Genomic DNA, 118,300 nt, shown 5'->3' with positions numbered 1-118,300 from the left:
ATCTAAAGGTCTAACAGTGCAGACACAAGCTTAGAAGCTTTAAGTTGCTCTAAGAGCAGCTGATCCAGGTGTAGGCTGCAGGCACTCATTCTGAACGCACAACCATCACCGGCGTCGATCGGAAAAAGCTGTGGTAGTTATCACGGTTAGTTTGTAATTGATAATCATTGTAGGCCAAAACTGACTTCTGAGAGAGTTCAATCTCATTTCCATTAGCTTCAATGCTAACAACGAGGGAAACGTTTATTAAAACATGTGGAATGCCGCAGAAATCACTTGATGTGATAAACAACAGTTGGTTTTTTTCCGTTTATTTTTACAACATCTGAAGAGGAATACTGTAACAGGTTAAGATCAGATTTCAGTTTTTTCAGAAAATATCTCAACATTAATTTTGTAAAAAGTGTAGGTTCAAAGAGTAATCATCTACATATTTTCTTTTCACAAAAACAAAAGAAAAGGTTTGGAATTGTTGGTTTTCATCAGGTATTGCTTGCAATCCTAAAAAATATACATTGAAATATTTTATTACGTCAGTGAATTGTCTGAATTTTTTGGATTAGGTGGGCCACCAGTGGTGCAGAGGGTTTTTTTTGGGGGGGGGGAGGGAACTTCCCTTTTGTTTAACTCTCAAAAGGAAAACATTGAGTAGGACATTGAAGCAATAGAAATCTGTCATTATGACAAATTCGATTTAAGTTGACAAACTCGAAGAGACTTCTCAAAGTATTTTTTTTGTAGTGTGTCAAGTTAATTATTGAGGTGACAAACATTTGACCCTTCCGTCCACAACCATCCTGTGAGAGGGCCAATCCAGCCCGTGGGATGATCTTTCAAAATTTAGGATTTGTAAGGCAGCATTATCTTTGAATAAAAGTAGTTGTTGTTCCTGATTTGTCCACAGTGGAATTCATGTTGTTTTTCAGCAGCAAATCGAAGCATTTTAGTATCATACTTGTATGTAGTTATTCTAAAAAAAAAAGAGAGAGAATATTTGGAATTACCCTTATTCATAGGTGTATTAGTTTAGCCCAAACTGTGGTCAAAGGGAGCTTGATGTGGCACTTGAACAAGAATGGCTTTGACATTATGATTTCAGCATCTAAATGCAGAGTTCAACCTTTTTTTTCTACAAAGATATCTTGATAAATAAAATTGAATTTATGGGGGTAGGTTTATTTCTTTGCACAATGGAATCATCGGGAGAAATAAAAAGTGGCTGTGGGAAAAGGGGAACATGGTTTTTGGTGTTCTATTCCTCACAAAAAGGAAGACTGACATCAATCACAGGCATAGAGATAACCAGACAGCAACATTTTAATTGATTTCAGTAATATTTACAAAGAAGCGAGGAGCATGGCCTCTAGGTGGCAGAGTCGGGTTTCTTTTGTTGTTAATAACTATGTTGCCGACACATGGTTATCAAGTCTTGAGTGTTACACAATTTCATAACCATTGAAAGTCAGAGTTGGAAAAGCCAACATATTAATATAAGTCAGGTGCTTTATGAATCAACAAATTTCAAAGCAATAAACTGTCCTCAAAAACAACATAGCATGAGACCATGTTGGCCTCTCTACTCCGAGTCATTTTTGTTTCCCCTACATTATCACATTGTATGATTGATATTCCTGAGATGTCAGGATGTAGTGGAAATGCAGGAAACAATGGCACAAAAACTGTTTCAATGTCTCAAAGAGAAGTATCTTTGGTACTTTTGAGAAATCCGTCAAACAACCGCACATGCTCACAATTCCACCGACAGGCTGTTTGGGGTCACATGCATGGAGAACACCCACATATGCACACGGAGAACATGCAAACTCCAAACAGAAAGGTAGATGAGCCCATGATGTTCGCGGTATGCGGTTAGAGTTAGCCACTGTGCTACATCATGACACGAAGACACAAATTTAATGAGGTTTTTTTTTTAATTAGCTTATTCAAAGATATTTAAAATGGAAATACATTACATTCTTTATATTTTAAGATTTTATAATTTGCCTTGTTCCTGTCACTTTATGTTGAGACACATCTCTGGTTTCTGATTGCCTAGGAAAGATGTTTTTTGTTTTTTAGAAATATTATTTATGACCAATGTTTCTGTAGAATACTGCAGTGGTGTGTTTGTTAGATGATAAGTTGTCAGAGTTTAATCACATGTTTTACCTGAAATAATACATTTGCCTGTGGGCGCTGCTGAAGTTATTGATGCCCTTCGACACAAAGGCCAATAGAAGATTTTTCTTTTCTCTACAAATTAACCCCCGCATCTACATTTGCAAATTAAAACTGTGTTCACTGTTTAAAAGACTTTGAAGTCACAAGCTGTATCACATCCTACTCCAAGGGGCAACTTACTGTATAATAAAACAAGCTTGTTACTTTGAGCTACAAAGTAACAAAGAACCTCCAGTCCTGTCTGAAGAAGTAACCTTTCTGATCATGTTTTGATAATCATTGATAATTGCCACTACACTTTGGTCAAGTTTACACCACAAGTGCTTGGTTTGGTTGAGGAAAACTGAATTTAGGTAAATAAAAACACATCATGTGCATTTGAATAAGGGTAGTATGATACCGCAGTCTCCTGGGTGAAAGGTCGACGTGTCAGACCTCAAAACACCACTACCTAACTTGATCACCATGCTTTTAACTAAAGTTAATAGGGACATTTAGACACTGTACCACAACCAGCCACCACTGTCACTTTTGGTATTAGAACTGGCTGGTATATATGAGAGAGTCAGCGTCTCCCGCAGTCAGTGTGACATTTAGTATCAGCAAGGCTGCTCAGCTGCAGTCTATGTTTTGTAACAGGAGAGGTCCACCACATAGCTTTCTCAGCTCTCCCATCGCGGAGTGGCCTGTGACGAGGCGGCGTATCCAGTGACAAACACAGGCCAGGTGGAAATACTCTGACCTCACATGGATCAAAGTTTGAGGGAGTGCTTCTGCGAGCAATTCACAGCCGTGGGCGAGTTTGTCACAAATAATGACACTGTTTTTATTTTTGTATTTTTTCTTCAGATTTGTCCTTGCAGTCTTCTTTGGTTTTGAACTAGTTGCATTAACATGAAATTCCTTATTATGAGCAATATTTTGCCTGAACTATGCGACACTTGTTACTTATTGATAATAGATCATTTAAAAAGTGACTTTCACATAATCAATTAACTGTCGTTCCAACGTGCCCATTTGAGCCTTTTATTGTATTATTTGAGTGTTTTGGTTTCAATATATACAGCTTTGTATACAGCTTTATGTTTGTCGTTTACTAAAAATAGTATGATAAACCCATGTACACCCAATCTCTTCCAATTATTTGGCAAGGCATCTAAAGGAGGGTCACTTTGCTATAGCGAGACACCTCAGGGCTTGGGACAAGCTGTGACTTACACACAGTTATACAAGGCGCTGTGCAATTTACAGTGTGGCTTCAACAAACCCTCTCTCATGAACATACTTCTTTCAGTTGAGGAAAACAATCAGGTCCCCGACATCTTGTCACTGGAAACAATGCGAAGCACTTAGCTGCATCGATCTACCGTCTGTTTTTCCATTAGTTGATGAGTTAGTGAAACAACCAGAGAAAAACGAGTGCAAGTTACCAATCTCCTGTTCCTGTTTACATTTTTATAACAAACTATTCTTGCCTTGATTGAAACAGTTTGCACAGTTTATTCAAAGACTTCTGACATGTTGGTGCTCCGGGTGTTTTGTCTGGGTGAGGAAAGTCTGTGATATTGTCTGACTGAAAAGCCTTCACAGCTGCAGGTCACTGAAAAGCCTGCATCAGGGCGTTGGCCACTCATCCTCTTCCTGAACTTCTAAAATAACCTCTACATGTTCACAGGTTGGGTCAGAGGGTTATCGCTCGCCTCCCATTCACGTCCTTACTGTAAGACCACCGGATGAGACGCGACAAAGCGCCTGAATACCAATGTAATCATCACGTCAGTTTTGGTTCTTTTTGTTCTATGAACGATAAGGCAGGAAGCTATATTTATTATCATGCCCCTCACTCTTCATGTCTATCTTTGTCTGCTTCCTACCTCCCAGTGACTCAACATTAATCTGATGGCTGAGGTTTTTTTTTGGTTTTTTCTTTTCTTCCTGTGAGCAATGGTTGTCTGGATGCATCATACTGGCCTCAATCAACTGCAGAAGTCAAACACAGTGGACAAGTGTAAAATAAAGTGTCCTTATAGAGATTTGTTTGTCAAGACTGGTTTATTTCTGGTGACCAGATTATGAAGATTGTCCACATGGTGGTCGAAGTCTAATGAAGCCAGGTCAGTGGATGAGACTTGACAGGCTGACAAGGACACATGAACAGAATGGGACTGGGATACCACAGAATGAAGGAGATTTGATGAGAGACATGTGGGAATAATCTATAGTTATAGAAGTCAAACGAAAGACATCAGTCACATGAGAGACTAAACCCAATAAGACAAGGCTTGACATGGACCAACATGAACTAAAAGTGTGTCAGAGCATCAGCTCACAACAAATCACAAATACACAAAACATGCTGAAATGCAGAATATATCTAACTTACCAAAAATGGTAATCTTTTAAAATAGTTTTTAAGGTATCAAATTCTGAACAAAAGGTGTAAATTGATTTGGCTCTGTTAACTGAATATGGTGGTTACATCAAAATAATACCCAATGTGGATTCTATTATTATGTTTATCTGCAAAAAACACATTTGTCATTTATTTCAAATTAGTCTCTTGTTGTGTTTGTAATGATGTTTCCTCCAACCAATCCAACCAGACATCATTAAAAAAACAACAACAACAACAAAAAACTACGTAAGGGTATCTGTTCCGCTTTTTCAAACAGAGAAGTGGAAACAGACCAAGGAATTGAATATGCTGAGTTAAAAAAAAAAAAAAAAAAGGACTACAAATCTAGTAACTCTAGCAAAGTGAGCAGCTCTGTCAGACGACTGCGTGATACTGATCAAGTGTTTTTGGGAGTGAAATTAACAAAAGCATAATGAAACCCGACTTAGGGATCCCATCCCAGCAAACTGTGGCTAAAGACAGGGTTCACCCTGGATACACCAGTCCAACACAGAGAGACAGACAACCACTCACTCATCACCACTTAACCTCACACGCCTTTAAAACTCAGATTTGAACCCCTTGCTGTGAGGTGAGAGTGGAGCCAATGTTTATACAGCACTTTTCATTAATCTTCTTGGCTCTTCACAAGGAAGAAAGGGAGAAGAGGAAATTAAAATCAATAAAGCCATCAGAGACAGGAAGAAAACACAATTATGAGAAAATATATGAAGAAACACTTTTTTTTAAAGATGGCATAAAGTGAAAGGACAAGTGGATATGAAGATGAATGTTTATACAAAGCTGATTTTCATAAATACAAACTATTAACTGGAGAAAAGAAATCCCTATTTTCAGTGCATTAAAACAGAAAGCTCCTATTACAGGAAAATCCAACAAGGCAACATTTGATTATTTTAATGGCAGCTTGGGGCATATTCAGTCAGTCAGTCAGTCAGACATGTACCAAGGTGCTAATCCATGCGGTGATTCATAGATAATATGAATCACCGCATGAATCATATGATAGACAAATTTATACATTTATAAATTTCAAAGATCGATTCTCAGTAAATCAGGCAGCCAATGCAAACATAATAACAAAAGGTATTAATTGCTCTAACGATTGCATTTTGAACAAGCTGTTATCAAATAGTGATGCACCGATTGGGTTCTCAAACATGCAATTTTTCTTAGGTGAAAAAAAGGCTGTTTTGTAAATGTCACCATTAAAACTAAAATTGAGATAAAAGTGTAAAGCCGTGGTTCCACCGCACTTTCTGTGCCGGGATGTCACCGGGTGAGGCGGGTTTTTGGGTGGCCCCATTGAAAAGTTGTGGATGGTACGGAAAGAACCCGCGACCACCGGGTACGATTTTCCACTACCCCTCCTCTGAGGTACCGAGCACCCAGGAACGGGTCTGTGAGGAGGAGTGACGGCGCCGCCATCTGCTGATTGGTTAACTGGGTTTATTGAAATGCCGGTGTGTGACACAACACCAAGGCCTTTTAACAAGGTGTTGTGTCACTCCTCTCAGGAACAGGAGGAGGAGATTCAACAGGAGCTGGACGCTGCTGTTCACAATGAGAAAGTTTAACCTGAGTGTCAAGAGAACGACTTGGACGGCCGCCCGCCGCTCCATGTTCTTCGCTGGACACGTCCCAGAATCAGTCACAACCCCGCCTACATTTTTACCGTACTTTCTGTTGTGGGACCGCGCAACAGAGTTGGTCTGGGGTGCGCTTAGCCGTACCGTAACCTCCTGCTCTGCCCCGCAGCGCCACATACTGCGCGGTGGAATAGCGGCTTTATATTAGAAGCAGGGTTTCCTTTGTTTGCTTAGCTAGATTACACAATGGACTTTGGACCTTTCCTTTATTTTTTCATATTTTACCATCCAACAAGCAGAAAATGTGCAAGAATTTAGACTCTGCTTCTTAAATTACCATAATTTCCATGTTAATTTTGAACTTGTTGAAAATGTAATAAATGTTGACAAGTTAAGGGGCTGACAGTTTTTTATTTGTTGGTCTGGATTTGATGTTCGAAGGATTGGTGGTAGTACAGCATGGCGCACCACATGCGGCACACCAAATGGCACAGTGTGCACCATGTGGTCTACCAGGTGATTACAGAGCCTTGTGGCATCAGCCACTGCTGTGAGAATACATTAGAATTATATTCATTCTTTATGTAAAATAATTTTTTGATGTATTTATGAACAGGTTTAGGTGGATGTATAAAAATTCATTCCAAAATTATTTTAGTGCAGAAATGGGGCGTCAAGCGGGGTCAAGGGTTTTACAAATACTTCTTGGGATTCTCTTGCTGACCAGAAATAGGTCATACATGTGAATGTATGTGATTTTACTGGAGTGCAGACTGGACATTGTCACGAAGAGCGGAGAACCCAGAGGAAGACTCATGTCCAAGAGAAGTTTATAAAGAGTTTTCTCACAAAACAGGCGAAGGCAGAAGAATGGAATCCTAAAACTAGAACATAGTCCCAAACCAGGAAACGAAGATCTAAAGAACAAGGATAACCCTAACAATAAACCCTAAACCCAAAATCCTAACCCTAACCCACTGGGGGGGTCGGGAACGAAACAAGACAAACTGACACAGGTAACAGAGGGAGAAGGGTTTAAATACACTGGGAAAGAGGGGAGGCAAAACTCATATGAGAGTAAGTGACACAAGGAGGGGACGACAACTGGATAATTGGAAACACGTGGGGAGACAAGCAGCAGACGCCGACACTTTACACAGACACAGAAGGGGACCTGACAGACAGATTTAATCCAATGTCAGACAAATATGAGATATAACAACCATGGCTAATATAAAACTCTTTTTCAGGTGAGCCGTTTCATTTGTAAAAACCAACGCGCACAAAAATCTATTATTGTCTATGTTACGTTACATTTGCAGGAGTTTATATTAACAATTCATGAAGCTGTGTTTTAGTTTGGTCCCACTGTCAAGCAGAAAGCGGGAAAAAAGATAAATCTCATGGTCTCAATATTGCCTTTAAATGATCAAATTCTATCTTTTTCCAGCAATTTCATATGCAAGCGTTACCGTGCTGCTCTTTTTGTTTCATCCACAAATTGCAAGCAGAGAGGAGATTAATGAGAGCTCAGTCCAGACTCATAATCCTCTAGCTTAAACATTCTTTACAAAAGGTGCATTTCCTATTATTCCCTTCACTCTAAAACAAAGCAAACTCTTAGAAATGGCATTCCTGTAAAAATGTGATCATGTATTTTTGGGGGGGTGGGGTGACTGTCTTTAATTCTGGTCATTGGCATAAAGGTCTTCTAACCACCTGTTTTATACTCATTCTTATGCTTTCTTTGATGAATAACTGGATATAAGAGTAACACCAGAAGTTATATTTAACTCATATTGGTGTGTACATTCTCACCGTCTCCCTGGTGTACTATTTTGTAATATGCTGCTTTCTCTTTTTGGTCAAGTGAAAAAAAAGGCAACTTAGCAGTTAAAGTTTTTCGAGAGGAGGAGGGTGGGTGTTCATCAGTTTCAGTCAGGGGGAGGGGGATCTGGCCATAACACTTGTGACAGAGCTCCTTGTTACTCTAACAACAGAAAACTCAGACCTCTGGCCAAGACCTGTTGCACAACCGGTGGTGTGATAGTGCACACATAAGAAAGTGAAATAGAGTAAGGGGCAGCACAGATGACCGGATAAGAAGAGAAAATGCAACATGAAGCTGACATTATATTCTCTACATGACGATAATGTATACTCTCCTGTCCTTGCACTGATTCATTTTCAAATGAATCCACTGCTTTTCTCAGGTCAATCATCACAAAGTGGAACTTTTACACCAGTACAACATGAAGCACATGAAAAGGATATTAGTTGCATGTGGAGTCGGTGGAGTCTGCATTGTGTGTTTACAGAGCCATCCATTTCTGTCTTATAAGACAAGATAAATCAAAAACTAAATATTTCTGAACTATCTTCAGAATAAAAAGTGAGCTTATTTTTAAAGGCTCTTGATGCTCAAACAAGGTCAATATTTCTGTATTCTAATGTGGAAGCTAAAGCATATATATATATATATATATATATATATATATATACACACATATATATGCTTTAGCTTTATATATATATCTTTTTTTTTTCTTTCAAAAAACATTCCACATTTATGGACCTGTAAATGTTATGGAGCATAATTTGGCCAGAGTTTCATGCTACATATGCTGAGATGGCATAATAAGCAAGATGTGTATCTACTCCTGTAAATGTATATCCCACTTATGTAATTCAAGGCGCTCACTTTGCAAAGTGTTCTGTACTCTGTAGCCGAGTCCCTCAATCTTTATTCTGAATGTACTTTTAATCCCAGAGAAGACCTTGGAGTCTGACCACAGCAAGTGACACAATAACAATAAACCTGCCACCAATGGCTGCACTCTGATTGGTCCTTTGCGCCCTCCTTAGTGCCTTGCAGTAGAGTTGGAGGTAATGAGTCACCCTGCAGCATTCATGCAGGTTGCTTGTTGCTGGGAAATGGCTCAAGACTAAAAGGCAGTTGTAGCCAACTGACTGACTCCCCTCTTCTCTGAGTTCCTGTGCGTGCTGAAACTGACCCATCAATGAAAAGCCACTTTCTTCCTCTTCTCTGGTGCGTGGCTATGCAGGAGAGTGAAAGGGAGGTGGGACAACGATGGACAATACAGTAACCCAAAGCTGGCCAGACACACAATGTGAGGTCTCTGTGCCCTGGCGGACCAACAAACAGAGGGGCCTTTCTCATGATCCAACTGCTCCACCAATCCCACACCAGCATTTCTCCGCACTTTAATTACACAGCAAACACATGTACATTCACGTGCTAATCATGTCACCTCCGTAATTAAGATAGCAACGGAACACGTGATCAAAACAGATGAGGTAAAGGTCATGAATTGACCGGTGGTTACATAATCTTGTCAATAAAATGGCTGGGGGGTGGTTTAATCTGTGTTGATGTATCTTGCAGGAGCCCACAGGGTCTCCTGCTGTGTCTTTACAATTATGGGCTCAATCTGTTCAGCATGTGTCCATTTCATGTCAAAACAATTATTCTGATGATGCACATGTGCCACTACTGCAGCTTTTTGTAGCCGTTTTATTCATGTATGTAAGGAGAGAAAATATGTACATATACATTATTGCAAGACACTTACAATTTGCTGTTCATTATATTTGATGAAAGGTAGAAATATTGGTTATGGTTGTACTTAGTGTGGTATTTTTCCAAACTGTTAGGGGAACACCAAACACCAACAGTTTCCAAACTAAAATTACACATTGAGCAATAGTAAAAGTTGCTGCAAACACTAATAGTTTAGCTAATAGTTTGTGTATTGACAGTATTGGTTTGTCATGTTGCATATTCTTACAATGTTTGGTTTCAGTGAGTGACTTCAAGAGAATTAAATCAAGCAAAAATGTCAATATCCCAGTAAAATGCAGGATGTGTATTACACCTATGGTATATGATTACATGGTTATGCAAGCTCATCATCATCCAAGCTGGCCTAGCACCTTTGCTATCAGACCTGAGCACAACCAACCATAACTGCTTGCGGGGTGGTTTAACTGCTTTAAAAAAAAAATCACCTGCTTACATATACTACATTTCTGGCAGTTAAGAGAATGTCAGTCTTTACATTTCTGGCTCCTTTCCTCCCATCATCCACATGTTGTATATTACTGAATATTGTGTGTAAAAAGGGGGAAAAAACAACAACCCTGTTGTCTCCGGCTGTTTGTTACACAACCACATGTGTCACTGTTCACATGTTCTCTCAAAGCCGAGTGTGATTTCCTGGGTGGGATGTTGGAGCAGTGTCAGGTACCAAGCAGTTAGGCAACAAGGCAAAGAGGTTTTTCCTGTAAAAGCGTTTTATTTACGCAAAGAAAATATTAAGTTTTCTTTGACAAAAAATTAGGTCAACAAAACAAACTCAAAATATCTAACAAACTGAGATGTTAACACAAGAAAACTGACCTCCCAAAATGAGCCACTCGGGAGTATATATAGTGACCGGCTAAAACCAACTAAGACACAAGGGGGAAACAAATGACAATACACAAACTAATGATGGGAAAACTACCGAACCTAAAAGAAACTCCCCTCTGCTATGGCAAGAGATGGCAGGGCCATACGAGTCTGTGGCCTGTTGCCCCGCCTTTGTCACTGCAAGATGACTCCTCTCATCAGCAGAGTAACTCAAAATAGAAAAACATAATACAACAGAAATGTGGCAAACGATAGTCTTTCAGTGTAAACTCTCTTACCCAGAAGGTAATATCGGAAAGAGTCAAGAGCCCACTTGACAGCCAGTGCCTCCTTTTCCACCGTTGAATACCGGACCTCTCGGGGGAACGGTTTCCGGCTAATGTAGGCAACTGGGCGATGGTTATCCGGTGATCCCTGGAGAAGAACAGCTCCAAGACCCCTGTCAGATGCATCAGTTTGCATCTGTTGGTTTGTTTTGCAGTTGTCTCTTGTTCTCCATGAGTTGTAGCTCCATGGTTGTCCTTTTCTCCTGGCAGCCACAAAGATATCAGCCAGCTGAGCAGCCTCCAATGCCGACTCTCGGTCATGCTCTCTGATCCAGATCTGAAGCTCAGGGGACAACATTCTCAAGTATTGTTCGAATACAATTACCTCACCAACTTCCTGGATGGATATACCTTTTGACTGAATCCACTTCCCATATAGTTCCTTGAGCCTTACGTACAATTCCTTCAGGCTCTCATCAGGGTTGACCTCTAGGGAATGGAATCTTTGCCTGTAGGTCTCAGGATTAATATCATACTTTGACAAAATTAATGATTTTACCAGGTGATAGTCAAGAGAGTCATCAATGTCCATATGAACATACGCACTTCTAGCTCTGCCAGTTAGCAGTGGGATTAAATGAAAAACCCAGTCTGATCTAATCTGCCAACGACAGGCTATGGCAATGCGTTCAAATATTGTAAGAAAATGTTCAACGTCATCATCCTCTGTTAATTTTTCCAATCTGGGCTCATGGCGTGAGTGAGACTGACCAGCTGGGATTACGTTAAAGTTTGTGGTCTGACTTTCCGAACCTTGGAGCTCACAGCAATCTATATCCGGAGGACCTCGCACTGGAGATTTTCTGGTTTCAACTTCTGACTGCAGGAGCTGAAACTGATGCTGAGGCGCTTTCAACTGATGTTCTTGTTTTACAGTTACCTCCTTTATTTGGGCTTCTTGGGTCTTCTGCTACTCTATGCGAGTCCAAAGGATGGTCACCACCTCTGACAGTCGGCTCCCGACCTTCACCTTCAGTGCTTTCCACCACTCCAGAAGCTCCATTTCCCTCCTCTTCTCTTGTCTGCCTCTCCTGGTCACTTATCAGGCTTGCAGGCCCTCCTGGTTTTCTTCCACCCTTTCCTCCGCCATGATTCATCACTTTTTCCAGGGGGACAGAGCAAAAAAGGGGAAAAACCAAAATGAGTAGGAAAAAAATAAACAAAACACCCATTTCCTCCACTGAATGATCCAACCACTGTCACCAATTGTCAGGTACCAAGCAGTTAGGCAACAAGGCAAACAGGTTTTTCTGTAGAAGGGTTTTATTTACACTAAAAAACACAAAGTACAAATTAAGCTTTCTTTGACAAAAAATTGAGGTCAACAAAACAAACTCAAAATATCTAACATACTGAGATGTTAACCCAACAAAACTGACCTCCCAAAATGAGCCACTTGGGGAGTATATATAGTGACCGGGTAAAACCAACTAAGACACAAGGGGGAAACAAATGACAATACACAAACTAATGATGGGAAAACTACCGAACCTAAAATAAACCCCCCTCTGCTATGGCAAGAGATGGCAGGGCCAACTGCTTGGTCAAGTCTCTGGTCTGTTGCCCCGCCTTTGTCACTGCAAGATGACTCCTCCCATCAGCAGAGTAACTCAAAATAGAAAAACATAATTAATACAACAGAAATTTGGCAAACGATAGTCTTTCAGTGTGAAAATGTGTGCACTTCATTTAAACTGTGTAAGACTAGAAAAATCAATTATAAATAAAGGGAATAAATCAAGTGTGGTGTGAATATGAAATGTTTGGGGTGTGGCTGTCTGCAAACAAGGAAGTGAGGTGAGGTGAGTGAATGCATCACCTTCAGCCTTTACTGTGTGGACTTGTCCGTCACAAGCGGTGATCCCGTCGTCTACCGAATTATTTTAAACTCAGTGGGAGATAATACATTTATCTTCCCTGTTTCTCTATTCTGTGAGTGAAACGGCTGTGAGTGTAGTTCTATGTGTTTTCACGCATGTCAGTATATGGAATTTTGTTTGTACGCAGGACATCTCAGTGTAACGGGATATTGTAGCATGTATACCCCATGATAATTTCTCCTCACACATTCATCAGGGAAAATAAGCTAAAGCCAGAAAGACTCAGGTTGATGACATTTATTGTTGTATGTTTTTTTTTCTTTGAGTGAAGATAGAAACAGTCCATTTGACCTGAACAAAACAAAAGCGCTCTGACAGAAATAGAAACAGAGTTCAGAGGATGAAAACTGAGACTTCTATGAAAGGAAATTGACAATAGATTGCCAAAAATCTATTTATTTTCCCAGTGATAATTATGCATCCTCCTTGACATTTTGACTTGGCATATGCGGACGTGACTTTGAGTGACTGTAGCAACATTTGACTTCTTCAAACAAAGATATGCACAGTAAGTCACCCTAAAGAATGGGTGACATATTGCAAATCCTATAGCGTCTCACTTTTTAATGAGCCCTTTTCAACAATTCTCAGGTTGACTTTTGCTGATTGTATCATTTTCTTTGGATTAGTCAAGCGACTGGAGGGCCCAGGTTCCCTCTTACAACAAAGCATAGACAAAGGACTGAACAGGAAGGGAGGAGACCCGCAAGATGAACTTCAGGGATTACTTGTATGCAGACAAACGCTGATGATGACATTCGAGAGGTGCACCATGCGACTGAATCATCCACACAGCTTCCTGTTGATTTATGGGCTTGGACCTAGGGACAAACTAGCTGGGGGGGGGGGGGGGGGGCTTGTGGAATAGTTAGGGTCATCCCACCAAAACAAACAGCTCCCACTTCCTGCAGGATTTCCTGCCCGACAACATGAAACAACTCTGCCACTGTTACCATTGTCAATTTTATAACACTGTCACCAAGAAGACACCATGCATCCTTTCTATGAATGCAAATAACCATAAATACACTTACTTGATTGAGTATATTTAGTTTAGATTCATTTTTTAAAAATTATTATTTGTATCTCTCTAACAAGGATTAATGTGTTTTACTGTCATGAACTTGGAATTTATAATGCATTACAGTGCACTCTCTTTCAATCAATAAACATTGTTTCCGTGTCTGTGAACAATGGGAGTGTGTAAGTAAATAAGTTATTTTTGTTTTTCCCATAAAGGTTTGATTTTATGTTTGAATGATGTCACATGCAATCAAAATAAAATAGATAAACATATTTTCTTGTGCAAACTTGTCTGCACTCCCCAGTAGTAGTCAATGTACTCAAGAAAATGTATTCAAATTCCAGGTACTTAAAGGACACCTGTCATTAATAACAACTGTATTTCCACAGCACTTTATTGGTGACCTACATGTTTTCATGAAACTCGCCTTCCTACAAGTGCACCACAGCAGAGAGGAGAAAGAGCTGCAGCAGATTGTTGAGACACATCATCAAGATCAACTCTGATGTGAGAGTGCGAGCCGCTTACAGTTATTGTGTCATTATGCTGCGTTGATTTGCCGCGGCCCATTTTGAGGTTAAAGTCAGATTATTAGTCAGATATCATGGTTAGGATTTCAGTTGATCTTCAAGGAATTAACTGTACGTCAGTAAAATGCACCCGAGAGGCACTAAAGTGTGTGTGTGTGTGTGTGTGTGCGTGTGTCAGGGTTTGGGTTAGGGGTCAGGGGTCATGTAGTGGCCATGATGAAATTTCATCAGTGTGCCAGGAAATGATGGCGGAGAGCGAGAGCGAGAGCGAGAGAGAGAGCGAGAGCGGGAGAGAGAGAGAGAGAGATTACTGAGTGGAGGGCAGGCCCTTGTCGTCACTCGGCTCATGTATAATTAATGAGGAGGCAGCGGCCAGGGCGAAACTGGCTGCTTCTGGTTTCCACGCATAAATACAAAGCGGAGCCGGTCTGAGGGAAAGAAACGGCACAAAGGAAAGCGGAGCTTTTTAAAAACTGAAGACCAAGAGAGTCAGGTAAACAGCTCCTCTGTTAGAAACAGGCAGCGGAGGAATGGCATTGATCGCTCCGCGGCCGCTCGGGGATGTTGTGATTAGAACCAAAACAAACGGCAGCTTATTTATTATCGCAAATCGCAGGGATACTCTGACAGCGCGTAATATTTACTAGAGTTGTTGTGTGGCGACACGTATTATCAAATGTCACATAGTTGTTTGTGTTGATACAAACGATGAGCCGAAAGCAGCCCGTGTATACGCGTGCGCGCGCGCGCGTGTGTTTGATTTGCTGATGACCACAATATTATGATTATTATTATTATGGTTATTATTTTTTTTATTTATTATTGCTTTAATACGGTCAAGGCTTTGTTTTGTTGCCTCCACGTGATTTTGTTTAATTTAATTAAATTAATTTTTTTTAACCCAAAGACAATTACTGAGAGTTAAGTTTGCTTTGTTTGAAAGCCGCTTTGACATCACGGTTTCTACGTGGCAGTGAGCGACTACACAGCTGTTCACGTCAAACTGTAAACTGCTTTGTTTCCACTGCTCCTGCCTCTGTCATCTGATGCTCAAACTTTCACTTGTTTCCTCTGTTGTTTTGCTTTTTTTTTTTTTTCAAATACAGGGGGACATTTTTTTATTTTTTTTTTATTTTTAAATCACATGGATTTTAATACTAAAAGCTCAGCAAAGATCATGATTGTTCAAAACAAAAGCTCTTTTCTGTTTCTTTGGTTTCTGCTCTGGAATACTCGTGTACTGATAAAGTCAATGAAGGATAGATTGTTACTTCTTCATCTCTCAACAAAGTGGTGGAATGCTCCAGATCCTAACAGCTAAAAAAAAAAAACATTTTAAAGGCATAATGCATGATATTATTTCAACTTTAATGATGTCCTTTCTGCTGTGATAAGGGTTTTAACCTGGGGTACCTTCCACTCAACTTTCCTTTCGAGCAAGTCAGAGCAACTTGCCCTATAGCCTGCAATAAGTGTTTGTACCACAAAACTATGGGTGGAATTAAGCCACGAAGAAGCTGCTGGCAGGTGAGGCCATTATGAAAGAAAAAAGAAAAAACGTACAGAAAATAAATATTAATATTTTCCACTGATTTGCGATCTGTGATCCAATGCAAACTGGCAGGCAGGTACCCAGCCTCAACTCAAGGGCGCATAGGTGAACTGGATTTTGGTCATAACCTCCATTGAGACTGAGTTTTTTTGTTGTTGTTTTTTTTAAATAAAATAGTAAGTAGAAAAAAAAAATCAAGTATTTGATAACTAAACTTTTGGCCTAAAATAATTTCTTTCTTATTTTGATAGAAAACCTTTATTCAAGTTTGATTAAAGCACCAGAATTTAAAGTTAGACTGTGCTGCACACATCTCTATACTTTAATCAGTTTACAGTAAATAGGAATTGCTTGGACACATGCTCTATCCATTTCTATAAAAGAAAATTTCTTCGTAGGACAAATATGTTCCTGTGTTTATGTTTGTGTTGGTGCAAGAGTAATTGAAAGAGGAATGCTGATGGGATATGAAGCATTAACAGTTGCATGCCGTTGGATGAATAGTGAAATAAGATGCTCTTTTCAGTTCTTACAATTGTAAATCTGACTCCAGAGGAGTCAGTGCCTCACCAGCCATGAACCTCACCACACGTCACTGCCACCCACTGGATTTGACTTGGACCCCCTAATTTGGATTGTTTATAGTGCCTCTTTAAACACAACAATGTCAAACCCAAAGGTTCACCTCAATATATATATATATATATATATATATATATATATATTTTTTTTTTTTTTTTTTTTTTTTTTTTTTTTTTAAAGATCCAGCTTTTCTTTCATTAGCACAGTGAAGTCACCCAACTTGGATTAGTCTATAGTCATTCCCGTTAAGATAGTACCCAAGCCATGAACCCATAGAGACACAATGAAATCTCATGCTGTATACTGGAAATAAATTAGTTTTTGTTTCACTGCACAACAAATACCATAAAAGTGATTAGTAAAAATATCCCGCTTGCAGTGCATGTTCATGGATGCAACTTCCTTTCATATCAATCTATTCTGTAAAGGTTGCTTGTATCCTGGGTTGTGCAAAATGTAGATGAAGTAAATGAAATAAAAGAGGCGAAGCTAAATATGACGGAGGTGGACGAATTGAGAAGAGGCTGCTATATCGCCACTGTATGCCGGCCTCAGTCACCCAGCAAATCAGTCAGACGAAAAGCTGAAAGAAGGTGAGAAAAATACAGACTACTACAAAGTGTTGTTCTGACTACTCAATGTAGTCCGTTATACCAATGTTGATTAAGAATTGTTGTATATTGTGGGTATCCTTGCATGTCACCCAAGGAGACCCCCCCCCCTCCCCGAACAAAACAAAAACAAAAAACACAAGTATCTCAGAACACTCTTGTACTTTTTATCAGCTTCAGTTGAACAACCTGTACAAGAGCACAGCAGTACGTCTGTCTGACTGGTACTTCCACTACATCATCCCAGCTTGGGAAAATTGGAGCTCAGAGAGAAGTGGGGAATGTTTAATTGTTGGCACGAAGCCCTGAAGCTGCACTGCAAGTGTTTTCATGTGGGACTATAGAAGTGTTTTTCTATGCTCGTACTCAAACGGGGCTGGACAGAGGAAATGCAGAAGGGAGTGTGGACACAGCTGGAAGGAGACGTGTCCTCAATCAAAGGAGGGAAGGAAAGGGGAGCGGGGAAGGATGAGAGAACTAGGAGCTCAGTTACAGTTGTGTCAAACATTCCTTCTCAAGCCGACTGGCTCTTCTCTTGTGAGGTCCTCCAGCAGACACTCTGTACTGTAGATTGTAGATTTCTAGGTCAATGGCCGCCCCCCCATCTCTCTCTTCTTCCCTTCACCCCACCCAATGGCTGCCTCTCCATCCCACACAATGATCTGCAGTGGTGGCATAAAGTGTGGAGTGGTGACATGTGATGAGTGAATTAACCAACTATGGAATTACAAGCAAGGAAGGAGGGATGCACAATCTGTCAGAGAGTCCCGTGTGTCACAGGGATCAAACGCTTTAATGTACAATCTGTACATCTGAGAAAGTCAACCACATATTTGAGGCCATTCATATCGTAGAAAAGTAAGGCTCCTTGCTGTGGCGGCGCTGTTTATATTTTCACCAAATAAGTTGCGTTTGGTGATGAAATGGGCTTTATTTTTTTTTAGGTCAGGTCGGCATTAAAAGCGTAATTCTGTGTGAATGGACATGTGAAGCTTTGATCCGGAGTTTTCCACATGATGGGACAAGAAGGCATTACAGTTGAAATGGTTTAGAGCCAGCATTATTTCCCAGAGAAAAACGCAAGATGATTTTCTGTATGACCTTACACAGTCTGTACATCGTGTAACCCCAGGAGGGTTTTGTGTTGCGGCCATGATGAGGACTGTCTGAATTTGATTTGATTCGAAGTTTGTTTATATATATATATATATATATATATATATATATATATATATATATATATTTATTATGTGTTATGTGCTCTGTCTTCTTCTGCATTTTTGGATGTGTTTGGTGAGTCACAGCACCCCGAAAGGCCTGGCATGTGTACTACATATCCTGAAGCCTGTCCTTGAGCCTATGTGGCCTATGACATCAGCTTACACACACACACACACACACACACACACACACACACACACACACACACACACACACACAGACACACACACACACACACACACACACACACACACACACACACACACACACACAAAGAGTCATTTGTGAAAATATCTTTCTAACACTACAGACCTGGATGACTTGTGGTGGCCTGGAAGATAAGATTAGATAAGATAAGATAATCCTTTATTTGTCTCACAAATGGAGAAATTTACAGTGTGACAGCAGCAAGCAGGACAGCAGAAGAAAAACCACAAATCACACGGAGAGCAGAAGAAAACCTAGAAATCATACCATGGAAAACCAAAACATTTGATAAAAATAGAATTAAAGAAAGTAGCATAAAAAAATTGTTAGAAAGAACGATCCACATGTCCATCAAAGTGATTGATAAAGTATGATGAGTTTAACAAACTTTAACAAAATGGATAAAAGCTGTAAAAGAAACAAACTTGCTTGTTACTTAACCAACATGTGCCAACAGACAAGTACAGAAAGACCCTTTTTACATCTTTAACCATCTGTTACGTTTTGAGCTTATTAGTTTATCAATATAAGATTGTTCCAGAAATAAATACAGAAGAGCAGCACCACCCTTCACTGTTCTTTGAAGTCCAATAATGAGTCCATTCATGTTGATGTTGCATTTTAACTTCAGACTTTGGGAATACAACTGATTACTGTTTGATTAGTGCAGAGATTTTAAATGCATAAATCCTTCATGGCTACCATTAACTTCAGCTAAAAAGACGGAAGTGGAACTGAGGCTGGGTTTCATTTGGTACCACAAGGATGCAATGTAGAAGGTCGCATTGTGTTTATATCTGCAGAATTAAACTCCATGTGAGTCAGGACATTCGTTTCTCAAGACTGAATATATATGAATGAGCGACGTTGGTTATACTTTGTCATACTCATTAGAATTATAGTGCTTTATTTTAAAAAGAGCAAGTAAAGTGTTAAACAGTCAGGAAATGGGCTTGTGGTTTAGTCGTCGTCTGACAAGTTGAAGAAACAATATTAACACTGATCAAGTGAAAATCTGGTATTGCTGCTAAACAGTCTTACTCATTGATGAACAAGATCACACTCCACAGCTGAACACTGCCCTCAAACTTATAGACAACATCTCTGTGGTGGAATATTATAGCCTCATGTTATGACGGTTTACAACATTTCAAATGATGGTCTCCTCGGCAAATTGTGTCCGACCCACATGCAGGATAAAGGTTGTGCAGTCGGGTCAGATGTCACGTGTCGACCAGTGCAGATTAGTATGTTCATCTCTCCTCTTGAGCTGGAGGTCACTGGTCATTTCCCACTCTGGCAGAGTTTAAACATTAGGTTATTCAGATTTACAGAAAGCTTTGTGTGCGACATCCATGTTGACGTCACAGTTTCTTACGTGCTGGTTTTCTGTTGAAGTGCTGGCTTGTGGTTTCCTCCCTGAATAGTTTTCTGAATGCCAAAGTTTAAATAAAGTTCAAATCATCAGTTATGGTAACTTTGTCGTGTGGCAGTAAGCTGGATTTGTAGAATATATACATTTTATTTTTGTCAGTACAACCACATAGGTTTTCATTTACAGAGCGCTGCTCATGTTTGAGACAAACACAATTGAATGTTCATTAAATCAAGTCTGCAACATGACCTCAAGCCGAGGCAAACTTCATGTGTATTTTCTGCATAGTATAACGGGTACTGCCATCTCTTTGGCGTTGCTGTGGTAACAAAGCCGCGAGTACGTGCATATGTGTGCATGAATTGTGTAACAGCAGTATCTGGGTTACCTCAAAACAGTTGATACAGTTGCTCATGCACGTTGGTATATAGGGGAAAACATGTTAAAAAGGCAATAGGATCACAGTGACCATGATGTTTTCTATCAATATACTACAAATACAACTACCACATGATATTGGTGCTCAATACATGTCTCTATTGGGTTAACAGAAATGTGCTCTGTACAAACTCCCACATTGTTATTGTCTCACACACAGCTGTCCATACATTCACTGCAAGCAGTTTTGTCAGTAACAAGATCTCTCGTGTTTTCAAATGCTGGTGTCGCCAAGCAGTTTCAGTATAATTAAAGGGATTGTGGTAGGGGTGGGTTTTGTATGTGTGTGTGTGTGTGTGTATAGTCTGTTCTCTGTTGGAAATAACAGTGCTGTCTCTGGTCCTCTAATTTGGTCCTATGCTCAATAAACAGTGATACACGGCAAGCAGAGAGAACAATGTAAACATGCCATGGAAAAAAGAGAGACTATATTAAGTTAATCACGGTTATAAACACGACAGTAACTATAGGTCATTTGAGCGTTGATACCAATGAGCTGTACTTATCAGCTATAAAAGAGGTTTTTGTGGACGGCACTTAATTAGCAATACAAAAGACAGGAGGACTCCAGAGAGCTTCACTTGTACTGCAGGTGCACTGGTAAAGGGAGAACCTTTTTTTTTTTTTTTAACTGAGTTTTATTTTGTGGGTCAGAGTAACAGTGGTCTGTTTTGTGTCTCCATCAGAAGTTATATATGCACAAGAGTGTTCTTATCTTGTGTGGTATACACTGTATGCACAGAGGATTAACTTGACAAACATTTATGGAATAAATGTTTTCAGATAATTTTTACATTGACATTTGAACAGTGCTCCCAGAGGTAAGGTTAATAATGAGATGAAAACGTCCACCTGGATTATAATAAAAGGTTTTATGCGTGGGGTAACATGCTCCTGTTTGGTGTGCAGCACAGTGCGACGCTCTAAACCAGCCGAGGTTTAATTCAAAGCTTATATCTATAAAGGTATACTCTCCATCAAATTTGAGAGGGGTAGTTTAACTATCAAACCATTTAATTTCTTTCGGTCAGTTTGTTGCAGCTTGCTCTAACTGAGGTCTTTTCTCGACTTCTTCCTCAGACTTCATCGAAGAGGAGCTTGGACGGCATGCAAAGTTGTGAAGTTTCATCAGACAGCACTGATGATCCTCTTAGTAGCGGCCTTCGTATTCATCGGCAGCCTCGAATAGTAGTGATCGGTGCCGGCTTGGCTGGCCTTTCTGCAACTAAGGTCCTACTGGAAAACGGCTTCAGCGATGTCACTGTCCTAGAGGCGTCGGACCACGTCGGAGGGAGAGTTCAGAGTGTTCAGCACGGTGAGGCCATCTTCCCCTCCCTTTGCCTTGAACTTCTCTCTTCCCATATAGAGGAGTAATTGTGTCGACAAGACATGCTTTCGCTCATGCTTGCAGATTTTCTTATCTAAATCAAATGAGCAACAGACTGATTTACAGAGAAGTGCATCTCCCTCAGACTTCCATCCTGATAAATGCTTTTTACCAGCAAGACCAATCAAGTGGCGAAAGAGCGTGTGTTGGTTTCTTTGTGCACATTAAAAACGTGCTCATTTGGCTCGGTCAAATGTAAACCTATCTTCCTGGAATAACTGTTTGTTATATAAATGTGTGTTTTCATGCTTGTTATATAATTGGACAACGTAAGGAAGCAGTCGGTTTTCATTATATAAATCACATATGATACAGTGTATATGTATGTATTCTAAAATGTCGTAAGTTAATGCTATTTCTGTTGACTTCTTACATTGCTGTATTTCAACCTGCTTTTTAAACTGTATTTATTTATTTATACATACCCCAATCTCACATGGACGTCTGCCACTTCTTCCTGTTTTGTAGGAAGAACTACTTTGGAACTCGGAGCCACCTGGATCCATGGCGCCAGTGGGAACCCAGTGTACCACCTGGCTGAGGACAACGGGCTGCTCGAGCACACCACAGGCGGCGAGCAGAATGTGGAGCGCATCAGCCTCTACACCACGAACGGTGTGGCTCACTACCAGACCAACAATGGGAAGAGGATCCCCAAGGACCTGGTGGAGGAGTTCGGTGACCTGTATAACGAGGTGAGGGGACACGTGTGCACAAACCCGCAAAGTGATGCACACATTAGTTCTGTGTTTTCTGCTCAAAAGCACACCGGCGAACACCAGAGCATGCAAATTGAATTATGTCACATAATGTGGACGTCGGGGACATTGCTCTCTCACTGTGAAGTCAAATGTTGTTAAGACTGTTAGCGTTGCAGAGTTAAACTTGCAATGAAGGTACAAAGGTCTCCATGGAAGCTGAATGTCTCCGAGAAATGTGAATAAAGCAATTCACACCAGTGTAGTACACTCTCCCCTCATAGTGAGGATATCTGAGGTCCGAGTCCAAGGTGGAGCCTGAGGGTGTGTCTGTATGGAGTTTTAATGTTCTCCCTGTACATGCATCCAAAAACATTCATTTGAGGCCAATTGGTGGTCTTAAATGTGTGAATGTTTGTCTGGGGACCTGCCTAGGGTGTACCATGACTCCGACCGTAGTCAGCTGGGACTGACTCCAGTCCACACAACCCTGAATTACACTAGCTGGTAGGGAAGATACACACGTTGTGCAGCCATTAATAAATGCAAGACCATTTATTATACTGTCTAGTACTGAGTAATATGAGTTTTCCAATTATTTGTCTGCATAAGGGATCATAAAAATAAAGTGGGTCCAGATATGATGCTCCCACAGTCATTGTGGCTGGAATCTTAAATACATAGACAAACATCTGCTGAAGTTTTCTCTGACATAACTGGTGTAGATTTTAGTCTTTAACCTTTTGTTGAAGCATGAATGCACACAATACTCTGTGTTTGTAGTAGTTGTTTGTGATTCTGTAGGCTCAGAGAACAACTACCATCGTAACTTGTGCTCCACGTTATAAAACACACATCATTGAACCCTTACTGATTCTTGTGCAACTTATTCTGAGAGCAGGAATCAGTTCAACCAAGATTAACCTCTCTTTGGTTTAATGGTTTCACTTGTCATGTCGATGCATAACTGACTCTTGGTGATTAATTGTTGGAACACAAAGTAAATTATCAACTTTATAAGGATATAGTCCGAAATGTTGTTGAACCTTGGCCGTGACGCAATATATGGACCTTGAGTTCTGTTAGGTTGTGTGAATGCTTTACTAGATGATGAGTCTGAAAGCCTCTGTACAGGTCAGTCTCAGAACTACAAAATTAACCAAATAAAGAATGTGACAGGTGCTTCTATTTAGCAGATCTTTGTCGTCTTATATAATAGATGAATCAATAAGATATCTTCTTACATTTAACAAAGCTCCTTGTGTGTTTTTATCTGGTGAAAATACCATTGTATCAATTCCGAAAATAAATTTACCTCAACAAGATATCGATTGTATAATGAATAAAAGTCTGGCATTATCCAACACAACTGTTGTTTGTCCAAATGATGAATATGAAGAGTCATTTAACTGAATGAGTAAAGTATGATCTGCCCTAAAGTAATCCACCATGAACCGAACTAAACTGGTTTTCTTCTTCTTCCTGTTTTCACCAGCCTCTGCTTTTTTCCCCCCCTTCCTCCTCCTTCTTCTCCCCACCGATGACCCTTTCCCCTGTTGCTTTTCTTTAGGTGTACGAGCTGACTCAGGAGTTCTTCCAGAATGGGAAGCCAGTTTGTGCTGAGAGCCAGAACAGTGTTGGCGTTTTCACTCGAGACGTGGTGTGCAAGAGGATCATGTTGGATCCCGATGATTGTGAGAGCACCAGGAAGCTCAAACTGTCCATGCTTCAACAGTACCTCAAGGTGTGTCTCTGTGTGTGTGTGTGTGCTGATTGCAAAAACCGCTCACTTCACAGCGATGGACACGCATCTCTGTGAAGTGAGCGGTTTTTGCAATCAGACGTCTGAAAACCATTACACCCCCCCACTTATAAATATTAAATAATAATCAAGCCTAAATTTTAGACAAGGTGACTTTACAAACATTGATCTAATCTGATCAGTTGTCCTACTTTAATTACAACCGTCCAGCAGCAATTTGGTGCACGGTATTACTTACTACTATGATCAGTGTAAAACTATGACGAAATCCAGTTTTCGGCTTTTGGATATTTCAAGATGGAAGCCATTTTTTTTGTGTTGGCTCTGATTGGAACAGGAGCCTTTACCTGTAAAAACACAAGTCGTCACCGTAGCTCATAAGTTTTGGGCATGGCGCACTTCTCCAAATACTAATACAGAAAATACATTTCTCAAGTCACTCATCCACACCTGTTATCCTAAAGTGTCCATCTTCACCAACACTATTTTGTGTTCTAATTTTTCAGGTGGAAAGTTGTGAAAGCAGTTCTCCCAGTATGGACGAAGTGTCTCTGAGTGAGTTCGGAGAGTGGACAGAAATCCCCGGTGCACATTATGTCATTCCGAAAGGCTTCATGAAGATTGTGGAGCTCCTGGCCCGGGACATCCCCACTAAAACCATCTGCCTGAGCAAACCAGTCCGCTGCGTCCACTGGAACTACTCGGCCCAGCATCAGGAGGTGAACGCCAGGAGCAGCGAAACGCAACAGGACAACAACCACAACAAAAACAACCACGGCTGCCAAGCTCACGAACACCCTCTGATCCTGGGTCACCCCATCTGCTTGGAGTGCGAGGACGAGGAGTGGATCACGGCTGACCACGTGATCGTCACGACCTCTCTGGGCGTGCTGAAGGAGAATCATGAGGCCTTGTTCTCCCCCTCACTGCCCAGGGACAAGGTGTTAGCCATTGAGAAGCTGGGCATCAGCACCACTGATAAAATATTCTTGGAGTACGAAGAGCCCTTTTGGAGCCCGGAGTGCAACAGCATCCACTTCGTGTGGGAGGATGAGGCTCAGCTGGAACCCCTGGCCTACCCCGAGGAGCTGTGGTACAAGAAGATCTGCAGCTTTGACGTCCTCCATCCACCAGAGCGCTACGGTTACATGCTGAGCGGCTGGATCTGCGGGCGGGAAGCGCTGCACATGGAGCGCTGCGATGATGAAACGATCGCCGAAATCTGCACTGAGCTGCTGAGGCGCTTTACGGGTCAGAGCATGTAAACGGAAGCAAAGATGCTTTGTTGTTTTGTCAGGGAAAGCAGTTAAAACCTAGACAGCATACACAATCTACATCAACACAACTCTGTTGATATACTGCTAATGTCTAATCTGGTAATGGAAACTGAACATACTATTATCTATTATTACTATTTTGAAGATTCTATTGTGTATATAGTCTTGATTTCCATATCATTTTACAGAAAAGAACCGACAAATGAACTTCCTTCTTTCAACGAAGAGTCAGTCAGAGAAAACTAGTACTAACAATAACCTTGGAGTGTGTCAGCTTAGTGACTCATACAGACCGTGACACGGGTCGGGTCTTTGTGTTTTATTGAAAGGATGTGACATAAGCTCTTCAGCTGTGACGTAGTCTGCATTTTCAGGGGGGGGAAAGGTTGTGAGATAAAACAGCCGAATAACTCAGGTCTGTTTTTATTTGGTCCCATCCACAAATCCAAGATACACACACTTGCATAGCATCAGAGCTGGTTGTGTTCTAACTTATTGATGGAAGAACTTATGAGAATATATCACCAACTCCTCCCAATATATTTACACCTGATAATCAATATTCATGAAGGTAAAACCTCTAAAATAGATTGTGTTTGATCATTTGCACAGTAGATCAGGCCAAAAATGAGTGTTTGATCAATTGTTTGACGTTTGGCTCGAGATTAGCGTGACAGAATAGTCTCTGATTATCATTTGGCCGCTTCAGAAGTAGGTCACAGTAACAGCACAGCGACTTTCCCTTTATCATCAGGTCAGTGGACTTCGTATAGCCGCAGAATGTAAATTACACCGAGAAACTAAACATGCACGGACATGCATGTCTCATTGAGGTCAGTGTGGTTAAATCCCTTCAGCTGTTGCTGAATTACATATAGACTCACTGGTGTCTCTCCACTCTTTAGTGGGACACGTGTTGAATAATGGCGGCAGATCGGACGCCCCAGAAAACTGCTTTAATTGACAGCTGTCACAATCTCCAGTTGAACTGGTTTCTCTAATGATTCAGCTGCCGCAGTACTGATCTGGAGAGGCCATCTTGCTCCAGAAACAACGGGCCCTGATGACTTGGATGTACAAAACTAACTAAAGACGTTTTTTGGTTTCAGTGAAACTTCAGCCTGGTAAATATTTAAATTCTTCTCTTCAGAAAATAAACTGTAATGATAACGTTGATCCACCACCATTAACAGGAAGTTTAAGTTTTGTCACTGCTTGCCCCCTTGTCAAAATCCTTATGCCATTAGATGGGTTCCACCGTTTAAAATGCTGACACTCTGGAAAAAGAGCTGCCACCATGGCTGTAAATAGCTTTTTTGTTTATACACCACACTCTCCTTTGAGTGTCATTGTTTTCAAGCAACATGTATGTACTGACACTTTTCCCGGTCCATACATCCACAGGTAAACCTGACATTCCTAAGCCTCGTCGCATCCTACGTTCTTCATGGGGCAGTAACCCGTACATCCGAGGCTCCTACTCCTTCACCAGGGTGGGATCCAGCGGTGCAGACTGTGAGAGGCTGGCCATGCCGCTGCCTTATGCCAAGTGCACCAAGGCTCCAGTAAGTACACAGCAACACATTTTTTTTTTTTTTAATTCATTAATTTTTTGCAAACCCAGAGTCTAAAAATATTGACAAAGTTCACCTTTGTTTGGTTAAATGCAATAATTTGGGGCTTTTTCACTTCTTTAGACACATGATGTGCACTGCAAAGTGCTGCTTACAAGTTTTATATATGAAAATGCTGTGGAGCTATCAAACCTGAGTTTGTTTTGATATACGTATCGGACTATATCCTAGCCAAAATATATAAATAGAGTAGAAGTCTCATGCGACAGGTTTTTATTTGCTTAAAATATTTAGACAAGAATTCAATGAAAATAATGTTTCTAAGACAAATGTTTTTCTCATTTTATATTGAGTTTCAGTATGTTTGTACTGCAAAATAAAAATAATGTAAAAGCTGGTGTATATTTTCCCAATTGATGTTTAAAACCATTTGACCAAACATAGCTAGTTTCATCTTTAGGTGCTTCGGAAAAATAACAGTCGAATCATTATTCTGGGAAATAAAGTGGGATTTAACCACAGCACGTCTCTGGCTGTACTCTCGCTGTCTGTACATGTTTGTTTGCCTCCACTGGGAGTGATTGAGGTCAGAGCAGCAGTGTCATCTACGCTGGGTATCAGGAGGGTTAAGAATGTGGATTCTTGGCCAGAAGTCTAGACCTCGAAACCTGATGCATTGTGGGTGACGGAGAGAAAGGGTGTGGGGGTGGGAGGCAGTGAGCACTCACTTGACACTGCCGAAGGAACAGTGTGACCTCTCCACTGACATCCTTCAACCCCCGTCAAAACTGAAACGAGAGGCCCCCCGGGAAAGCTGCTGCAGCTCGTACCCGCAGAGCGCTAACACGGCAATCAGAAATAGAAAACGGGAGGCTGCGGGAAGAGTCCATATATATATGCCACAATGACACTGAAGGGTCTTGTTTTGAATCTGCTTTTGCTCACTCCGATCTCTCCTCCTTCCCCCTTCTGCCTCAGCCCCTACAGGTCCTGTTTGCTGGAGAGGCGACCCACAGAAAATACTATTCCACTGCCCATGGTGCGTTGTTGTCAGGACAGAGAGAGGCCACTCGCCTGACGGAGATGTACCAGGACTTGCACAGGGCACAAACCATAAAGCCTAATATATAAGAATATAACAAACCTCTGACTAGTGAAAAACATGTATAAAACTGGGGTTTTTTTTCTTCTTTTTTTTTTTCCTTTTGGTGATTAAGTTATACTTTAAGTTCCTAGCTTGGGCATTATGACACTGTTAACAAATAAATATTGTTCATATTGTACTGTAGCTTTGAATTAATTCTTTTTGGGGATGTACTGTTCAAGGATTGCCAATGGTGCTGTCATTACTTGTCTTTATCATTCAGTTTTTTTTAATCAGTAATTTAATGTTTTTAATAACGGAATCTGTAATTTCACTTGTTTTTGTAAGTGCCTTCTGTACGTAATGCCATGTGGTTTCAGAGATACTAAACACAAATCAAGGGGGTTTAACAAAATAAAAAATATCATCTAATCAAACCATTTTCTTTTTTGTAATTCATTAATATCTTGGTACATTTGGTAGATGTCAAATACGCCCTATTTCTTCTTTTGGTCTCGGAAAGTACAACCACAGGCAAAAGCTTTTTCTGTACGATTATCATTTTGGGGACGATAGTAACATTAATGAGAGGAAACCGAAAACGAGAGCACGTGGAAAGAAAAGACTGCAGAGCCGCTGCATAATACTGCACCAGATGGAGTCAGAACAGACCTCAACCCAGCCGTCATGTCTGTTGAACAACATTATCAACCCTCATCAGTGAGAGACAAGGAAGTGTTAATCTTTGATAGAAATCAAAGAAAACAAGTTATAAATCTGGATGTTTTCCCCCCAATTGTGTTAGTCTATGCAATGCTAAACTACTTCAAAGTTATTGATTCACATGTGTAAGTTTTGAGGACTTGCAGGGACATTGGACCTGGCTGAAGATTATATGAACTGACATGTTGGAAAACTCCAAAATGTTCAGTTATAAAGGCGGCCGAACCTCACCAGGAAAAATGGCTTCAAATTATAATGAAACAGATGCAATGACTAAAAGCTGTCTGATTCTTGGTTTATTCTTTGGTGATTTGTTGATAATGGTTAAAATACAGTTTGACATTAACGATGTCTCTTATAACCATCTGACTTTGCTTTGAGATGATGATTCCAGACCCAATCTGGGCAAATGAAAAAATATATAGACACCAACCTAGTTTATTTTTACTGGGAGTTATTTAGTAGAGTGTTGGATGTGGGTAGCTATATTGTGGTTTTATGTAAAGTAACTTGACATGGAAAAACAAATGCTTCACTAATATTAATATCTCTTGTAAAAACCAAATTTGAACTAATTATACAAAAGTCAATACATGCATGTTTGCCATGATGTACTTACAATGGGCGATAGATAGATAGATAGTCTTCGCCAAGGTTCTCCAGAAGAAGGAGGGGAAAAAGATAAGAGTCTTGATCTTTAGGGAACAGCAATAATTAAAGTAGGAGTTTAAAAGGTCTGCAAGACATTAGCATGCACATATGTGATTATATTGTCAAGTATTGGGATGATACTTAGGATAAATAAACAACAGAGGATCTGAAGGTTTTGTCAATAGGTTTTACGGTTTGTATTTCTAAATCACAGTGCTATTTCTCTTATTGAACCCAATTTGAACGAGATGCAACTTTACCTTGTTTGTCACATGTGTGCAGTTCCCAGAAGCAACTTCTTGAAAGCAGAGCAGTTGTTTCTCTGTGGTATTTAATGTTTTCTTTTTTTTTTTTTTTTTAACCTTTATGACTTGTTCTTAACTGACTACTGGCCCTTTGCCACCAGATATGATGTAATGGACAAAATTCTATCAACATTTTCTCGAGCAATAGGAATCCATCTGATGTGGTAATTATGTAGCGGTGTTCGAAAACATGGAGTTAATCAATCTTGTGTGATTATAAATATTGCCAACAATACATTTGCAATATATTGCATAGCTCCAGCTAGTACCAGCGGAAGGTCAGTCAGAACTACACAAACACAGTCTCTCATTAAATCAAGTAAAAAAAAACAACATGATCCTGACACCCAAATAACCTTAATTTAACTGCATACAGATATGATGTCAATAGGCCAAAGATACAAGGAAGAAATATCACACACACACACAGATTATTCAAACACCAAGGCTTCAGCCAGAGTTCAATCACTGATCCCTCTACAATGAAACGGCCAGTATAAACACAATATGAAAAGATTTTTGCATGTGAAATCTCACATTGAACCATCAGACTATAATTCACAGATATTTTCAAGATATTTTAAAGGCAACATATTTTGATTTGAGGATTGTGAACGTGCACCATACGGGCAGTTAGAACCCTGACGGGAAACAGCTGAAGAGCCGCCTAATGACAAAATGATAAATACCCAGCAAAGACACAGAACCAGGAGATCTTCTGTACATCGGTTTGTTGCCAGATTTAAAAATGAAGGCGCACCAGATGGTGGATGAGAGTGAACACAAGACCCGAGATCCAAACTTCCAAGAAGGCAACGTGCCAATACTGAAACATCGAGAGCCAACAAAGTTCTTATCTTTCAGACACTCGTACACTAGTTCCTTTTAAGAAACAGATTCCTCAACGTTACTATTAAACTGTTTAGAAAGATAAAGCCTCCGCACACATTCGTGCTCATGTTCCACCCACATGGGTGCTCTCAATTTTTTCTGTCTGATTGGACTTTTTCCTCAGACTGCGTGGGCTCATAAAGACTGATTGATTGAAGTATCCGCCAGTCTCCTGTTACTCCTGTTACTGTTAATTGCTCTTTTTAAGGTGGAAGTCGCACGAAAAGAGGCCTTCACTAAGGGCTCTGAAAACGTCAGTACAATGTGCAGAAGTGTAGAAATCGGGCAGACACTTTTACTGGGAACAGTGAGAAAAAAAATCCCCAAATATTTTAGGGAATAACAGATTTTACAAAACCATTATGTTTAACAGGGGAGAGGTATTATCTAAAGCTGTGGTATTATACAGTTTACTGACCTGGAGAGTATATCAACCAGTGAAGCAGCCCTCAGGAATTGTGCCATAAAAAAGTAAATAAACTGAATAGTTGAATGTAAGAGATCTGATTCCCTGCAGTCCATACATTTCAAAATAAGGTCAATTCAACTTGATGCAGTGTTGAGACATGATTTTGTATATGAAGTCCAACACTGAGATCCTACCCATTTTAAATGTTTTGTCAAGGCGTGCACAATCTGACATCTGGTGTCGAGCCTGTGTGACAAACTCATGTTCAACATAACACGAGCTTTCACAGGTTATCCTTTGCTTTTTGTGCTTAAAGTTAAAAAACATAAAAAAAACAGAAAGAGAAATAACCTTGGATTTCACATCTGAGGACTGTGCGTAACAGTCACTATCTTCAGTGTCGTCTCTGGGTGCCACAGCTGTGGTTAAAACTGCATCTTAACAATTTTTGCACTGGTTGGCTGATCATGTTCTGAAATCTTACAATTAATCCAAAGTGACAAAAAAATAAGTATTTGTACTTAGCTACTGTAGTTTTATCTCAGGATATAAATGACTGAATTGAGCATAATCTTCACAGTTGTCGCTTTGTCCCCCTACATTTGAAAACAAATATCTGTATTTCCTGCTCATAACATTCTCAAAAGTGGCTTTATTTAAACATGTATTTAAAAGCTATGGATTATAACTCAGAGTTAAAGTGAAATAAACAAATCAACTGAGTTATTGACACTGAAGCGGCAAAAGTTCACAATCTTACATTTATCATGGTTGGATGCTGAGTCTTCCCGTTTGTGTTTAATAAGTTTTAAATCTAACTGATAGCAATGACCTGGCTTTGCAAGTACAGTATTGCAATTGTGAAAGTTAAGAGTGTGCACATGTAAACTGCAGTAGCAACAGAAAAAAAAGTGCAAAAGGCATCAAGAGTACCATTACTTAATAGTAAAAGTAAAAAAAAAACAAAAAACAATGTTCACTTATTATCTTTCTATTTTAATACATTTCAGAACCTGTACATGTTCTTTTGTAACGGTAAACGGTAGTGGAATCATTGGAATCTGGCCCTGGCCTTGCATGATCTCCCTGTGTACACGTTTCTTCCTGTCAGGGACACCGATTTCATACCACATTCGAAAAACCTGCATTGCGATGGAAGGATGGACTCTCATCTAACTTGTAATAAAAAGGGTCAAGAAGGTTGAAATATCCTCTGTGGGATTTGTTTAACTGCTTTGGATTTGTGATGCTCAAACTGTTCGAACATACAAAGCTGTGAAATCAGCTGGACTGAGAGGATTGCTGTGTGCTGAGAAAGTGTGTGCAAGGCTGTAAGACTAAAACCTTGTTTTCTGTGGGCAGCGTACTCACCCTCCTCCTCCTCCTCCTCCTCCTCCTCCTCCATTCAGACAGTAAGAAAGCACAGAGGGAAACGTAGGGGACAAAGTTCTGGCAGGGATCCCGTTCCAGCAGGGAAACACGTGAGGCTGGAGAGGACTAAGCACTTTAGCTGCAGCAGCGTTTCCTGGCGCTCGTGTCCTGCATAGTTTAAACATCTCTCCGCTCTAAAACACCACACTCTGCGTGTCTAATACAAACTCGAACAGGTTTTGCTCAGATTACACTGTATTTGGCTCCATCCATCAACTCCGACCAGCCTCACAGCATGATGCTGCCACCACCATGTTTCACAGCGGAGATGATGTGTGCAGTGCCAATTTTCCACCACACATAGCATTTTGCACTTTGTCCAAAAAGTTCAATCTTGGTTTTATCTGACCAGAGCAGCTTCCTTCACGTTTGTTTTTTTCCGCCAGCATGGCGTGTGAAAATCTTCAAACAAGACTTTTTTCTTTCCCCAACAATGGCTTTCCTATTGCTACTCTTGGGATATATATATATATATATATATATGTTTTTTTCTTATCCCTGCTTTAAACTCCACAGCTTTATCCCTGACCTGTCTGGTGTTTTCCTTGGTCTTCATGATGCCGTTTGTTCACAAATGTCCTCAAATGACCGGCCTTCGTAGAACCTCTGCATTTATACACTGATTAGATTGCACACAGGTGGACACTGTTTGCTAAATTAGTGACTTCTGAAGACACTTGGGTTAAATGTTTTTTTTTTTTTTAATTTAGGGGGTAACAGAGTAAAGGGGGCAGAATGCTTTTGCGTGTCACTCGACAAAAGTGTATCATTAAAAATATTTGAAAAACATGTATTATTTTCCTGCCACTTCACAATTATATGGCACCATGTGTTGGTCTTTCACATAGAATCCATTTAAGATACGTTCACATTTGTACCCCCCCCCCAAAAAAAACAAAAAACAACAAACAACCCAAGCACGTACAATTTAAAGCAATTTTATTGATGACAACAAATGAGTGAAAATGAGTAGTAAAACATTTCCATCTATTGCAGTCATCGTAGAACGCTGATCATCTCTTGGGAAGGTGTTCGTCAGCAACAGATTTCATTTTGTCACAGGAGCAAAACGGATGAAGTTCATGGATTTAACCGTTGATGGCAGTCAAAAACAGAGAGTACAAAGACAAACTGTACACTTAATTGCCCAGTTAAGTGCTGAGGTAATGTATAAAATACTGTTCGGATGAATGGGCAAAGTACAATCATTCAGACATAAAATATGTACATATAGGTACATAAACACTCAGGCAATCTTTTTCTATTGCACACTATGACTCATTGTAACTGCAACAGAGGACACTTGATCTGTAAAGAAATGGTATAACGGAATAAACGAGAATGAGGAAGCACCTTGATTCACAGGTGATGCTTCAGACTTTAAATGTCAAGATGAAATACTCGGAGGCGCACACAGTGAAGATACGAATCAAAAGAATAGATGCTTGGCACCTCTAATCTGCAGCTTCAGAGCTTCAGTTGCCCTGTCACCCCCTCAGCAGGTCAATGTGCTTTAGAAAGCAAAAATACTGTCGGTACAAGTGCGACATTTACAGAATAATGTAGAAGCAACAGGACAAATGCAAAATGCTGGGTCTAAGGTCATTCTTGGCAACCTAAAAAGCACTTGAAAGCAGTTGAATCAGTTTTAACTTCCCAACTGATGATATGAGACATGGCGGAAGAGGGAGGAGGCAAACTGTACGCCTGTTCATTTGCAGAAGTTCGTAAGTTATCACCGAAATCCTCTTCCCATCAAACCCAACATAAAAGTGACGAGTTTCTTTTTCTTTTAATTGTCAGAAGACGTCAGCAGGCCTCTTACAGATAAAAACCAGCGTCGTTTCCGACTGAACCGACGACCTTGTCAAAGTGTTGAGGAACAAAAGTGCATCATATTTTGTGAAATACTTAGAAATAGCTCAACATTAAAAACAACACTCTTAATATGATAAACATCTGAAATATCTTTTTTTTTTTCTCTCTTTTTTTTTTTTTTTTATATCTCACTAGTGCAACAACGGACTTGTTCAAATAAAGAGAAACGTTATTAACCTGCAGGCAATCAAAGCTTTTTAAACATCTAATAATTTTCTTGCCACAGTAGCAGAACAGTTAAGAAGGCAACTTAATGATTGATGCGTGAACACAAACATGCCAACATTATACACATCGCTCTTTTTGTTTTAAAGAAATAAATAATTGAAGTATCATCTTTATCCTCTTCTTAAATAATTTCCATCTCTATATGACTCTGATGCACATTTAATATAAAGTATCTAATACACGACTGCAATTTCAACACTACTGTTATACATAATATAGTTCTCTATGTTTATCTTTCATTCAACTTTGGAGATAAAATGCTTACAGAATGAAGACCTGTAAACGTCACCTTTTCCACTCGTAACTATATGACCTTAATATTGTAGAACATCAAATGTTGGTCATTATATTTCTTGCTTTTCCTTACTTTTTTTTTTTTTTTTTTAAACAAACGCTATATACAGAGTAGCTGATAACGAAGGCAGGATTGTCTAAAACTGAAAATCAACAAGTGCTTGGTGTGTTTTTTTTTTCTTCTCTATTGTGTCAGAAAAGTTTGTACACGTTTCCCTCAAACATTTCCTCTGATCAGAACCGAGCGAACAAACAGTACCAGTGTAGAATAATATCAATAATAATACGCGATACTGGAAGAACATGAGGATATGGACATCCACGACCGGCCGTTCTCACGCATTTACCTGACACATCATCACTATACGATGCCGTTTACACGCCCACCCCGTAAAGCAGAGACCAAAACGGCAGCTCTTGTTCATCAGCCCACGTGGCAAACACCTCGCCCTGCTGCACGTTTCGCCCACCGACGAGAAGATGTGTGGCGCAGGCTTCTGGTCTGGCGACACGTTGTGCAAGGTAAGCGACCTCCAGCAGTGTCTGTCCCAAAAAGCGTTGAATGATTGCATTCTGCCTGTCGTACGTTTGATTTTCAAAACTGTTTCGATGCTTTGTGCCTATTTGTGAGTGGATGATGAGAGCTCTGTTATCAAGGGGCGCTTCAGCAATTCAGTATTGCACTTTCGTAAAGCTGTGAAATTCACTGGAGAGACAACTCAAAGTCAACGCAGCGGAGAAAATCCTGACTTTTGGTCCATAGTGAGGGTAAAGGTTCTAACAATGCCGCTCCATGAATATGTTTGGCCCTGTATACCTGAAACCACCCCCCATAAACACACATTTTTTTCCACTCACACCCATGGCTTCTCCCTTTTAATCACAAATGTGATTGAAGGCCGAGACAGCTAACGGATCCCAAAGGGCATTTTCTCAGACTTGACAAAGTTCCTCCGGGGGACACACAATAGGTCGAGTCCCCATCTGGAGAAGCTGAGAGGTGCTGTGTGTGAGTTACAAACTGATCTGTGTCAAATCAATTTGATTCGGTGCAGAAGCGTGCACAGCAAGTGACACTACTGTACATATTGCTACTCATACAGTCAAATAAACTGTAGCCAAATCAGTTACCTAATTTGAAGGTGATACTGAGGACCTGATCCCTTGGTATTGAGCTCTGCAAAACAGTTACGGTGATACTTGTTCCGTGCAGCAAAAGGGTACAAGTGTCACGTCTCAGCAGCTGGCCGTCAGCCACGTAGCTGCGTGGAAACACCAGCAGAGGGAGGCAGAGGATGTCAGCGAAGGAATATAAATTAAGATCGTATGAGAGCTTAACCGTGGCCAGTTCTCGAAATAGAATTGGCACTGTTCAGTAGGTGTGAAACTCAGATGATATACAAACACTACAACACCTTTACACAGCTGGAGACTTTGTTCTATATGGAGCACAACACCTTATGGTCAGTAAGAGTTAATCGCACACAAGTCCCGCCTCAATGATGTGAGTAACTTTTGACTGAAGAGAATGAATGTCTGCCTCGCGTGGTCCCTCCATCCTCCTTAATGGCACATCGGAGAAAATGTTCACTGCAACGAGGATAGACGCAGTCACAAATGGCACCCGTGACATCCGGTCCAACCGTGTGAGACACATTAAAAAGGTCTGCTGATACGACAGTACGATGATTCCCCCAAAACACTGAAACCAGATTATTGTTGGAGTAATTGTCCTTATGAATAAGCAGAAAGTGGTAGAAGAGACGTGAATGCATCGCAGCCATGCAGAAGACTGTCACGGTTTGTGTGTTGCAGGGGGTTGATGTGGGCGGGGGGGGGGGGGGGGGGGGTCCTTGCTCTTTCCTCAGTGTCGGGAGAAGATGCAGCACATTATGTGTCCAAAGTGGAAGCAGTAAGAGTTCAAACCTGTTCAATGTTCGGCCTTGAGGTACAACACGGCAGGATGGATGAAGTACAGCGAGTCAATCTTACATCCGTCTATTTAGGGATTCGCTCAACTGCACGCACACCAACACAAAGCTCCTGCTAACCGTCGGTTAAAACACACATTTTCCGAGTCGCCTGTTTACGCACTTCTGTGGAAAGGTTTGTGTTCTCGCACAATAAGCTGTCTGTGTTGAAGGTAGTCCCAGGTCTGCATGTCGATGCAGAAGGTTGAATTACACGCTGTCACTTGGTTCCAGGCAGTTCGAGAAATGCATCTGACTCTCCGCGGCAACACAATTCAGTTTAAAGGTGCAACCAAAATAGAACCAACTGAAGAAAAAAAAAGAAAAGAGAACGAGTTTGTTACCTTTAAACACCTTTCGCCTGTATCATATTATCACTGACAGTCCAAAGGTCTGACCATTAATATGGAGATATATATTTCAAATTTCAAAGGAGTTGCACACCAGGCCTCGATCCCAGTCCGTTATTGTCATCTTCTTGGTGCGGCTGATGCAGTCAATCCCATGAAGTGGGCTCAGACCAGCAGGGTCTTTTTTTTTTTTTTTTTTTTTGATCAACTGGAGCCCTGATGACGCCTCTCTAACTCCTCTTGCACAAAAGATGTTAGCAGAGACTGTCTGCTTTCACATGGAGGATTTTGGAGAAGCCGGGTCGCTTCTTCAGAGCCTGAAAGGTGAAAAACAAGGAGTGAAATCAGGATCGCACTCCGGTATCAACAACTTCAGTCTAATTTTTACATCGTTCTATTTCCACCGCTTTCATCCCGCTGTATTTCCTTTCATCCGGCAGTAAGAGTACAATCACTAATGTGTGATAGATGGGTATGAAACGCGGAGATACACCAGCTTAAGGACAACTATCTTTCTTGTAATGCTTCCCCTTTACAGATCAGCTTTTCAAAAATTAATAAACATGATAGGAGGCTATTGAAAGGCACTGAATGGGATATTCACAAAGAGCAAACTGTCAATAGGCTTATTTCAACATTAACAAACTAGTGGAACTCCGCAGCCTTCTATACTTGGCACAAAAGTTCAGGCAATTTGTGCTTGGTAGATTAATTCGTTGTTAAAAGACAAGCAGACTTTCACAGGAGCGATATCTCTAACTTTTCATGAGCACGACCCACATGAGCTCTGCTGCTTATCCCACAAATGCATATTTGTTGAATTTAGTTTGTGCTCCTTTTTCAGTCACTTCAGCCACTTTGTTTTTTCACGTGGAAAAATCTGTTCAACAATCACATTTATTTTCACGTAAAAAGACGACAAACGCTGCAAAGCTTCATTAATCCACCTGTGATTTGAGGCAGTTTTCATCTCTTTAAGACATGTGTTCAGAAAGTATATATAATAAATCAAATTATGGCACAATAAAATGCCATCAAAATGATTCAATCAATTGCTTGTTTCCCCCCCTTGAAAATTGATGTTCTTATCTTTGGTCTTCAAAACGTAAAGTTGAAGATAAGACCTGTAAAATTCATCAATCAGTGTGTTGTGGCTGTTCTTGTGTTCCTGAAGCTGCCAGTCAAGCTGTGAGATGTTTAAGTGTGATTAATAGGATGTGATTCAGAGAAACTGTTACCTGCAGCTTGTTGACCATCTCATCAAATAATTTTCTTGCTTCTGGGCTGTTGGGATCTTCAAAGTAGTCTTCGATTCCAATCTGGACCACGATGGACTTGAGGTTACGACAAACACCTGCAAGATTGAAGGGAAGAATCAACGAAGAACCAATTCTTCAATTTGGTTTCTAAATTCATTAAAAAAAAAAGAAAAATACAATAACAGTTGTGCAGTTTTATTTGAAATGTTTTGTTTTAGTTGTTTAGATTTTTCCAAAGTTACTGTGACAGAATTAAGTAAAAAAGACAAAACACAGCAGTGGAACAGCCGCTTTCAATATCAGTTTACTGACGAATTTGTCAAGCGAGAGAATCGGTCCTACAAGGATTACTTTAAAGTACAACAGGAGATACACAAGACAGAAAATTTTAATTTCTTAAGTAAAATAAAATCCTGCATACAAAATACATACAATTATAATAGCCTACCAAAATGTAGTCAATGAGAAGGTATAATGTCAACGTAGATTCAGGAAACAACATTTTACTCCCATTGTACACTGCATTGTGAGAAGATGGTTTTAAACTCACTGTTGAAGTGAAGCAGGGCTTTTGGGGTGACCGGGGTGGAAGTGAGCACCAACATCTCCAGGCCCTTCAGACCTTCCCTGCAGACCTCTGCTGCCACCTCCTGGTTGATTTCACTCACGTGGTCTAACTCCAAAACCTGCAGGCGCATGCAGTTCCTCGCTGTACAGATGGAGAAGAAAAAGAGGGGGGGGGGGCAGTATTGCAGAGGCTCCACGAGGACATTCAGGCTTGTTTGTATTCAAAGTGGCTGCATCTGAAATGCAGGCCTATAAACTGAATACAGGAATATACTGGTTTAGATGAATATATATTAAAAAAAAAAACAGATATAAAATGTAATTCTAAAGTAAAAAAAAAAAAATCACTGTCACTTCTTTGATGTGGCACATCAGAATGTATGCAATCACAATTATTGTAATTTAACACTGTAGCTCAAATTTTGAAAGTGGTAATATTCCAGGAGGAATATTTACCCAGAGAGGCCAGACCCTGAATCCCACATCCAGCTCCCCCGACACCGAGAGCGCGGAGGTGAGGCCAGCATCTTCCAATAGTTTGCAGACATCGGTTACTGAAGCGAGCAGGTTGTTGGCTTTCAAGACACAAACATTCCCGGCAAATCAGTTTATTAGAACGTCACAATGCCTGAAGAAATACTGTCGGTTTGTCTGGGCATTACCATGGGTGCAGTGGAGCCACCTGTAGGGAAATGATGTCTCTACATCCAGCTCCGAGAGCCCAGATCACTTCCTGGCCCACTGGGTCTGTGGCACTCCTTCAAAACAACACATTGAGGATTGAGTGCATTTCTGAGGTCACTGGAATGTAACATCAAACATTTGGGGCTTGATGGAGAGCTTGAGATGATTTTTTTTTTTTTTTTTTTTTTTTTAAGATGTTGGCCAACCTGTATGTGACAGCCTGAAGGGCTCGGCAGTAGCAGCTGGCCAGCCAGAGGGAGCGATCAGTCAGCAGGTTGGGGCAGTGTGAAATCTTCAGAATCAGCAGGTTACTTCCTGTGGCCTTTAACAACGCCTCCAGACCCTCCTCCAGACAGCCACTTACATGGAAATGCAAGCGAAGGTCGACATAAAAACACAGACAGAAGAAGTAATTCTGATCTTCCTCAGCACTTCCAGTCTACCTGCACTTCATTTTTTTTTCACACATGGCAGAAAAAAACAACTTCATTTATTCCCCTCAACATCAGAAACAAAAAAACAAAAGACACATGCCAACCTTCCAGTTTCATCAAGAGTCTGCCAGGAAATGAAAAGTGATATTTCACATGCTGACTGTAACTAAACAGCACAGAAATGACAGAATTCCTCACTTCGCTCCCTTCTGTTGGCATCGTCTCATCAATCCATGTTTGAGGAACGTGTTTACAAGGCAACACGCTTATTGAAGCCAAAATAGTAACGAGTTCAGCAATAATTACATAGAAGAGACGAGTCAATAGTTTGTAAAGTGTACAGCTGCAGCACTCGGCCTGCCTCTCTCTCTCTCTCTCTCTCCCTCTCTCTCTCTCTCTCTCTGTTGTTCTGCTACATGTGTTTCTCACCGTGTGCTTTTAAGGTAGTCATCCTTGGTTTCCTTCTTGCCTCTCTGTCGGGGTTTGAGGTTTTGCAGGATGAGCGAGTGCGTCTGTGTGCACCACTGAGACAATGTGCTCAGAAACTGCGAACAAAAAAAACACAAAAAAAACCCCCCATCAAAGCAGTGACATTTCTTCATACTTCTTGACTTGATGACAGATGTGATATCAACACCGGTGATACTCAACCTCGAGCTGGAGGTCCACGTCTGGCTGTGAAATACGCACCTTGGAAGAAATGCGAGCGTTTTCCAGAAGCACTCTGGTCCACACCGCTGGGTGGCGAGCCACAAACTTCCAGTTGCGGCAGACCTCGGCGGCTCTCAGCAAAGTTTTAGTGTCCAGGTAGGTGAAGATGCAGAAGAGGGCCGCACGAATCTTCAGGATCTCCGGACTGATTACCTCATTTGATTTCGACGGGCTCTTTTCATGGCGGCAGGGTTTACTGTAGATCCCTTCTGACCGACCTGTGGAAAGAAAAGATTCCGCAAAGAAGAAGAGGAAGCAGGTTTTATCCGAACAAATACTGTACAGGAAAAGATTTTCCCTGTATGGATGTGACATACAATAAGGTAATGCACTGTGCTACTTGTGTCACCTTGACTGCTGCACAATCAAAGAGAACCAGTTGTAACTAAGGATGCGACGGCATGTTCCCAACTTACTGGATATTGGAAAAAGAAAGATCCTTTTGTATGTATCCTCATTCAATGAGGCCGTTTCTTTTCTTGAAGCTAACAACTTGCCATCAACAGGGAGAATGTCATGCTACTCTGAATCTGCTCTGCTGCCAGTTTCAGCCGGCTCTCTCAATGCTTTGTGGATAATTCACATTCACATATTTCTCTTTGAACTTTCCTTCACCTGTCTGTTTCACTTTGATGTCATTTTAAATCTGTCAAACATTGAATGCACTTGAAAGATGGATACATAAAGAAATAACTAATAATTCAGAGGACCCAAAATCGTACATTAAAGGTTATGTAGGGTGTTATATAGTGTCGAGTGTTATAATGAACTGGTGACTTATCTCAGGTGTACCCTGCCAGCATATGGGATGGGTGCAGGCTGCAATAAACACCAGAATCAAGAATCCAGTCAACCTACTCAGTAACCTCCAGCTGCCAGTGTTACTATTGGTCAATAGCTATTCTGTCACATGGTGGCGCCAGACCTCAACGAAACAACAACAGAAATTACATAATTTTTTTTTTTTCTTCTTCTTCTGCTCCTTTCTGCTGCTATCTATTGCCTGATACCATGTGTCCAATCCAGGCCGGGCTTATTCCTCCCAGCAAGATTGCTCTGAGATGACTCATTTCATCTTTTGGCCTTGGAAGGCGTCTGCTTGAAACCATCAGGGCTATGAACCGTTGCTTACACTTTCACTCTCTCTTCCTCTCTCTTTCTATCCATCACACACACACACACACACACACACACACACACACACACACACACACACACACACACACACACACACACACACACACACACACACACACACACACACACACACACACACACACACACACACACACACACACACACACACACACACACACACACACACACACCACCTACGCTCAAGATTTCCAACTGAACTAAAAAAGCCAGGCTGTGTGTTGCACGCTGAGAAAAAAGCTGTGGTCATGCAGATACATACCATATAAAACCTGGCAGAGACTCTCCCAATAAGGAGAACAACGTCAGAGCACAGGAATGCCAGGAACATGTTGAGCGTTACGTGGAGGACGGCGTTTCACTTAACGGGGCAGCCGTAAGTTGTTTGTGTGAATTTGTCACAGATCTCTGGCCCAGTTACGCTCCCTCTAGGACCGCCCGGGGTTCACCTTGTATTTATAAACCCGACAGCAGGTGGAATAAAAGCAGCAGCGAGTTCCAAAAGTTGACAGCAATGCATACCCTATGGCGGATCTGAATTGTGCTCAACACAAAGCTTACTTTATGGGGAGGAATTAAGACAATATCACAGAGAAACAACACGTAGAGCAACGTGGGACTAGATTATAAAAATAGCAACAAACCATCTTTGAAAATGACTTGAGTTGCTTCTGCAATCTCTGCCACAAAGCTGGCTCTTATTTGTCTACATTTCATCTACTACAGATACTCTTAATGTGTGAGATGGTCCTCCCCTGGGGGGGGGGCAGAAAGTACATTTAGGGAAATGTATTTCAATGTATATTTTATGAATGAATTTGTTTTGCAAATGCAACTGAGAACAATTAAAATAGTAAAATAAGCTTTCGTGCAGAACCAAAGAGGATCAACAGTTGAGGCCCATAGTTGTCAAACTCTGTTACCAATAATAGCTTGCAATGTAAAACAAAATTGCTAACAAATTAGAGCCTTAAAACATCAGCTACTGAGATAAAGTTGTGGAGGGCACACATGGTGGTTGGGTACTCCTTTTGCCCCTGCTTTGTTAACCCCTGATACACTGGTATGTCGGTGTTTAAAAGACATGCAGCTACGTTGAGGAATTCTCTCTCCATTAGCTCATAGGCGAGTTTGGAAAAATAGCCTATTTTTGGTTCATGAGCCATTTGAAACATTATTACAATATTACGACAAATACGACTCAGATCCACATTCATCGCTTCCCCTGTGGTCATTTTGTGAGCCCTTTATTCTGTGAACTCTTGCTCTGACGTGTCTGAGCATCTGGCTGGGTATTAGACTGCAGAGAGAGCATGTGCGACTCATGATGGGGATTTCTAAGAATAACCAGTTCTAGTGCTCTTAACAGCTTCCCAGAGAGCCCTTACTTGTGTTGGGGCGGTACGCCGCCCTGCTGTGGTGAGAATAGGGTGCGGCAGACTGCTGGACCTCAGCCACAGCTCTCCTCTCTTGTTCCCACATCTCCACTTCAGATTCGGTGGTTCGGGATCCAACGTCGGACACGTCTCCCTCCTCGCCCTCGGTGCTGTTCCTGTACGGTCGCCGCTGCCAGTTCTGGATTGCCTGTTTGCGGAGACCCCAGTTTCTCGACGCGCATCCCGGGGAGCGTTCGTAGCCTGCCTCGCCCAGTCGGCACTGCATGTGATAGTACTGGGCTTCGGGACAGTCCTCCATGGGATGCATCTCAACGCTGTCGCTGTCGTAACCTCCAGAGCCCTGTGACATGGACTTCACCCTCCCAGATGCTCTGCAGGAAAGCAGAAGGCGGTCCACTATAAATATACAACAGTTGTAAGGATAACGAAATACTTGAATGCCCCATAACAACATGAACTGCAGGCGGAATAATGACCAACGAGATCCAATAGAAACAGACACGACCGGAATCTTCAGGGGAAAGTGTCTGTTGGCTTTCTGCTATTGAGATAAATAAAAATAGCTGAAGCTCGTGTTTGTTGATCCAACGTGAAGCCACAGTTAACAGCTCTGACTCATTTACATATAAATACCTCTGTGAAGTTGTCAGGTTGTGGTTTTAAAAGAGATTGTTTGACTAAACCAATCTTGTACGTTTGCGGGAAACCAGTAGAAACAAGAAGACGAAAAATAACACTTGCTGCTTGGTAAATAATTATAATTCTCTCCATGTTTCAGTGGGTGAAACTGAGGAGTTATAATGTGTAGATTAGTAATATTGAGAGGTACAAATTGGTGGTTCTCCTTAACATTTGTGAAATATTAGATTTGGTCATTGATAGAACAGAAAGAAACCCTCTAACTGATGTCGATTCTAATTTCAGTTCAATGATCTATTTGTACTCTCACATTGCTGAACAACGATATCTCTGATGGTGCTTGATCACAATTACAACGTACTCCTTAAAAATAAAGGAGATACTACTAACTGAAAATAAGATGTCCTTGGAAAAGAAATTCTTATTATATCACATTTAATTGTGATAAATGCGCACATTGTTTGACTGTGGTGGAGTGGCTGTGAAACATTCGTTGAGCTGTCAGCGCTGTCGCTCAGCCCGATGAAGGATTCACTCAATAAGTTTAGGTGAAGATACATCAGTTATTATTACATTTTGGTCTCTTGAAGTATTCCCGTAGGAGAATGCACTTATGAGAAATCATAAAATAAAAAAAATAAAAAATCAATAAAGTAGTGACAAAAAGAAACAAGCAACAAGGCAGCTGTTGGGCGTTGTCATGACGCTGTGAAGACGAGGCAATCCTCCTACAGTGAACAGGAGGTTTAAAAAATATGTTGAGATGACCAGTTTAGCCGATGCTAAAGCTCAAGCTCGAGTGAGTGATGTGGAGGTCAAAGCCCAAATATTGACGCCTCTGACGTGACGCATGACCACTTTTCTCCACGTTTGTTTGCTGATGACAGTACGTCTCAAAGCACCACCCCTGCTGGAGCTCAGGATGGTCATGTCAGACACTCAGTTGTGTTCAGATGCATAACAAGACAAAATGGGACTATTTTTTATTTACCATTTAATAGTTATAATCACAAAAACTGGTTTATCTCCATTGGGTTTTTGTATAAACTACCGGTGTCAATAATACCAGCCGTGGTTTACATGTTGACTCATTTACTTATTGCAGAATAGTAATCTGCAATAAGTAAGAGCATTATTGCAAAAAGGGTTTCACAGTCATGTAATTTAGCCTTTTATAATCAACATTACTAACAACTTTCTATTCACAATGTCAGACTCGGATCTCTTTTAGTGCCAAATTATTATTTTTGTCTCAATTTTCTTTTACTTTTGTGTTGGTATCTAATTCAGACGGTAAAGTCGATCGTTGGTCCACTGCCACAAACCGCTGGAATGAAACAGGTGTATTTCAGAGGACTCATAGTAAAAATCAACTTCCATACATGCATGAACTGATACAGTACTTAAAATAACTTCACAGCTCACATGAGAATAGCAGTTACAAATACCAGCCTCTTAAAAGTAGGACATTTTTTCTCTGATTTCACTCTTTCTCTCTCTCTCTCTCACTGCTGTCTCCTCTTTTTCCTTGTGTTATAAAGCATTTGTGTGCATTTAAAATGAAAGAGAATCAGGTGGTACTTTTGTTAGTGGAAGATGAGGTTTAAATGCATTTGCTGGTGAAAAACATCAGTTCGTGTCTTGTAAAAATCAGAGCAGTGATGTCTGTTTACGGCTCAGGAAGTGCCAGCTGAAGACAAATCAGGAAGTCACTGCAGTCTAATGAGCTCCATGTAAACATTGATATGAGCAATATGCCTCATTGTTTTGTCAACATTGAATCGGCATAATGTGCAACACGCAAGGTGATGCGTGCTCAACCGCTATCACATAACAAGGAGACAGTTCCCACTTCATTGAGCGCTTGGCAATAGAATGGAGGAAACATTTCCTTCGAACGAGAAGAAACCTGATCTCAGAGCACATCCACGAGGCAAATTAGCATCCGAGTGTATATATAAAGCTCCTCAATAATCACTGGGAAACACACTGCCTCATGCCTCCTTGTACTGTGTTGTTTATGGATGCTTGAATCAATATGAACAGCCTAACACAGAGAGTGTAAGATTTTAAGTGCTGAAAGCATTGTTCTTGTCTGAGTATGGTGTGAAAAATGGGACTGCCAGCAACTCACAATCACAGTGATGAATTATACTTACAAATTTAGATTTTTCTTTAAGGTTTTTGTAATATGTTTGAAATCAAAGAGGGTAAAGGGTATGCACTTATAGTGTTGATTTTTTTTTATTTTTTTATTTTTAAACAGAGTGGTGATAATGGTGCATACCTGATGAGATTGTGATACCTGATGAGAATGAGGAGCTTAGCCATCCGGGAGAGACTCAAAGTCGAGGCACTGCTCCTCCATATTGAGAGGAGCCAGTTGAGATGGTTCAGTCATGCCATTAGGACACCCCCCCCCCCCCCCCGGTCGCCTCCCATTAGAGGTTTACCAGAGACCTCCGAATAAGGGGAGCCTCTGAGGTCAGCCCAGGACTCACTAGAGAGACTATATCTCAAATTTAGTCTGGGAGCAGCTTGGGTTGCCGAAGAGGTAAAAGGTAGAAGAAGTTACGGGGGGGGGGAATAGAGATGTCGGGGCTCCCCTGCAGTCCATACTGCCACCACGACACTGCACAGACTAAGTGGGAACGAAGATGGATGGAAATGCAAAAAAGAGCCATTGAGTTTGAAATGTTGCCAGAAGAAATGTGATGCGTGAAGTGAAATTATTCTCATTTTCCATGAAGTCAATGCCAATAAATCACTGTTGCTATCTGAGAAGATGGCTTCTCTTACAACTCGAGGCAAACATCTATTAATAACTATAGACAGGAGGCATGAAAAGTTCTTTTCGGGTCAGTGTGTGTGCATGTATGTATGCATGTATGTATGTGTATGATTTAGCCTGGAAGGCCTGACAGGTTCGGTTTGACGTCACAGAAGGAAACACATTCACATACCAACTGGGGATGACAGGGGTATTAGTCAGAGATTATGGCATGACCATGTGGCTGAAATCTCCAACCGAGACCCAGAAATACTTCAATGGCGCCTCAGTAGTGAGACATCCCACCTGCATATGAGTGCTGCTACAAAGTGAGAGTCTCTGACTAAAACTAGGATCTATTCCATCACATAGCACTGGGCCTCATACTTCATACTTGTATGGAAATGCCAAAAGCCTGAACTACTTAAAAATTTAATGTCTCTTACTTTAAGTTCAAAAGAGCACCTCACGCGTTTAGTCAGCGTGCTTCAGTCAAATTCCTCCAAATATACAACCGACGAAGACAAAACTGAAATTAAACTTAAGAAGTTAACTTAAGAAGGTGCACTCAACGAGTCGTTTGACAGTGTTGTTTCACAATGACTGTAACAGACAAATAAAACTCTCCAATTTGACGAGAGTAATCATTTTCACGCAAATTTCTGTTATTTTTGTAGCTCTGACAAACTGTGTTCATCCTTGAGAAGGAGACTTTGTGATGTATGTTGTTGTTGTTGTTGTTTTTTGTTTTAAATTAATGGCCTGTGCCCATTTAGTTTTAGATCTGTCACTGTCAAGAAATTCAAAAAAAGTAATACATTTTTCATAAAATTGTCTGAAAAAACACATTTGTTGTATTGTTATTTTACATTTTATAGCTGGGGCAAACATTTTTGGGAAATGGAATACACTATAAGGAATACAGAAAATGACAAAGTGTAGTACCTGTTTTCACAGTTTTCCTTGTTTTGCTCTTTTTTTTTTTTCTAAAGTAAATGTTATAGTCTCGACTGTGCTAACAAACATTTCAGCTCAGATCTAACTGCTCTCCAAAGGCCACGACCGGCGAGTGCAGTGGACGTGGTTTGAAGCTCGGGGACTCCGTCTCAACAACACTGAGATTGGATTTCACTCCAGGTGCCCTGCTTCGCTAAGAAAAATGAGCTACACTACTTTCAGCGACAGCCAAGAGCTATGAAATATCCTGATGGACCAAGAAACAAGAGAACAAACACATATTTCACAGTTATCTGATGATACAGCATACATACACAGTCTTAATTACACTGCATTTGAGTGGGTATATAAAGTCTTGGATTAAATTTTTTTTTCTTGCCTAAAAGTTCCAGCGAGGGAGCGTCATGATTGATTACGTGTCATTACTTGAGGTAAGAGAGTGAGTCTGTGTGAGATGTCGTGCGGCAGCCGGGCGGCGGTGACTTACCCTGTGCTGGGGGAGGAGCGTCTCTCTGACACCTGGTACATTCCCCTTGTGCTCCCAGAGAGGCTGGAGTTTCTCTGGATGGACAAAGCAGACAAACACATGTTCAGAGAGTCTCACGCTTTTCATTTTTGCTTCATACTGAAGCGTCACATAGAAATGTGGCAGTTTGAAGCCACTGATTTAAAAAAAAAAAATTTCTCTCTTTTTGTGTTGTAGGTATAGTACATGGTAAAGAAAGCAGAGCTTTAAACTCTCAGCTTCCTTTCTTGTGAAATCAACTTCCGGTGTCCGTTCAAGGCGGTGATACCGTCTCTACATCTCAGATCGGGCCCAGGGACTATTTTCTTAGTAAAGCTGTTATAGTTCACACTGTGATTGACATCCTCTCATAAACTGAGCTCTCTCCTCTCTTTACTCTCCATGCATTCAGTTGTCGTCGCTGCTTTTCATCAATAACATGACTCTCCATGGGTTTCCTACTCCAGCTCTTCATAATTTGTTCAAGATTGTCGTGTTTTGATCATTAGGAGCTGTGAGATAAATATGCTGTGTGTTCTATATAAGTAAATGTGCACTCAGAAACTCCAAAACACACCTTTTCCACATACTATTAAATCATTCCACAAATAAAGCCGACATGTGAGTTTTGACTGTAATTATAAAACTATGGTCGAGAGCATGCATATTTTATCACACTCCAGCAGAAAACACTACATCGAACTCCTGCCACAGTAAGTCAGTACAAGCAATAAAACCACTTCTAAAGACTTATGGTTTAATAGATTCCCAAAGGAAAGACAATGAAATCATGTTTTTCAGTTATCAGTCTTCAAACACACTTCTGGCTCAGGCAGGTCAGATTTTCATCAAACAGAATACAATCAATACAAAGTCAACAACACTCCCCGTCTTACATGTATAACTGTTTATAAACCGTTGATGTGTTGGTGATGAGGCTTCATCTTAAGTCAGTTTCCAGCTTATAAAATGAGCACAACATTTGATAAAGCATCTGAGTAAATGACCCAGGAAAAATATCTGCCAACAAATATGAATCCACCAAACACAAATTTCCATTTTTCATTTATTTTCATGTTATTTATGTGGTTTAATGTTTGCCAGAGACAAAATCCTCTTGTTTTTGTTGTTTTATAATATTTAATATTTTCTATTGTAGCATCCCCATAGACCGAGGACATCAGAACTAACCAGCACTATTACACTGTTGTCACAAAACATAAAAACGGCCCCACCAATAGTCGTAGCGGTAAATCCGCAGCCACTATTTATGAGGTCAGCCATATATTCTATACAACTCCATTCGAGTTCGGGTCGCACATTTATTATTCTCCATTTATCAATCATCCACACAAACCTACACACCTGTGGCAGCTTTAGAGCCGAGATTTAATCAGCAAGCATGTCTCTCTCTTGTGTTACAGCAGACACAGTAATAAACACCAGGAGAAATCTCACACAGAATCAAACATGGGACTTCTTTCTATGAGGTGAAAGTACTAACCTCTACATCACTGTGTCAACCATTGACATCACTTAAAACTTTAAATATTTTACAGGAAAAGTGTTGCTTTATAAAATATCATGGGCTGACCCATATTAAAAAGCTCTTGTGAATTAATTTTCTTTTAATATATTTTAAAAAACAAAACAATAAATGAATGAAACAATAGAGAAACTTCAAACAGGAGGTTATTGGCACTGTGGAAGAGGGAAACATTCCATATATCAATGTAAATTTCAATTCTATAAATAGTGCATGAAGCTTGGCCCCAATAGATTTAATAAAACAATTTCGTGAGAGCCACTACATTTATGAGGAATAACAAACTGATGATTGAAAAAAAAAAGAAATCCTTCGTCATATCAGTGCCGTTGGGAGTCAACATATCGAATGGAACGGAGTGACAGGTCATTCAGTACTTCCATCAACGTTCCAAGATAGATTCCTAGATTCTCAGCTTCACCCCCGACACTCAACAAAATATTTGGTTGTATCTCTGGCAGCAGGTGAGAGTTATTAAATGTTTTTGGTTGTAGGTGTGCAATCTCTCACTCTCTGCAATATCCTCCCAGTCACTCTTTCACACATCAGTCAAAGCTGCCTGTGCACTCAAGTGTGCATGGCGCGCGCGCGTGTGTGTGTGTGTGTGTGTGTGTGTGTGTGTGCGTGTGTGCGTGCGTGCGTGTAAAGCGGTGCCAGGTGGAACTCTGTGTACCAGACCAGCAACATGCCACTGAGGGAAAATGAGCACAAACACAGACACGGTTCCTGCCTCACCTTTTTTTTTTTTTTCCCTCCCCTCTGCTTTACTCGCGCAGCTTGTTTCTGGCCTGCTGCCAGAGAAAATGGACCACTAAGAAAATAGGTAAACAGCATTTGTGGCTCTTGTTCCTGGACAGACTGCAGTGAAGACAGACTGGGACACATCCATGAGAACTGGAGATGATAAAACACACTCATCAGAAGGTGACTCTGGTGGCAGATGTGTCTCTATTTTCTGCTCTTTTGTCGACGTTACGCCAAATAACTATCAATTTGAGCTAATTTCCCCATTTATCCTGAATGACAAGTGCAATACAACCTGAAGTGATTCAAAAACAAGCTGTGCGTGTCGTTCTCTCACTGTCAGTTCCCAAAATACCTCTGTAGCTCTACATCCTGTCTCCTAGGAGATAAGGGCGACCTTCTCATTCCGTGCAGAACGACGTGGAGTCGGAGAGTGAAGGTGCGTGGTTGGTTGTGTGACATCTCTGGGCTTCCCTTGACGGTGACACAAGGTGCCAAGCAGTGTGACTCCGCACTTGTACTTGTCACGTCCATTATTCACAGTTTTTTTTTAATATGGTACAATCATGCAGTCATGAAAGTGACAGACGTTTAGCTCCGAATGGAGGGTGTTTAATTTTAGAGACATTTGGGGTCAATCACAGGCCAGGTGGCGCTCTAACCAAGCTTAAAACACAAGAATGTGCATTTATTTTCGGTCACTTTAATATTCACCCACTGCAACATCCCAAAATATAATTTACTGTACATATCCAGGCAGAGAGCCAGTTAAATCTATCTATCTATCTATCTATCTATCTATCTATCTATCTATCTATCTATCTATCCATCTATCCATCCATCCATCCATCCATCATTTGAATGTGTTTTTGTGACATTTGCATGATATCCTGTTTTAAAAACAATCTATTTAGGTTTTTTTTAAATTTGAGCTTTTTCTTCCACTTTGTCCTTATTTATATTATGTTTTCCTCTGATAAGCTGCAAATTCATTCGAAAGAAAGCATCCTGAAAAGCCTGAAACCCTTTTTCTCCCACAAAAGCACAAGAACGCTGACTTGCCGTTGCTGCCAGTGACCGTATGAACACATCGCGTTAGCGAGCCGAGGCTACCCAGCAGTATCTCCGCGCTCAGCGATGGCGATCAAAGCAAAAGATATTTACTCAGGATCACTCAACTAATAAAGCCATGAATTTCAGTCAGGCAGATCTGTAGCACCTCACATCGGATTGAAACTCGTGCTGAAACCTTGAGCGAGAGCAAGAAGTGGTTTCCATGGCAGCATGCACATTTGTGCAATGTGAAGCGGGTCACCTTTTTTCTAGAAGTGTTGGATAATAATTTGAATAAGTGGCATTTTAAGAACAGAAGCTGCCTGCTTGTGAGCCTTTTTTTTTTTTTTTTTTATAATTATTGCGTAATAAAGCAGATCAAAGGAGAAAACTAGTACAGTTCAAGTACTGGACTCACAGACAGCAGAGCCGAACTGCAGTTTCCGCAGCAGTAATGTCTTTTTATGAAGGTACACTGAGGGTGCACTCTGCAGCAGCTCCGAGGCTGAATGCTAAACAGGCGGGGATCAAGTCGTGTATGTCACCTTGTGAACATGAGTCCCCCACATTTATGATCCTTTGGAAAGAAGGCACCGCTCGATCACAACACAATCTCATACACATCGTTCATGACAGCTGAATATATGTACAGTAGTTCATCTCAGCCCAAAGTGAGAATCTGTACCCTTAGTTTAAATGATAAATTAAAAAAAAAAAAAAAAATCAATAATGCCTTTAAAGGCCTTTCACAGTTCCAGTACCACAATAGTGTTTGGAAAAAAATATTGATTATATATATTTTTTTTTCTCCACTGGTCCAAGAGTGTTGGTCAGGTTTAAGTTGATTGATATCAGTGAAACGTTACACTGGCACATCTTATCAATTCAATTACAGAGCGCCAATAACAACATAAGTCGTATCAAGGAAAGTAGGATGTACACAAAACAAACTGACTTCCTTTGAAACAAGTAGAAGAACTTTTATGAAACCATGTTGGCTGAATGATAGATTTTCCTGCTGACCTGCTTTTTGACAAACGAATTGATGCTCCCAGCGAACTGCAGAAGACAAAACATTTCAGGAAATTAAAGGAGTGTATTAACCAGAATAAAAGTTGTTGATTTATTTTAGTTTTCCGATCATTTTATGATGATCGTTTTTTTTTTTATCAAAACCTTTACAGAGGAATAATGAAAACTGAAAACTAGAACATCTAAATTAATTTGTATCAATTCATTTACACTCCACAATTAAGAGTTTCGCCATATTTTCTGTCACGATCTAATCACTCATAAAAGGCGACACTGACATGCCATTGAACACTGCCAATAATTGTAATTCACCATTAAACATAACATTGTAGTTCAGAATAAAGTGCAGTTAGCAGCCTTTCCTCTCTGAACTGGTCAGAATCTTTTTTTTTTTTTTATTTCAAACAAATCTTTATTTATGTAAAGGTTTTTTTTTTTTGTAAAAGGTCATTCCTACGCTTCACTTCAAGTAGGATTGAGCTGCTTGACATGGTTATGGTTAATTCTTCACTTTTCAAATCCCTCACCTCCGAGGAGCATTTCAAAGTGGAATAATCACATGTTTCAAAAATGAAAGCCTCAACCTCAAACATGGAGTGAACCAGAAGGTCCTCATCATCGAATATCAGTGCTTGACCTCACATATGCTCATTTGGCTGGACAGAAACAAAAACACTGCAGCAAGCAAGAGTACAGTCTAGTAAAACTAACATTACTGACCATGGTTTTGAACCAGTCTTACATTTTATCAGGTCAATGTTTAAGAACGTGTCAGACCTCAGTCCAATTTTTCTCCAGCCATACATCCTCTATGTTTTTTTTTTTAATCCAGCTAACACCTCACCAGTTCATCATAAAGCAAAAACGTGTCTCTGCAACATTAAATAAAAGTCACGTTGACAACAGTTACACATGGCAACCCCAGCTGGGTATGTCAACATGTTTGCATGCTTCAAATACAACAACTCCAATACCAAACGTCAACATTTCTGTGATCCCGCTTCTTCAACTTACTTGACTCAATGATGCTCTTTATTACACTTATATATTCTCGCATATATTTTAATTTCATTATATTTGTTGCTATTTGAGAAAAGGTCAAATAAACCTTTTTAGCTATGAGGCAAAATGGACTCACACTAAATAAAGAATCACATGACATCTTGGGACCTGTTAAAGACCTGCGATGTTTAAAAACAATCCCGATATGTTTCTGTTATGCAGAGTAGATGACTCCTTCATTAACGCAGGTAAAGTATGTCACAAAAACAGGCTTAATACGATATAAACTCAACAAGATGTAGGGAAAAGCAAACTGAAAAAGTGCTTTTCACAGTGATGATTATTATATCTCCACCTGGCGTCCGTTGCCCTTGGAGGCCTGCAGGCTGCAGCGCCCCAGGCTGCCGTTCGGTGTGGTGCCACAGCTGCTGATGATCTGCAGCTGTTTTTCAGCGCGGTCGGCTCGGTCCAGGAGCTCCTCGATAAACTGCTGCAGGCGCACCTTAGCATTGGCTTCACGTGCCGCCGTCTCCTGGAGGAACTGGTCAATCTGGGCGACCTCCCTGTGGACAGAGCCGGAGTGAAACAGCATTAAACGGGACACTGGAGGGTTCAGACTGATTTACAAACCAGATTTTCGAGGGTTAGACAGCAGATCTGCATACATTTTTTTCCCGAAGGCATTAAGTGTTTTATATAATAGACTGATGCTGTCTTGAACACATTGTACTCATTTGACTGCAGAACGTTTTCACACGCACACACACACACACACACACACACACACACACACACACACACACACACACACACACACACACACACACACACACACACACACACACACACACACACACACACACACACACACACACACACACACACACACACACACACACACACACACACACACACACACACACACACACGCTCGCTGTCCTGCTCTATATGCATGAAAGCGATTCACATTGAGGGCTGGTGACAGAGATATTTACACAATACGAGCACAAAAAGTAAGAAGGAGAGCGTATATGGAGGGAGAGTGAGACAGGGTGAGAGAGTCGCTGGATATTTATACTGCAGACACAGCAGGGCCAAGTTCCCGTCATTTCAAAGGACAGTACGTTACCCAGACACAGAGGCAAACAACCCAGGAATTCACAGAGCCCGAGCACTGTGGCAGTCTGCTCACCATGTATTTTGTTCATCGCTCTGCAGTAAGTCTGTTACCGCGTCTGCAATTTATGAATGAATCATTACAAATGCACCCTCCCCGCCAATTAAAATAAAAAAATAAAAAAATAAAAAATCCCAAATGTTACAATATAATTAGAGATATCATATTAGTTTCGATTGGATTATGATTTACATAAAGGAGCACCATCGTGTGATTAGAATTGGTTGAAGTGCAAATCAGCCTCAAAGAACAACCTGTAGAATATCAGAGGAGAATCAAATTCCCAACATTTGCCACACCAAACACAAATTCACGAAGATGTACATAAATGTCACCCCAGTTACTTCAACTCTCTCTACAAACAGCTCAGCTGATCTTTTAAATGTGCAGTAACTGATTTTCTTTTTTGTGTGTGTTCAGTCTTTTTGAGCATCGACTCATCTTCAGCTTTTACAGACCATTAGCATGACGATTGAGTTGCACTTTTCTCTGTAGATTTCCTTGAAAAACAACGTCTGCGGTGTGTGGTCCACGCTTTGCCAGAGTGCAAGTAGACAAACAATGAGATTAATTTTTTTTTTAATTTTTTTTTATGAGGCTGCAGACTTAAGAGTTTAAGATTGTATCGGTTCATTGTTGTCAACAACCTTCTTTCTTTTCACACTCATGATGAAGCTGTCTGTTTAAGCTTTCATTTTGTTGTCCCTGAATGAAGAATGACTCAGACTGCAATCCATTGTCATTTCAATACAGACTGTTCTAGTATATATACCCGAGGTGGTTAGCGCTCTCACCCCTGGTTCAAGTCACAAAACACGCCTGATTATATATCAAAATTGAACATTATTATGCCTGGTGATATGAAACAAATGCCTTCAATATTTAAAAACTGACATCCACATTTCAGGCCTTATTCTTCTTTACTTTTCTGTCAATGTTATATCTACTGCTTCTACTGTCAAAACACTGCAGCCAGCAGCGCCTGACAAGGTACATCAGCAGCCTGACCTTGACAAGGCAAAAGGGCCCACAAATAGCTCGGTCCATTACTGCAGCCAAGTAAAAAAATAAAAAAATAAATAAAGTATACGATCTGAGTCCCTTTGGTTTAAATTTGTTTCATTCATTAGGTTGATTACTTCCACGTCTGTCTGATGTCAAACATCCACCCTGAGCTCTGGGAGCAAAACAGCAACAACACACTTATGAAGTTTCCCTGCAATGGGGACATTCAGAAGCAAAAATAGTTTGCTTTCTGGCACAGTTCATTTTTTTAATTATCTTCAGGCAAAGATTACAAAAGTATGACTCCAGAATTAGTCACAGTGGATGACGGCTCGGCAGAAATGAAAGTGATCGCACTTCCGTGAGTTAATAATTTGTGAATGGCAACATTTAAAAGTGTAAATCAATCATGTATATGATGATTAAGGATGAGAACATAATTCAGGCAAACCGAGACCCGGAAATTTGGTGCAGATCGACTCAAATGTCCCCACTACTGATAATGAAGCTCCTCTTTGTGGGAATCTACCAAAAAATGAAATTAAATCCATGCATGCTTGTTTTAAAGACATAAACTGAGGTACAAGCTCCTCATACATGCTTAAATCTTATGACTGAAAAAGATTTTAGTCAGATGATAATATGATCAGCAAACTTTCAATGATTAGCAGGAACTGGACTGTAAAGTATCACGCAACTTCACACAAAGTATAGATGTTTTAATATCCATCCCTAAAACTCTAAATAGAAACAAAAAATTACTCATGAATTTATCTATACAATGTACAATATGAACCTTCATCCAAGAATGACCAAACCTTGTGCCACATTAATAAATAATATATTCACTGACAGGCAGCATTCAAAAAAACTAAGTATGTGGATTATTGCCTGATGACAGGATACAGGAAAAGACTGAGATCAGAAGACTCCACAAACAAACTCAGACCTGAGTTATCACAGTTCAACTGGAATACTGAAATTAAAAATACTCATTAAGCATTCACAAACACATTTTATTTATGACAAACATTGTCCTACAGTAGAGCACAGAAGGAAAAAGAAATATACCGAACGACAGGAGAACTGCTAAACTACAAAAGTCTTGAGGTAGAAAACAAATAAAATGAATTAAAAAAAACAAACCCAAAAGATTGATATCATAGAGAAAAGTAGAAAAGGTTGTTATAAGACACTATGTGATAACAAAAATAACACCAAATGAATATAGATTATATACAACAGTGCCATTAAAAACAGATATAGTGTGTAACCTGATGTACTTTATAGATAAATAAAATAAAATTTGTAAGATGAACAATGTGGGAAAGATTTAAAAATTTTAATATAAATATACGTTAGGCTAAAAAAGCAACAGCTAAAAATTAAAGGTTCAAAATGATAATATTGCAAAATAGTTTTTTTTTCCGTTAAAACATATATCCCTGTTGGGTTATGTCACTGCAATAGGTGAGCCTGAGAGGTATATAAGGAAAACAGATGTCAAATAACAGACATTTTTGATATATACTGTAATAGTAATATAGTGCACTTAAAGTTTATAATAAGTAGTGGCGAAATGAAAGTGAGTAAAGTCTGTGCTCTCTGTGAATAAACTTTGATATAATAAGTAGCAGTTTCATTATTAGAACAAGAAATTTATTCATTTTCTACCTGATCTTTCATCTGTAAAACACTTAAATGGCTGAGAGTTCTGTGTTTGTCTTTGTCTTGTTAAGTGAATCTCTGGATGTGAGGTCAGCTCATTAGACGTCCGACTGAATCCCCCCCCAAAAAAGAGGCCTGTTAAAGGTCCTTATTTCTCCTAAAAAGACTTTAGTCCTTTTATGTGCTTCAATATAAAATACCCTCTATTTCCTGTTTATCTTGATGAGTTACATAGAACACAGTCTTGGCTGTACAGATTGAATGACTTTGCCCAAAGGAAGGGAGACAACCAACAGTGACAGAACAATTATTGAAGTCCTTTTTGTAGAATACCAGATTAATTTCATATCTAATCAAATTTACATGCAGCAGGACATTTTTAATGCTAATGTCAAATTAGCATTCTCTATAACTGCTTCCTGAAAGCGACACAAAGTACTGTCTACGACATAAGAAAGGCCAAGCTGAGTCAAAATGAGCGCCGCCGTGAGGTCAAAAAGAGGAAAACCGCCTCTGTAGAATTTCTCATTGAATCATCCTGCAGGGTCTCATGATGCTTCATGACTGCGAGTGATGCTGATGATCCTCATTTCATGACCAAAACATCTGAAGGCAGGAGATACGTTTGCTCTCGTCGTGTGGGTCGCCGAGCAATGAAAACAAACTACCGCGTACAGCTTTGTTTCGGCCTCCACTCGAGGGGCACAGAGCTATCGGCGGACTTCTAGAAATAGTCACCGTCGAGCTGCAAGCGGAATTGGGTCAATTGTGTTTTGGCAGCACGATTTCAAAGCATCTGTAATTTGTCGTGATTAATTATTCAACCGTATCAGAGTTTTATTTTACGGGAGACAGACACGTAGGAAGCACATGATGGACCCCACCCCACTCGCTCCTGGTACAAAGAAGAAACACAACAGACTGCCTGCCAGGCGAAGCACTCAGCGGAGAGAACGTCACTCCTCAAGTCCCAATGGAAAAGGACGGCAATCCGGTGAACATGAAAGACAGCGGAGGGTCGGCAGGAAGGAAGCAAAGAAAAACAGGTATTTTACCAGAAGTGTACGGATCGGGGAGAATCAGGCGAAGGGAAACACACACTGTGTTGGCACAATAGCAGTCACGTGGAAGCAGAAAGCGGCGGACGTTTGACAGACGACCGGAGGGAAATGAGGTGCGGCCGCTTCCTGTTGTCAAGCCTAATTTAAAGAGACGCTCTCCTCGTGCTCACAGTGAGACACACACTTCCAGAATGACGCCTCAATTTGACAAGCACGCTCCAGACCGCCATTTTTACACCTCGATGCTCTCAGGTTGTTGGGCTTTAGGCAACAAAAACAAAACCATCAGCTGGGTGGTTACACATGGTAACAACACCATCCACATGACACACGTGTTCCGATGTTCACTGCAACAAGGTAATGGTTTCTTTTCATCTGTGTTTCCATCTCAGGTCACACTCAAGTTTAAACATTCTGTGACACTGAGGAAATCACTGATGTGAAACTGCCCGTGCTCTTTCTGAAAGTTTTGTTCAGAACAGTCGCAGTTAAACTTCAGAGCAGCTAAATACTTCTGCGCCCATCTGCACAGTATCTATCTGGTTCTAAGACACAGTCAGCGACTCGACGGCGAACATAATGAATCATTTCAAATCTGTGAAGCCCGATGCCTCCCACTGGAGATGGTGGTGGATACCGAAATAAAACTGATAAGAGTCTGAAAGTGAATGATCATGTTCCTCTGCCGATTATGGATGTGAAAAGTAAGCACCTGCTTGATAAAGGGGAACTGGGTGCACAGGCCTAACTTCAACTGGAAAAAAGCCCGCCAAGTAAATATGAGTGGGAAGAGACTGGGAAGGTCGAGAAAGCAAGAGGAGAGAAGAGCGAACGAAAATGTGAGACAGGACGGGAGCAACGGAGCTACTGAGTGACACTCGTGGGTCGGAGGAAAAATAAATGGAGGGGAGCACAAAGTTGCTTGACACTTCATTGAAAGAGGTAGAAAACCTTGACTCTGGAGTCCCCTTCACCTGGCTCTCGTGCTGTGGAGGACTGTGGAGGCCGAGAGCGAGGTCAATTCATACCAAAGCAGCTTCAGGAGACTTAAAAAAAGTCAGTCTGAGTGGTGGTGGGGAATTAGTTATAAAGAAAGAAAGACTGTCGCAGTCAGAGTTGACTTAAAAACGATTACAGGAGCAGGTTTGCGCACACGTGCAGGGAACACAATAAGTTAACATTAAAACCAAATATAAAACATTGTGTGAAACCAAGACATGAAGACAAAGGCGAGCCCAAGAAAAAGAAGCATTATGACGATGCGATGAAATGAATGATGAATTCCAGATTGTTGTATATTCAGCATCCATATGGCCGAGAGGAAGAGTGATTTCTTAGTCGTAAGGTGAATTATTTTATTGACTGAGCTCTTGCCTGAGGACGGCAGGTCAAACATGAGACGGGCTGGATAAGAGGAGTGATTGAGGACGGATGTGGTTCCCCTGAGAAATCCAGGAGTATGAGGGGCAGCTGATGATGACCTTCTGGGTCGTGGGTGTGACCTTTTGCACATCTTTCTTGACCACAGCCGAGCTCTCAGAGTATCACACTGTGATGGAGGCTGGAGGAATATTGTTGATCATGGAGCAGCAGAAAAACAATTAATTACAAGTATAGGTTGAGACTGCTGGAAGACTTTTTGCAACTGGTCACAGCAGATGGAACCAGATACAAGTTTCTTACTGATAAAAAAAAAAAAAAAGTTTTTTTTTTTTTATTATTTGTGAAAGATATTTAGGTTGAATAATTCAATATCATTTAAAATAATTTGAACAGAAATTCTGAATGCCGAGACAAAGTAGTGTGCCCTAAAACAAACAAACGTTCTGCCTTTTGCTGTATATCATGGATTTAAATTGTTGTCTTGCTTCTTTATGCTCATATAAATAAAAATTAAATGTGTATGTACCAGTTTTGCTAAAATTACCACTTGAATATTTTAAACTCAACCTCAAGTAGAGTTTGGCGTCGAGTAGAACCAACACAAAAAGGCTTCCAAGTCCTCTGCAGACATTCAGTGCCACTGTGAAGACACAAAGAAGTAATGAAGAGCCATGTTTGATTTTCTCCGCGAGGTAACAGCCACAACAAATAGTGCCGTGTAGCAAAGACATCCAGCTGTAACAGGCATGAATAATAAGGCATGATCTTCTGAAGGATTGCGTTAAAATGTTAATTATAATCCCTGGTCAGCCCCCTTTCACAGTTGTCATCATCTCTGGCCATTAATTCAAAATTAAGCCTCATTAATATTTAAGCGCGGGGATGATTGACCGGACAGAATGGATGAGGAAGACAAGACGGTCGTATGAATACAAGCCTCCGCTGCTGGAACAAAGGGCGGCTGCTCGTGTGTCGGTCTGTTTTGACACCTGGATCAAACGGCGGGTTTTTCTGGTGAGACGCATTCAGTGGGCCACATTGTGTCGTCATGACATAATGTCACACATCTGTATGCATTACCCACAAACACGCTGGGAATTAAGGCAACGCCGGGAGACGTGTGGAGAACATGGAGGGTGAGGAGTGGAGATGTGAGACGGGCGTGGATGAAAGGATGAGAGAAAGAGGACGATGAAAGACATGCAGATTGAAATATGCAGGCAATATATATATATATATATATATATATATATATATATATATATATATATATATGGTTGGTTTCCTGAGCAACTACTGTTCCCTGTCTTTGCTCAGATCAATGGTGGAATATAAATATTTCATCATGCGTTGACCAGTTGTCTCAAAGTCTAACATTCGGCACAAATCGCAGACGGCTGAGTCACCCGTCAGCAAGATGATGATGTAGAACATTTCAAATGGATGAAAAAATGCAATTCATTATGCTGCCTTTTTTTTATAAATAGAGGGGATGAATCTGTCTTCACATATTTGCTGTAAAGCAGAATTTTCTGGCGAAAAAGCACAACAGAACAGGATGGGGACGTGGAGTCGTGATGTTGTTATCGATCGTTTCCAATCTCAATTATTCTTTCACTGAAAACGTGAGTTGACAATTTGGAAAATATCTTTTTCTTTTTTTTTTTTGCTGAGAAAGGACCTTGATCCCGAGTAAATGCGGAAAGTGCATCAATATATCCTCATATAGTAACCTGCTTTATCCAACTTTTGTGGTTGAATAAGTTCTGACTAAAGAGAGGGAGCAGGAGCCAGTCCCAGCTGACATTGAGTGAAAGGCAGAGTACACCCTGGACAAGTCCATCACATGGCAAACACACACAGGGAGAAAGACAATCACCCACGCACACTCCAACTTAATGGCAAACTCAAAAGTTGCACATCAACCAAACCAGCATGTATTTCGATTGTGGGAAGTTGTAGAAAATGGAGAAAACGTGCAAACTCCACAAGGAGAAGCTACATGCGCATCCATCTTTGGACAGAACCTATGATATGCAACAAACAGCACCACTGACTCATCTTAACAAAAACAAAGAACAGCATCATCTAAATATCTGATTTCCTCTAAACTGATCAATTCAAAGCGCTTCATTCTCTGCTGCTCTACTTTATCATCCATCCCGAGTCCTATCGAACTGTGTTACTTCAACCTTTCATGTCAGTCCTGACAAAACGAGAGGAGCAGAGAAAACATGTCCTTTGAAAGACCAGCCGCAAATCCTGCATGTTACGTCCTCTTGAATTCTCCTCACCCGTCCTCAAGGACACACATGTCAATTCCGTCCATCTAATACTGGACACGGACGGATCTGCTCGTAAATCCCGCCTCAGCCGAGGCCAAATATTCACCGCAAGCGATTACACGGTCGCTGCAGTCTGGTTTGGCTGTCACACACACACACACACACACACACACACACACACACACACACACACACACACACACACACACACACACACACACACACACACACACACACACACACACACACACACACACACACACACACACACACACACACACACATGGGTGTACATCATCGTCAAGTTTTATTGGACTGCAGACATTCAGTGAATTCATACTGGTTAAGAGATTACATATCAGATATTGAGACGCGTGCGAAAACATCCCAAATATAAAAGTACTTCACGGTGTAATGTGTGCTTCAAACTGCTGGCCATCAGAAAAGCAAAGTTCTCCTTGTATCCAATAAACTGGAGGCTTTCGTCTCATCTACCCTTCGGTGTTGGGGTAGAAGCTACTGTTTTCACACTACATTACACTACACTACACTTCCACCCCTCAATGATTTAATGCTTCTGTCCTGATGAAACGCAAACCACTTTAGATTTTATTCATCATCGATGTGCCGGCTGTCAAACTTTTCACTGTCCAAAAGAGTCCATATCACATTCCGACTTTGATTCCTTTTCATTAGAGGGCCTTCAGAAGCCCCGCCATTTTTTCTCTGCCTCCGACACTGCTGGTAATGAGACGAGCTCTCTTTCTGCCCTGACAGCTTCACTTTGCAAACAGGCTCGCAGCTCAGCGAACGGCGCTGCACGTTTTCTCAAAGTCGGCTCGGCGGCGGGAGATAGAAAGATTCCTCCATGTTGTGTTGTATCTCGAGAGCCGACATGTTTCTAATGCCGCACAAGGAACTCCTTCTTCATCTTCGCTGGAGGTGCAAATGAATCCTCTGGGTTGAGGCCCCCTGCAGCTACAAGGGGGGGGGGGGGTGAAATATCATATGAAAACCTGAATCTACTCTACTCTTCTTGGGGTTTTTTTCTGTGCAGAAAATAGACACGATAGGCTCAGCTATGCAGTAAGGCAAACAAATGATGATTTAATCCCCCCCCCCATCGGGGAGCACTGCCCTCACACAGGAGCATCGTCCTGGACCCATGGCTTTCATAAACATCCATCCATCATTCATTCTGCTCTATCCAATGTACGGCCACCGTGGTGCTGGAGCGGATCCTGTAGCCAGAGTGCACCTTAAATACATCACCTGTCCATCATGCGACAAACACAGACCGACAGCCACTCACGTCCGCAGTTTGGAGCATTTCAGAGTCGTCACTTCACCTCAAATGCACGTTTATGGGAGGACGCTGGAGGACCCAGAGAAAACCCTGGCACACATCCTCCAACCTGGAGGGTTATCTCGCTATGAGGCGAGAGTGATAACCACTAAACCCTAAATGTTGCCACAGTGGAACTGTCTGTTTCTGTTCAATATAACATAATAGGAATGAAACATTTAGTTCATGTTTGTAAGCCTGATTTTAAAGTTAAACGCAAGCACTGTGATGCAAAAAAATAAGTGCAAGCTCTGCCTTTTTTACTTTCGTCCTCCCAAAAGTCAAGTCAAGTCAAGTCAGCTTTATTTATATAGCACTTTAAAACAGCTACGGCACATAATCAGCTAGTAATAATTACAATAAAAGAGTAAGCAATAAAACAGTAAAATACAGTAAAACAAACAATAAAATTGGCAACAATAAAAGCAGGTGCACAGTCTCACACATGGTTAAAAGCCAGGGAATAAAAATGGGTCTTAAGATTGGTTTTAAACATGGAGAGTGAGGGGGATTGTCTGACTGGCAGTGTGAACAGAAAAAGCTCTATCCCCCAACCAAAGCCCTCACAGTCAGGCTGTTGATTATTTCCTTGGCTGCCTGTGTAATGAACCCCAAATTAAACCGCAATAACAAACACTACAAACAAGTTAATTGCAATCGCTATTAAGCGCAATCGCTCCAAAGTTATCTTCTGTAACAATGGTGATATTAGAACCGTTTATCATGGAGCAAATAAATACACCTGATAGTATGTCACCGAGCAATTCGAGCAGTTGGAAAGATCTCAACAGTGATTTCAACACGATCTTGTGACGGACATAAAATGAGGCTGTTTTCTAAAGTGAGTGAGTCTGTAACCGGCGGCGATAACAGTCCCACCATGTTTCACTTCTCCTCAGGCTCCAGTTTCTGCTGATTACAGCTGCTCTCATTTATTCCAGCTGCTATTAAAACAGCCATGCTTCAGGGACTCTGGTTATTCATTCAGTTTTGACTGTTATGGTGTAGTGCGATGTTTATCATTGTGTATTTCCAGTGACGGTAAGGGTATGGAGGGCTGTTGTCTTCGTGCGTGTATTGTTTGTGAATGAAAGCTAAACGGCACGATGAGGCGGTGGCGAGGGCTGAACTGAACGGAGGTGTTTTGCACACTTTTCATAATTGCTTACAGGGTTTTGGAGAGCGGGAGGAATGATCAGGTTGGTGTCATTTTTTTTTTTTATGCACGGCACTGCAAGCAGCATAAGACATTTAGTGGGAGGTTGGTTTTTTTCCCTTCTTTTTTCTCTTCATGTTGCTTAGCAACACACAGTTAGGTGAATCGCCTTTTTAGCATTTGACACCACTGATGTGAAACAGGATGAATGCAGCTTTGACAGTCTTGCACGAGCGTTTAAAGTGCTGAAAGAAGCATGTTCTCGCTATTCTTAAGGGGCCCTTGGGTCCATCATTGTTTTATGTGAATATACAGTATGTACAATAATCAGCCACAACAGCATCCCAGTGTGTTATGCATGTGGGTGCAAAAAGGGGGATTTCCCAACAATAATAGGCAGGTGGTCAGAGATTTAGTGCATCTTAATGTATTTTGAGTGCTGTATTTCATGTTCAGATTTACAACATCAACTAGTTTCTGCTTGCATAAAAAACTTGATCTCAATGTTACTTCCTGGTCAACCAACCGGTCTAATAAAGCCACTGGAATCTTTTGAAACTCAAAACACTGCAAGAGAAACTCAGGCAAGGATGTTTTAGACACAAAGTTGCTTCACGTCTGCTTAACTTCTGCTTAGTCATCAGTGCTGCGGCACATTCACTGACTGTGATGCTCTTTTTCCACCTCAGACCGACTCTGTGTTTTAGTCTGAATGAGCTCACTGTTTGAGTGCCAGCTCCTCCTCCAAGAGTCAGACACACTAGAAGTGTGTGTGTGTGTGTGTGTGTGTGTGTGTGTGTGTGTGTGTGTGTGTGTGTGTGTGTGTGTGTGTGTGTGTGTGTGTGTGTGTGTGTGTGTGTGTGTGTGTGTGTGTGTGTGTGTGTGTGTGTGTGTGTGTGTGTGTGTGTGTGAGAAGGCTAAGCTCAGGACTTTAAGACTACAGTATGACCTTCTCAGTCTGATGATGTCATGTCGGACAGTTAACACAATGGAACACTGTTTTTACTCATTGCTTTAAATCTAGCTGTTGATATCACAAGGCTAAAAAAAAACCCAATATAAATAGGGGATACTTTTAATCCGAAGCAACACATGTGAGTTACATGTGAGCTTCTAAGTTTAGATGGTGTACATATATTGTATATTTAACAATTTATTTTTGTGAAATCCGCACATTATTTTCTTACAGTCACAACTGGGGCAACTGCTGGTTAAAGTACATTAAAAATTGATGAATCAAAGGAGGACAACAGGGTCCAGTGCCATGATCAACCCAGGCTGCACCATGTGTCTCATCAACATGGGCAACATTCATATGACAAAAGACTGACAAAACTGCGATTAATTATCGTTCAAGCACTGTGCATTCAAGCTCTGCAGATTTACAGTTGGAGAAAAGCGAGTTTAATCATGATTAATTGATAAAAGTTGTGTGAATAACCAATTTTTAATAAAGGTCTAATTCGCAGCCCTAATTATTTCATACCTGATGGCCACAGGGTAAAAGTAAAAAGCATAATGAAATTAGGGTTCAACTAATAAAAAATTGTTTTGCTTCTAAAATGCTGAAAACGGAAACTGTCAATACATGTGATGAGGGGAAAAAAAAACTGGTACGGTAGACGTTGGTGTGAATGAAGGGAAAAAGAAAGAGCAATATTATTTGAAATAAAAGAAATATCAAATAACATTATCGACTTATTTATGTCTAACATGAGTTGGATCATTATTGTGATACATACTGCATGTTCACCTAATATCAGCACTATAGTCCCCATAAATAAAGATAAGCCTGCTCCTCTTTTTGAACACAGCTAACTTAAGTAACTTGTAATGCATTTTCCCTTCATGATTCAGAAAGATTCAGAATTTGATGAGACAAGTTGAAAATGTTGCAGAAATCTGCTATTTCGTTTTGAACTGTTTGCCTCAAACACCCAAACATTGTGTCTGTGAGTCATTGAAGTCTGTCTCTGTCTCTGACCTGTTGTTGGCATTTGAACTTCGTAAGCAAACCCAGGAGAAACAATTAAAAGTCTGAGTTAGATCAAAACATGAGACCTTTCTCACCGTCAAAGGTTCATATCATCACATGTTGACCTCTCAAACAGAAAGGAATAAGCATTACTGTGCAAAGTGCCTATATTTGTGGTTTGAACAGCTTTTATAATGTTCATCTTATTGATTCATATATTAATTAGTTTAATAAAAACAATACGTAATTGTAATACAATATTTCTTGGAGCCTCTTCCTGGCATGAAAAATGTTCAGGGGCTTCATTCAACCAAATAATTCATTGAATTTTTATGTTTTCAGAGCTTTTTTGGCGACATCTGTTTCAACAAAAATAACAAGACGGCAAAGGAGTGAACAAATTAGCAAACTTTAATAGAAGCGAATGCAATATCTTTATTTATTGCATTTCATTTTAACATTGACTTTCCTTCACCAAAAATCCATTTTTTTCTAATTTCACTCTAAGGTTGTCAGACTGTGGAACGCACAATCGAGCATCCTGGGATTAATTTTAATAAAAAAATCCCAGAAAAATCTGAAAAAATAAATCCTGGTTTTACTCACTCTTTGTGCCACGCCGTGGGAGCGCTCCAAATCGTGTTCAACTCGCTTCACAAATGCCGCAATTTACATCCAAGTCCTCTGTCTATTTACAGCAGCTTTACTTTGGACTGGGTAGCAGTGTGGCAGCTTGACGGAGGGACTGGCAGGACGCAGCGAGAACAACCAGACATCTCTGCTGCCGGCCCAGCTGCTCCCACTGAGCAGCTGACCTGCCCTGGAGGGACGCTGGTGTGCAGCGACGGCAGCGGGAACAGATGTAAAACCACATCTGCTGACGGAGGATTACACCATTAGCAGAGAGGTGGAGGTGAAGTAGAGGAGGAACGATAATGTGCTTTAGATGAAGAGCGCTATCAGGCGGCCAGCACGGAGTCAGGAGTTGAATGAGCTCCAGGAATTGCCCTCACAGAACACTTTCCAGCTGGGCAACTGTCTCAGACCTGCGTTGTCTAAAAAAAAAAAAAAAAGACAATCCTGACATTCAGATTCGTCTCTCTGCTATGAAGGTTGGAACTTTTCTCTCACAGCTCCTCATTTCTAATAATAAAAAAAAAACAACAAAACTATTTCTGTCAGTTTTTCTAACAAAGATGTTCAGAAAATATTCACTCTTCTGTTCGAAGCACTTCTGTTATCCAACACATCAAATTGGTTAAAGCGCTTTCATTTAACCACAAATTATTCCTCAGTGGATGTTTGGTTCACGGTCATGAACTGAGAAATGATTATTATTATGACCATCGGTCTTGTCTTTTCATTACGTAAGTGTATCACACAGCAATGGTGATCACTTCTTGCTCCGAAAAATGATTCTAAGGCATCATCAGCTCCCTTTGACGCAACCGTCTCCTCACTGGATTCATCAGCTGCTGAAAGCCAGTTTGACATGATACCTGGTCGCCTCTCACCTCCATTCACTGAAGATTTTTTATTTTATGTTTTGTTTTGTTTTGTTTTGTTTGGGGCAATTTTCTTGGTCTGAAGATAATACGATTGCTGTTTTGAAACCGAGTACTGTCTTTTTGAGGCTGTACATTGTAAAACGTGGAGGTGCCTGGCGGTAAGGGTCACGACACTGGGCAGACATTGTTCCTCCGTGACGACCAGGGACGACGACAATCGCACCTTTGTGGAAACAGACATGTAGCAGACACACCTGGAAACTGCCTGTAAAAATAGCTACAGTTATAGAACCAAAGCTCTTTCATATAATCATGAAACACCACACAATACTATACATCCGTGTTTCCATCCATCCATCCTCATTCTCTTTGTTTTCCAATCGTAAGGATGCAAATTTCATTTCCCACCTGCACCGAGGGTCACAATGGCAATACTGAGAGCAAACAATTGCACACATCCCTCGCATCTTCCTCCAAATCTTTTGGGGTTGGACTCTAAGCCACTTCTATACCAAACTGGAGATATGATCTCTCCAGCAGGTTCTGGGGAGACGTCTCTTCCTCCCAGTTAGAGGAGATGTTTATCAGATGCACCAACCAGCTCACCTGTCTCCTCTCAATGCGGAGGAGTGGCGGCTCCACTCTGAGTCTCTCCTGAGCGCCTCACTTTATCACAAAGAGTAAAGCTCACCATCGTCGGAGGAAACTCAATGCTTGATGTATCAAACTGTATTGTATGCGCAATCAACGTGCATTGAAATTTAAACAAGCAGGGGAAAAAAAAAAAACAGTATCTATCTCTGAATATGTCAATCAGCCTGAGACTATAGAACAAGTTCAACTCAGGCAGTGTCTCTCCAGCAATATTTAATCGTTTTGATGGTATGTTTATGCATGCTATGCTTGTGTTATGAGGACTGGAGAAACCAGTGTGCATAAGCACGCCCTGCCGAGAAAGTCCATCCATCCACACATATTATAGAGCGCTTTATTCAACTTGGGAGTCCCAGGATGCTGGATTCCATGTGATTATAAACTGAAGGCAGGGGGCACAGCGCACGGGTCACCAATTACCCTCAAAAGATGTTTATTGTTGATGTATGTTTGTAGACTGGATTGAAGCTGAAATACCTGGAGAAAACCCAAGCAAGCACAGGGAGAACATGCAAACCCCACATAGAAACCCCGGGAACTCAGATGCTAATACTTCATATTAAATTAACTAAGCTCTATCACACAATATTAAATCTGTTGAGCAGCTCAAGTTTAAAGAGCAAGCGCCTCTCACTTACTGCTGTTTGTGGTTCAGCTCAGCCTCCTTGTTCACCAGATCCTGCTTGAGGTTCGCTAGCATTTCCACAGAGACGTCCACCTGCCGAGAAAGCTCTGTGGCCTTGTCCTCCAGGTCTTGTTTCTCCTGGCTCAGCCGCTCGCTGTCCAGCTTGGCCCGCTCCAGCTCAGAGCTCTTCCTCTCCAGCTCTGCCTGAAGACGGCCCACACGAGCCGCTATTTTCTGTTCCACCTACAAAACAACCACAATCATGAGCTAAATAGGATTTCATTACTGTAAAAAACAACAACAAAAAAAACACTAAACTAAACAAAAACTTTACTGTTCACTCTGGAAGAGCAAGTAACACATTAACCATTAAATGTTTTCAGTGTGGAATGCTAATTAGAAACGTAACCGCTGACTCGGTTGATTTCCAGAGTTAACATCATGAATCACTGACATGATGGTGGAAGGTGAAATGAAATCGCAAATACCATCACTGAATTGGCTTAGTGATTAGTGATTAGTAAGAATCATTGTGCTGTTGAAAGAAGCTCATTAACCTTCCCACTGTTGCTGAGCAGACGATGCTCATCAAGTAAAGTACTGCTGGGAGTTTTCTTACAACCTAAAGACAAATGCAGATGTTTGTTTCCGTGAGTCTTTCGAGGGTCTAAAAAAAAACCGTCACCAGAATTCAGGGCTCCCCAGAGTCAAAAACAACATAAATATCTGGCAAATCAAAACGTCTTTGCATCTGTTAACTGCAGTGACAGTATTTACCTCCTCAGACAGCTTCTCCAGCCGCTCGTCCAGCTCCAACCTTTCAAACGCCCGCGCCTTCAGTCTGGCCAGGCCTTCCTCGTAGGCTGCTTCCACAGCGCTGGCGGCTACATTTGCTGCCACAGCTACAGCTGTGCTGGGGTTTCCATGAGGACCCGGGTCTGTGGACGTCATGGCTTTCTTCATGAAAATCTCCCCCAGGGGAAACTCCACATTAGGAATATACCGCGCCGCAGAGTTGGAGTTTGCCGGGGTCAGACTCAGGTCATCGGCACAAGGAAGCTCGCGGCAGGGGAAGCGGCGCTCCTTCAGAGCTGAGGGTCGGAGTGGCTCAAAGGGGTCGTTATTGTTGGCAGGCGTGAGGAGAGCCCCCTCAGCCACTAGGGGCAGCAGAGCAGCGGCGTCACACACACTGTTGGACTTCGAGAGAACGTAGAGGGTCTCGTACGTGTGGTTGTACTCCAGGTGAGCGCGCAGCGACGACAGGCTTCGGAAGCGCTTGTGCTCCCCGCAGCGAGGACAGCGGTATGGCAGGTCCAGAGAGGCCATTCCGTGCAGTAACTGCCGGAGGAGAGGTGGGGGCGCTCACGCAGCACGACGGCGGCGCCAGTGTCGGGGCACGGAAGGTGAGCACCTGACGGGTCCTCTCATGGTGAGAAGGGGACGGCGAGGGCGAGTCAGCAGGAGCGAGAGATCCCCCGAGGCGTGGAGATGCCAAGTCGGTCACATGACCACACTGAGAAGCAACATCATTTATTTAACTTCATCGCCATGGCGTCCAGGCCTCAGGTCCTGGAGAGATGGAAACAATATAAGTTAGGTTTCAAGGGTTTTTGACAAATGTAATTTTGACAGTTGGCGGACTGAAAAAAAGTGTTAAGATTGTTGAAATATGAATATCCAATTTGAGTTCAATACAATTAAGTTATGTTGCAAGCTTTGATCAAGACCTTTATTTTTATTAGTCATAATTTATTAGTTATAGCTAGTGTAAAAGAACCAGACCGTCACAATTTCATCTTAAATGCAATTTCTTAATGTACTGCTGGAATATGTCCAAAAGTCACGAAGTGGTCAATCCCGCTCCAGCCCATTCAGTCTCGCAGTACAACTGTGAACCACAAGATGGTGCATTGAGTCACTCAAAGAGGTAACAGACAGAAAAGTTAACACAACATCGGCGTAATCTCTGAGTTACTGCACAGTGGCGTCGGCCATGTGATGAGCAGCGACACACACTTCACCTACCGGAGCTAATCTGAACGAGTGCATCTGGATGATAAATCAAATATAAACATTGTAATTGCAATGTGAAACAATGCAATTTGCTAATCGCAAAAGCTTCAGTTCAAATATATATATTAATTCCCCTTCCCTTTCTGCCACCACTTGCTATGCAGATAGAAAGACAGCCATAATCTTTGAGTGGCAAAGCATTTCAACCAATAGTGTTGCTAACTAAGCCGCCATATCTCAAAGTACATGCTGATTCAATCACCAACAAACTGCAGGTAAAATGAAGTGAGAAGGCAATGATGGTGATTATATAAATGTACATCAGTCCACAACATCCACCAACAGTGATGTATATACCGTATTCATGTGTGAGGCTCCATGTGTTTTCATATCCAGTAGTCAGAGAAACATAATGCTCCACCGTTAGTGTGGTGTTTGGTCTCATTTCAAATTTGGTCTGCACCACACGTGCACTTTGGGCTATGATAACCAGTGTGAAATCACCCTCAAAAAGCTCTAAGTGGATTTAATAAAGTCTGCGGCGAAATGTTTTTACATGGTAGTTTTCAGTCCTCTCAGTGTTTTAATTTGTTGAATATTTAATGTAGCTTTGTGAGTGTTTGTTTTAAAGTCAGGACTGTTTACTTAAGGGTGAGTGCCATTTATCTATATTGACATTTTCCAGTTATGTGCATCATTATATTTGCTGTGAATAGTTTTACTGTCAATTTAAAAAAGTAATAATTACAATTGTGTTTGAAAAAATATCTAAGTTCTCATCATCTGCAATAATAAGTAGCCTTACTGTGAGCAAGAAACATGAAATTTACCGGATATGAGCATACTGCAATGTACTTGAGATCAAGGTCAACTTCAAAAGAATTAATTACCGTAATAGTGAGTCAAATTGTAATCGTAGTATCTGTTGGAAAAAATTCTATCTTGATCTGTTCAAGTCTGGCTGACAGAAAATCATGCACTCGAAATCATAAAGTTTACAAATTGCTTTGACAAAAAAAGCTGCAACAACAAACAGCCCAAACAACCCAAAACTAAACTTAATCTAAATCTAAAACGAAATATACCAAAGCCAGTGCAGCAAGATAACAGAAATATAATCCATTCATCTTCTATATACCGCCCCATTCAGTTCAGGGTCACTGGGCATAAACATGTAAAGAGTAGAGAGTAAACATTACAGAGTTCCAGAATAACTGAATAAAAAATTAACTATTAAGAAATCAAAAGAAGGAAAATGAAACACAAGTCTATTAAAGTGGATCTTGAACCAGTTAATGACACCACAGAAAAAAATATTGTTAAGAAGAATCCAGACAAATGATCACATGGCTCAGTTTTACACATATCCTCACCGCTGGAGTCCTTCACAGAGCAGAGACCGCAGCCTCGTCTACCTCCACTCTCTGAGTAGGACTAACGAGCTGCAAGTTTAGTGGTCAAGAAATATGAAACCTTTACTATACTAAGGGTTAAAAAGCAAACTCCCACACGGTACCCTGAAGTACTCAGAGGAAGACGTGGGGAGGAGTAGCGAAAATGGAAATGGATCCATTAGTGAGAGTGCTTGTTAGTGCCAATGTCCTTTTCCTGGCTTAAGTCGAAGAGGTCAGACTGGATAATGTTAAGTCCTGTACAAAGGGATCTGGTAACCCACCTCCAGGAAGAAAAAAAGTGCTGCCTTTTATCTGAGTCCTGTGCTCAATGCGCAGGCTCATGCGACTGGCCTCGAGGTTAGAGAGACGAACTCGTGGTCAGAATTTTACGGGTTTGATCCCCACAAGCTGACAGGTCGTCCACTGTCACTCCCCGAGTCAGACCCTTGACCCTCATCAGCTTCTGGGCTCATCGCAACGTGACCGACTGAGGAATCACTGTACTGCATATACTTACATGTGAGCAAACTGCATTGTGTTTCATCAAATAATCGTTTTCAGCATGACAGCCTCTATTGATTAGCCTGTACCAGGTTCCCTACTGATCCATGTTCTCACCATGTCAGTCTCAGCACACTAGCACACTGCCAGTGAATACCTGAGCTATAGACCTCTGAGCTCTGAACACATGGAAAAAGTATCTGTAGCAGGGTGAGGGATCGTCATGATACTCCTCATGCAAAACACTGGAAGCAGAACCATGCTGACAAAAAGAAGAGTCTGAATATTCTTTACGCACTATTTCTGTCTTATGTTATTCAGTTAAGAGCGTGATTTGAACTTTTGTGCATAATTTCCGGCCGATGCAGTACAGAAGCTCTTTTCAGATGCAAAAGACAGGAGATAGTTAAAGGGCAGAGTGATTTGTATCTCTATATCACTGCTACAACTTGGCTCATAAGGCTCTACTAAACATTTGGTTTAATGTCGACATGCCAATAAACACACTATTCAGATTATTTCAAAGGCGCCACATGTAAAATGTGGTGTTATATGTTTATACCTTGTTCTCCCATTAGGAGCATCAATGGCAGCGCTGTCAAACATACAGTCCACGCTCCAGATCGTACCATCTGACAGGTTTTGGTCTGACAGAGGGTTAGATCATGAGGCAAAGAGAAAATTCTCCATGAAAGTAAATCCTATTAATTTTTTTACACTGGAAGTCCCCACAGTCGGAGTTTCATGCATGTGTCTCGTACCTTGATTCATGTTGGACGTATCAACATCACAGTGCAAAGTATTATGAACATAGTCATATTATTGCATAGCTAAGTGTTTTGACTTTTTTTTTTTTATTAAACTGTCATCAACTTCACAAGTAGTAAAAAAAACTAAAAAAAAACTTGCAGAGCTTGGCTGCTGTACAACACAGTTTCCACCAAATAATAGGTCCACATGGTCTGCATAACTACTGCAGCTGATGTAGTGGAGCATGCACAGTCTGCATTTCATTATGGGCCCATTTGGACTCTTACTGCTGAGTAGAGCCTGGAGCTCGATCCAGAACTGGCTCTCAGAGTTTGTCCCTCCACCATCAGCAGCAGTTATTAATGAGCGAAGCGGTAGGCACCACGGGTGTAATCACAAATCACAGATGCAGACTGTTCCTCACAGTGGGCTCATACACTGGAAATCCCCAGAAGTCACAGAGACTGTTATTAGACGTCTGGTGAGGCTGGATCAGGGAGTGTACTGGCAAGTCGTGCCCACTTATTAAAGAAAGAGGATTTTAGAGACATAGTCACTACACTGCAGACAGCAGGCATTCCCATCTGCTAGAAATTACTCAGTGAGGCATTGAAATAGCCAGGAAATAGAAGGAAGTGAGGCTGTTCGGTGGCCACATGTCACATCCTGCCACTGAGGCTCCAATGAAACATTCCTGAGGACTGCTCCGAATGCTTTATTGAAAGGAACACAGGCTTCTCGGCATACAAGTGCAGAAAACTCCTGATTTCGTGGAAGATTTTAAACAAGAACACAAAGAAAGAGAGAGAAATAAAACAAAAACAGAGTCCTTTCTTTGATCTGATAGAGCAATTAAAAATAAAATTCTGACTAACAATCTGACAAACAACCACAAGTCTTACAAGCCTGGTGATCTAATCTGCACCCACCATTCAGACAGTTTCCCTTGGACACCCAGTTGACAGACTGTGTGGCCGCACAGTCATCAGATCTACAAGTGGTGATATAAAACTGAATAGAAGCAGGGAAAATGCTCAATGAGTCATTCTTTTTTCCTGCGCCGATCACATGCACATCACTTTCAATCTCATAGTTTGTGTAACCAGCATGAGTTCTACATGCAAACATTCACACCAACCCGCTATCTCCAGACAACCTTTACTGTTTCAGGAAGAAAAAAAAAAGAAAACTTATACTATGGTATAATATGATAACTTCTTGTTTTATTTTAAGTGTTCTCGACTAATGTGTTTATCTGGAGCTTCAACGTCATCCAAAAAATGTGTTTCAAAGGCACTTTTCTTGGAAACAATAACCCTCTCATTTTCATTGTTTTCCAAACCCGTACGCATTTCCAGATGGTCAGACAGGGCAATAAAATCAGTCCAGACATAGACCTACAACGAACCGAGCAAGGGCTTGAGATTGACTGCAATTCTGTACAACAAGGTCATGAGTGAGAGTGCTGTTATCTGGGCTAAATGGCTCTTTATCTATTGCTGTTTATATCCAGGCAGTAACCTGAAATCAAGGGTGGGTGTGTCGCGGGCGTTTAAAGTGACGGCCTGTCAGCACTTCTACAGTCTGTTTTCATCCCAACATAAAACAGTTTCTGACATGAGGTTGGAGGCCGAATGTGGAGAGATTCAAAATGAATAGAAAAGAAAAATTGAGGTGATCATAAAGTACAAAACGAGAAGTGTGAAAACCGAAAAAGCAAAAAACCCAAAGAATCTGATTAATCAAAAAGTTGTTTGACAAATATATAGAAAAAAAAAAAAAGTCTGAATGCCAGGAGCGGAATAGAATCGTGGTTCAATGACTAATTCCTGATTTGTGAACATTTCAGGTATAACAGTGACCGTGTTTAGGGAGTTACTGGACCGGAGAAATAAGTTACAGTTACTCTTTTTCATCAGCAAAAATGTAGTTACTTTGCTTGTCACTGCAAAATGAGAGTGACCAGGTGTTTCGGAAAGTAGGTTTTGTGTTACACTAAAATACCTCCATGTTTCTTTTTATGGTTATATTGCTTTAGTGTTGCTCTCACACACTCCCGGAGCTGTCAGCACTTAGTGGGTCAGACTCATTAAGTTCAGCTGAAGTTAGATCCGCTCTTTCGGGGACTGAGCGCCTTGGCCTGATGGTGTCATGGTTACCATTCTCAATTCATAGTCAAAATATTTCCGGTTCCAGTCAAGCTTGAGCGCCTTTCAATGTGGAGTTTTCTTTCTTTCTTTTTTTTTTACTCTCACAGTCCAAAAACATGTAATTCTCAAAAGCCATTAGGTGTGAATGTGAGTGTGTGTGAGATTGTCTCTCTCACTGTCTTTATCCTGTAATGGATTGGCAACCCAGCCAGAGTCCGCTGGGATCAGGTCCAAACATACGTTGAATAAAGTGGTAAAGAAGATATGCGAACTGATGAATGATCCTAAGAACTATTCACAAATATCTAAGTCTCTCCATCCAGGAGAGGAGTATAGGAGTGGTGCAGTTATAGCGTGGATCGCATCTATCATGAATGTCGCAATAATATACAGAATAATACACAGAAATCCACAAGGGCAGTTCAGGACAATAGGTGTATTACCTCCCGTTGAGTCTCTCGTGCACACGCATGAGGACACACGCGAGCAAACACAATTCACAAATTTCCACTGATGGTGGCAGCAACGTCTCAAGAAGTACAGCAAAGCGTGGAACACAGGCAGCACCTTCAAAATGACAGTAATCTGTGCGTGGGCGAAAGGCACGCCGTAAAGAGCTTGGAAAATCACAGTATGAATGCACTCCATTTCCCATCTGATTACGTACACCAACAAGTACTAATCACGAATGAATAGGCTCTAAATAATGCTTTTCAGGTAGCCTATAAATATATTCATAACTGGCTGATTGGTAGTCAGTAGCATTACTAATGTACTTCATGTGCATTTCATCTTTAGGTCTCAAAGTCGAAGGTAATGTCACACAGCTGGAAACTCTTCTAACAATAAAGTCAATATAAAAAGGTCTCTCAAGCAGCTCTTATCAATGGAGGTTTGAGTGTCACAGTGACACTGGAAATTCAAGATTGATTTGAATACCCATGAGTTCAGGGAGCACATGCTATTCTTTCTGCTTCCCCGAAGATTATTCTTATACATACTTCCGTGCACTACACCGCCCTCTAATGGCCACAGGTAATATGACTGTAACAAAGGCAGTGAGTCAGAGCAACTGAATGCTTCCATGACTTTTTGGATAAGAATATTAATTTGACCCTGGAAGTCAATGTCCTAGTCCACTACTATAATAATAATAATAATAATAATAATAATAATAATAATAATAATAATAATAATAATAATGAGGAAAGAAATAATTAATTTGAGATAAGAACACTTTAGGTTTTCCATTTGAATGTTTGTGTTGAATTTGGATTGTGTGGTCCGTTTCTTCATGTAACTCTAAAAAATAATGATGGAGATGAAAAATGACACAGTGGTGAAAATAAACTTGATAAGGTATTTAAGTTTATGACTATTTTGTTATGCACCAAATTAGCTATAAAAGATGAAAGTTGTTTTTTTTTCCACCTGAAGCAATTAATAAACATTGATAAACTGCAACCAATAGACATTTAAATGATGGAAGTATTTTTTTAATGGGGTATTTGAGATGTGTAATTATTAGTTATTAGATGGGTTGACAGAAAATAAAAATCACATCAGTGCATCTCTTATGTGTAGGTGAGACAAGTGAGGCTGCTTGCAGCACAATCCTTAAACTCTGCACCACATGAATAAAACATCAGCTGGCTCCAAAGCAACACAGATAACATGGCTCAGCTCTGAAGGATGAACACCAAATGCTCAAACTGGCCTGACTTTGTTAATAGTTTAATATAATAAATCACCAATGAAAAGCAAAGTGACACTCTGTTTGACACAGACTTTGTTCAGCAGACCGTCTCTGGAGCTCTATCACACAGTCACCCAGGTGAGATTTATTTCCGTGTGCCTGTGCTCTCTGATAAAGATTTGTTTTGCTCGGAGGTGTGAGGACGGGAGTTACTCGGGGTGTATCACAGCCATCATGCCAGTCCTCTGCACAGCTTTCACCAAGAGATGCCGCCGCACTGAACTCCACTGCCAGATAGCGGCAACGCTACAGTACAGAATACCAGAGGTGCCAAGCTTTTATGAGAGGTGTGACACGAGCATCATCCCACGCTTTAACAACGGAGCTGTTATTCCTGCTGGCATTCCTCGTGTAGAAGATGTGACCCTCCCACTGTCGCTTCATTATTTTACCATGGTAAACCTTAATATCCAAGGAAGCAAACTGATAACACCATGACAAAGTGATGACAGCTTGCTCTGCAGGGAAAGCAATAGTATCAAGCTCTTTGAACCCCAAAGACAGCACGGATTCAGATAAGAGCTGACGTGAGTGAGAAGCCTTCAGAGCTCTGGACGGGCCACCTTACAAACTCCTTTAGAGGAGAGGCTTCCCTCCGCTTTCTGGGCTACATATCCGTGTCAAAGTGTGTTAGCACTGAGTATAAGCCACGGGAGTCCAATGACATGACAGTCATACAGCCTCGGGCTGCACACCTGACAGCAAAGGGCAAAGCTCGTCCTCACAATGAAGCAAATTCAGTACATCCGCTATTATGCTGACGGACACCCTTTTGAGGACACTTCCAACACTGTGTGAAGGTACTACTCAGACACGCCTTTGAACATGTGGTAATATATACTCTAACTCATCCAGTAAAAAAAAGAAAGAAAAAAAAAATATATATATATAGAATTTATTCTATATCAGTTTAAAGTGGTCATATTGTGCAAAATTCACTTTCTTATGGTTTTCCAACAGTAATATGTTTGCCCATAACTGGGAATGATGCCCCAGAAGGGAAGAAAGTCTGTCATCACTCTCCCTGGCGTGTTTCAATTTTTATAAAGTGTGTGCGATGAGTGAATCAGAATTTAAACCCTATATAGTGTCATGGGCAGTTTAGCCAATCCCAATTGGCCTTCTCACAATATTCAAATGAAGTAAAATTAAATAAAAGCTCGATTTGGGGCAATAACCATTGAATAGAAAGTTTTTGGAGCAATGAGACTCATGTGAAAGTGTTGAAATCTGTATAATATGACCCCTTTAAACAAGTAGCCATCAATAACAATTATATATGTATCGCCCTTTGAGAAAAGAGTCCACATCAGCGCAGGTCACTGAATTACTTTCATGTGAGGAATTTGAAATGACACGGTGCCACCCAGCTTTCTCAGTTGGTCCTTGTGCGTGAAAATTACAGAGATATAACCCATAACCGCCACTCTGCTCAACTTCACCAGGAGTTATCTGAAGTTTCTGCATAGTGTTTGCCGTCAGGTCTGCAATTTTACTCTTCTGCTTCAGTCCTATCACTCAAATGTCGAACAGGCGTCTATGGCAGTAAGAAGAGCGACAGAAAGAGAAAGTCACAGTAAGGCCTGCTCGGTGTCAACAGCAGCAACTGCCAGGGGAGCATGAGGAGCAATTTATCAAATAAGAAGTGACATATTTAACTCTGACATCAGATTGAAGAAAAAGAGAGAGCCAGATGACTGACTCTAAATCAAATCTAATTGTACTCCGTAACTATCATCTTGTGGCTGCTGCATTTCACAATCACAGCTATGTTCAAGTGCCACCAAATGACCACAAACACCCGTTATGGCAATTTGATGGAGCTCATCCTTAGAGCACACACAAAATGTTTGAGGGGTGAACTAACTAAATATTGCACCTTGAGGAATCCTGAAGCAACAATGCTGAATATAAAAATGCCTCTGATAAGTGATACAAACCCATCAGCAGCAGAATGCACGCAAATACAGCTGCTAAATTTGATTTAATACTGTTAAAATATACAGAGAACTTCCATAGCACGTAGAATTGAGGCTTTGGCAAGATTGTTCCCTAAAGTCCCATCCAGCTGCAGAATATGTATCGTAACTATTCAATGATTAAATGTTCCTTATGTTTTCCTCAAAACAACAGACTCATATTCGAAGATTCATTAAAGGTCCCTTCAGTCCTCAGATACATAGAAAGGAGTAGAGTCATGCTCCATCATCCTGAAATATCAAGCTGCTGCTGTGAAAGACATCACGTGATCTAATCACTCTAAATTATATTGTATTCCCAATCACAAACGTTGTTGACTATGTCATGTAGCCACTGCTTTGGTAATACAAGGATAAAAGAAGCCTCTATGCAAATGCTTGTTCATACCGGATGACACATCTGTCGCCACTGAAGAAGCATTAATATTCACTGACCAACCACCGAGTCCGAGTGCTGAAACTGCATGAACTACATAATAAATAAATAAGAATTTGATTGCATTTTAAATGTTTGTCAGTTGATCATAATATGAAGTAATGTAACAGCCCGAACTGTAAGTAAACGTAGACTGAAGGCATGTTGTGTGTGTTTCTATATGTTCTAACAGTGATCCGTTACTGGAAAGAAAATCACTGCTTGACACAGAATAAAAAGATCAAAGATGTGAAAAACGAATAGAACTTTGCATCAAATAAACTCAGTGAAAGTTAATCTAACTCAGGTCTTGAAATGTGGCTCTGACAAGGTTGGAGATTGATTCTTGCCCACTCTTATTTTGATCAGATTAGATATAACCGTAAGATTCTTTACATTCATGTCTTTTCTGATGCCTCGCGCTTCTATATGTTCACTGGAGTCTGTCTCACTGACAAAGTTTGGCTTTCCTGTACCATGTCAGCTACTCACATATCAAAGAGAGGGTCTGCTGCCCTTCTTATAGACGATCTACGGGGGACTAAAGTTGATTAAGCGCCACACTACAAGACCGGGACATTTGGATGGATTAACTCCAGCCTTTATGGCGAGGGACTTTGGGCAGATTGCCAACATTTTGTCCAGTTGGTAATCGGGTCTGAAGCTCGTGATGATTGTCGCTGGGCTGAAAGAAAAGCACGACTTCAACAAATGTAAAGTGATGGACAGAGCCATTCTCCCACTCGCCACTGTCTCCTATTGATCCATACTGTTGTCCAGTCCTACAATTACATTTTGTCTGGCAATACATGCCAGGAGGATGTTGTTTAACACACTAACAATACTGGCCTCTTGCTGCAATCTTATGTGGGCAAACTCCGAGATGAATTTGTATGGATTCAGTGTTGAGCACTAACAAGAATTGCAGGCCCGCTAATATGTCCTGCAGTGTGTTTGTCGAGCATCATCTAAGCCATTGCTGCCTTTGCAAACGGCAGTGCTTATTCAATCAACAAAGACGCCGCTCCAGTATCAAACCAGAGCACCTCTTTAAGGGTCTCGTATCTTCTTAAAACACAAGTGAGCATTGCACAGTAAACATGAACGTCTTTGTGCCTGCATTAAGAAGTCAAGGTGCATAGCTTCCGTGGAGGACGTTTTACTGAACTGATATATAAAATGGTATTTATGACTTCTGGCCACATATTGACAGTCCCTGTGTGCTCATTAATTCTCAGCCTGCGCTGGCATAATACTCAAGTTGTAAGTAGAGGCGTGACAAAATACGTGAAGATACGAAGGGGTCATATTATGCAAAATGCATCCCCGTACATGGGAACGACGGGACAGAAGTGAAGAAAGTCTGTCATTTCACTCCTTTCCTCCAGTTCCATTATTTAAAAAAAAGCCAGCAAACCAGAACTCAAATACTAAATAGTGTCATCGGGGGGGGGGGGGGGGGGGGGGGTTAAGTCAATCCCAAACAAGGTAAGCCCTCCCTTTGACTCCTCCCACAATTAGACAGATGGCACATGGCACCACGAGAGGAGGTACTTCCTCCTCTTCCCAAGATGGGCATGTGTGGACGGAGCCAGTCCAGCTCACACAGACACAGCAGATTATGTATGCAGCTCCCATGATTCAATATTCAGATGGATATGGGGCAATAAACTTTGAATACAATGTTATTGGACCAACGAGACCCATGTGAAAGTGTTGAAAGGAGGTATAATATGACCCGCTTCACATCTCCTAGTTCCACAGGGCTGACTCAGGGTGCTGATGAACAGTGATGAGAGATAACATGCATGAGTAGTATTAAGTAAACATTTGAGAACACACCGTTATCTGATGACTTGGAAACTTTAAAACAATCAAGGACCTGACAAATATCACGAGAGTAATTTCCTCATTAGTGTCAGTATCGCTTCACACTGTCGTTGGCAAATCACAAGCTGTCAGAAAAGTTTAGGGCCCGAATCATGAGCCTGATCCTTGATCTCAAAGTGACGGTTGGATGAACATAATTTACAGGCAGGCGCAACAATAACAGAGCAGCCGGGAGATTCCTGAGCCAGCTGTGCAGGAACGCAGGCCCGTTAGACAAGAAACGACTGCTCAGAGCAAGTCATGAATTAAGAATTAGTTAGTAAGAACAAGTTGACATTTATGAAAAATATACACATTACACATACAAGTGTGGGGAAACTACTCAACTCAAGAAAATAGGATATAAATTGGCCTCATGAAAATAGATCATACATTTGCTATTGCCATCATATCCAATTAAAACGTGTGCCATTTCATACTGTTCACAAGAATACTGACATAAAGCTTCATCCTAATCGAAATGAATTAATAGTATTCTTAACTCATTGTCAATACACTGCTGTGCCATGGAACAGAGTTACATAATATGAATGAAACTGCATATAATGCCGCTTGATTTAACTAATGCAACAAGTACAGTTGTGTGCAGTTCCACTATCACAGAATTCTTGATGAAATCTGGATTTTTACTTTGACTGCTCTGTCCACATTAGGATTGCAAAAGTTCAGCATAGCCAACAGTGTGCAAAAGGCAGGGTACCTCCGGGACAGGCATGAGACCAACACATGATGATATGAAAATTTGTGACAGGTTGCATGTTGTTGGATTATAAGAAACAGACAGAGACAAAACCCACACAAGCAAAGTGGAAATGCGAAATTCACACTGATAGACCCTTAAATCTGAGCTTTCCCGCTAACTCCCGCACAGCCATGATGACCATATCCATGCAGGGTGACACAAACACAAGACTGACAACTTCAAATATGGTTTGGAGTGTGGGAGGACACCCACGTAAAATACTCTGACTCTCCCCTTATTTTTCCTAATTAATTCTGAAATAACTAAAAGACGAGGGATGAGACGGTGTCCTCACTCTTTTTCCGACTGGAAACCGCCCCAAAGCTACCTGACATCCCTCCGCCGGGGGAAACCTGCTGGAAAACCAGTGGTTCAAGTATGACATCAGCCAGTAACATCGACTTTCACAGCAGAGAAACATTTCAGTGATACCGAAGAAACTTCAAAGCATTTCTTTACTGATCTGCTTGTTTTGTATTGTGGGGGTATTTTGTCACAATAAACAACAATGTTATTGCAAATACACTCTGAAGTATAATAACGTACCCATAAACAGAGCAAAACCAACTATGTGCCTCTGAAAAGTTCCTGGCACACCTCAGCAGTTCTGTGACCCTGAACCCGAGTCCTGTTAAGCCCTGCTGAATGAATCCTGGAATATCAAGAGGAACTCCAAACCTGCTCCATATGTGGCAAGAATCAAAACATCAATACCATGTAAATACCTGCAGGAGGCCTCAGCGTGAGCAGCGGCAACACTACTGTGCATGAAGTGAATTCCAACAGCGATAGATAGATAGATAGATAGATAGATAGATAGATAGATAGATAGATAGATAGATAGATAGATAGATAGATAGATAGATAGATAGATAGATAGATAGATAGATAGATAGATAGATAGATAGATAGATAGATAGATAGATAGATAGATAGATACTATGCACAATTACCAGCCTCATACACACATAGGTTGTGTTTTCGTATCATCTACTATCAGTTTGCAATCCTGCCCCTCACGTGATCATTACAAAGCCATCTGTCTGCAGTGACATTTACACGCCAGCCACAAACTGCAGGTGTATGCACGCCGTCACAAAACCTGTATATGGGCCATTGAACGAAGCTGCCTGCCATGAGGTCTGCGCACTGGGATCAAGAGTATACATGCATGTTGTATGTGGCTGCAGCCCCCCCCCCCCCCCCCCATGTAGCCTATACTTCAGTAAGCCAAATGCTGTCGCCATCTCTAATGTCTTCCTTTTTCAAGCATGGCTGCTCCAGCTTTTGTCACATCTGATTCACACTAACGCTGCAGCACAGGGGTTAAGGTCGACTGACTGTGACCTCTCTCATGCACTGTAGTCAAATGACAGTTTACCAAACTCCAGCAGCCTGACAGTGAGTGCTGGGACAGAACAGGAGAGTCAGGGGAGACTCCTGGGAGTATTCTGATTAGAGTGTGAATATTACAAAGTCAAAACTTCATCAGACACATTGACCCCCCCACCCAAAAAAAAAAAAAAAAATCCAGATTGTGCTCAGGGGAACATTATAATCTATTCTGTGGATACGTGAAAGCTGACATGCAAACACTGAGGATGCACTTGCAGATGCATGATGCAGCCTGTGCACGCGCGCATGCGTGTGTGTGTGTATGTGTGTACACAACAGATGTAACTTGCACGCGCCGCACACTATGTAAATATTTCCCAGTACAGTAAAAGCGGGTCAAGTCTCCACACTTCCAGGCCGAAGTGTTGACGTGACAGTAAAATACTGGCACATCCCGCGTGGGAAAACAAAAAAACAAATCAAAAAAAAAAAAAAACAACCACCCAGTGCTCTTCATATCTGCACCGCACATGGATCCGTCGCAGGCAGAGGATCATGTGGGTGTGGACGAGCAGCATCACCAGAAATCACCGCACGGCGATGGACGCCACCGGAACGACCCAAAACGCAGCACACGGGCCTGGTCTCCGGTTCATTCACGCCGATTCCGACGGCGGCAGCTTTGTCCGCTTTTCTCCCGTTTTTCTTTTCCCCCCCACCATCACCACCACAGCGGAGCTGCGCGGCTTCGGAGCCGGGACCGGACGCCCCGACGCGGCGCAAAACCGGAGCACGGCGGCGTCAATGGAGCGGGCAGCTGCAAACATGCGCTGGACACACACACAAACGCGCGAACACACACACACCGATGTGATGGCAGGAGAGAGAAAGAGCGAGAAAGAGAGAGAGAGGGTTTGAGCTGTTTTTTTTTTTTAAGATAGAAACACTCACCTCGTAATCTTCTTCCCATTTTCTTTTTTTCCGCTCGAGCCCTCAGTGACGTCACGCAGCCCCTCTCTGCAGCAGAGCAGAGCAGCAGGCCTGCAGAGGACGGGCACGAGGAGGAGGAGAAGGAGGAGGAGGAGGAGGAGGAGGAGAGAGGCAGATGAGACACACTCTGAAAGAGAGAGAGAGAGAGAGCAGAATTATTTAAAAAACACCCTCCATCCACCGATCAGGAAGAGCACACCTGTGCTGACTGGAGGCTGTGCAGAAAACACTGATCACACCTTGTCAGACATGCAGCTCCATGCAAACAAGAGACAGACAAACCCACAGACTCACACTGCATCTCAGCCTGCTCATGCAATTTGTCCCTACCCACTGCCTGTGTGCTTGGTGAATCAATTAACATAAAGTTTTATTTTTTTTAATAGTTTTTCCTTGAGTCATAGCCTTTACTGTTTTGCAACCAAACCATTCATGTTCAGTCTGGAGAAAGAGGGACAGATGAATCTTGCAGTTCAGCTCCCAGTTTGCAACATCAAAACATGGGTTTGATGAACTAAGCTGAGAATTTGTTATCCATCCGTCTTCTACACATAGTGTTGTTGCATGTTACAATCAGACTCTCACCTTCACACCTCGTTTTGGTACCATGAGAGGAAACTGGAGGAAACCCACGCATACGCAGGAAGAACATGCAAACTCCGCACAGAAAGGTCACGCTGGTATTTGACCCAAGACCCTCCTCGCTGTGAGGCGAGTGCACCAGCCACATCGCCATCATCACAACCCAAAACTGAAACACATACAGATGAGGATTTGATAAAGTAATTGAAAAAAATAGGCACACTGAGTGGAAAGGGGGGGGGGGGGGTGTTAAAGGTGAAAAGTAGACCAAAAAAAGGTGAAAATTAGAAAAAAAGAGAGATGAGATGTCTGAAAAACAGAAAGTGCAGTGCAGCTGACACATGAATTATATAACTCGAATAATGAAGCCGTTGTCGAGCAGCAACACGTTCCCAATCCGTTGGGAAAGTGACAGAAACGTTTCGTTGGAAGAGCTCTCTATTACTGTGACATTTTGAATAAGTTCTAAAGCTTATTTTATTGCATTGATGTTAACATTGAAAGCTTTTTTATATATATAAATGTGAATGCTACGGTGGCCTGGAACTGCAAAACACTACAAACTTCAGAAAACACTATCAAATACAGAAAACATTATTAAATTCACCACAACACAGTGGGAATGTGTGGGACTTGCTGACAGCAGGTCGTTGCTGATTGGACGTGCTGCCAAAGACACACTCATCGCTGATTGGACAGAAGCACAGTCAGTCTTTTTAACAGGAAGTTAATATGGCTTTCAAACCTGAGTGACAATGAAGATTCCACTGTTGAGTTTATTCTCTATTTGGTAGTGTTTTTTTTTTATTATTATTTGTAAGTATTTTCTCTATTTTTAAATGTTGTTTTTTTTTTTTTCTTTTTGGGTCGTGTTTTCTGAAGTTTGTAGAAACCGTAGAATGCTGTACTTTAGTCACTTCTGACATAATAATTCACAAATATTTGTGTGTTTAATTTTCACTCCTGTTGAAAAACGCTCTTATCCATCGGAGGCCTAAGAAGAAAAATGATTGGCTCTCCAGCAAAGTGGTTCTTAAACTGTTCCTCATCAGAGTAATCATGCGGTGGTTTCTTACCACTTCAACGTCACTATGTTTGGACACTCCACTGTTGCTCTGACAAGTGTAATGATATCACAAACAGTTTTTGGCGGACAAACGTCAAAACATTATCCTCTGTAGCAGCCCACAATTGATTGAGAAATGGTCCCGGTTGCTCAATGAAAATAATCTCTACTGTCCTCTTTATCGGAGCGGTGTTGTTGTACTGATGTTTCATGGAACACTGACAGGCTATTGACTTGAATGATAGTTTTAATCCAGCGGTAATGAATAATTCAAACCCGATAGGTTTTCATAGAGGGAGTTTGATTAACCTTTGTGGCAAATTTATAGTTATTACCTATGCCTGGCGAAAGTCTGAGTGAGAAAAAAAGAAGAGATGGGGTATGAGACATGAGATGAGGACAAGCGAGTCCTAATACTGGCGAGATAAATCTAAATGATTAGGTGACATTCATATGTAAAATGTGAAAATGAACATTTAATAGAGAAGGATTTGGTGAAATATTTCTGAGGGGTTTGTTGGATATTTGAATCAGAATGAGCATTTCTCATAATCTGGGTTGCAAGGTGATGTAGTGGTTAGAACTAGAACTCTTTTCCTATGGTTTTAATTGATGAGCATTAAATGTGAATGTGAGTGTGTGTCTCTGTGTTCGTCCTGTGATGAGCTGATGACCAGTCCAGGCTGTAGCCTGTCCAGATTTTGAACCAAGTGGAACCTGCATTCATTGCTCAAGGCTGTGCGGCTTTTTGGAAGTGAGTTCCCGAGAATATTGTATGGAGCAGATGTGGTAAGGTAAAATTGGTTTAAAGAAAACTGTACAAGTGTGTGTTATAACGACAGTGAGAATTCCAGCTGGTAATCATACAACAGGTCACCATGTGATGGCAGAAAGAAAAGCAAGAAGAAAAAAAAAATCGCACAACTAGAAATCAGCTCGGAGCACTTTATTCACCAGCTGATGTTTTGATCCCATGCGTCATGGAACGAGGCTGTTTTCTGTGTACCAGTCACTTAAAAATAGCTGTGTGTTTACAGCAAGTAGTATTTGAATCTGTCATCAAACAACACCTCAATCCAGATGTAGTCATTGTGGGCCGTCTCCAGACATCAGTACCAATCAGTCAATACCGAGCTTTACGCATTGAAGTAGATACCATGTAAATATGTATAGTAAGTAGAGTGTTGTTTTTCATGATAGAGTTAGAGGAGTCCAGCTTCTGCAGTCACATGGGGGCACCCACCTCCTTTGTAATCTGATTGACGACCCAGTAAACCCTTGTTGGTTGTATTGGATATAAATCCTTGGGTTGATGATTCTTTTTTGAGAATACTGTAGTTATGCATGTTTCTTACACTATGTTACACCGTGTAATAACTGACACTGTTGAAATAGTGCTGTTTGGCAACACAGAAGAGGATTATGATTATTTTGAATTATCAACTATTCACTGCACTAAAGATGCTGAAGAGAACAATCTAATATTAAGTCAAACCTAATTCTTATTGTTGATAGTAGAAAATGAAGGACAGATGAAACCTGTTCACAAAGAGAAAGAATTAACTTTGGCTACAAAAGCAGAAGAAAGTAGTACAAACACTAAGCGACATAGTGGTTAAACATTTGGTACCGTCTAACTTGGCTCATTTATTTAGCCTATAAATCACAAGAAAATCATATTTTTCAATATCAAATGTTCTTTTTTTTGTTTTACGGGTGATGCTTCATTCACATATATGTAAAATCTAACAATGTTTGGAATACAATGGGTTGTTTAATGGATACCTCTTTGTATGGTCATATTCTTCGAGAGAGCGAGAGAGAGAGAGAGAGAGAGAGAGAGTATGAGTATGAGTGTGTATGAACTGTCATTTCAGAGCTGAAGCACCACTTCCTGGTCAAAGATGAGAAGTGCACCAAGCACAGACTCCCATACTCAAGGTGTACATTGAAAAACAATATATATATAATATGTGAATTTCATGTAAATGTACATATGCAACCGTTTCCAATTTCAGTGCTTCCTGATATTGACATTCATGCTCACATCTTGAATAAAAAGGTGTTTGTTTTTTTTTCTTAATCCTGCAACACTTTTCAAACTCAGCAATGGGGATTCAGGTTTCGTCAGGTTTCGCAGCCATTTACAAATTCAGTTTGCTTGTTTTAAAAAAAAAAAAAAGGTAATGCAGCACATTTTGTGGGTTCGGTCATATAAACAGATTAAGCTTTTCTTTATAAAAGACATTGACATCGTCATGCAGTCTTGAAGCTCTCCTCTATGGTGTCAAATATAAGAAGTGAAAACCACTGTGTCATTGTCCCTTAAAAAGCAAACTGTAATCACTATTTTTTCTAACACGTTTTTTGGTACACTCACATAAAAATAGATGTGAATTGTGTTTCTGTTGTGCCCTATGTCAAAATGTGAAATAATCACAATCCATTGAAATGAAAGGAAGTGACTGTGTTTTTGGATGTAGTTTGAAGTCCTTTCTCCAAACTGAGGTCTGAAATATAAAAAACCTGGAAGAATATTGAATAAGAAACAAAGGCTTCGAACCTCTTTGTCTTCTGGTGTTTTTACTGAATTAATTTAGTCCACTCAACTTTAGATTATTATGAGCGGGTACACTGAACATTAAGGTGTCAAATGGGCCATAATTCAACACAATCTTGCAGGACTGTCAAATTATTCATGTCAAATGTTAGCTTTTCCCTCACTAATCTTTTTTCCTCACCAACTTTCTCAGTAAAACTTGCAGGAGACTAAAGTCCGTGTGGTCTTTGAGGCCCGTAAGATGGTGTCGTTGCAGTTTAGGATGTATTGTGATATAAAGAGATATGGAGCATATCTGAACATTTCATTTCAGAGGACTTTATGCAAAACATACTAGCAATTTAGACATGAAATACTGTGCTCAAGGGATGAGATAACTTATAAAGATTATTGATCACCTTAAGCTATTTGATTGGCCAAAAGAGAAAGGAGAAAACTCAAAGGAGAAGGGGGATGTTTGCATGTTCTCCCTGTGCATGTTTGGTCTTCCTCCAGGTACAGATGGGTCGATCTTATCAAAATCAATAATAACTTAAAATGCTAATTTACAGTTGGTTATGATGAATCCTGGTTGGATGGCACTGACAGACCAGTCTCCTTCGATGCTTCGTGAAGAATGTGCAGAAGATTGACACATATTTCACATATTATTATGAAATGTCCTTTGAAATAAAGCATCAGTTGTGAGTTTCCATTTTACTAGGCTACATTGTCTCTTACATCCGTCTCTGTATTTCACAGTAACAGCTGACACCTTCAGGCTGTTTCTGAAACATATAACCGTTTTTTTTTTTTTTTTTATAATAATTTTTTTTTTTTAAGAAAAAAAGTAAAAACCCAAACCTGTTACATCAATCTCTACCCCTCTACGCCCTCTACATGCCGCTCTCATCCAGTCATGACAGGGAAAGACTGACACACAAAAGCTTAAAAACTCTCTCCCTCAGGAGATTTTGATAGGATGAATATGATGCTGGGCCGTTTTCCCGTTCTCACGTCAAAAAGCAAGGCAAATTTAGACCGAACACCTTTATCCATCCCTCCTTATTCATATTTATGAGAAGTGACTGACAAACTCATTGTTGGGTAATTACAGTGTGGTGAACCTTCATTGTCTTTAGATTGGTAGAGACTGAGACATGCTGTGCTTTGGCTTGCTGCACTAATGCAAACCTCTTCCATGTAGATATTATTAGTCACTGTTTGCTTAGCAACCACAACACATGTCTGACATTTTTTTGTACAATGAAAACGTTTCGCCCGGAGTTTTATTTTATTTTGGCTGTGAGAATGTTACAAAAATAAAAAAGAAGGTGACAAAGAGAGGAGGCCTGAGAGAACAGTGGAAATGCTTCATTATTATTATTACCCTTAATAATATGCATAAAGCTCAGGGTTCACTATATTGCGGTTATTAACACTAATGTGACGGATTTATTCTGGAATCCGATGTGAAGTGAGCTCACAAGAAAGCATCACGAGCGATTAAATCATTATTTTTGGAGCTTCCAGTTTATTTGGGGGTTTTATGATCATTTCACCCATGCCTCACTAGTATGTTAAAACAAAAAAACAAAAAAAAAACCGAGACTCTCCACGCATCCTTAGGATTCAGTACATCCTGAAAGGTAAATGTCTGTGGATGACATACCTCACAGTAACTGAGTAAAATGCATCATTAAAGCTGAACTATCTTCACACAAAGACAAATAATGCAGTTTCTTCTTTGAACAGTAGGGGGCACCAGCAATATACAAGGACAGACTGGCCAGGAACAGGGCTTTGCAGAAATATTACTTTTAAGTCACCAGAATTACATTAAATTAAATAATATACACCTCTGCAACCATTTATGCACATATGATGTGTTGATGGTGTTCCTGTCAATGCTTTTGGCCTGTTATATCGCAGCAAAAAAATAATGGTCACGTATTATAATAACTAGTGAAATGCTGAAAAAAAAATATAGATAAATGTTTGAGTCATTCTAAATGACTTAAGTGTCATATCAGTACTCAGTAAGTACTGAGGAGATCTTTTTACAAATCAGTGTACTTGCTGATCAGAGACCACACATTGTGCAAAATGACAGCTAGTCTGGCTTCCTCAAAGCCTGAGAATTTCTTGCTACATCAGGAAGTCAAATGGGCTTTTGCTGTCTATTCACACTCAGGGTAACACAATGAAACAACATAGAAGCCTGCGGGAGCTTGGCCAATATCAATATATCACCTCAAGTGCCAATTATACTCATTACAGGGATAAAAATGTGATGAAATTGCAGGCCAACCGCTTGGAATTCATTATCATATTTCGTACACAAGAATGCAACTTCACTCTATCTGTATGCTTTATTATTAAGCCATCCAGCTGGGAAAAATTTCAAAGAAAAAAAAGAAAAACTAAAGTAAGAGGCTAATTAAAAGGTTAATTTCTAAGGAAATTAAAACCCTCCAGAAATCTGAATAATACTTAAAATCATTGTGGCAAACATCACTGCTATTACGCTCAGTGGCTGTTAACAATTTTATCAGCTTTAAAATATGTTAATGGGTCAGCTATTGAGGATTTATTATCAAATGACTCCACAAGCATAAATGTATGTTTAATTTGTCTCAATGTCTGAAACTGTAATATCTCTGAATTTCACAATGATGCTAATGAGACTATTAGTATTTAATCATCCACAAACCGTTTAATATTATTAATGGCATGAAAAATGGCTGAATTAAATTAAATGATTAGCATAATTTATGCTTACCGGGGAAAAAAAATACAAAAGTGTAAAGAAATGTTCTTTTGGTTCGGATATGAAATCAAGCAAATAAATTTTTTTTTATCTTGTATGCAGAGCTCTGTCGCTCGTATGCACTGTGGTCCTTACACTTCAAAATGTACATTATTAAGTGCCATATTTCAGTAATTAAAGAAATATCCATGATGTTTAAGAAAAGATTCCATGTGTTTTGTCAAAAAAAGCAAAACTGAGTAATTTGTGTGAACTGCCACCATATTTTTAGTTGAATACAGTAATATAAAGCTGATAAGTGCAAAAAAAAAGGAGCATATATACATTACTGTATTAACGTGGTAAGTGGAGATACTCTGATAGGCAGGGGCTTTTGTGCTTCCTGCAGCTTTGTACATGCCAGTATAGGCATTGTTGAAATAATTCCTGAATGAAAACCAGTCTTAAGGACCACAAACACATTAATGTCTCATTGTACTAATACATGGGTCTTATAGAGGGGGGGGGGGGAAGGAAACATGGATCACAATGACAACGATTATCCAGATCTCTGCATTCTTAGCTTGAGCCATGGATGTTGCCATAGTAACACGAGTATTTCTTATCAAGTACAGCCCTTGTGATTTTTCACTGCAACTTATTTAGGCTGTTCACTGTAGGTATGACAACAGGCTATTGAGTTGTTGCATTCATTTCCATGTTATTAGACTTAACAGCCATTGTGTGTTAGCCTAACCTTTGATCTTGCCTTGTCATACTGTTGTCAGCTAATATTAAATTAGGCTCGCGGTGGAGGCTTTTTATGTAAATGATGTAAAATGCTTTAAATCTATAAATAGTCATAATTCAGCTGAGAACTAATGTGATGGTCTCTGTGACATCAAAATGTTTTTTTTTTGTTGTTGCTGCATCTCCATGATCCTAATGTGAATAGCCATTCATGATAGGATATTCAGGGTTACTGGTTGTGAATATTCAGCTTTTTCAACATGGTCACACCATCATTTGAATGTAATACGTTGATGAGTCAGTGTTTATACAGGCAGATTTCTGCAGGTTGTTGCTTAAGATACAAAAATGCGGTGTTGAAACATTAAAAAGGTCTTGATTCCGCCTCGCTTTTATCTAATTCTAAGTAAATCAAACACAGACTGGTAACTTAAGTCCCAATATCACCGGTCTGGAGACACGCAGCACTTTTATCTCTGCAGCCTTTTGCGTGCATAGTAAGACTGCAAAGAGCAGATTTCATTTGAACTTGGGAGTCACTTTGTAGCTCCAACTTGTCACACACTTTTGCGTTCCTCCTTCATTGAAAATAATGAGGCCGTTTGATGTGAGGTCACTATGCGCCGTAATGAGAGGAGTACACTGTTCAGGACACATGAAAGCTCTTCAGTCCATTTGGACCGTGAGCGGCCATTACGGCGAGGGACCGAGGCACCATGGAGGTCTGCTGACTTTCTAGAGGGGTACAGGATTTAATGATCGAGGCAACCGCTAAATCTGTCACCCTTTTAACATCTCATGGAAGGAGGGCGAAAATATTTCGGAGGTGTTGAACGCAGAGAGACCCGCAGCATTCGAGGGGCATTTTGAAAGGGGCCATGGGAGCAGAAATACTGTCATATTAAAAAAAAAAACCACACAAAAAACAAGTGTGCAGAACATCTACAGTAGGAGAGATCACAAATGAAGAGAATCTGCTCCATAAATTAAAGTGCTTGATTGTACCAGCTCCGCAACTGTTTAAGTGATTGTTCAACTTCAATCACTCTTCTGTATTCGTTCGTCATGATAATTTCTTTGAGGGTTATTCTTTGTTTAAAGAGTGCTGTTTTCACGACCTGCAAAGTGATGAGTCCATAAATTATCTTTTTCTCTCGTCCTCAGGCAGGAAGGACAACGTCCACCTCTCATCATATCAATCTCTTCCTCCTTTACAAGTCGCCACTGTCTGTCGTGCCAGAAGAGACACAAACACAGTGAGTGGATGAGTAGGAGGAAGGAGAAGCTGATGATGATGGAAGGATTGGCGTCTCTTCATTTATCTGCAGGACGACGGAGGAAGAGCCCCAGCTGGGACGGGGTTAATATTTCTCCAACCTAAGTTGTGGGCTACATTGTGATTTGTTGCCTGAGTGGTAAAGCCTGGCGTCAAGAACCCGGTTAATGGTTAGACAACCCATCCTGCCTCCTCCGAACAAAGGAAGGCCTGCCTCAGCCACAGAGCGCCTCGAAGGACCAGAGACCCCGTCGCTGCCTCCGTCAACCCCAGAGATGGCAGTTTCTGATTGGTTAATAGTTAACCGGCACGTTGGTGCATCAATCTCGAGGAGTGACAAGGAGTATAAATGCACAAATACACAGACGGTGGGAGCCCAATGCTGATGCTGTAAACATATCTTGTTAACAGGAAGCAGACCCTATGCCGCAACAGCACTGAGTGACAGGATCACAGATGACTAACAACAACAGCACTCACTCCTTTTTTTTTTTTTTTTTTATATCTTCCTTCTTCTGTTTCCGAGCTGGGCATTTGTGCTGCTAATTCCTCAGAGCATAAATTAACATTATTCTCCTGATTAATACTTTGTCAGGGACCTGGATATAAAACAAATTAATTAATTAATTAATTAAAAACAAATAAATAAATAAACATACGGTATATATATGAAAAACAGGTGACCGCCCGCGGAGGGCGAGAGGGGAATTTATATATATATATATATATATATATATATATAAATTGTATCTCCTGTCTTATCGTTCCGTCTATTTTGAACTCCGAAACCACGACATGCTGGTTCCTTACAGCACTAGACAGGGGAATTTGGGATCCTGCAGAGAGAGAGAGAGAGAGAGAGAGAGAGAGAGAGAGAGAGAGAGAGAGAGACAGAGAGAGAGAGAGGTTTTTTGATTTTTAAATGTGTACCACTGATCTGACTCATACATATGAAAGCCTCCATTTAAAGCACCAGGAATCACAGGAGAGGGACAAAACCTGTCTCTTGGGTTTCCAGCGCTCACAGATCAGAGACAGCTTCTGTCTGATATACGGCCGGCTCTTTAAGACTCGAGGAACACACCACATTGTATATATCGGCCCTGTGTGACCCCAGCATGGCTCCTATACACTCAGACAGGGAGAGACGTCACTCTGTGTGCGCGCCCCCCTGGTGAAAGTGATAGTCAGTCACCGGCTAAAAGCCATCGGGGAGCGGGGGAGTGCCGAGGGAGGGAAGGTTTGAGGCGGCCATTATGCTCTGCTGGGGGGAAAGCAGTGAGGAGTCAAGAGGGGAGGGGGTGTGTGGGGTGGCCCCGTTGTATCATGCTGTACCAGAGGGCGGTACTGTAACAGTAGAATCGAGGGCTTCAGCTCAGGATTAAACGCAATTCCTAAAGTACAAGATACTACTAATAAAGTTTGCCATACAAGCACTACGTGATAAGATTCCTTCAACGCCTTATTTAAAGTTTGCATCATATTTACATTCAACTGATTTATGATCATATTTGTTACCTTTGAGCTTTCGTTGTCGTAGGATCTCAACTATTCTATGACTAATTCCCTGCAGCTGATTCAAATCTAATTTAGCAGTCAAATGATGTCTTGCTTTATTGATTAAAACTGCAGATGTCTTTGGAAACAGATAATATATGCCAACACAGTGATGAAAAGTGAAAGCTAATGAAAGCTGATTGACTTCCCCGAGATGGGTTAAGATGCATCCTTCAAAAAATAAAAAGAAAGAAAGTAAAACTCAGAAGAGAACAAAATAGAATACAAGGAGAGAATAGGATCAAATCCGGTACGTATACAATAAAATGTAAATGCACTCACACACAACTGCTTTGTGATTTTGTCAGTGTGATTCAGTCCACTTCTGAATCTTCAACAAAAAGTAATATGGCTCTCGGTTCTCAGTTATTTATTTTTTTTAACTAATGGCTCCAATCCACGACTGTCAGAATTCAGAGAGTATTAAAAACTGCTATTGAGGAAGAGAAAGCACATTGCTGATGCTGAAGTAGCTACATTTTGCATACATTTCATGGAGCTCCAAAGAGCCGCCCTTGATTTCGCTGGTTAATTTGGATGCAGAATACATACTGTGGCTGGCGTTGCGGCTGGTGTGCACATGCAAATCGTCGCCCTGCTTGACGCGAGGGTGCACTGTATGAGCGTGTTCAGCCCACTCATTTTTTTTTTTTTTTTTATACTACTAGTCTTTATGTCCCAGCACAGCCTCCTCTCCCAGTCTCTGATTCCATCTTGGCAATGACAGACACACACACACACACACACACACACACACACACACACACACACACACACACACACACACACACACACACACACACACACACACACACACACACACGCACACACGCACACACGCACACACGCACACACGCACACACACACGCGCACACGCACTCGCACACACCAATACATTCGGGAGGCCTCACTTCTTCCTCTCGCTGAAACACACATGCGCACAGTCTTTCTCTGACTTCGACACGTTCTCTCTGCCTCTCTATGGGTGAGCCATCATTATCTAGAAGGAGTGCCAGTGTTTGGCCACACTATGCCTTTTTCCCAGCGTTGAACTGAACGGCTGAGACATCGGCTGCTGGTAGTGACACGGCTGTCAGAGACATGCCTCATTACTGCTGTTGCAAATGTCAAAGCACTAAAGTAATCACTCACAGCTCGACCGGACACTTGTTCATATAGTAATTTATTTTATGGTAAGAGGGGTCAACGCTTGTGTGTGTACATGATGATGTTATAAGATAAGTGAACTTTATACTTTTTTTTTGTTGTTATTTTTGTTTGAGATAGTTTGCCAGATGGCAGCATGCTAATGTGACAGCAGATTGCTGGATATTTGCAACAAGTAATAGCAAGGTAGACATTTTTTTTTTTTTTTTTTTTTTGAAGGCAAGCACAAACTTCCTTCAGAGTTATTACTGTCAATCCAGGATGCTTTCAGTGCTTTCAGCGATGTTATATATGCACCTTAAGTTGATTTCTTCCACAGGTGTCTCGGAATCTGTGCCAGGCGGTACATATTCTCAGCTTGGTGAGGCTTTTCGGAAAGAAAAAGGCTTTTTTTTTAAACTGTATATACAGGTGCTCTTCACCTCTGACATACTGCATACCCTGACTGATATATGAGATCATAGTTACAGGAAGCTGTCTCTGCCACCCATTGATCAGGTTAATGGTTAACATTTCATCCTGTTGTCACTGCAACCCGCTGTCACGGCCGCCTTTCACAGACGAGACCACAGTCAGTGTAGCATTGTCATAGATGAAGGGAGGAAAGCTAATCAGGTCAGTGTTGTTGGAAGAATAAGCTGGGGAATCCATTTGTGCTATTTTCTTTTTATCCCTTCAAACAACTCAAATCGTTCAATTTATCGCTGAGAGATCAGTCTTAAGACGCGGTCGTCAGATTCGCGGGAGATCTGCAGATAGCAGAAGCATCGTATACAGCTGCACTCAACAAGCTCAGGTTGGCGTGACGTAGATGAAATATGTGTTTTCTTAGAAGTCTCTTAAGCTTTGAGGAACAGAATATCAAGCTTGCATTCCAGGATGAGAGTTAATAGTATAAAGAAAAATGTCCACAAGTTGGATAGCATTATCAACAATTATTAGAGCGTGATTTATTTTTATTACTGCCAATAATGTTTCCAACTACTGCCTGCATTTCTGTCTTTCTGAAAGAAAGATTCTGTATAACACCTTTCTAGCCCTCAACCACCACTACCAACAACACACACACACATAGGAGCAATTTGGGATTTAGGGTCTTGCTCAAGGACACTTCGGCCGCGCTATTTTTTTTTTATTTCAGCCAAATTGTGGCTCGGCCTTTAAGTGAAATAAAAATCCTTAATGCATTACTATTCCCTTTTTTTTTTTTCATTCCTAAGGACTGTGTGGCCAGGGACCGATGCAGCTGTTGAACCAAATGCGTTTGAAAACAATTCTTATGAAGAGCTGTTTATCTCAACACCAATCATGACGACTGTGTATTTGTCGGACGTGATCGACAGGATCGGGGTGCTGCACTAAGCGCCGTGATTTCCTGAGCTCGATGGAACAGAGCCTTTATTGACCTTCGCTTCACTTGTGCTTTCTCTGTAAAGTCAAGCCAATAATGTGCAGTCATCAGACTCACTAATGAGATTATTACAAGACGCAAAAAATGTCACGGGAGACACTCGTACAAAGATTAAGCGAAGATGTATTGCCTTCTCTGTTTCGTTTTGTTTCATTACTTGTCTGGTTGGTTACTTCATGCACCCTCTTACTTTCGAAGAAACAAAACATAATCTCCAGATAATACTATAAAATAGATTCAGCACGTGAACTTTTATGCGCCTTTTCGGTCAAGAATAGAGTTTTGTAAGGTTTGTGGGCATGAAATCCATGCTTGAGTGGTGTTACTTCTTTTCTCAGCACTGTTTCTTTTGTTCCTGCCTTCATCAGGTCCTCCTGCAGGTCTTTGGCACAAGTACTTGAGTTTTTCTCAGCTGTTGTTTACAAATGTCTGAATCTCCTTGAAGAAATCTGGCTTTATCTTGCACACTGTAAAGGCTTTTCTGCACTATTATAACTCTTAAACCTGCATATAATGATGCCCGTCTTGTCTCTTGGAATTGGAGATCCTCTCAAAATCTTTTTTTATTTAAGAACAGCATTTTTGATGTGATTTTTTTTTTTTAATGTTTTTTTTGTTTTGTTTTTTAATCGTATGTCTTTTAAGATGCTTCTATATCAGAGACATGAGGTGTTCGGGCCAACCTTTATGGTGAAAGCTGACAGACAACTGGACAGGTCTTTCACAGGTCAAACACAGACAGAGAGCCTCTCACACACATTGAAAGACCCTGAAAACTGCACATAGAAAGGCCATGAGCTAACTAACCCATAAGGATTTCACTTCATTGTCAGTTATGTCAGCACGGCCGGCATGGACCTGCTTTAACAGCGAGGTCCTGTTCCATTGGTCACTAAGGAGCCATGTGATTGTGTTCCAGCAGATGTGACACCGGTTGATTATGGTGAGTTTGTTGAGATCCATCATATATTAGACCCGCATGCTGTGATAACATGTTAGATTTCTTAGAGTATTTTTCCCTTTGTTAAACTATAGCTAGTCACATGTCTTGATTCTGTAATTCAACACTAATCCTGGTTTAGCAGAAGTCAGTGTATTGTTTGCATGCACTGGAATCATTATTTCCACTGACTGTTCAGATCCTGGAGGAAGCAACATGAGATACACAGCTGCACTATAGTGCTGCTGCTGTATTATACTGTAAGGTCTCAAACCTGTAATGTTCCAAGGGCAGCTGTAAATTTCCCAGAGTAATTGAATTGCTATGAAGTCATTCATCCAGGGTATGTTTCACCACTTTCCATTCACTTCAGGTGCAACATGTTCTTTACCTTTGACGGAGATACAGTTTGCGGTGCACAGGATAAATGTGGCACACTGGATTCTTTGAGCCCTGGACTTTACAAGGAGCAAACAAAAAGTGTGTATATATATATTTTTTTCTTTTCTTTTTTCTTTCTTTTCTAAATCTTGTGCTTTGCCTGATCAGTAATACAAATGAAAAATTTGAGAGCCGGAGCAAAGGAAAGAATTAGGCACTTTAAAATGTTTGCATAACGAGCACCTTCTCGCTGCAACGGTTCTCTTCTTTTTAATCACCTGCACTCTCCAGACCACCTACACCCTTCTTCATGATCAGATACAGGACCGACGGGCTGGTGTATGATCCGAGAATTAATCTGCTAAGCCTGATTGCCATTACCGCCATGCGATTATGCACCTTGATTACCGAGCCCACCCCAAGGACCATGACGTGCCCTGTTGCACATTTTAAAGGTGCGCATAAAATTATGTGGTGATTACCCCACAATGGATCAATCCGCAAGCGAATGAGACCGTGCGGCCATATAGACCGTCTCAAGTAGGACTGTGATTATTAATAGGTACTTCAGGTGACCTGATACCCGGAGCTTGAACCACTAAAACTGCCTCTGATCCTTCATATACACAAATAAATTCATTTTCATACATTCTGAAAGTCATTATTGGATTATTGTTATAGAGGGAGAATTGTTTGGAGTTCAAGCATGGATAAAAGGGATGCTGGGCCCTTCAGGGACGCCTCGAGCGGCTCTTCTTCCCCTCTTAGGGTCGACTTCAGACATTTAATGCTGGCACAATTGTGGATGGGCTGGACACTTGGGAGAAGAGTATACTTTAGTTATTAGGTTATATCACATAGAAACATTTTGAGATTAGCAATTTAGCGTCTATGATGCAAAACTAAATAGACAATATATTTTAGAAGGAAAAAAATCACTTTTGTCTGCCAATCCGAAGAAAGAGTGAGCTTGTGTGTACAACTCATGAACATGCAAGTACACATCATTCGGAAGTGACACTTATCCTCAGAATTTGGACCTATCTAATCCTTCACTGTCATTTTGAAGACTTTTTTTATTTATTTATTTTTTATTTAATCCTGAGCCAAAGTACTCATTTGGTACAGCAGATAAATAGTCCCATTGACTTATCCAGAAGCAATCCAACATCAAGCGATTAATTGGATGAGACAATAAAGCAGTGAAATCACATCTGTTTGAGGTTTTTTTTTTTTTTTTTATCTGGTTACATATAAAATATATTAGTCACGCAGACATCAATACTCCTAACATTTCCCTCCATATCCAATGCAAGTGTTCAGATGTTGAAATGTTTGCATTAGCAATGCATGGACAAGGATTTAATGGGATTGATGTGCTACCTTTCACAGTGGTTCACCTTCTTAGAAAGCATGGTTCTCAGTGGTGGTCGTGTGCCCTCCCTGCACAATTACTTAATGGCTCCAGCAATTATGCATGTCTGCTGGAATAAAAAAAAAAAAAAGAACCACATAAATGTCAGTGAGTAGAAAAGAACGGCTGTCTTTTGTCTGTATTATAGCATTAGTTAAGAAGATTTAGGACATGGTGAACAAATCAAGACAACACTGCTAAAACTGTACTCACATGCTGTAGATATATCAAGGGCCATTTACAGTATGCAAATGTGGATTTGAGCTTACAAATGCACAATTGCAAAAATTCTATCACTGGCCAGAGTTCAATAACTCTTGAGTCTTCAAGTGTCGAGATAATGGTCACTGTGACGGCACATCACGGCAATTCAAATGCCTCAACTATCCATCACCGGACAACGTTTGCCACTAAAACAAGATGGATCAGGGAGTGTGTGTTGATGTTGGTTGGGCTCTGTGCTATTGTTAGTGACGATGAGTGATAGACAGGAGAGGATGGGTACATACTATTCACAGTGCTCCATGTGGCAGCTTGCATTTTCACACTGGTACAGTATGTTTGTCAGCTACAGACAACGCAGGCACTTACGCGTTGCTGTGGGCAAGCTGCCGACTGCGTCACGGACACATGCATGTCCTTCGTATCCCCAAGGAGTCTCTCTTATACAGGCCCGCAAATGTTTGCATTGGTGAATTAGTGAAATTTTGGCACCACCGATAGATACAACAGAGTGAAAGCATCTTGCAGCCTCACTCTAAACAGCCATTTCACATGGAACTGTCACGTTTACATTCTGCACTAAAATGTGTGCAGCTTGTTCAACACATGTTCTCAACACTTTTGCTGTAAAAAAAAAAAAAAAAAAAGACATTCTTGAATGATCATATAAAGAGGAATGGCATGCACCACTATTGTTTCTTCCTCCCGCCCCCAAGGCATAGCGGTCACGTATAACATTTACAAGAATGAACAGTATTTCAATGGGGGGGGAAAAATCTAATAAACCATGATAACGTTCAGCAAATAGACGAAAAGGAATTTTCTTTTATAGAAAAAATGGATGACAAAAGAGTGAATGAACTGATTATTGCACTAATGCAGCGAAGAAAATGTCCTTTTTTAAAATTTAACAATATTACTATGAACCTAATAGTTAATTCCCTCGTTTACAGGGAGAGTTGCTCCAAAGCAGAGTATACACCTTTTCGTCTCGTGAGTCATGCAGCACGCTCAGGATGCCGAATGTCTCATGACACTCCGGGTGCCTAATGTTTCAGTCAGCTTGGGAGTGCCACAGGTGGTTTGTTGTAATGTATATTCTTTGGAAGAAATACGCTACGCTTGAACGCAAAGAGGAACTCTGACCTTGGACACGCGTTGGGCAAAGTGAGAAAGAGAAACAGTCATTTTGATCATGGCAAGCCACACACAAGAAACCTGCTGCTTTCAGAAAATGTTTATTTTGTTCATAAACTTTTCATAAAAATAACAACATCAATATTAATTTAAAGTATTGTAGAAACTGTGTATATACAAAATCTTTACTTGAACAGTTAATATAACTTAAGGCGAGTTAAAATACTTTTTTTTTTTTTTTTTGCAGTACCCTGTTGGTGACAGTTTCACCAAACTCTCAACATTTTTTTTTTCTTTTTTGCTAAAGTGAACATTTCAGCAAAAGGTATCTCCAGCAAAAGACACCAGGAAACAAAATCCTTTCATCACCAAGGTAAAGTCTACAGAAACTCGCAGCAATGTGTGCTACCTGATTACTTAAAAGCAATGTTTCTATGATTTGCTAGTCTTTTCTAGCTTGATAAAACACAAGTCTGTACATACTGTAAAATTATTTTTTTGTTGAAAATTCGTACCACAAGAGTACATTCCCTTTTGAATGCATCTCAACAGGTCAGTGAAACAACCCTCATCAAACCACTGGTGGGATGAAGTGCCAAAAATGTTTCTGATATCAAACAGTAATATTTAAAATATTGTGTTACTTAAACAATAGCCCTCAAAAACCAAGACATTATTTGTGATTTAGAATACATTTCACCTTAGAAAGGACGCTCAAATATGATAATTGTAAAATATACAGTTGGCTATAAAAATACAAAGAAGTACATTAATACAAATATATTTATTTTTCCATTTATGATATATATTTCACAACTGTAATAATTCAAACAATTTTGAAACACAACACAGAGACCAATGACAAAAAACACTGACGGCAAAATAAGAAGATAAACAAACACAATCTGATCAAAGATGGACAGCTTCCTGGTCAAAGCCATAAATATGTTAGCCTACATTCATGTCAATAACCCTCACAGTGAAGTGAAGGAGAACCTTGACAGTGGTTGATATTCCGTTTAAAAGGAAAGAAAAAGAAAAGAAAAAGAAAAAACACTGACATAAACATGCACTTTAAGAAACATAGTCCAAAAAACATTGCTCTAAGAATGCTAAAAGCAGAAAATAAGATTCTTAAATGGAGATATTAATAATATGTAAGTGCAATCCATCCATTCGTGGGGAGAACGGAGGTCGGAGCTGTCCAGATGAAGAGGTGCTGAACAGCAGTCATGCAATGTCAAGCAGAGAGGCTTGTCTCTACCCAGAGGAACAGCAACAAGTCACGGCTGTTCTGTTCACTGACTTTTACAACTTATGCGTCTTTGCATAAAGTCAGCAGCAGCAGCAGCAGCAGCAGCAGCAGCAGCAGCAGCAGCATCAGCAGCAGGCGGTGAGGCCGTAGCAGTCCTCTTCTCTCGGCTCCACGCCTCAAAAACTGTAATAGTAGCAAAGCCTCTTTCATTCGGGCATTGGCTCGCCAGTCGAACCCACTGTGGCGATCAGGGTGGCTCATCTTCCAAGACGGAAAGATCCTACTTGTTCTACGCGAGGGACGCGCGGCCTTTGCCTTCAAATGCCCTCGGGGAGGGCGAACGGCCACGCGCCGGCGCTCACCTGTGGCTTTAGTTCCATTTTCTCCTTCTGTTTCAGGTGTACGCGTCCGTGCCGCTTTCTCTCGTCGCTGCGGGCGAACCGTTTGCCGCACACGTCGCACGAGAACGGCTTCTCGCCGGTGTGAGTCCTGGTGTGGGTGGTCAGGTGGTCGCTGCGGCTGAAGCTGCGCAAACAGATGCGGCACTGGAAGGGTTTGTGGCCCGTGTGGATGCGGATGTGCCGGTTGAGCTCGTCGGAGCGCGAGAAGCGCCGGTCGCAGCTCTCCATGGGGCAGGTGAAGGGCTTCTCTTTGGCTGGGCCGTGGGACGCGGCCGTGCTCTTCCTGGCCCTGGGGGGCTTTGACGCACGGGGAGTGTAACTTTGGGCAAAGGAATCTGGCAACAGCGAGGAATAGAGGATGGAGTCTATTGTGCTCGGGAGGGCCGTTGACGTGTATAAGGAATCACACTGGTTTGAGGGCTGCGGGGGCTCCGGGAAGGGCTTCAGGGTGGACGACAGGCCCATCGGCGGCGGCGGCGGAGGTGGTGGGAGGTAATTGTTATAGGACAGTGGACTGGAGTAGCTCTGGGAACAGGTGTCGGAGAAACACGGCTCCTGCTTGATTCCCCCCTCCACCTTAAACTCCATCTCTGGGTTGGGGCAAATTGGAGGGAACGTGTCCAAAAGTTCCTTTACATCCATTGGCTGGTCGGGGGGGAAATCGCTGGACATCGGGAAAGTCTCGGTCTGGAAACTTGCCTCCAAACAGTCAGATTTATTGAATGCCCCCCACTCGTAGCAGCTGCTCTCGAACTCGTTTTTGACCACGACGGGGAAAGAAGCAGCCTCTGACTTTGGTTCGGTTTTCTTCTGGTTCGGAGCCCGGGTCGAGCCGAAGCTGAGCTGGCTGCTGGCCGAGTCGGCGGGCTGGCTTCCGGCCTGATCGTCGGCATACCTCGGGCAGGTTTGATCGGGAGAGTACACCGGGGGAGGGGGTCCGGAGCAGGTGTAGGATTGTCTCTTGACGCCCGGGTCTCCGAAATTACCATTGCTGCTGTCCAGGGGCGCGGGCGACGGGTAAGTTCCCCGGCTGTTGCCGCTCTGTTGCACTTCTGAAAGTGGCAGTGTGGATATGCCCACGATCTCCGTGATCATGTTGAGGAGTGTTTCGGTGCTGCACGGCGCTCCCTGAGATGCCTCGACATAGAAACTGCCGGAGTAGGCGAGCGAAGAGGGGGTGTAGGTGTCTTTTGGGCACTCGCAGGGGTTAAAAGCAAATTCCGAGTTGGAAGCTTCGGTTTTGAGGGTTGCTGGGGTTCCTTCTGTTGAATTAAAACGAGAGAAAACTTTGTAATCGCGAGTGTTTTATTATATATATATCCGAGAGTTAATCAGTGAAGAAGAAGAAGAAGAAGAAGAAGATGAAGGAGAAAAAAAAGGAAGCCTGCGTTACATAAACATTTGCGCGTATTTTGGCATATATATGCCTGGGTAGAAACCCTTGATTTACTTGGCTGTGTGGACAGTGCTAGATCTTTCATGTGATGGGCTACTTATCTTATTGTATGTATATATATATATATATATTTCCTAATGATCATGCATGCAGATTTAGCGACTGTGCAAACATGCGAACTCACCGTGGCCAAACTGGGCAGGTACCCCCCGCTCTGCATCGACATACACCTCCTGGTTATCCTTCCGTGCCGTGTTTTCCATCCCCATGGAAGAACTGTTGCAATTCTCAAATTGAGGGTAAAACGAATCTTTCGCATTCAAATCCATATTGTTCAACATAATGATGCACTTAGAAGTCCGTGTCTCCCAGGGAAAAAGGTAAGAGGGAGGGGGGGGAAAGTAAATTATGCAAATAACTGTTTACTTTCAACCCCTCCTGTGTTGGTTTTCAACAAATGATCCAAAGAGGTCTGTGTCAAAAAGGAGTATAAAAAAAAAGCAATTAAAGATATTCCTTCTCGTCTCTGTTCCTCGGTAGGTATTTGCTTGCTGTGGATTTCACATCAGCGACTTCCCTTCTCGCTCCTTTTATACACTTTGGCAGCTCCCTCGGCCCTCCTCCCCATTCATCAGCTCCAGTGAGAGGATTCCCCGCTGCGTGTAAACTTCATGCCCATATATGGACAGAGGATGTGACGGAGTCCCCACCCCCCTGAAGTCCTCCCTCCCTCCTCTGGACTGTGGAGATGGAGTCTGACGTTGCAACAAGTGGCAGCCAGTGCTGGATGGGGATGGATGGAGAGATTATTTGAATATGAAGGACTTGTCAGTGTAATTAGAATGAAAAACAAAGGGGAAGCTGGTCTGAAAGCACGAGGTCGTTACTCTTGACAGCAACCTGTTTATTCGAAGCCATCGGATGGTTAACTATCTCAAACAGACGAGTGACGAGGAAGAGCATAACAAAAATAAGAAGGTTTAAGGAAAGAAGTTAATAAGGCACGCCTGGAGGGCTCCTGTCTGTTCTAGTTCAGTTCTCTTCTTGCTTTAACACACCTGTTGCAATGTGGAGCTCCACGTTATGATTTCCAAGAAAATGTTGACCCAATCCTTTTAACAAGAGATACATCTAAAGTATGCAGAAACATTTTCACTCTACTCAAAGATACTTGCATGAAGACTTTCCTAACAATTCGGATGTGAGCTTTGCAAAAAAAGAAAGCACGGAGGTTGAGGTCTTTTGCAGAGAAAAATCAAGGTAATCTTTTTTAAAGACTTTTCACAAAAGGTCATTTGAAGAAAGAGGAAAACGGTATCAGATATGTAAGCAGACGGAAAGTCCTGATTAGAGTAGAATGATGTTGTTTCTGTCCTTTAAGGCGAGGTAAGGCACACGCTCTGATGACCAGACCAAGTTTTCCATGTGACACTAAGGAGAAATGCACAAACACAAGGTCCAGGGGCCACAGGGCCAAGGACTCTAGTTTGACTCATGGACTACATGCAAAACCACCAAAAACACTGCGCAAAATGACACTCTTGGATCTGTTGAGATCTCTTCTCATACGACGAGAAAGTACGTTGTTCTAAAGCGAAGCATGGGCCACAATATGCGGGGCCAGCTGAGCTAATTTCTCCCCTGACATTCCCTTTTCTATCCGGCTCACATCTGAGCCGGGGGCTGCGTGGCCTGGATGTTTTGAGCCACGCTGAACTCCTCGTCTGAGCCGTCTGCGCCTCACATTTTACTTTTAACAAAATCCACTTCCTCTCGAGCCACTGCTGCCGCCGCTGCCGCCGCTGCCGAAAATTGTGGTCGCGCACACTATCAGGGCGAGTGACTGCAAAGCCCAGTCTGAGCGCACCCTTGGCCTTTAAAAGCATTGAAGGGAGTCGATAACACCCCTGAGGTGTTCAGTGGTTGAACCCAACTGTTCACATGACATTTCAACCCCCAAAGCATTTTTTTTCTGTTTCGCATCTGTTGCCGGGTGCACTCCGTGGTCACACTTCCTATTACAAAAAGTCGATACTCTTTCATAGGACGTTGCAGTGTGCAGCAGACCTCTGGCTCTGTCTGGAGGTTCAGCACCACGGATAGCGACGGTGCCGCATTCAGCCGTGTAATCACACATGAACCCGCAGGACACTGAACCCTCCACTCTCTGCTTTACACCGGGTGGTGTCTGTGGATCGCCATTCTTTTACATGAAATCAGCCCTCAGACGGTTCTGTGAAAACACGGTCACAACCAACATGGAGCATTTTTATTTCTTTTTTTTAATCTCTAGAAGCACAAAACAATGATCCAAAATGAAATACCATGAGAAAAGTACTATAGATTCTTTGTTACGACTGGCAAAAATTAACTTTTGGATATCTTCTGAGTTATTGCAATGAAACTGACTTTTGAATTCAAATGACCAAATCAAAGTTTCACAGAGGAAGACCAGTAAATTACAAACCAAAAAAATAAGAGTTTTATTCATTTAAGGTGAAATGCAAATCACATGATGACACAATGGAAAAGAAAGAAAAAACTGGGTGCAATGACTTGGAACTATGTAAAAAAAAAAAAAATCCACATGATTTCAATAAAATATAAACAACACATTCAATACTGAAAATAATACCAATGTACAAAAATATTAGTTTAAAAAAAAATATATATATAACCGATTACACATTGGAATGTGGGAGAGGGGAAAGGAGAGAGCCAAGTTTACAATTGTGTACCATCATTGAATCTAAGATTTAATTTAAATTTTAGACATTGTCCTAACCTTGAGAGAATAATCACATATAAAAAAGTAACAAGCATCACTTTCATTTTCAGAGCTCAAATGAACTAATTAATGGTCAGAGGGTTGATTCCCAAGCATGTAATCATCAAACAACACAAACCCCCAGTTTTGTTTATTTTTTTGTTTAGTTTAGTTTCATAATGTCAACAATATTTGTTATCCCCATGAAAAGATAACCATAATTCCTGGATGAGGCAAAAAGAAACTCAATGATCAACAGTTGGTGAACATTATGGACAATATATGATGTAAGGCATCTCGAGATGTATATAACAAATCACACTGCAAGGATAAAGGGCAGAGAGGACACTCCAACGAGATGAATGGCACTGAAGTAAACATTGTCCCTGATAAGTTGAGGGTTTGTTGTTGTTTTTTAAATGATATTTGATGGAATCTCTCAACTTTTTATAAGATTGAAGTAAAGGTCTTTGGGAAAGGCAAAGTTTCAGTTTGTTAATATACAACCAGTAGAGACCCGATGGAAAACAACAGCCTTCAGACATGAAGACGGTTCAATAACCCTCTGGTACTAGAGACATTGAACGTACCGAAAGAATAATGAAAACCTGAAGATTGCCAGGGCATTCTGGGTAGAAATGGACTCACCAATGTCAGAAAACCAAAGATCTCTGTTCTTTCAGCCACACAGTGACCCAAAGTCCATCCAGCAACGCAAACAAATGGATCACAAGAAACTGGTCGACACCAAGTCCAAACCTCAATCCAACGGAAAATCTGCCAGAGGTAAGCTCAAATCTGTCAGAGACGACTCATGTAAAAAGTTAAAAGTGGATGAAAACATCGCGATAGAGCGGTGTCAGGCTGGGTGACCAGACGGGTGTGGAAAAATCTCGAGAAAGGTGCTGAAGATCGTTAACGGCTGGAGTTGGTGCCACAGATTCTGACACCAAACATTAACAATCGGTGCCAATAATCAGGTTTTCAATAGGATTGAAACCTGCACTGAAACACTCTGGCTTCATAAAATGGGATATTTTGCATGAAGAGATTTTGAATCATGTCCTTGTACTTGACGTTAAGTGGTGTCAGAAATCAAAAACTGTATTCACTTCATTCAGTGGATAAAATTAAAGATCAAGTTCCACAAATAAAACACTGAAGTCCTGCTCAAGATTTGTATATCAAGGATTATAATACAATACTATAAAACTCAATTTTACTTTTCACGGTTTAAGGTTGTGTTGCAAATTGTTCTGTATTTTAGGTAAAATTTCAGAATGCTAGTGCAGAATATATCAAGGAGAAATTGTATAATTCTTGCTGCATAAGTAATAAACTGTGTATATTCTAGAGTTCATACAAACTGTAGGAAATCACAGTATTTTCAGTATGGTCATCATGGACCAGTCGCACAGGTTCTTGCAACCATTGGGAAAACGATAGACATGAAAGCTGTCTAGAATAAGGGTCTCGGCACCAGAGGCACAGGATCCTGCTGACTGCCTATATTATGAAGGCTCTTGTTTCTCTGTGTTCATAGGAGACAATGTGTGTGTCTGCCTGCATTTGGCTCCCCTGTATTGTTCTGGCAAACCAGAAACTGGAAGGGGAGGGGAGGAGTGTGTGTGTGTGTGTGTGTGGGGGGGGGGGGGTCTTTACTCCTCAGTGGCAATCTGATCACAAGGAGGAAAAAACATGGTTGGTTACCCATATCCAGAAGACATTAATAGACCCCTTCCAGCAGCCAGCAACTAAAGACCAATGCTGAAAGAGCCAGAAGTTCACAACAAAGCTGGTTAATGACAAGAAGGACGCATCACAGCAGGAAGCTGCCTTCAAGCATCAGGGATGATTGCAACCTTGAGGAGAACGTCAAGCCAAGCCCATTCAATAACTTGGGGGAAGATTCATGAGGAGTCAAGTGAGGCTGGAGCGGAAGCCTCAAGGGCACAGATGTGGCCTGGAAAAAGATTTCCAAGAGAGACATTTCTGACTGAACTAGTCGATAACTGACGAGTCTTGAGGATGAATCCTAATGGAGTCCTCAAGGTTTTCTTGTCAGATATAAGGAAGGATTGTATTTGAATGGAAATGCGTGTCCAGGATTCTAGATGAAGAATGAGAACGACGTACGGGACGACGTGGCTCGGTCGGTAGAGCTGTCGTCTCCCAATCAGAACATGCCTGCATGCCGAAGTGACACTGAACCCAAATATTCCTCGGTGAACGGAGTGTGTGAGTGACTGGTGGTCAGTGGGACTGATGTTGCAGTTTGAAAGCCTCGCTACTGTCAGTCTGTCCCAGGGCAACTGTGGCTTCACCGGGGAGAATGGACTGAATGAATAATGACATGTAGTGTCTTTGTCTTTACTGTATATAAAACCCATGTATTATTATAATTCCAAACAGCCTTGAGTCCAAGTCAGTGGCTACAGTTGTCCTGTTATTTGCTGCTGTTGACTATGTGTCATGAAGTCCAAAGTCAACACAGGTGAGGCCTTTCCAGCAGAATTTAAAAGCAACGTTCATTCTTCTCTGTCTGCTTTTTGGAAAATCCTTTAGAACGGCTTTGCTGACCGTGGCAGCGTTGAGCTTAATTGGATGACCAGTTCCGCTGACCGCTGATCTGTGGGTTATTGTCCAGCGCCACAATACATACAAGATGAAGGCCATAACACCTCAGCAGTGGCACAGGATGATCACCTCGATGTCTCCAGGCATTGATGTTGTAACGCATAGAGAAGAAAGCCAAACCGGGTGTTAGAAAAATACATCATCATATTGTTTCAACTTGGGGACATTTGGTAAGATTTTTGATTTGACTTTTGTTAACCAAAAGAAATCATTATCATTATTTATATTATGTATAATAAAAAGATAATGTATGACCTTGAATTATTTTGAAGAGGGAAATTTCCCATCAAAATCTTACACATTTAGTAGTAACTGAACATGCATTAATATATAATATATATAATATTTTTTTTTCTAAATGGATCTTTAGCTATACCCTTTTCAAAATGGATTTTATTCACAAAATGATCTAAGAAACATAATTCACTTCACCTTCTCACTTCCTTTTACAGTCAAGATAGCACATGGCTGTACACAACAACAACAAAAAGTGACAAGGTAAGTGAACCAAAACCAGACAGTCACCACGACAACATTTTACCAATAACCACAGGAATTTTTTTTCTCCATTATTTGAAGCGTAATGAAAGGGCTCCTGCGAGCTCAGATCTCAGGCCATTTGAGCAGCATCTGAGTGTGCTTTGTTATGGAGGCGATTAACTGACGGTAAGAAAGATAGTGGGCTATATGGAATAAAGGATACTGTGTCTACTAAAGCACAGAAGCAAAAAAAAAAAAAGACTATTAGCCGTAATAAACAGGCAGCTCATATGAGACTGCTCAAATTTGCTGTTATCTCCATGAATACCGAGGAGCGAAAAATGTATCAAAGGATCTCTAAGATGCTACCCTGTCATCTTTTTAAGGTACGGCATGATAATAGCATATAAGCTCTTTCATTGCAGCAGTGACATTCTCCAGAACAAATCGTTTTCACCTCAGCTATGCACTCTAATTCTAGGCCCAGAGATGTTTAGCTTTGAGGAACTGCCTCCAAGTAATCCAGAGTCTATTAAAACCAATCTGATCACACAGAGTTCAGATCACGGGATGCTGTTATGATAACTGCAGTGTGGCTCACCTCTCTCCTCCATAAAATGCCACAGCACTGGGACTAAGTAATGGATTTACGTAATGTTAGCACTTACTGACATTATAGCGCAGGGGTAAGTCTATACCTGCAAAAATTAAATGAAAGCCTTTGTTTTATTCCCTCGCATCAGAGCACTGCGAGACGAAACGCTCCCGTTTCTTAGGGAACAGTGTGGTGGGTTGAGAAAGAGCGGAGAGCAATACAAAGCCGCTTCCATGTTTTAACAAGGTATTGAATTCAAAAGAGGTTCAAAGTGGCTGGCTGTGCGAGAAGATGAAACACAGGCCTTAATAAAGAACATCTTGGCACTTCGAGTGAATGGACAGTTTCTGTAAAACGTAAGTGGAACATTATTACTGCCGCCGAGATCTAAAACAGGCTCAAATCAGGCCCGCGCATTCATTTGTGTATCAATCAAACATTTCAACAGGCATACCTGGCAACACCTTAGCTTTAGCATCGTCAAGGAGTCTATGAGTGAGTGTGACACAAAAGTACGCCATTAGTGTTGTTGGTCTTAACCCCCATAATACTTTGTTTATTTAAATATTTATATTTAAATAGATGGTGAAAAGACCACGTTAATGGTCACAATTAGTGACTCTCTTGTTCGAACAATCTATAAACACTGCAGAAATGTCAACCTCAGGCCTGTTGTAGGAAAGCGTCACCAAAGTGGTCATAAAGACACATCTCCATGTCCATATCAAATATCACAGAAATCTGTTTCTATAAAATGTTTCAGTAAAAAAAAATTAAAATAAAAAAGCACCAACAAACTGATGTCATGAGAGGAATTAGTTAAATCACCTCGATCAGTGAGAATCATCCTCAGGGGACCATGAATTTCTGGATTTTGCTTTGCAATGATCAAATAGTTCCAGATATATTTCAGTCCAGTCTGGAGCAATGAACCAACCAAGCTGCCAAATGGCAAAAAAATAAATAAAATAAAAACGAATAACCAAACTGTCTTATCACACCTGCTTCAATGAATGGGTTGCCAAATATTGCTTTCATAGCCATGCCACAAAGAAAGGTGAATGCTCTTTTTTACACTGTGTATGTAACCCTGTGGCCATGATATTTTCAGGTTCACTCCTGGATAGGGAGTGGGAGTTTTTCTTGCATGTGGGTGTCTGGTAGAGTTGAAGAGGCAGTAAAGAGTGACTGCCCTCTGGGATCTCTGCCTACAAAATGAAAGACTGGGTGAGCACGAATGTTTGTTTTTGTATTTCGGCGGTTTTTGACCGCTGATATTATCCGTCATTGTTGATTAGCTTAGCAAAAGTTTCGATGAGTGTGTTAAACCTTTGCGTGAGATTAAATAGAGCACGATGATGTATTAGTCATGCAGTAATATGCGATGCAGACGGCAAGTTGAGATAATTAGCGTACGTTGCAAAACTGACCACTGATATAAGAAGCTCAACGTGGCTCATCAGTGGATCATAACAATCTTCATTTTTCAATATTACCGGTAGATTTTTTTTTAAAGCCCCAATCATTCAGATTTCCATCTGAGCTGAAAGACCAAAGACCAAGACTGGCAAAACCTGTGTTATGACTAATTATCCTTACCAATGTCCTTTAATGCTTTTTGTTGTGCGAAGTCGCTTGAGATTCTGCTTCAAGCCAAATCAGATAAGAAGATGGATTTAAGTGGTTATTGAAAATCGGTAGCCAGCATCCATGGATTCGCATTGGAAATGGAAATTCTAAATTTAGCGTAAAGTACAGCTTGCCTGTGGTTTGTTTATCTCAGACTTGAACAAGTTGAAATCTTGACAAACTTCTAGAGTCTGAGCACTGACAAATAGGAGTTTAGGTGCTGTGTTTCTGGTGTCACACGCACCAGCAGAACACAGTCATTTTATACATATAGTAGTTGCTTTAAAATGAATTTGATATACAGCAGCTCTTGGCTCTTGCCTTGGCATTCTGACAAACCAACGATGCAGCCTACACTGTTTGAGAGTAAATAATAGAAGGACCTGATCCATACCAGGAAATCCACCGAGATGCAGAGGCTGTCGCTGCTGTTTAAGAAAAAAGAAAAAAGAAGAAAAAAAAAACATTTCAACCCCAAGATGCAGAGATTATTAATAAAATACAGAACTCAATCTTCAAGGCAAACATGTGAAAAAAAGAAAACCCTTACATAAAAATGCTACTGCCTGGCCGGCATTCATGCAATCACAAAAATGCATGTGTATCATACAGTAAACACATTTACATTTAGCCTCCAGTGCTATGTCGTACTTTTGCCTAATGTCTTGTTAAGTTTGAGGATGCAGAGTGCATTTTGTTTTGAGCAATCCTACGAAAGCCAGGGTTGAAAAGAGCTTGAGAAATCCATCTGCCTCCCCCAAATCACATTCTGACATGTCTCACAGTCAAATCTCCCCCCAAGGCGCTAGATGAGGGAACATCTTCAATCTAAACCCGAGTACAATAGGGCCCGTAAGACACCGCAAAAATGGATTGGGAGTGTTAAAACCACAGAAACCTCTGCCGGAAACACGACTTTCTATAAATACGAGATACTCGCCTCAGCTGCCAAGTTCGTTATTTTCTCTCCCTCTCTCCCTATCTCTCTGTCACGTCGGGCTCTGCATAGTTATATATATATATATACTCCATCTTTTAAACGTTGGGCAATTGAAAGAAAAATAGAACAAATAAGAAAAATAAAAGCGGCGGAAGCGTGGTTCTTCTTTTGAAGGAACATCTCCCTGCTGCTCTTCCTCCGAGAGTGGGAGTGGGTTAGGGAAGCCCGGTACCAGGCCCCGATGCTGCGGCTGCGGCTGCTGCTGCTGTTGGTGTGGCAGGTTTCCCGTGCGATCCAAAAATACTTTCACACTCGCCCACTTTGGTCCCCAGCCGCCTGTACTCTGTGGTTCTACAACAGGGATGGGTGAGAATCATATTCAGCCCTCCAATCGTGATTGCAGAATGCCCCAGTGTTTCTTTTACCATGCCCCCCCCCCCCACACACACCCCCACCCCAACCCCCCCCCACCCAGACTCCTCCACACACGCTGCACTCGCATGGCTCCCACCTTGCCCTCTTCTCTGTAGCATCCATGCACACACAACTCTGACAGACAAACTCTTGGGCACGATCCAGCTCCTGCACCTGCTGTTACCTAACTGCCTGCAGTTTTCTAAGATAAACCCATCAAAAAAACAACACAAACATTGTCACATCTTGCACTTGTACTCAAAAATAATCTTAGAAAAGATAAAGGACAGTGTATTAGGTAACAGCAGACGAAGAGACAAAATGCAAATATCTTTGTCATTCCTCTTTGGCAGATACGTCCGCAATCCCCTTGGACTGAAGCTCAATAACTCCACACAAAATCATTATCACACAACATAGGACTAATTGCATGTACTTTTGACCAACAGAAGTTAATAGGTCCACATATTCTAGTCTCTGACTCATCTGCACCCACACTGATTTCTATTTGTTGCTTTTTCTCTTACCCAGTGACTCCACAATGTGTGTGAGAAGATACGAATGTTAATAATTAGAAAGCAGTCTTTCAATCGCCGCCTCATCGATGCACGTACAGCGGATCACGGGGACATGCGATGCAAACAGATTCAAACAAATAGCTAACAGCAGACATGTGAGGAAACAGATGAAGAATGTTAAGGGCTTGCAGCTAACAAAAGTAACTATGGAAACGGCCAGCTCTACATTGCACTAGCTTCCACGGCTCTCTCCAGAAATAAAAGCTGTTGGGCTAGGAGTGAATCAGGTAAAGACAAAAGATCCCGGGTGAACCTATTTATAGTGGGCCTTACATAACATACATAGACCTATGTTGGCTGAGGCAACTTTAGTACTAAACAGTATGCTTTCTAGGGGGCAAAGGCAGGGGGCGTAGAAGTGGAGATGCTGGCTCCTGCAGAGACTTTCATACTAGGATTCTAGATATCAGTGAGAGATTAGTAACATGTGGATGCTGCAGCTTATTGCGGCTGATTTGAATAGTCAGAGGAAGGCTTGCGCTCGTCTATGTCCCAGAGAACAAACACCTCGATTCTGTCCTGAGGTCAGTGACGCCAGAGCCGGAGTACCACACACAACATTTGCATGCAAGTAAAACTGATCAAAATTGACCCATTAAAAGGTTTGTAGCCGCGAGGCCCGAGGACTAGATTACAGAAATGCACACGTCACAAGAAGCAGAAGTTCACAGCCATCTGGCCCCAGAGCCTCATGTATTTCTACGAGAGGCAAAAAAAAAAAAAAAACAAACAAACAAAAAAAAAAGTTATGTCAGAGGACAACGCACGTACACACACAAGCTTACATACGATTGTGTGGCCTCGGGACAAAACATCTGACATCTGCAGTGAGATCATATGAACATACAAGCCCACATACGCACACAACCTGCGCAGGAGCGGCAGTAAAGCTGCAATGTATGAACAGTGTCAGTGATCATTTAGAAACACTGCCTGTCACCATATCTTAAATCCAAATTGAGCCATTAGCATAATTATCCACTTATGCTGCTTTAATTCCAAGTAGCTCTCCATTGTAAGTAAAATGATAGCTAAGCTGTATTGAAAAAGCCACTTCATCACTCACAAATGCCTTATTAATTAGCTCCCTCTAGCATACGTTCTCAGCAATTACATTCAAAACAGCAGTGAGCAGTGCTGTAGAGTTGGGTGGGGTGTATGGGGAGTGGGGATAATTACTCTGCACATCTATAATGATCCAAATCATCCGAAAGAAAAAAAAAAAGAAGAAAAAAAAAACAACTATTTCAACAATGTGCAGCAGCATTTTGGACACTGCACATACCAGTCGATTCACTGGAGGCTGGCGATCACAAAAGTCACTATATAGAAGAAGCTCTGATAAGGTTGGCATGATATGCAAATGAACAGTCCCTGAGTCATCTGTTTATTATGCAGTCACATTAGTTAGCTCTGATGCCGTTTGGCTATTATCCCATCTCCCTGTGAAAAAGGGTCTTGGGTGAGGGGGACGGATTGTGCAGTGAGTGCTTTAGTCACACAGATTGTCCGCACTCTTCAAAGAAATAAATGCGTTTTCGACTGCAGTTGCATTGGACGGATGCAGAATCCATTTCCTCTGACAGCAACGGCAAAAAGGCAGAGGATATGGCTCATCTGTCGCCAAAAATCCCTTGATACCGTGTTGTGCGTTGAGCGGGCCAAGGGGTCAAACGCTTCTCATGACCGAGATGAAGGGGCTCATTCCCACACGGTTACATTACATACGAGCATTTAAAATCCATACACACAAGAAATCAGTCAAGCCGTTGCTGCACTGTCGAAGACATACACAAATGATCAATCAGAAACCTCTATGAAGATGCACACAGGCTTGGCTTCAGTGTCATTATCACAGTAAATACCTAGTTATCGTAGAAAGAAACACCGACGCTGTTGCTCATAACGCGTTCAGCTAAAACGACCAATCTGCGGCTTCACAGTCTATCTGCCGCGCTGCTAACTGATACAGGCACTATTTTTAGCCACGCAGCCTTAAAGCACCACGCTAAGCCTTCAGCTATACAACAAACACATTTAGCCCATTCAAAGGATTCATAAAAGTCTAGAGGTTGGAGCCCAGTGGTCATGCACACATACTGAGAGCCAGTATTAGTGCTCCAGGTACCAGCGTTTTATATTTGGTGTCAGAGCATTAATAAGAACATTGCCACCGTACGCCCCGGCGTGTGAATGTATGCCAGCATATGTCAAGGAGTGAAAAGAATTTGCCATCTATGTACTCTTTATGCCTTTCGATGTTAGCTAATTATGTACACAGCCCTCACAATAACTGCACTCCATGGAAACCATGTAATAATAAAAAAAAAAAAAAGGAAAAAAAGAAAGAAAAAGAAAAAGAAACAAAATAATTGACGTCAGTTAGAGGCCTTCGAATGTGCCATCTGACAAAAGGATGGAGGACCGGCCTGTTGTACTTAAAGTAAGGTCACAGTGTGTTGAATCTCGTGTCTGACAGAGAGGAGGTGTCATCTGTGTAGAACATGTGAGGATTTGTTAAATGCAATT

The 118,300-nt window shown here is 41.1% G+C and overlaps 3 protein-coding genes across 9 annotated transcripts; 1 reads left to right on the top strand and 2 right to left on the bottom strand.

The window, feature by feature from the left end:
* Positions 1 to 14,801: 14,801 nt before the first annotated feature.
* smox (spermine oxidase) lies at positions 14,802 to 28,577 on the top strand. Of its 7 annotated transcripts, none has more exons than XR_013937212.1 (7): positions 14,802 to 14,871; positions 21,445 to 21,679; positions 22,220 to 22,446; positions 24,020 to 24,193; positions 24,718 to 26,321; positions 26,498 to 26,612; positions 26,893 to 26,906. XR_013937212.1 is itself a non-coding variant. In XM_080520508.1 (7 exons), the coding sequence occupies exons 2-7, from the start codon at positions 21,472 to 21,474 to the stop codon at positions 28,191 to 28,193; spliced, it is 1,668 nt and encodes a 555-aa protein (XP_080376634.1). In that variant the 5' UTR covers positions 14,802 to 14,871; positions 21,445 to 21,471; the 3' UTR covers positions 28,194 to 28,577. The 7 variants fall into 7 exon arrangements, 4 of the variants coding, with proteins under 4 accessions (XP_080376634.1, XP_080376636.1, XP_080376637.1 ...); XM_080520508.1 differs by lacking the exon at positions 26,498 to 26,612 and adding an exon at positions 28,041 to 28,577 and having other exon boundaries at positions 24,718 to 25,462; positions 26,893 to 27,053; XM_080520510.1 differs by having other exon boundaries at positions 24,718 to 25,462; positions 26,893 to 27,030.
* Positions 28,578 to 33,551: 4,974 nt separating this feature from the next.
* Positions 33,552 to 85,562, bottom strand: fbxo41 (F-box protein 41). Its single transcript, XM_080520163.1, has 14 exons — positions 85,450 to 85,562; positions 70,351 to 71,142; positions 69,587 to 69,816; positions 54,087 to 54,294; positions 48,337 to 48,410; positions 43,475 to 43,854; positions 40,911 to 41,149; positions 40,650 to 40,765; positions 39,993 to 40,145; positions 39,765 to 39,860; positions 39,559 to 39,677; positions 39,086 to 39,244; positions 38,515 to 38,630; positions 33,552 to 37,593 (listed from the first exon to the last, which is right to left on the bottom strand). Exons 2-14 carry the CDS (start codon positions 70,897 to 70,899, stop codon positions 37,531 to 37,533), a joined length of 2,502 nt encoding a protein of 833 aa, XP_080376289.1. The 5' UTR covers positions 70,900 to 71,142; positions 85,450 to 85,562; the 3' UTR covers positions 33,552 to 37,530.
* An 18,689-nt stretch (positions 85,563 to 104,251) lies between these two features.
* Positions 104,252 to 106,072, bottom strand: LOC308149211 (uncharacterized protein; the record flags this gene model as incomplete). The annotated part of the gene is made up of 2 exons (XM_080520884.1): positions 104,252 to 105,597; positions 105,916 to 106,072. The coding sequence occupies 2 exons, from the start codon at positions 106,070 to 106,072 to the stop codon at positions 104,252 to 104,254; spliced, it is 1,503 nt and encodes a 500-aa protein (XP_080377010.1).
* Positions 106,073 to 118,300: the final 12,228 nt, after the last annotated feature.

The sequence above is a fragment of the Blennius ocellaris genome, assembly GCF_963422515.1.
Source record: "Blennius ocellaris genome assembly, chromosome: 3".
NCBI lineage: Eukaryota > Metazoa > Chordata > Actinopteri > Blenniiformes > Blenniidae > Blennius > Blennius ocellaris.
Note: the sequence above shows the minus strand (reverse complement) of the source record. Positions and strands in the feature narration are given on the sequence as shown.

Excerpts from the sequence above, each read along its gene's own strand:
- fbxo41 (XM_080520163.1), bottom strand. The coding sequence starts at position 70,899 with ATGGCCTCTCTGGACCTGCCATACCGCTGTCCTCGCTGCGGGGAGCAC. Across the intron at positions 48,411-54,086 it reads CCAAGGGCAACGGACGCCAG|AGAAACTCCAGCCTCTCTGG; the intron begins GTGGAGATATAA and ends TTGTCCATCCAG. Across the intron at positions 38,631-39,085 it reads AGCCCTGCTTCACTTCAACA|GTGTTTGTCGTAACCTCAAG; the intron begins GTGAGTTTAAAA and ends TCAATCTTGCAG.
- smox (XM_080520508.1), top strand. The coding sequence starts at position 21,472 with ATGCAAAGTTGTGAAGTTTCATCAGACAGCACTGATGATCCTCTTAGT. Across the intron at positions 24,194-24,717 it reads TGCTTCAACAGTACCTCAAG|GTGGAAAGTTGTGAAAGCAG; the intron begins GTGTGTCTCTGT and ends CTAATTTTTCAG. Across the intron at positions 25,463-26,892 it reads GCTGCTGAGGCGCTTTACGG|GTAAACCTGACATTCCTAAG; the intron begins GTCAGAGCATGT and ends ATACATCCACAG.